Genomic DNA, 144,179 nt, shown 5'->3' with positions numbered 1-144,179 from the left:
AGCAACTGCTGCTGACACATGAAAACTGGCTCCTACTCCACCGAGGCCAGGAACCTCTGTGCAGTGATGGCCAGTTCGCATTGTTCGCCCGTGAACATATGCGGGCTGCAATCTTTTTTCACAAGTCCGGCGAGGCACAGGTAAGCCCTTACCTGTGCGCGAGCCGGTCTGAAAACAAGTGCGGTCAGCGGGAGCAGGCAGTTCCGAAAACAGCCACCGGGGGCCGTCATCGGGCTGTTCTCGGAACTGCCTGCTTCCGGTGACCGCATTTGTTTTCAGACCGGCTCGCGACACAGGCACAGGTAAGGGCTTACCTGTGCCTTGTTGGACTTGTGAAAAAAGATGGCAGCTCGCGGGCGAACAATGCGAACTGGCCATCACTGCCTCTGTGACACATACCTTCCCTCAACGACTGTCACTTGCGCCTTCCTACAATGTATACAGTAGGAGGTGATCTTATATGTATGCAGGAGGAGGGGATATTATATGTATGCATGAGGAGGGGATATTATATGTATACAGAAGGATGATCTGATATGTATACAGAAAGAGGTGATCGTATACTGGAGGAGGTAATATTATATATATACAGGAGAGATCAGGGCCGTCTTTACCGCGGGGCAAAAGGGGCAGCTTCCCCGGGCCCAGTTGCTCCTGGGGGGCCCAAGCAGCACTCGGTGACCAACAAGACTTTTTAGCCTTAGCTGCCGAATATTGCGGCGGGGCATGGGAGCTGTGCGCTGCGCACAGGGCCGGCCTTTGGGGTGTTCGGGCTGTGCTTACTACTATATTTTGTTGCCACCTCCGCCCGCCGGCCATCTAACAGCACGGAGTCACGGTCCGGAGTCCGGACTATAGAAAGAGACTGGGTGAGGAAGGGGCGGGGCCCGCGGCCGCTCTGCGCTCCGCTCTGCTGCCTGGCCTGCCTGTCTCTTTAACAGAGCAGACCAGTGGCTGCTGGAGCGTGACGCAGCTGCCGCACAGGCAGAGAGAAGAAGGAGGCGGAGCGAGCCCGAGCGCCAGCCAGCAGCCACAACAGACACAGCCTGAGCCAGCCAAGCAACTAAGCAAGTTCCAGTTCCACCATAACAAGTTAGAACAGAACTTACAGGTATTTGGTAGTATAAAGTACAATTTTGTACAAAGATAACAACTGGATGGATCCCATCTGCCACTGGCCCATAATGGAGTGGGAGAAATGTGCCATGGGGGGGGGTCATAGAGGACAGGGGAACAGTGTGTGCATTCCTGCTACTACATCAACTCCCCCCAGGGATTTTGGGGGCCATTAAGGGTTGGACTTTAACTCCTTGCTGCTGATGTTGAGTGTGCCAGTGCCACCAATCATATTCCCCTCCCCCCAGCACATCAGTTACCTTTAGGAGGGGGGGGGGGATATGATTGGTGGCTATGTGACATCACCACTCTCCACATATAAGTAATATATTACATCAGTGACATCACCACTCTCCACATATAAGTAATATATTACATCAGTGACATCACCGCTGTCCACACATACCGGTAAGTAATATATTACATCAGTGACATCACCGCTCTCCACATATATGTAGAGAGCGGTGATGTCACTGATGTAATATATCACTTATATGTGGACAGCGGTGATGTTACTGATGTAATATATCACTTATATGTGGAGAGCGGTGATGTCACTGATGTAATATATCATTTTATGTGGAGAGTGTTCATGTCACTGATGCAATACAGCGCTCCAGATGGCGACCAAAATGGTCTCCAATGCGCCTTAAAATTTGCAGATGGCGACAAGACTTGTCATAGGCTACAGGCCTGAGGTCTATTTGGTAGTGAAATCCCAGCGCAGGCAGGCATGATGATGTCATCACGCCCGCCTGTGCCAGGACACGGTGAGGTGTGCGCGTCTGCGTTGCACCATCCCTCGCCGTACCAGCAGCTAGTGAAAGGACACAGGTGAGTATAAGATTTTTTTAGGACTTTTTTTTAGGGTGTGGGAAGGCGGGATAAAGGAGGTATGTATAAAGGAGGTATTGATCTTGTATGTATAGAAGAGGAGGTGATCTTATATGTATACAGGAGGAGGGTAATCTTATATGTATACAGGAGGAGGTGATCTTATATGTATACAGGAGGAGGGTAATTTTATATGTATACAGGAAGAGGTGATCTTATATGTATACAGCAGGAGATATTGTTATATGTATACAGGAGTGGCGTACATAGAGAAGTAAGGGCCCCATATCAAGGATCAAACCAGGCCCCCCCACACAAGACAGAAGGGTTTCTGCCTAAACCCCTTTCAATTTTTTCCACTGCCTCATTTGCTAAACGTTGTTCTTTTAGAGGGTAGAGTCCTGACCAAGTTTTCACTCTCAGTAGAAGAGGGGATGATCTCAACTGGGCCTCCTCTTGCCCTTGGCCCCATAGCAGCCACATGGTCTGCCGCTATGGTAGTTACGCCCGAAATATTCGCGACTGCTGTGGCATGTAGCTAGTGCAGATTCTGTCACACGCCATGGTGCGGCAGAATCTGTGACTTCGTCCCCACACACGCTAGGTCTAAAAAAGTGGGCGTAGCGTGGGCAGGGAAGGGCCGGCAGGCCCGTCTCATTAATGATTTTCTATGCCTGGTTTAGGCGTAAAAAATGGTCTAAATGTAAGACAGAAAGGAAACTGTCTTACATTTAGAATTGGCGGTGAATACGCCGAAGTTATGTAGAGGTCGGCGGCTCTACATAACTTAAGTAATCCACCGCCAGCTATAGGGCTTAAAACGCTGGTCTTAATAAATGTGTCCCACTATGCCTATCTGATGGCAGTAGGAGTAAGACATACTAATATGCATTTATGTTTCTGAGAAACACAGATCAGTATTGGCTGGAATACAATACTCCTTATGCATACTAGGTGGTCTCCCTAATGAGAAAAAGCACCCCAAGGTCCTTCATCTTATCTTGGCAATTTTCTCTTGAGGCACTCAGTACTCTTGTCCATTTGGAAGGAACACTGGCTTTAATGTTTCAATCAAAGAAGTATTATACATTTCTCTCATTCTCTATTATTTGCCTGAAATTAATATACCAAGAAATTCAAGACAAATTTGGAATATGTGGAATCAGTTTCCTCATCTCTACTCCCAACATTTTGAATGGGTATACAGGTAAAGGCCAGATTCACAAATTTGCTTATCCTTTATCTTAATTTCCTCTCTTGGATCTATTTTTGCTTTTTACAAAGGAAACTAGGTGATCATAAATGGTGTGAGTGCCACACCAGAAAAATCTTTGTGTGAAAAATTTGCTTTTTCAGGCATGTCCATGTTGTTCAGCTTTTCATACATCAGAGGACTATACAAATGTATTAGACCCATCATAGTACTGTTTCATTTACTCTACTAAACTTCTTAGGTGGGGAAAAAAGCCCTGCAAACCTGTTTAGACTCTAGGGACCAGATTTGATATTCTCTCATTATATGCCCCTAATTGACTGGTAGGTACACTGTATATACAGAACAATCTAAATCATCTATAATAATATGGGGCAAGTTCTCTAGAACTAGAGGAGTAGTCAGAGTGTGTGATTTAACATGGTATTAGTACAAGGAGGTTGAAATTACCTATTAGTTTATAGGAGACAATACATGATGTAAGGAGTGTAGCCTGGTAAATGCAGGTGATCTAATGTAACTGGTATATTTCTAATAGTTATACTGTGTATACATGGCAGAAAGGGTACAGGAAAGTAGGTGGTATACAAAGCATGCAGGGTAACAGAGATCTTGGCAAATTTTAGCCCAAGATACATGGCCTGATATGATTTATGTAAACTATTTTCATGAGCCCACATAATACATGTTAAATATTGTAATTTTATAACTTTTAATGGCTAATTAAAAGGTGCGAAATTACAATATTTTATATTGTTTCTCTATTTAAGAGCATCAAGAATTCTTACTACTGGCTAACAAGGTACCAAACCTTTTTCTTTTTACATAATGCATGCAACAGAGAGGAACTTATAAATCTGTGCAGGAGAAAGGTGATCTTATATGATGTGTACAGGAGGAGGGGATCTTATATGATGTATAAAGAAGGAGGGTGATCTTATATGATGTGTACAGGAGGAGGGGAATCTTATATAATGTATATAGGAGGAGGGTGATCTTATATGATGTATAAAGAAGGAGGGTGATCTTATATGATGTGTACAGGAGGAGGGGGATCTTATAAAATGTGTACATGAGGGTGATCTTATATGATGTGTACAGGAAGATCTTATGTGATCTGTACAGGAGGAGTTTTTTATATGATGTGTACAGGAGGAGGGTGATCTTATATGATGTGTACAGGAGGAGGGTGATCTTATATGATGTATATAGGAGGAGGGTGATCTTATATAATGTGTACAGGAGGAGGGTGATCTTATATGATGTGTACAGGAGGAGGGTGATCTTATATGATGTATATAGGAGGAGGGTGATCTTATGTATATAGGAGGAGGGTGATCTTATATCATGTGTACAGGAGAAGGGGGATCTTATATAATGCGTGCATGAGGGGGATCTTATATGATGTGTACAGGAGGAGGGTGATCTTATATGATGTATATAGGAGGAGGGTGATCTTATATAATGTGTACAGGAGGAGGGTGATCTTATATGATGTGTACAGGAGGAGGGTGATCTTATATGATGTATATAGGAGGAGGGTGATCTTATGTATATAGGAGGAGGGTGATCTTATATGATGTGTACAGGAGGAGGGGGATCTTATAAAATGTGTACATGAGGGTGATCTTATATGATGTGTACAGGAAGATCTTATGTGATCTGTACAGGAGGAGTTTTTTATATGATGTGTACAGGAGGAGGGTGATCTTATATGATGTGTACAGGAGGAGGGTGATCTTATATGATGTATATAGGAGGAGGGTGATCTTATATAATGTGTACAGGAGGAGGGTGATCTTATATGATGTGTACAGGAGGAGGGTGATCTTATATGATGTATATAGGAGGAGGGTGATCTTATATAATGTGTACAGGAGGAGGGTGATCTTATATGATGTGTACAGGAGGAGGGTGATCTTATATGATGTATATAGGAGGAGGGTGATCTTATGTATATAGGAGGAGGGTGATCTTATATGATGTGTACAGGAGGAGGGTGATCTTATATGATGTATATAGGAGGAGGGTGATCTTATGTATATAGGAGGAGGGTGATCTTATATCATGTGTACAGGAGAAGGGGGATCTTATATAATGTATATAGGAGGAGGGTGATCTTATATGATGTGTACAGGAGGAGGGGGATCTTATATGATGTGTACAGGAGGAGGGGGATCTTACATGATGTATACAGGAGGAGGGTGATCTTATATGATGTGTACAGGAGGAGAGTGATCCTTTATGATGTGTACAGGAGAAGGGTGATCTTATATGATGTGTACAGGAGGAGGGGGATCCTATATGATGTGTACAGGAGGAGGGGGATCTTATATGATGTATACAGGAGGAGAGTGATCTTATATGATGTGTACAGGAGGAGGGGATCTTATATGATGTGTACAGGAGAAGGGTGATCTTATATGATGTGTACAGGAGGAGAGTGATCTTATATGATGTGTACAGGAGGAGGGGATCTTATATTATGTGTACAGGAGGAGGGTGATCTTATATGATGTGTACAGGAGGAGAGTGATCCTTTATGATGTGTACAGGAGAAGGGTGATCTTATATTATGTGTACAGGAGGAGAGTGATCTTATATGATGCGTGCATGAGGGGGATCTTATATGATGTGTACAGGAGGAGAGTGATCTTATATGATGTGTACAGGAGGAGGGGTTTTTATATGATGTGTACAGGAGGAGGGTGATCCTATATGATGTGTACATGAGGGTGATCTTATATGATGTGTACAGGAGAAGGGTGATCTTATATGATGTGTACAGGAGAAGGGGATCTTATATGATGTGTACAGGAGAAGGGGATCTTATATTATGTGTACAGGAGGAGGGTGATCTTATATGATGTGTACAGGAGGAGGGTGATCTTATATGATGTGTACAGGAGGAGGGTGATCTTATATGATGTATATAGGAGGAGGGGATCTTATATTATGTGTACAGGAGGAGGGTGATCTTATATGATGTGTACAGGAGGAGGGGGATCTTATATAATGTGTACATGAGGGTGATCTTATATGATGTGTACAGGAAGATCTTATGTGATCTGTACAGGAGGAGGATGAACTGAGGGTCTATTAACACTGCAGTGTATATTAGAGGTATACATCAGGAGGACTGTACAGGCGTTTACCTTCTACGTATGCCTGTGGCGTCTATCACTGTATGCCCATAGGCTCCCATACAAATAAAAGCATAGTGCACTGTATATTGTTTGTGGAATGCCTCTGAATGGAACAGGACAACAGACTACACCATGCCATACACATGAAAGAAAGGAATACTGACATACAAAAGCTTTACGGAGGCCAACTTAGAATCAAATGGCACCTTTTGGAAAGATTTGACATGTGTCGGTAGCTTCCTCGCGGCACATGGACACTGGAAGGGCAATGTGAACACTCCCCTATACAAGACCTGCACTGCTCCGTATACTTTATCTGCACATGATGTATGCTGCATGAAATGAGTTAGTGTGCTGATAGGACTGGCAGAAATATGGCGATCTTATCTTTCCTATGTGAAAACTGAATACCAACAGAGACAAGCCCTGAGCATGAGACGGCTTCATTTGTATGAGACACTCAGACAGGTTGCGAGATGGCCCTTGCATTGGAGACAATCCATGTGTAAGAGACAATCCTGTGTACGCAAGCCCTGTATATTTTGGGATAATCAAAGTGTATGAGACGCTCGCTGTGTATGAGACGGTAACTGTGTACAAGACGGTCACTGTGTACGAGACAGTCACTGTATATGAGACAGTCCCTTTGTGTGATCTTAAATCTACCCAGAGACATGAGAAAACCGTTCACCGTTTTCCTTGATTGTCCTTTATTAATCGGAAACCACATCTGAATCTGTAGATTTTCGTATAATTGGCCGAGATAAGCGGCAGATCAGACATTTATAGGGAGCCTTTTGTCCCCCCTACTGCGGTGTGTGACCGAGCGTGACTGTAAATGTTTGTAATGCTATCTGCCCCTCTGTACATGAGACATTCCCTGTGTATGAGACTGTCTCTGTATATCTGACAGCGCCTCTGAGCATGAGACGCTCCCTTTATGAGACAGCCTTTGTGTCTGAGATTTTCCCTGTACACGAAACTCTCCCTGTCAGCCCTCCCTGTACATGAGACATTCCCTGTGTATGAGACTGTCTCTGTGTATCTGACAGCGCCTCTGAGCATGAGACGCTACCTTTATGAGACAGCCTTTGTGTCTGAGATTTTCCCTGTACACGAGACTCTCCCTGTCAGCCCTCCCTGTACATGAGACACTCCCTGTGTAGGAAACAACCTCACTTTCCCTGCTTACGAGACACTCCCTGTATATCCGACAGCCCCTCCGTACACGACCTAACCTGTGTAAGAGACAGCCCTTGTGCCTATGAGACATTTCTCATGCATGAGAGACGCTCCCTGTATTATATCGCTCGCTTTTTATGTATATCAGACAGCCTCTCTGTATATGAGACATCCTTTATGCATCAGACAGTTCCAGTGTGCCATTCCCGTATGTCAGACAGCACCTGTGTGTACAGTACATGAGACACTCCTTATATATGAGAGTCACTTCCGGTGTGGCAGACAGCCCCTGTATGTAAGACTTATGGGGTCATTGATCAAACTGGTGTAAAGTAGTTAGTTGCCCATAGCAACCAATCAGATGCCATCATTCATTCTCCAAAGGAGCTGTGAAAAATGAAAGGAGGAATCTGATTGGTTGCTATGGGCAACTAAGCCAGTTCTACTTTACACCAGTTTGATAAATGACCCCCCATTAACCTCTAAGACAGTTTCTGTGAGACATTCCGTGTGTATCAGAGACTTTGTGTGTATGAGACAACCCTTGTAAAGGTGGTCATACACATTAGACAGACAGTCGAACAGAATAAATCATCACGTGGATGGACTTTAGACCACATGGGTCGTCACAATAGTTCAGACCGTCCGGACGTGTTCGCTGACGCCGGGCGACGGGTGGATGGTCGGAAAGATCTTTCAGATGAAAAATCCTTTTTTTTGTAAATGTCCACCATAAGGCCTCATGCACACAACCGTTTTTTTTGCGGTCCGCAAAAACGGGTTCCGCAGTTCCGTGATCCGTGTCCGTTTTTTCTTCCGTGGGTCTTCCTTGATTTTTGGAGGATCCACGGACATGAAAAGTGAAAAAAAAAACGAAGTCAAGTTTGCATTGAAAATGATAGGAAAAACGGCCACGGATCACGGACACGGATCACGGACGCGGATGACTATCTTGTGTGCATCCGTGATTTTTCACGGACCCATTGACTTGAATGGGTCCGTGAACCGTTGTCCGTGAAAAAAATAGGACAGGTCATATTTTTTTCACGGACTGGAAAAACGGATCACGGACGCGGAAGCCAAACGGTGCATCATCCGATTTTTCCACAGACCCATTGAAAGTCAATGGGTCCGCGAAAAAAACCGGAAAACGGAACAACGGCCGCGGATGCACACAACGGTCGTGTGCATGAGGCCTCAGTCAGAGAGACCGTTAGACAGAGACTGTGTGAGGGAGCTTGTTTAAGATTTCTATGTATGAGACAGCTCTTACGGGCATGAGACTGCCCTAAGTATAAGAAGCTAAATATATGTAAGACATTCTCTGTGCCCCTGTGAGACATGCCCTGTGTGGGAGATATTTTCTTATATGAGACATCCCTTGAACATGAGACAGACATGCCCTGTGTATGAGACTTCCCTTGTATGTGGCCCATTCCCTGTATATGAGACCTCCCCTGAATGTGAAACATGTCTTGTGTATGAGGCATCTCCTGTATGGGAGACATGCCCTGTACAATATTTAAGACATCACCTGTGTGTGAGAGAGAGAGAGACATCCCCTGTGTGTGTGAGAGAGAGAGACATCCCCATGTGAATCAATCCCTGTATATGAGACATGCCTTGTGTTTGAGGCATACCCTGTATGTGAGATGCTTTGTGAGACATACCCTGTATATGAGACAACCACTGCATGTGAGACATCCCCTGTGTGCGAGACATCACCTAAATTTGTGTTAGACATCCCATGTATGAAACATGCCCTGTATATGAGACATCCCCTCTTTGAGACTTGTCCTGTATATGAGAGATCCCATCTGTGAGACATGCCCTGTGTGTGAGACATCCCTTAAATGTGAGACAGACATGCCCTGAAGGTTAGGTATCGCATAGGAGACATCCCTGTATGTCCGTCATTTGCTGTATGCGAGACATGCCTTTTGTGAGATATTCATCTGTGAGACATCCCCACATGTGTTAGACATGCCCTCTGAGTGAGGCATGCCCTGTATTGAAGACATTCCCATGTGTGAGACATCCACTGTATATGAGACATGCACTGTGTGTGACATTCCCTATATATGAGACATACCTTGTGTGTGAGACATCCCCTAAATGTGAGACAGATATGCCCTGCAGATTAGGCATCCCATATATGAGACATCCCTTGTATGTGAGATATTCTCCTGTATGTGAGACATCCCCACATGTGTTAGACATGCCCTTTATGGGAGACATCTGCCCTTTGTGTGAGACATGCCATGTGTGTGAGACATCCCCTAAATGTGAGACATGCCCTGTGTGTGAGACATCCCCTATATATGAGACATTCCTTGTGTGTGAGACATTCCCTGTGTGAGCCATCTTCTGTATAAGACATCCCTTGTATGTTAGACTGTGCGGGAGACATACTATGTATGTGAGATATGCCCCTGTGTTAGACATCCCCTGTATATATGCCATGCCCTGTGTGTGAGACACCCCCTCGATATGAGACATGCCCTGTGTGAGACATCTTCTGTATGTGACATCCCCTGTATATGTGACAAGCTCTGTATATGTGACAAGCTCTGTATATGTGACATGTTCTGTATATGAGACATCCCCTGTATATGTGACATGCTCTGTATATGTGACATGCTCTGTATATGTGACATGTTCTGTATATGTGCCATGCTCTGTGTGTGAGACATCCCCTCTATATGTGACATTCCCTGTGTGTGAGACACCCCCTCAATATGAGACATGCCCTGTGTGAGACATCTTCTGTATGTGACATGCTCTGTATATGTGACATGCTCTGTACATGTGACATGCTCTGTGTGTGAGACATCCCCTCTATATGTGACATACTCTGTGTGTGAGACATCCCCTGTATATGTGACATCCCCTGTATTTGTGACATCCCCTGTGTGTGAGAGACATCCCCTGTATATATGCCATGCCCTATGTTTGAGACTCCCCTCTATGTGAGACACCCCCTCTATGTGAGACATCCCCTGTATATATGCCATGCCCTATGTTTGAGACTCCCCTCTATGTGAGACATCCCCTCTATATGTGACATACTCTGTGTGTGAGACATCCCCTGTATATGTGACATCCCCTGTATTTGTGACATCCCCTGTGTGTGAGAGACATCCCCTGTATATATGCCATGCCCTATGTTTGAGACTCCCCTCTATGTGAGACACCCCCTCTATGTGAGACATCCCCTGTGTGTGAGACATCCCCTGTATATATGCCATGCCCTATGTTTGAGACTCCCCTCTATGTGAGACTGACCCCCTCTATGTGAGACATCCCCTGTGTGTGAGACATCCCCTGTATATATGCCATGCCCCCCCTCTATGTGAGCTCTTTGGGTCTGCTGGGTGCAGAGAGGAGCTGCCCCCTCCCCAGTGTCGGAGGCCTCTGCTCTTCCTGCAGCTGCCGCCTCCCCGGTTCTCATCAGTCGGGGAGGGGGCGCTCTATTGTGTGCTGTGATAAAGGCACCCTAATGGCGCAGAGACATAGAGGGAGCAGCAGCAGCCTAAATACTACAGATGTAGCAGAGCTGAATGCATCATTTAACTCTTTGCACAGTCATTACTCACTGTAGTCCTATGTAAAACCACAGAGAAGACATCAGACTATTGCTTCAGTGGAGCCAAATTGCAAACTTTTCCAGCTTCATCAGGACCTGTAAGGAGAAATCATTGCAATAAAGGAATTATTTCCCCCGTGGCGTAGTGTTTCATGACAAAAAGTGTTACATGACAAATTGCAAATGGGGTTAGGCTACTTTCACTTGCGTTGTTGTTTTCCGGTATTAAGATCCGGCAGAGGATCTCAATACCAGAAAAAAACGTTTCCGTTTAGGCCTCATGCATTCTGTACGGAAAGAGATCCGTTCAGGATGCATCAGGATGTCTTCCGTTATGGCAGCTGCAAGCTGCGGTTTTGTATCCGGTCATAAAAATGGAAAAAAACTGATCCGTCACTAAAAACGATGTAAGGCCTAGTTCACACGAACGTTTTTTTTTGCGGGTGTACGGGCCGTTTTTTTCAATGGTTTCAATGGTTACGCAAAAAAAAACGGAATGTGTTCCGTATGCATTCCGTTTCCGTATTTCCGTTTTTCCGTTCCGTTGAAAGATAGAACATGTCCTATATTTGGCCGCAAATCACGTGCCGTGGCTCCGTTAAAGTCAATGGGTCCGCCAAAAAAACGGAAGACATATGGAAATGCATCCGTATGTCTTCCGTATCTGTTCCGTTTTTGCTGAACCATCTATTGAAAAAGTTATGCCCAGCCCAATTTTTTCTATGTAATTACTGTATACTGTATATGTCATACGGAAAAACGGAACGGAAAAACGGAACAGAAACGGAAACACAACGGAACTCAAAAACGGAACAACGGATCCGTGAAAAACGGACCGCAAAAAACTATAAAAGCCATACGTTCGTGTGAACTAGGCCTAAGTCAATGGTGAGGGATCCGTTTTTTTTATGGAGCCTAAAAAACTGGATCTGTCACCCATTGACTTTCAATGTATTTAGTGACGGATCCGTTTTTTTTTCCCGTTTCGATTTCACACAACCGCATCCTAACGGAACGGATGCATCCTGATGTGCAAAATCAAAACTGATCTGTTGAATTCCGTTATTGAGATCCTCTGCTGGGTCTCAATTCCGGAATTAACAGCGCAAGTGTGAAAGTAGCCTTATGTGTCTGCAGAAAATGAGCGCAGTTAAGAATAGAAAAAAAGTTGTATTCCATATATAAAGGCAATGTAACCCCAACAATATTAATGCTTCTTTACTTAAAAAAATACAAATGTATCAATTGTTACATAGAAATGTGGTGAAAAATAACCATAAAAAGCAGGGCCGATCCTAGGGTCACAGGCGCCTGGGTGCAGAAATATTTCTGGCGCCCCCACATGGGCGTGGTTATCTTACTAACTCCTCCCCTTTACAATGTTTCTATGGCCCTGGACCTGGACCTTAACTCTTTGCTTGATGCTTGATGTTGATGCATCAGTGCAAAGGGAATCTTGACCACTGCTTAATGAAGACTGTGGCTGTAAGAAGCTTGTAATAGAAGAAGTAATTTTTTTCAAAGCTTCTTCCTTTCTTTTTCGGCGTTGCTTGTATTGACATCCTGATAACTTTGTTTTTTTGCTAGACATCTAAGGGGAAAAGCAAATGTATACTACACTGATCAGCCACAACATTAAAACCACTGACAGGTGAAGTGAATAGCATTGATTATATTATTACAATGACACATGTCAAGGGGTGGGATATATTAGGCAACTACAATGGGGTCTAATGGATCCAGGAGGGGGGGCTCTCTAACAGAGGCCCTCTTTGTGACCTGAATTTTGATGGGCACAGTGGCTGCGTTTGGATGGGCACAGTGGCTGCGTTTGGACGGGCACAGTGGCTGCGTTTGGATGGGCACAGTGGCTGCGTTTGGATGGGCACAGTGGCTGCGTTTGGATGGGCACAGTGGCTGCGTTTGACGGGCACAGTGGCTGCGTTTGACGGGCACAGTGGCTGCGTTTGGACGGGCACAGTGGCTGCGTTTGACAGGCACAGCACAGTGGCTGTGTTTTTATGGCCACAGTATGTGTTTTGATGGGCACAATAGCTGCATTTTGATGGGCACAGTAGCTGCATTTTGATGGGCACAGTGGCTGCATGTTGATGGGCACAGTGGCTGCAGTTTGATGGGCACAATGGTTGCATTTAATGGCACACAGTAACAGTATTACTTACACACAGGGTGCAGCCAGGGAAGCCAGCCAGGTCAGGTGCAGTCAGCACCCACTTCGCAAGGCACTGCAGCAGCCAGCAGGCAGATGATCAGATCGATGGCACGCCACTCAGTCTGTCTAGCCAGACCAGGCAGAAGGCATTCAAGGCACTGGGCAGGCTCAATCAGCTCAGCTGAATCAGGCAGCAGCAGCTTTAAAATGCTCCGCTGTCCGCTCGCTCCAGTCCCTCCTCTGCCTCCTAGCTACCACGCTGTCTGAAGATGGCAGAGGTGGGTGGAGCCGAGCGGAGCTATATGATCTCCAGCCGCAGAGGCGGTGCGCCGCGGGCTCTGACGTCACGTCGTCACTGACATCCCGCTCGGCTCGCAGATTCCTCGGCGAATCGGCGGCTCGGCTGCTCGGCTTAAAAAAAAAAAAAAAGTCAAAAAAAAAAAGTCCCGGCGGCTCGCTCGGCGCCTTTCGGGTGACAGCGCTGGGGTGCGGGGCACCCACTGCACCCCGTGTAGGATCGGCCCTGATAAAAAGGTTACACAAACCTCTGCCCCAGGTTTACTTGCTGTGTAGTGAATACATTCTAGAGGTCCCCCTTATTACACATGCTATTCAGGCCTCATGCACACGGCCGTTGCCCAATATGCGGGCACCCGCCCTGTGCTCCCCACATCACGGAGGCGGAGCATTCACTTGAATGGGTCCGCAATCCGGAGCTGTGTTGCGGAACGGAAGCACTGCAGAGTGTTTCCGTGGTATTTCTGTCCGTGCATCCGCACCGCAGAAAAATAGAACATGCTCAATTTTTTTCCGGTGCAGACGGATCGCGGACCCATTCAAGTTGCGGTCCCCAATGCACGGAACGTCCGCACATCGGCCGTGTGCATGAGGCCTCAGTCTGGACAGAGCCTGAAAATTTGAATCTTGAATGCGATCAGGAGCAGGGACTTCCAAAAATTCATTGAACATTGGTTAATGTCACCTCTCTCCAGTGCTGAGAACCCCCAGAAACATTCAAACATTGACAGCTACCTGCGGTGGAAGTAGACAGAGGTTTAGCTGATGGATCTTTGATTTCCCTGGAGATAAGCGACACCTGGATTATCTGGCAGCCATTTATCTACTGTCCTTGAAAATAAATAAATTGATCGGTAAATTAAAATAGTCTCTCGTCAATCTGTATAATATGCTGTCTGTGTCGTAAGGGATCAGGCTTCTTGAGAACTTTTATCATGGTCAATGAAAATGGTGTGAAGGTGAAGAGTCAGTTTCTTTCAATTTGACGAGGAGGGCTCCAAACATGAAGGGGATGGGAGATGAAGCAGAAACAATGTGGCAACAGTAGATGTTTTAGATGTAGTGATGGGATCAACAGTGGTGGTGGCACTGCATGTGGAGATGGAGCAGCAGCAGCAGTGGTGGTACTACATGTGGAGATGGAGCAGCAGCAGTGGTGGTACTACATGTGGAGATGGAGCAGCAGCAGTGGTGGTACTACATGTGGAGATGGAGCAGCAGCAGTGGTGGTACTACATGTGGAGATGGTAGCGGAACCAGTGGTCGTACTGCATGTGGAGGTGGTAGCAGAACCAGTGGTGGCAGCAGTGGTGGTGGTACTGCATGTGGAGATGGTAGCAGCAGCAGTAGTGATGGTACTACATGTGGAGGTGGTAGCGGAACCAGTGGTGGTACTGCATGTGGAGGTGGTAGCAATAATGTTGGTGGTACTGCATGTGGAAGTAGTAGAGGCAGTGGTGGTGATACTGCGTGTGCATATGGCAGCAGTAGTGGTGCTAATAACATATACAGTATGGTGGGGTAACAGATACCTTTATGGTAGCAGAAGCAGTGAAGATAATGTGATGTAGATGAAGATTGTATCAGCAGTCGTGCTAGTAATATATATGGTGGTTGGAATATGGTAGTAGTAGTTGTAGTGAAATAGTGATGAATTTGCAGTGAGAGTGGTGCTGGTGGTTTGAGAAGATGGCACCATGCCATATCTCTGAGATGAAGATGGGTGTCTGCAGGGAAATGAGGTGGTATGGAAAATATTACTTCTTGCTCTCTCACTGGCTCGGTGGTGGCCTGTGAAAGCCATGACTGCACAGTCACCCATTTGCTGTAACACATAAGACATCATATTTCCATCCTGCAGTAACATTGCAGCCCTGACCAAGAATGCTGTTGTTCTCCTAATCCTTCTCAGTCCACCACTGATCTCCACAAGGTCGATACATGGAAAATTAATTTTATGTTCTACTGATGTTGGCAGCACAAAGAATACTGGACTAATGGCTTCAGTGATCAAGATGTTTAGTGAGGGCAATGGTCTCCTCTGGTTCCTCCTCCAGTGTCATTGAAGACATTTTTCCTGTCTGTCAGTGTAATTGCTCCAGCCACCTCCTCAGCAGCAGCTGTATGTTTAGTATTGGACATACGTTACAGATCTGTCTTTACTTACTCTTTATCTTGGCTGGACATGCCCTGATATGTGAGTCACAAGATGACCTTCTCTTTATAAAAATCGCTATACAAGCCTTTGTGCAGCCACCTAGTGGTTGTGTTTTGAACTGCAGATTGTCAAGGGTTTTGTTATCAGGTCACCATATTGTATTGAATTGCTTTCATGACAAATTACTTGTAAGGTAAGGGCGGACACATCTGTATGCTGGCTGTCACAAAAACACAAAAAAAAACCTGTATGAATACTACAATTACCACCTTTACTATAGGCTCCATGACTCCTACCTCTATTAGTAGCCCTACTACCACTGATACCTCTACTAGTAGCCCTACTACCATTGCTACCTGTACTACCAGCCCTACTTTTTTGCTACCTCTACTACTAGCCCTACTACCATTGCTACCTTTACTACTAGCCCTACTACCACTACTACCTCTATTATTAGCCATACTACCACTACTACTATACCTCTACTAGAAGCTCTACTGCTACCTCTACTCTTAGCTGTACTACAGCTACTACCACTACTGTTATCCCTACTACCACTACTACCTACGATATTAGCCCTACTTCAAATGTGATCTCTAATAATGCCTCCACTGTTACACCTACTACCTCTACTACTAGCCTACTACCACTTCTACTATTGCTTATTAGCCCTACTACCTCTACTATTAGACTGAATACCACTACTATCTCTACTATTATCCCATCTACCACTGCTACCTATACTATTAGCCCATCAACCACTGCTACCTATACTATTAGTCCTACTACCACTGCTAACTCTAGTATTAACCCTACCACCACTACCTCTACTATAATCCCTGCTACCACTATTTCCTCTAGTATTAGTCCTACTACCACTACTGCCTCTACTACCTCTATTATTAGTTCTACTATTAGTACTACCTATACTATTAGCCCTATTACCACTATTATCTCCAGCCATAACACTGCTAACACTACTGTTAGACCTACTACCTCTACTACTTGCATACTACCACTGCTACTTTTACTATTAGCCCTATTATCAATGCTGCCTCTAGTATTAGCCCTACTAACTCTACTTTTAAACTGATTACCACTACTACGTCTACTATTAGCCCTTCTACTACTGCTACCTATACTAACACTGCTACCTCTACTGTTAACCTTACTACCACTACTACTTCCACTATGAGATCTACTACCACTACTTCATCTACTATTAGCCCTACTATCACTGCTACCTCTACTCTTAACTGTATTGCCACTACTGCCTCTACTACTAGCCTTATGACCACTACTAGCTCTTCTACTAGCTCTAATACCACTGTTACCTCTAGTATTAGCCCCATTACCACTACTACCTCTATTAATAGCCCAACTACCACTGCTACTTCTAGTATAAGCCATACTACAACTGCTAACTTTACAAATAGCCCTATTACCACTACTATGTCTACTATTAGTCCAACTAACACTACTACCTCTACTTTTAGCCATACTACCACCACTGCCTATACTACTTACCCTACTTCCACTGCTACCTCTATTATTATCCCTACTACCACTGCTACCTCTGATATTAGTTCTACTACCACTACTACCTCTATTTTTAGCCTTACTGCCTGTAAGGAATGTGGAATTAGGATTTAATGTCAGCCGTGATCCAAGCAGGCCACTTCACATACATTTCAGGAGGTGTGAAATGTACGCAAGTGGCCTGCTTGAAGCCAGGACCCCTGCAGAGTTCTCTGCTATCTGACAGAAGATGGCTGGAATTGGATCATAGCTGACATTAAATCCTAATTCCACATTCCTCACACCTCCCCCCTTTAGAGGGCGCTATAGGGCAGCACATTCCTGTGTTCCCCAGTGCGCCCATCCGCACCCTCTACTTGCCGAGATAACCTGTCGGCGTTCCCGTGGTCACGGCCCTTCCTGTGGTGAATGGTAAAGTGATACTGCTGGAGAGCGAGGCTCCAGCGTAGCAACCTCCCATTCGTCCCTGACATGGTGTTCAACCAGCTGGAGGGGTTGTGGTCCGTCTCCATGGTGAAGTGGCACTCTCATAAGTACGGCTGCAACCGTTGCAGTGCCCAGACAATTGCCAGGCACTCCTTCTCCATCGTGGAGTAGGCCACCTCCCTCAGCAGGAGCTTCCGACTCAAGTACAAAATGGGGTTTTCCTGGCCAGTCGTGTCGACCTGGCTGAGCATGGCACCGAGGCCGAAATCGCTGGTGTCAGACTGTACTATAAACGGCCGCATGAAGTCAGCTGCCTGTAGTACAGGGAAGCTATAGTACCCGGCGGTGCCCGGGAGGGACATCACCTGTTTCTTGGTCCTGGGGGTGGGCCATAATGCGATGGCATCCACTTTCCAGGGCTCTGGCTTCATGGCCCCCTCGCCTACCCGGTGCCCCAGGTAGTATACCTCACTCATGCCCAGCTGGCCCTTTTCTGGCTTTACGGTCAAGCCTGCCTGGTGGATCCGCCAGAGCACCTGAGTCAGGTGCTCTAGGTGATCATCCCATGTGGGACTGAAGATGGTAATGTCATCCAGGTACGCTGCCGCGTACCCTTCAAGTCCCTTAAGCAGTGTGTTGACCATTTGCTGAAAGGTGGCCGGGGCATCACAGTGGACTCCTACAATCCAAAGGGGGTAATAAAGGCAGAGTGTTCATGCGCCTCATGGGTTAGGGGAAACTGCCAATAAAACTGACTCAAATCCATGATGGTCACGTACTTGGCCCCGGCCAACTGATCAAGCAGGTCATCGATGTGTGGCATTGGGTACGCATCGGTGACTGTGACAGCTTTGAGTCCCCTGTAGTCCATGCAGAACCGGGTGGTCCGGTCCTTCTTTGGGACAAGGACCATAGGTGAGGCCCAAGCGCTTTTGGATGCCTGGATGACCCCCAGCTTCAGCATCTCTTCAATCTCCGGGCGCATGTGCTGTTGTATTTCCAAGTAAACGCAATATGCTGAACGCCAGATTGGGTGGTGATCCCCCGTGTCCACGTGATGGACGGCCAACTCTGTCCTTCCGGGCTGGTTTCTGAACAACTCCCCGGAGGGGTGAAGCGTGGCCCACAGCTGGGACCATTGACCCTTCAAGAGCTGTTGACCCACCTCCACATCCTTGATGGACCCACCTGCCTTAACCTGGGTGAGCATGTCCAGGAGGGTCTCCTCCTCCTCCTCTTCTGGAAGGTTGCATCATGTTCATGTTGAAGGCCTTCCGCTTTCCCCAGGCATGGTCCAGGGTGACCGGGTACATTACAGCGTTGAGGCGCCGGTGCACAAGTTACTGGCCTTCCCAGGCCACCTGAAGATTGTCCTGAGGTATGGGGACCAGTACCCATACCTTTTGACCCACCTGGTAGGTCCTCTCACAAGGGTTCTGGTCGTATGATCACTTCTGGTTGGCCTGGGCTCGCTCCATATTATCGTGCATCAGCTGCGATAAGGCTTGCATCTTGTCCCGGAAGTGCATGACATACTCGACGACCGAAACTCCAAGGGTGGCTACATCTCCCTCCCAGGCCTCTTTCACCAGACCCAGGGTCCCCTGCACAATTCGCCCTGACAGGAGCTCAAAGGGGGTGAACCTCGTAGAGGCCTGTGGCACCTCCTGGTAGGCGAACAACAGGTGTGGGAGGTACCGCTCCCAGTCACGCCTGTGGGAGTCAGCCAACATCTTAAGCATCTGCTTCAAGCTGCCATTAAACCTTTCACACAGGCTGTTGGTCTGTGGGTGGAACAGGCTGGTCACCAGATGTTGCACCTGCATCTGCCTAGAGTGGGACTCCATCAATTGTGACATGAACTGGGTCCCGCGGTCGGTGAGCATTTCCTGGGGAATGTCCACTTTGTAGAAAATCTCCAGCAACGCGGTGGTCACTTTGTTGGCCCGAATGGACGACAAGGCTACCGCTTCCAGGTATTGGGTGGCATAATCTACTACCGTCAATATGAATCGTTTCCCCGAGCTGCTGGGGATGGACAGCGGTTCAATCAGATCCACAGCCACCCTCCTGAAAGGCTCTTCAATTATGGGCAGCGCTACCAGTGGGGCTTTGGGGGCGCGGCCCCGGCTTTCCCACCCACTGGCAGGTGTCACATGAACGGCAAGTAGGCAACCACATCAGCCCCCACCTTTGGCCAGTAGAAATGCTGGGCTAATCTGGCCTTTGTCTTTGCAACCCCTAGTTGCCCAACCATCGGAATCTCATGCGCAACCCGCAACAACTCTGTCCTGAACATATAGGGTACCACTAACTGTCAATCCCTAGGCCACACCTCTGGTGAGCCCTGCTGGGCCATGACCCAGTACAGCCGTCCTATGTCCCAGACCACCCGCTCGAGGTTTGAGTCCGAGGGAGGCTGTGCTGCCTGCTCCTTCAGAGCGTACATGTTGGAGTCAGCCACTAACGCTGCCTGAAACCCCTGACCGGATGTGGCCAGAATCCCCGGGACCTGTCTCCTGACCTCTGTCTGACTCGGCAGCCACTTGGTAGGAAGGGGGAAAGCCATCAGACCCCTGAGGGGCCCCTAGGCCCCCAGCACTCCCACTGGGCGTGACAGAAGCTATGACCGCTGCCACCACTGGTAGTGCCTGCTTCCCCTTGGCTTCCGACCAAGTCGCCAGTCCAGACAGACTAACCTGGCCATCTGACATGGTTGTGGAGGAACCCTGCACTGAGGCTTTACTTGGGAGCCCTACTTCTCCTTGGGCAGCCCTTACCTCATCTGCCCAATGTGGAAAGTGAAGCAGGGGCCCATGCCCACTTGGGCCTAAGGGCAGGGGCAGCAGGTACCGCGTGCGTCTTACCCCCTCACCAGCCGACAGGTTTCCGGACCTCTGAAGTGCTGTTGTTGGTGTACTCATCAGTCAGGGCTGCTGTTGCAGAGGCCCCCTTTGGCTTCCGGTCACGGAGGTACTGCTGGAGGTCCTTCGGGAAATTCCACAAAAAATGTTGCATGGCGATGAGCTCCTTCAGCTGCTGGACGGTGGTGAGCTCCAATCCCATGGTCCATTGATCGACCGCTCGCAGCAAGGCCAGCATGTGAATGGCCCAGGTCTGGGTAGGACCCAGCTGCAAACTTTGGAGCTTCTTCCGGTATGTCTCAGGGTCAAATTGTCCTAATAGCATTCTTAATACAGAATGCAAAGTAAATTTGGGATGGAGGGGTAAAAAAATAAAATAAAATAATTAAACTCACCTTATCAAGTTGTTCGCGCAGCCCGGCTCGTCTTCTTTCTTCTTCTATGAGGACCTGGGAGAAAAAGGACTTTTGGTGATGTCACGGCGCTCATCACATGGTCCATCACATGGTCCATCACCATGGTGATGGACCATGTGATGAGCGCAGTGACGTCACCAAGGGTCCTTTTCCTCCCAGGTCCTCAAAGAAGAAGAAAGAAGACAAGCCGTGCTGCGCGAATAACTGGATGAGGTGAGTTTAATTATTTATTTATTTATTTTAACCCCTCCATCCCTAATTTACTTAGCATTCTGTATTAAGAATGCTATTATTTTCCCTTATAACCATGTTATAAGGGAAAATAATAAAGATCGGGTCCCCATCCAGATCGTAACCTAGCAACCATGTGTGAAAATCACACCTCATCCGCACTTGCTTGCGGATGCTTGCGGTTTTCACGCAGCCCCATTCACTTCTATGGGGCCTGTGTTGCGTGAAAAACGCACAATATAGAGCATGATGAAATTTTCACGCAACGCTCATGTGCACGGCCCCATTGGAGTGAATGGGTCCGGATTCAGTACGGTTGCAATAAGTTCACCTCACGCATTGCACCCGCAAGGAATTCTCGCCCGTGTGAAAGGGGCCTAATGCCGATCCGGGTCGTCTCTTCCTGGGAGCAGCCAAAGCCCAGGGTGGGTGGCTGTTCCCCATGTTCCAGGCTGGGTTTTGGTTTGGGATATAAAACCCAGCCAGCAGTCTCAGGTGGTGTGGATTATGCTCTATCTGACAGTGGAGCTTTGCCAGTCTCTGTGTTGGAGCCTGAGAGTTTGGGCCGGGATTAAGGCCTGCTATCTTGTTTGGATGAAAGCACGCAGATTTCTGTTTCACCCAAGGACTTATGTGTTGCTGCCTGGTGTGAGCAAACGCCAGACTCAAGGTGACAGTTTTTTCCTTGAAACTGACTTTTTGTTGTCACTTTACTTATGTGTGAATAAAACACTAAACTGTTTAAGTTAAAGATGTTGTCGTTGCCTCTATACTGCGTCCGCAAGCCTGTCTACCAGAGCAAATCCCCACACCCCATATAATCCCGTTAGCGGGCTGGGCTTCTATCAAATGAGGAACTGGTGGCAGTCTACCACGCTGAGATATCGCTGTTTCACTGGGGCAGTAAAAAGGCTCTCTCAGCTTGTCGGGGGTTGCGGGTGAGTGTGGAGTCAGGCTGAAGGCCGCGTGGACTACCGTCGCTCACCCCCCTGCCTCGCTGTGCCCGCGTGGACAGGAGGCGTCTGTGTAAACTGTACCAAGCGGACCTTACATTCTCCCAGGGAGGGCGTAACGTCATGTCTTGGTAACCAGTAACTATACCGTATCTCATGAGCTTGATGTAGTTGACGTCAGACGGGGCCGTGAGGTGCGGTATTCGTCACACTGCCACTCTTACTTCTACTATTAGTCCTACTACTACTACTACCTCTACTTTTAGCCCTGCTATAACCGCTACCTCTACTATTAGCCTTTCTACCACTTCTACCTAACTCTACTATTAATCCTACTACCACTACTACCTCTACCTTTAGCCCTACTACCACTGCTACCTCTACCTTTAGCCCTACTACCACTGCTACCTCTACTATTAACCCTACTATAACCGCTACCTATACTACTGTCTCTTCTACTACCACTGCTACCTATACTATTATTCCTGCTACCTCTACTATCTGTACTATTAGTCCTACTAACACTGCTAACTCTACTGTTATCCTTACTACCACTACTACTTCTACTATAAGCCCTACAACCACTATTTACTCTACTATTAGTTCTACTACCAGTGCTACCTCTAGTATTAGCCCTACTACCACTACTACCTCTACTATTACACCCGCTAAAACTAATACCTCTACTATAAGCCACATTACCACTACTGCTTCTACTATTAGCCCTAATACCACTACTAGATCTTCTTCTAGCCCTACTACCACTGCTACCTCTACTATTAGCCCTACTATTACTGTTGCATATACTACTTCCCCTGCTAGTACCACTGCTACCTATACTATTAGCCCTACTACCTCTACTTTCTGTAATACTCGACCTAATACCACTACTACCACTAGTAATTGCCCTACTATCACTACCGCCTCTACTATTACTACTACTACTGCAGTGTACTCAAGTTAGGGTTAATAGTGTTCCTGGGTGTTGTAGTGCAATCGTGACCACTAACCTGGGACAGCTGACTCTCTGCAAGGGCAGGTAGTGATAGGTAGTGTTCGTGACGCCAGTGCCAATTGAACGGTGGCACGCCGTTTGCTGATAGCAGGAATAACTGAGGAACCACGTGATGATAAAACAGAACTTGAACTTGACTTGATCTTTAGTAGTCATCATACATGGACATAGATGGAAGCGCAGTTCCTTTGAAGACAGTTGGTTTCGGTACATTTAATGCAGGCAATATGTAGCAAGGTGATCTCAGAGGGTTAAACACAGGACTTGCAGTACAGGCGGCTTGCACTCTATTCCTGACTGATCCTGGGACATGGAAACTATTCCCCAAGGCCCAATGCCCTAGCTCTGGCGTATATCCTTGGGTCTGTAATTATCAAGTACCTCCTCTGCTGTCTTTAGTACCTCTTGCTTTCCTAGACTTGCCTCTGCCTCTCTCAGTTTCCTCAGGCTGGTTAACCGTGGTGTTCCTGCTTCTGCAAATATGGACTCAGGAGGGGAACCTTCTACTTGGATCTGGAACCCGGTTACAGGGACTGCGATACCCTCTCCTAGTCTGCAGGCTCCAGGCCTGCTCTGCTTTCACAGGCTCATGGCCTGGACTTAACTCAGACACAGTCTAATCTCCTCCTTCCTTTCCCTGACTGGGCCTTATATAACCTAGGGCTCCCTAGCTCCCTCTATTGACTCAGAGCTGGAATGACACCCCTAGCAGGCCTGCACATGCACATTTCACAGTAACAGGGAAGGACATAGCATTACATTACATTATATTTTATGAAGATGACTTATACCAACCTCCCCATAAATAAGGGGAAACGACAGCACACAAGTGACCCTTCTGTAGTGACGGGCATTACAGCTCCCGTACACTACACTACTACCTCTGCTATTAGTCATACTAACACTACTAACTCTACTGTTAGCCCAACTACTTATTCTACCTCTGCTATAAGCCCTACTACCACTGCTACCTTTACTATTAGCCCTACTACCACTACTAATTATACTACTCGCTTTACTACACTGTCTATCTCTACTATTAGCACTACTACCACTGCTACTTCTACTATTCGCCTTATTAACACTATTACCTCTAGTGTTAGCCCTACTACATCTACTTTTAGCCCTACTACCACTACTACCTCTACTATTAGTTCTACCACTATTCTCTCTATTAGTTGTACTACCACTACTGCCTCTACTATTAACCCTACGACCACTACTAAGGCTGAGTTCACACGGGCGAGATTTCCGCGCGGGTGCAATGCGGGAGGTGAACGCATTGCACCCGCACTAAATCTGGACCCATTTATTTCTATGGGGCTGTGCACATGAGCTGTGATTTTCACGCATCACTTATGCGTTGCGTGAAAATCGCAGCATGCTCTATATTGTGCGTTTATCACGCAACGCAGGCCCCATAGAAGTGAATGGGGCTGAGTAAAAATCGCAAGCATCCGCAATCAAGTGCGGATGCGGTGCGATTTTCACGCATGGTTGCTAAGATGACTATTCACTGTATTATTTTCCCTGACGGCTAAAAGACCTGTGGTGACGTCATATCACATGGTCCAATCACATGATCCTTCACCGTGGTGATGGACCATGTGATTGGACCATGTGATATGACATCACCACAGGTCCTTTAGCCGGCAGCTCAAGATTAAAGAAGTAAGAAGAGACCGGCAGCTACGCGATCAAGAGGAGAAGGTGAGTTAATTATTATTTTTTTAACTTTCAATTGACCACCTACTAAGCATTCTGTATTAAAGAATGCTATTATTTTCCCTTATAACCATGTTATAAGGGAAAATAATAACATCTACACAACACCGAACCCAAACCTGAACGTCTGTGAAGAAGTTCGGATCTGGGTACCACAGTCAGTTTTTTATCACGCGCGTGCAAAACTCATTGCACCCGCGCAATAAAAACTGAACAACGGAACGCAATCGCGGTCAAAACTGACTGCAATTGGGTACCTACTCGCGCGGGTTTGCCGCAACGCATCCGGACCTTATCCGGACACGCTCGTGTGAACTCAGCCTAACTCTTCTACTAGACCTAGCACCACTTCTACCACTAGTAATTTCCCCACCATCACTACTGCATCTTCTATTAGGTCTACTACCTCTACTACCTCTGCTATTAGCCATATAAACACTACTACTTCTAGTATGAGCCCAACTTCTCCTGCTACCTTTACTATCAGCCCTACTACCACTGCTATCTCTACTATTAGCCCTACTACCACTACTATCTATACTAATTGCTTTACTACCTTGTTTACCTCTACTATTAGCCCTACTACCACGGCTACTTCTACTATTAGCCTTATTATTACTACTACTACCTCTAGTGTTAGCCCTACTACCACTACTACCCAGTGGCGGATCCAGAGCCTGGTCTCAGGAGGGGCACTTCCAGATTATTTTCTGTCCGCCGCACAGCCATCTGTATCGCTGTCCTGAGGACAGCGATGCAGATGACTAAGGAGATGAGCGCTTCCACAATGGAAGCGCTCATCTCCCTGTGCCCTGCCGCCGCCGCCCCCCACTTCTGAGCAGGGCCGCGCCGCCAGCTCGGGGACGGGGGCAATTGCCCCGTTGCTCCCCCCTGGATCCGCCAGTCCTACTACCTCTACTGTTAGCCCTACTATCGCTACTATTTGTCCTACTACCACTACTACTACCGCTACTACCTATGGTAAAAGCACAGCATGAGATAAAATCGTGGAAGCTGTCAAACAATATAACTGTTTAAAAGACATCTGTCAGCAGATTTGTACCCATGACACTGGCTGACCTGTTACATGTGCACTTGGCAACTTAAGGCATCTGTGTTGTCCCATCGTCATATGTGCCCGCATTGCTGAGAAAAATATATATGCAAATGAGCCTCTTGGTTCAATAGGAGCCTTGCCATTACAGAGAGAGCTGAGTCCATTGCTCCTAGAGACTCATTTGCATATACTAAAACCTAATTTTTCTGACACATATGAACATGGGACCAACACAGATGCCTTCAGCTGCCAAGTGCACATGTAACAGGTCAGCCGGTGTCATAGGCACAAATCTGCTGACAGATGTCCTTTAAGGGAAAATAAAAAAATTTACATTGGAGAAAAGTGGAGGCACTTGTTTCCTGAGTTCTAAACATTAAGGCCCCTTGCAGACGAGGGGCATGCTGCGATTTTCACGCAACGCACAAGTGATGCGTGAAAATCACCGCTCGTGTGCACAGCCCCATAGAAATGAATGGGTCAGGATTCAGTGCGGGTGCAATACGTTCACCTCACGCATTGCACCCGCGCGGAATACTCGCCCGTGTGAAAGGGGCCTAACCCTGTCTAGATATTCAGGGATGTATCTGCTATTCATGTATCACCACATACCTAAGAGGATGAAACATTCAGGAGTGTGGGATACAAAATTGCTGCAGGTTCTCCCACATGGGTCACCCGGATTTCCTTGATTCCTGAACAGTATATATGCTTAGCATTTCTGTTCCTGTATCACTATATTCTCAGGGAGATCAAGTATTTAGAATTTGGGAAAATTAGGAAATAAACTACTCTGGGAGTGGTCACAGCAGACATATTGGTCACCCAGCTTTCCTAGGTACATATCTAACTAGAATGGATAACATACTATTCAGGAATGTGGCAGATATTAGATTTGTACACATTGTGCAGAATATAAAATTCTGTTTCATTGAAGTGTGTGGATTTCTACATCGGCACAGCGCGCAGACAAAGTCTTTGGATCGGAGAACACAAGCGTGGATGAAATGCCCACACTGCCCTCTAAGCGTGGACGAGATTTTCAGCTGTAAAATAAAACTTTGAAGGATGGAGGAGCAATGAGAAGTAATCATAATGATAGATCCTGACCACACTCAAGCAAATGGATCAAGGAGATGCCGGTACAGAACAGGTATTCATACAGTCATGTGAAAAAATTAGGACACCCTTTGAAAGCATGTGGTTTTTTGTAACATTTTTAATAAATGGTTATTTCATCTCCGTTTCAACAATACAGAGAGATTAAAGTAATCCAACTAAACAAAGAAAACTGAAAAAAAGTCTTTTCAAGATCTTCTGTAAATGTCATTCTACAAAAATGCCTATTCTAACTGAGGAAAAAGATAGGACACCCTCACATGTATTCCCTCTTAAATTGGCTCAGATCTCACACAGGTATATCACACCAGGTGCACATAATTAGTAGATCGTTACTCTGCATGTTGAATGAGGCTTGCCCTATTTAAACCTCAGACATTTAGTTTGGTGTGCTCCTGACTGTTGAAGTGAGAGTGAGCACCATGGTGAGAGCAAAAGAGCTGTCAGAGGACTTCAGAAAAAAGATTGTAGCAGCCTATGAGTCTGGGAAGGGATTTAAAAAGATCTCAAAAGATTTTGAAATCAGCCATTCCACTGTCCGGAAGATAGTCTACAAGTGGAGGGCTTTCAAAACAACTGCCAACATGCCCAGGACTGGTCGCCCCAGCAAGTTCACCCCAAGAGCAGACCGCAAGATGCTAAAAGAGGTATCCAAAAACCCTAAAGTGTCATCTCGAGAACTACAGCAGGCTCTGGCTACTGTTGATGTAGAAGTACATGCCTCTACAATCAGAAAGAGACTGTACAAGTTTAACTTGCATGGGAGGTGTGCAAGGAGGAAACCTTTGCTTTCCAAGAGAAACATCGAGGCCAGACTGACATTTGCCAGCGATAAAGTTGACAAAGACCAGGACTTCTGGAATAATGTTCTTTGGACAGATGAGTCCAAAATTTAATTATTTGGACACAACAGCAGAGGACATGTTTGGCGTAAACCAAACACAGCATTCCAAGAAAAGAACCTCATACCAACTGTGAAGCATGGAGGTGGAAGTGTCATGGTTTGGGGCTGCTTTGCTGCAGCAGGACCTGGTCAGCTCACCATCATAGAATCCACGATGAATTCTACTGTGTATCAGAAGGTGCTTGAAGAACATGTGAGACCATCAGTTAGAAAATTAAAGCTGAAGCGGAACTGGACCATGCAACATGACAATGACCCAAAACATACTAGTAAATCAACCAAAGATTGGCTGAAAAAGAAGAAATGGAGAGTCCTGGAATGGCCAAGTCAAAGTCCAGATTTGAATCCCATTGAGATGCTGTGGGGTGACTTGAAAAGGGCTGTAGGTGCAAGAAACCCCTAAAACATCTCACAGCTGAAAAAGTTCTGCATTGAGGAGTGGGGTAAAATTTCCTCAGACCGATGTCGAAGACTGGTAGATGGCTACAAGAACCGTCTCACTGCAGTTATTTCAGCCAAAGGAGGTAACACTCGCTATTAGGGGCAAGGGTGTCCTATCTTTTTCCTCAGTTAGAATAGGCATTTTTGTAGAATGACATTTACAGAAGATCTTGAAAAGACTTTTCTTCAGTTTTCTTTGTTTAGTCGGATTACTTTAATCTCTCTGTATTGTTGAAACGGAGATGAAATAACCATTTATTAAAAATGTTACAAAAAACCACATGCTTTCAAAGGGTGTCCTAATTTTTTCACAAGACTGTATATACAGGTATCTGAGGTCACAGCCATATAAACCGTGTACAAAGGATTTCTTTAATTTGGCTTCCAATAATCCAGAAGTGTTATAATCCGGAACACAACTGTAATATCATGTGGTTATTTCCAAGACCAGAAGCAAAACACTGAACAGAGAGAATGAGTGTGAGCATCCCTCTGAGTAAGAAGAAAGGGGAAACATACCTAAGAAGAAGACCACATGGTCCTTGGAGAGAGGAGCTGATTTTTTACAAGACTATGCCACAAACCAGACCACAAAATATGGAATTTTGGGTGCTTTTTGGAGGTGCAAAATGTCTGCGCAATTTCATATTTAAATATTGGTAAGTATGTAATTCTCTCCCCTTTGTTACTGTGCATAATAGCATTGCTAGCAGTGAAGGGAGTGAGGAATGGGTCCTTAATACAATATAACATAGGATAATGCGATAAACCTTAAAGGGGTCTTCTGAGACAAGTACTGATGAACCATCCTCTGGATAGGTCATCAGTGTCTGATCAGTGGGGTCTGACACCCGAGATCCCCAACAATCAACAGTTTGAGAAGGCACCAGTGCTCACCTTCTCTTAGCTTCTCCTAGGCCATGTAATGTCACTTTCATCAGCCACATGGCCAAGCAGCAACTCAGCCCCAATAAAGTGAATATGGCTGAGCTACGATACAACGCACAGCCACTATACAATGTACAGCCCTGTGCTTGGTGTGCAGAGAGAAGGCCGTGGCATTCAAAGAAACGCCAGTGCCTTTTCAAACAGCTGATTTGCGGGGGTCCCAGGTGTCTGACCCCTATCGATCAGATACTGATGACCTATCCAGAGACAATTTAGTCTCAGAAAAACCTTTTAATATAACATTGTGTAATGTAATATAATAATAAAACTTACTATAGCAGAATATCACACTATAACTAAACATGGTATAATGCAATAAAACATACCGGTAATATACTATAACATAATGTAATATAACACTATAACAATGATATTACTAAACTAGCATAATGCAGTGCAATGTAAGGTACAAATATTAATATAACAATAATCAGTAATATAACACAGTATAATGTAAAATACCATGATATAGCAAAATAGCATAAAAGGCAACATACAGTAACATAGTATAGCATAACAACTAATGCAACATTTCCCAATTGGGTTTTTGCAGAACCTTGGTGCTCTATGAGATCCAAGAAGAGGTCTTGCACGCTGACTCTGACTGGTTTTGTGCTTACTGTATTTGCGCTATGCATGAGAGGCGGCAATTTTAGACACATGCAGCGCAAAAAAAAAAAAAAGTCTGGATCAATCTGTCCAGACTCACGTCCATCTTAGCTATGTATTTGTTGCTGTCCCCATCATCTTAGGAGTCCTATTACTGCAGCTCTTCCTCTGCTCTCAAACATTGCTCCAGGGCATTTAAATGACCAATGCTTTTCCAGACCAGGTCAGTGACGTTTAGCTCAGCAGTACAGCTACTGTGGGAGGGAGGAGGGGGAGTTGTCACACTGAGAAAAGACCCCAGAGAAAATTCAGACACCAGACTTCTATTCTCTTGGAAATTGCAGTTTTAATTCTTTTTTGGAGTATGGGGTCTGAATTAATTGTAGGACGTCTGTGAAGGTTCTCATTCATTTAGGTCATGGTATATGACAAGTAATAAGTCAGAGCAACTGGACTAGTCATCCGATTGCCTTTCTCAATTACAATGGTTTGTGCAAGAATTTTTCCACATTTAATACTGGTGACTCATGCTTCAGTCATGGAATAAGGTGTTGATTACATTTACATGACTGAAGCTACTAGTTGTGGTTAAACGGCCTCAGCAGAGGTGTTATAGCTGTAGTGTGAAAGAAGCTATTTATTTTAATTTGGAGTGACCAAGCTTGGATAGAGGTGGAAGAGTGCAACATCTTTTGCCTGCCAATTACAATGCAGCTTTAACGCCTCTCATGGGGCAGTTTAACCACACCTAATAGCTTCAGTCATGTAAATGCAATCCATACCTGACCTCTATGACTGAAGCATAAATCACCAGTATTTGATGTGGGAGTATTTTCATACAAGCCACTCTAAAATGTCTTCAAGTAAAAATACATAGAAACATAGAAACATAGAATGTGTCGGCAGATAAGAACCATTTGGCCCATCTAGTCTGCCCAATATACTGAATACTATGGATAGCCCCCGGCCCTATCTTATATGAAGGATGGCCTTATGCCTATCCCATGCATGCTTAAACCCCTTCACTGTATTTGCAGCTACCACTTCTGCAGGAAGGCTATTCCATGCATCTACTACTCTCTCAGTAAAGTAATACTTCCTTATATTACTTTTAAACCTTTGCCCCTCTAATTTAAAACTGTGTCCTCTTGTGGTAGTTTTTCTTCTTTTAAATATGCTCTCTTCCTTTACCGAGTTGATTCCCTTTATGTATTTAAAAGTTTCTATCATATCCCCTCTGTCTCTTCTTTCTTCCAAGCTATACATATTAAGGTCCTTTAACCTTTCCTGGTAAGTTTTATCCTGCAATCCATGTACTAGTTTAGTAGCTCTTCTCTGAACTCTCTCTAGAGTATCTATATCCTTCTGGAGATATGGCCTCCAGTACTGCGCACAATACTCCAAGTGAGGTCTCACCAGTGTTCTGTACAACGGCATAAGCACTTCACTCTTTCTACTGCTTATACCTCTCCCTATACATCCAAGCATTCTGCTGGCATTTCGTGCTGCTCTATTACATTGTCTTCCCACCTTTAAGTCTTCTGAAATAATTACTCCTAAATCCCTTTCCTCAGATACTGAGGTCAGGACTGTGTCAAATATTCTATATTCTGCCCTTGGGTTTTTACGCCCCAGGTGCATTATCTTGCACTTATCCACATTAAATTTCAGTTTCCAGAGTTCTGACCATTCTTCTAGTTTTCCTAAATCCTTTTCCATTTGGCGTTTCCCTCCAGGAACATCAACCCTGTTACATATCTTTGTGTCATCAGCAAAAAGACAAACCTTACCAGCGAGGCCTTTTGCAATATCACTTATGAAGATATTAAACAAAATCGGTCCCAGTACAGATCCCTGTGGAACCCCACTGGTAACATTACCTTGTTTTGAATGTTCTCCATTGACTACAACCCTCTGTTGTCTGTCACTCAGCCACTGCCTAATCCACTCAACAATATGGGAGTCCATGCTCAATGACTGCAGTTTATTGATAAGTCTTCTATGTGGGACAGTGTCAAAAGCCTTACTAAAATCTAGATATGCGATGTCTACTGCACCTCCACCGTCTATTATTTTATTCACCCAGTCAAAAAAATCTATAAGATTTGTTTGACATGATCTCCCTGAAGTAAACCCATGTTGTTTTTCATCTTGCAATCCATGGGATTTTAGATGTTCCACAATCCTATCCTTTAATAGGGTTTCCATTAATTTGCCTACTATTGATGTCAGACTCACTGGTCTATAGTTGCTCGATTCCTCCCTACTACCTTTCTTGTGAATGGGCACGACATTTGCCAATTTCCAATCTTCCGGGACGACTCCTGTTACTAATGATTGGTTAAATAAATCTGTTAACGGTTTTGCCAGCTCACCACTAAGCTCTTTTAATAATTTTGGGTGTATCTCATCAGGCCCCTGTGACTTATCTGTCTTCACCTTAGACAGCAAACTTAGAACATCTTCCTCTGTAAAGATACATGCATCAAACAATTTAATAGTCATTCTTTCTAGTGGAGGTCCTTCTCCTTTTTCTTTTGTAAAAACTGAACAGAAGTATTCATTAAGGCAGTCGGCTAGCCCTTTATTCTCTTCTACATACCTTCCGTCCTTTGTTTTTAATTTAGTTATTCCTTGTTTTAATTTCCTTTTTTCATTTATATATCTGAAGAATGTCTTATCCCCTTTTTTCATAGACTGAGCTAGTTTTTCTTCTGCCTGCGCTTTAGAAGTTCTTATAACTTGCTTGGCCTCTCTCTGCCTAATCTTGTAGATTTCCTTATCTTCATTGCTCTGGGTTTTTTTATAATTACAAAATGCTAGCTTTTTATTTTTATTGATTTGGGCCACTTCTGCTGAGTACCACATTGGTCTCCTCCTTTTTTTGCTTTTACTGACAAGTCTAATGCAATTTTCTGTTGCCTTCAATAATGCACCTTTTAAGTAGTCCCATTTCTCCTGGACTCCATGTAATCCGTTCCAGTCTGATAAGGACTCATTTATGACTAATTTCATTTTTGAAAAGTCTGTTTTTCTAAAATCTAAAACTTTTGTTTTTGTGTGGTGGGACTCTTTCACAGTTCTTATATTACAAGTCCAGTTGTGTCACCGCCAGTTCTGTGAGAAGGTCTGGCAGATGTCCTTCTCTACCTCTTGCATCTCCTTTCCTTCTCCCAGGTGTCACCTATTTAGACTAATTGTCTCTCTTTTATTATGTAGTATGAGACTGGCACTCCCTCGCATGGAAATAGAGCAATAGTAATAGTGTTGTTACACAATATTTAATTTGCAAAATGTATCTCCGGATATTAGTAGACGAACTTCCAGTGGGGGTCACTTGTTGGGGATGTCTTTGAAAAGCACCAAACGCGTTTCGGGGATCTCCTTTCCCCTTCCCCACGCGTTTGGTGCTTTTCAAAGACATCCCCAACAAGTGACCCCCACTGGAAGTTCGTCTACTAATATCCGGAGATACACAAAGAAATTGAAGCGCTCCAAAGATAAAGACCCTGAATTTCAGCCATTTAAACAGGTCAGTACAAGTATAAGTTCACCTCTCGCGATATTACACCCTGATCGTATAACCGAGTAAAAACTTGGTGTCCGATTGGATACTTTATCGAATATTTATATCGGACAATTCCGAATATTTGAAAAGGTGCCTTGCATGGATTTTGCATGTTATATTGCATATAAGAAAGGAATGCCAATTCTATTATAAGGATTAGACTGACACTTTTGGCTTGCAATATTTTTGCACATTCAGGACTTTTCTTGAGTTTTTATTGAAGTTTTAGATTTTAGGTATTTTTAGGGACTGATATTGTCTCCACTGCAGCGATTGTTATTTTAATATTGTATTGTGATGTTGTATTTTAATATATTTAGCAAATTAAATATTGTGTAACAACACTATTACTATTGCTCTATTTCCATGCGAGGGAGTGCCAGTCTCATACTACATAATATATACTTTTTATTACGCCTTTGTTGATTTGAGTGAATCAATTTGAGACTAGAGCACCCAATCCAGAATTGTAAGGGGAGTGAGCGGTTTGTCTATACTACTTTGTCTCCCTTTTATATTCCTTCCCATACTGCCTCACTTTGCGGTTTATACTACTTCCTGGATGAAGTGTTCACTGCTGGAGGCTGCTGCAGCTGCTGTTGCTGTTTACTCAGATAAGTGTTTTCATGTATTGTGTTTCCTTGCTGGCTTGATTCTAGGTGACCCTGACTCCTTCCGTATTAAGTGCAGGGAGCCGGTGGTCGTGTCCCCTCACTATTTTAGGGTTTTCAGGTGTCACACAGTCTAGGTATGTGGGCATGCAATCGTCTACCACTGAGACCCTTGCATGGGCATAGCAGTCAGGGAGAGCTCTTAGGGTTTTATAGGGCTCACCTATATGCTCCTTAGTTTGGGATCAAGCCAGTCGGACGTTTATTCATTAGTTCCAGCTATCTGCAACATCATCCATGACAAGTTGTTCTGACTTTTTCCTACTGCTAACTATAGGATCAGATAAGGAAATCGGCACTTCACTAAACAAAATGTTTCATCTCACAGGCAGCAAAGTTTTAATTGGAAAGTTTATTAAGTATAAAAGATTTACAATATTAGTGAAAGAGATTAAGAGTGGAAAAAAGAAATAAAAGACGTGCACAGAGAGACTGCCCAGATAGAACAAGGTCAACAGAACCTGGAGCTTTGCCAAGTCCAAGGGCATTAAAACCGTTTTACATCTTACATCTTGCATATTCCATACACTTTAAACAGGAACGTCAGGAGTTAAAATGAATAGATACAATAATTTTTTGCTTAAAACACTGCCTCTGTCTTTGATCAAAGTATTCTCTAAGGTCAGTGGGAACAGAGCCATACCTACAGATTCCATATTAGCACATCTTGTTACAAGCAGCTAAAGTTCAATCACACATGCATAAAGTCTATAAAATATTAGCTACTGATTATTTTGATTTGAATATTTATGATTATATTTTTCATCCAATCTGATATCAATTATTTTTGTTGGTATGGGGTCTGACTTGATGTTGCGGTATGGGGTTTGATAACATTTGGGGGGTCTAACAATCATCTATAGTCTGAAACAATTCTGGAATCTAGCATAATTGGTAAGGAGTAGTGATGAGCGGCAGGGGTCATATTCAAATTCTTTATATTTTGCAAATATTTTGTAGAATTTTTGCGAATTAGAATATTTATTATATTGTACATTCTTTTTTTTTTACATTAGTTTTTAGAATATTCGTCATTTTTTCCATCTGAACACATGATTCCTCCCTGCTTCTTGCTTGTGGGCCAATGAGTCATTGGCACACAAGCAATTTAAGCAGGGAGGAATCATGACTTCAGATGGAAAAAAATGACGAATATTCTAAAATACGAATATATAGCACTATATTCAATATAGTGCTATATATTCATTTTTTAGAATATTCATCCTTTTTTCCCATCTGAAATTATGACTCCTCCCTGCTTGTGTGCCAATGACGAATATATAGCACTATATTCAAAATATTAGCAAATTCTGGAAGTGGCGATATTCGAGATAAAAATTCGCTTTTCGAATATTCATGCTCAACACTAGTAAAGAGTTCCTAAAGATAAGATATTTTTTCCAGGGGTTTTTGCTAAAAGCCTTGCAAAACCCTGACTTTAAGGGGTTTTCCGGGTTCAGAGCTGAACCCAGGCATAACCCCTTCTTCTCTCATTCATGAATCGCTGAATCGTGCAGAGCAAGGGCTTTTTCTTTAGATCCGTTAATGTACAGGGTCTCGCTATGGGTATGCTAGGCGGGACAGGCTAGGACAGCACTATAGACCACCCATTAGTGCTGGTGACGTCACTGGGATCACTGCTGGGTGAGAGCCTCAGCCTAGCAATGAGAATGTAAACAAAGCAGCCCTTGCTCTTCGCATTTCACACTGGGCAAGGAGGAGCATCAGAGTATGAAATGCTCCGATACTCTACTCATTCATGCTGAATGAGGGAAGAAGGGCTGAACCCGGACAACTCCTTTAATATATGTCGCATAGTACAATATACCATAAAATAATATAGAGTAGTATAATAAAACTTCTAAATCATAATATAACAATATGTAGCAATATAATAATACTGCATATCACATCAGTAAAAGTTGCATAGTATAATTTGCTGCAGTGAAATTCACAGCGCAGTTCTTTCGCTGCCCTCATGTGGATAGAATGGCGTGAATATGTTGTTTCCCTGGAAACCAAGCATCACCTGTGACTACCTAACGTTCTCGGATATCATCTCTGCTGATAGCCAATGATTTGCTTAAAGTTGCAGGATATTTCAGTTTTTTGTCAAACTCTTGCTACTGTTACACGCAGTAAGTGGAGTATAGAGAAGTCGATGAAAGGAAACACAGACACAAAGATGTGGACTGAACATAGTGGCACTGGACCAAAGGGCTGAGGTCCAAAACCACACAGATGCAAGAACTACACTGCAAATGTCTAAGTACAGGAGCCCCTATCACTGATGGTCAGGACCCAGACATCTGTCCATGTAGACATATGTGGACGCAAGCATGTAAATACATATATGTACTGCGTATGCATACACGCAAAGACACAGTGGCCTACCTTCAATGGAGGCAGACCACGCAACTGCTATGGGGCTCTGGCGGCACTAAACTCCTTTCTCTTCCCAACATGAAAAACGTGAATTTTCATGTAGCCACCACTAGTGGGGGCAGTGCAAAACGATTGCTACAGCTTCTAATTCAGTCAATTGCAATTGCATATATTCCTATGGACCAGGGGCGTAGCTATAGGGGAAACAGGGGAAGCGGCTTGTTTGAGGCCTGAACTCAGAAGGGCCCTGTCCAGAAGGAGGACTAAAAGATTTTGCTATCGTCTGAGAGAGCGATCTTGACTAGACACAGGAGTGGGAGTTGCACAGGATGAAGGGGTTGCAAAGAATTTGTTGAGGTTGAGGGGCCCCTTCAAAAATTTGCTGTGGGGCTCAGTCATTTCTAGTCATGCCACTACTATGCACTGATCTCCCCCTAGGGGTGCAGACCGACAGCTTTGTAAAAGAAGCAAGAGATTTTTCAGTGTTTTTTTTTTCAGTTGTCTGGTGTGAGCACATTGAGAAATATGGAGATCAGAATGAGCCCATATTTATGATGCACTTGTTCTGACATAAAAGTTGGATAAAGTGGATGGGGCCAGGTGTGACATATTATTTTATTTTAAAAAAATTCACTGAACATTAAAAAAAATCTGGGGTGTTGTGCTTTGCATTCTGCATTGCCTGGGAGTGATTGCAGGAAATTGGTCGGAAAGGGCAACCAAACTGAGTTTTGGTACGGGGTCCTATGAGATTTGTGTATGTCCCTAAACACACTTAGGGTACCTTCACACTTGTGGTAGAGGATTCCGGCATCCGTCAATCTGGATGCAAACTGATGGCATTTGTCTGACTGATCCGAATGTGGCTCCATCTGACAAATGCATTGCAATACTGGATCCGTCTCCCCGGTGTCATCTGGAAAAACTGATCCGGTATTTTTATTTTTTTGCATTTTTAAAGGTCTGCGCATGCGCAGACCGAAATGCCGGGTCCGTTTTGCCGGAACACTTAATGCCGGATCCGGCAATAATACACTTTAATGTAAATTAATGCCGGATCCGGCATTCCAGCAAGTGTTCAGTATTTTTGGCCGGAGATAAAACTGGAGCATGCTGCTGTATTTTCTCCATCCAAAAAACGTAAACGGGACTGAACGGAATGCTCTCCATTCAGAATGCATTAGGATAAAAATGATCAGTTTTTTTTCCGGTATTGAGCTCCTGTGATGGAACTCAATACAGAAAGACGAAAACTCTAGTGTGAAAGTACCATTATTCACAACAGATATGCACAGACTCAAATATAACTACAGATGTAAACACATACACAAGCATAGGAAAATACACATATGTAAACATGGACACTATAGAAACAGAAATATAAAAATACAAACAAAGCCTATGTAAACACTATACACAAATACATAACACACAAACACACACATATGTACAGATAAAGACAGATAATTAATGGGGAAACAAAAACGCTTACACACATAGTATTTACTATTTCTCATCTCTCATATCTTCCCTGGCTCACAGCCCTAAACAACTTTTTAACACTTTAAACTCCCTTCTCCGTTCCCCAGCGCCCCCACCCTCTCCTCTCATCTTAGATGAGGACTTTGCCAAATACTTCAAACAAAAGATAGTCAACATCAGAGAAAGCTTCAGTACACAGTCCCCACAGACCCTGTACACAACTGCTCGGTCTTCTTCTCCCAAAACACTCTTCTCCACCATTACAGAAGAAAAACTCTCCACTCTACTCTCCAGATCTCATCTGACCACCTGTGCACTTGACCCAATCCCAACCCACCTCATCCCTAACCTCACCACAGTGTTTATCCCAGCCCTAACTCATCTCTTTAGCCTATCACTAACCTCTGGTGTCTTTCCCTCTGCTTGTAAACATGCTACCATTACACCCATCCTCAAAAAGCCTTCACTTGACCCATCTTCTTTGTCCAGTTATCGCCCCATATCACTTCTTCCGTATGCCTTTAAAGCTACTTGAACAACATGTCTATTCTGAACTGTCCTCTCCTCCTGCTCCCTCTTTGACCGCCTACAATCTGGCTTCCACCACTCGACTGAGACTGCCCTTACCAAAGTCACCAATGACCTACTAACAGCCAAAACCAAGAAACAATACTCTGTCCTCCTTCTCCTTGACCTGTCTTCTGCCTTCGACACTGTTGACCACTCCTTTCTGTTGCAAACTCTCTCATCTTTTGGCATCACTGACCTGGATCACATCATACCTCACAGACCGGACGTTTAGCATCTCCCACTCCCGCACCACCTCATCGCCTCATTCCCTCTCTGTTGGTATCCCGCAAGGTTCTCTTCTAGGACCCCTGCTCTTCTCTATCTACACTTTTGGCCTGCCACAGCTCATAGAGTCCCATGGCTTTCAGTATCACTCTTATGCTGACGACACACAAATCTACCACTCTGGTCCAGACATCACCACCTTACTATCAAGAATCCCACAATGTCTATCTGCTATATCCTCCTTATTCGCCTTTCGCTTTCTAAAACTTAACATGGATAAAACAGAACTCATCACCTTTCCCCCATCTTGCTCAACCCCCCCAACAGACCTATCTATCACGATCAATGGCTGCACACTATTCCCGGTCAACCAAGTCCGCTGCCTTGGAGTGACCTTTGATTCTGCCCTTTCCTTCCGACAGCACATCCAAGCCCTTTCCACCACCTGCCGCCTCCAACTTAAATACATCTCCCGCATCCGCTCTTTCCTCAACTTTGAATCTGCCAAAATTCTTGTACATGCCCTCCTCATCTCCCTCCTAGACTACTGCAACATTCTCCTCTGTGGCCTCCCATCTAGCACTCTCGCACCCCTCCAATATATCCTCAACTCTGCTGCCCGACTAATCCACCTCTAACCCTATTACTCCTCTGCCTCTCCCCTCTGCCAATCCCTTCACTGGCACCCCGTTGCCCAGAGAATTCACTTCAAAGTACTAACAAATACATACAAGGCCGTCCATAACCTGTCCCCTCCCTACATGTCTGAGCTACTTTCCCGATACATCCCCACACGCACTCTCCGATCCTCACAAGACCTCCTTCTCTCTTCTCCTCTTATCACCTCTTCCCACAATCGCCTTCAGGATTTCTCCCGTGCATCCCCCATACTCTGGAACTCGCTACCCCAACATATCAGACTCTCACCAACAGTGGAATCCTTCAAAAGAAACCTGAAAACCCACCTCTTCAGACAAGCCTACAACCCGTGACCCTGCTGCCTCTATACCGCCATGACCAACTTCACCCTCACCTACTGTGTCCTTCTCCCATACCATGTAGATTGTAAGCCCTCATGGGCAGGGCCCTCTCTCCTTCTGTCCCAGTTTGTAACTTGTCTTGTTTATGATTAGCGCAATTGTATGTATTATGCATATATACCCCTTTTCATATGTACAGCGCTATGGAATGAATGGCGCTTTAATAATAATAAATAATAATAATTTACTATTAGGAAGAAATCTGCCAGGTTTGAGATTGTATTTTTAGCAAATACAAGAGAAATATAAGTGAATTGATCTGCCCATTGAGTGCTGCATGATGTGATCTAGGTGGAGGCATTAAAAAAATGATTTTTTTTTCTCTTTTCACTGAATTTCTATTATTTATAAAGTGCCTGCAGGCAGTAATTACAAGTGTCTTCTGTAATCATTTATATTATGTAATATATATCTTCTCATCTTCATTATGCAACAAGCCTTCTGGCACAAAAAGGTTTGATAATTGGAAGAACATCATCACTGACACTGAAGAGACAGTGCAGGGGATGCATGGGTCATAAAACATAATCATGACTATTGGGAGACAGTAATTTAAAACATTTTCTACTGGACATTCAATGCCGTACTGAAATGAGGGGCTTATATGGGTCCAATAGCTTATGGGAGACCAAAATGTACTTCTGCCAATATGAGCAGAACTGTACTGCCGTGAAATTTGAAAAATATACAGATTTTGCAATGGACCCAAAAGACTTAAGTTACATCATTGTTGGAAATTACAAAGTTTGCAATGGTTTGCATATTCACTTTCTACACAAAGTTATGAAGAAGTAAGAATAAAAAGTCAGAGCACAGTTGTAAACAATAATGTACAACAAAGTCATAATGTATGTGAACTTAATTTGGAAAATGGTACAATGTTCAAGACGATTAACTAATATAACACTGCCCCCATGTACAATAATATAACTACTATAATGCTGCCTCCTATGTACAAGAATATAACTACTATAATGCTGCCTCCTATGTACAAGAATATAACTACTATAATACTGCTCCTATGTACAAGAATATAACTACTATAATGCTGCCTCCTATGTACAAGAATATAACTACTATAATGCTGCCTCCTATGTACAAGAATATAACTACTATAATACTGCCTTCTATGTAAAAGACTATAACTATTATAATATTGCCCCTATATAAAAGACTATAACTATTATAAATCTGCCTCCCTTTGTACAAGACTATAACTACTATAATACTGCCTCCTATGTATAATAATATGACTAATATAATAATGCCTCCTATGTAGATGAATATAACTAATACTACCTACAATGTAGAAGAATATAACTACAATAATACTGCCTCCTATGTTCAGAAATATAACTGCTATAATACTGCTCATATGTAAAAGAATATAACTACTATAATACTGCTCCTATGTAGGGATGAGCGGACCTGTGGATGTTCGGGTTCACTGGGTTCGGACGAACTTCTGGTCAAAGTTCGGGTTCGGGAGTCGGGACCCGAACTTGACCCGAACTCGAACCTGAACCCCATTAAAGTCAAGGGGGACCCGAACTTTGGTGCACAAAAATGGCTGTAAAATAGTCATAGTAAGGGCTAGAGGGCTGCAAAAGGAAGCAAAATTGGGGTAAGAACAGGACAGTTGCCCTGCAAACAAATGTGGATAGGGAAATGACTTAAAATAACATAGAATATAAAAATATAAAAAATAATCATCTTGATCTAGGAGGCGGAGGTCAAAGTGGTTAAGGAGGCGGTGGACGTGGCGGTGTAGGTGGAAGCAGCGGTGAAGGTTGTTGTTTTTTCCTTTTTTTTCCTTTTATTTATTTTATTTTTTTTATATATTTTTTTAAATTGGGAAGACCCTAAAACATTCGGAAATATAAAAGAGAATGCAAAGAGAAAGTGCACTGGAATATAAAAATGGCTGGGTGCGGCCAATATACTTGTCTACTCAGCACAAGGTACTGTGGGATCCATGCCTGGTTCATTTTAATGAAATTGAGCATGTCCACGTTGGCTGTGGACAGGCGGCTGCGCTTGTCTGTGATTACCCCCGCTGCCGTGCTAAACACACATTTAGACAATACACTTGCCGCAGGGCTGGCCAGCACCTCCAAGGCGTAATGGGCAAGCTCAAGCCACGTGCCCAATTTGGAGACCCAGAAGTTGAATGGGGCAGACCCGTCATTCAGTACGTGTAGGCATGTGCACACATACTGTTCCACCATATTGCTGAAATGCTGCCTCCTGCTAAGTATCAGCTGGTGGTGCTGGTTGTTGTGGCGTGCTGACAAAGCTTTTCCACATTTCGGCCATGCTAATCCTGCCTTCTGAAGAGCTGACGGTGCCCCAGCTGTATTGGCGACTTCTTTCTCCTCCCCTGCCTTTGCCTTGTGCTTCCAATGAGCCCCCTCTGTCAGGTGTGAATGCTATCAACAGCGCCTCTACCAGCATGTGCTTGTACTTGCGCATCTTCCGATCATGCTCCAGTGAAGGAATTAAGGACGGTACGTTGTCCTTGTAGCGGGGATCCAGCAGGGTGGCCACCCAGTAATCAGCACAAGTTAGAATGTTGTCAACTCTGTGGTCATTGCGCAGGCACTACAGCATGTAGTTGCTCATGTGTGCCAGGCTGCCCACAGGCAGCGACAAGCTGTCCTCTGTGGGAGGTGTATCATCTGTGTCCTCTGTATCCCCCCAGCCACGCTCCATCTATGCCCATAAGCTGCTTTGGGTGCCACCCTGCTGTGAACACGGTTCCTCCTCATCATCATCCTCCTCCTCATCCTGAAGAATTGTGCCCTGGCTGGACAGTTGTGTACTTGGCCTCTTTTGGTGCAGGAACCCACCCTCCGAGCCACTTGTGAATGACTGGCCTGATAACTGTGGAAATGATCCCTCTTCCTCCTGTGCCACATCCTCTTCCATCATCGTCCAAAGTGTTTTTTCAAGGAGACATAGAAGTGGGATAGTAACGCTAAGAACTGTGTCATCGGCACTGGCCATGTTGGTGGAGTACTTGAAACAGCACAACACAGCACACATGTCCCGCATGGAGACCCACTCATTGGTGGTGAAGTGGTGCTGTTCTGCAGAGTGACTCACCCGTGCGTGCTGCAGCTGAAACTCCACTATCGCCTGCTGCTGCTCGCACAGTCTGGCCAGCATGTGCAAGATGGAGTTCCACCTTGTGGGTACGTCGCATATGAGGCGGTGAGTGGGAAGGCTGAAGTTATGCTGCAGCGCAGACTGGCAGGCAGCAGCAGGGTGAGAACGCCGAAAGCATGCACAGATGGCCCGCACTTTCTTCAGCAGCTCTGACATGTCGGGGTAATTTTTCAGGAACCTTTGCACCACCAAATTTAGTACATGCACCAGGCAAGGGATGTGCGTCAACCCGGCTAGCCCCAGAGCTGCCACGAGATTTCGCCCGCTATCGCACACCACCAGGCCAGGCTTGAGGCTCAGCGGTACCAACCACTCATCGGTCTGTTGTTCCATGCCTGTCCACAGCTCATGTGTGGTGTGGGTTTTTTCCGCCAAACAGATTTGTTTCAAAACAGCCTGCTGTCGTTTCCCCCTGACTGTGCTGAAGTTTGTGGTGAAGGTGCTACACTGACCGGATGAGGACGTGGTAGAGGAGCAAGCGAAGAAGAAGGAGGGAGAAACAGGAGGCAACGAGTAATGTCCTGCAATCCTCGGTGGCGGTAGGACATGCGCCTAACTGCTATCTGCCTCAGGCCCAGCCACCACTGCATTTAGCCAGTGTGCAGTTAGGGAGATATAACGTCCCTGCCCGTGCTTACTGGTCCACGTATCGGTAGTTATGTGGACCTTGCCACAGATGGCATTGCGCAGTGCACATCTGATTTTGTCCGCCACTTTGTTGTGCAGGGCAGGGATGGCTCGTCTGGAAAAGTAGTGGTGGCTGGGAACCACGTAATGTGTGACAGCCACCGCCATAAGGTTTTTTAAAAGTCTCTGTCTCCATCAGATGGAATTACAGTTCATGAAGGGGCTTGGCTGTGCAGGACTAGTGAGGAAAGGGTCAATAGTGAGTGGGGGCGGGAGCGGAGGGAAGCGCGAGTTGCTAGGGCGGTGGGGGGCGTGGCCAGAGGTGAGAAGGAGGAAGAAGGCGGAAGTAAGAGCAGTGTTGGCCAGGAGACTGAATCGGACGGACTGCAGCATGTCGGCGCCTGTGATGACGGTGGAGGAGATGTTAGAGAGGCTGAGGAGAGAAGCGGAGGTGCGGGGGCCTGGCTGGCTGCAGGAGCAGGTTGGTGCATGCATAGTTTCACCTGCTCCTGTGGCTACCCCTAATGTTCGGGCTGCCCGGCCGCGGCGGAGTATTCCACCGGCGCGCCTAAGCCCTGAAGTCACCCCCCGGGCCCGGCGCCGAGTAGGGAGCCCCCCTGTGGACCCTCGGCGGCGGAGAGCGGCCGCTCAGCCTTCTGCGAGCCGCTCTCGCCGTGGGAGGAATCCCGTTACGCGGCGGGGCCCTGTGAGGAGTGGGACGCCCCTTCCCCCGCTCCCTGCGGCTGTGCAGCTGGATTCGGGACCAGGAACGGTGGACCGGCCCAGTCCCTCCTTCAGTGGGCGGTCCACTCGGCGGTCTGATGATGTCCGGGTTCCTCGGACTGCGCTGGTGGAGGACGAATACCAGCGCAGGTCCAGAGAAGATTTGAGCAGCGTGGAAGAAGGTCCCCTTGCAGTGGTGGAGGCCGCGGTCTCGTCCCGGTGTCCGGCCAGTGTGGTGCAGAGGGTCGTGCAAGTGGTCCAGGAGGAGCAGCCGTCGACGTCCAGGAGCTATGATGGTGCAGTGTCCGTGCGGCAGGAGTCAGGATCTGCGGCAGCGGGAGTCACAGCGCCCGTGGTGCCTGGTGAGATTGCTTGGGGCTCCATGTTAGCGCAGGGTCTCCCGGTTGGTGGGGGGGGGACCATGGGGCATTTTAGTAAGGGTTTGGGGCAGTTTTTGGGGGGATTGGCGGGATGGTTGTCAGGTATGGGAGCTGGCGGCGGGTCTCCGTTGCCTGGTTGGGGAGTGGTGCCGGGGTCAGGGGTTGGTGTGCAAGGGGCTGCGGCGGGGTTGGGGTCGGTGTCAGTGGAGACGCAGGCTGGTGGAGAAGGGGAGGGGCAGAGGTTAGATGATAGGGCTCGTGGTGAGGTGTATGTGTGCTTTGAGGGGCCGCTGGGGGCTCATTTGAAGCAAGAGGTGAGGGAAAAGATCTGGAAAGGTGAGTACGTGGAGATATTCTCGCTTCTCCCGTTCGAAAGGTTTAATCGGGATAGGGGTAAGAAGGACGAGGGAAAAAAGGAGGAGGAGGAGAAGCGGCGGCATCGTTTGATCCCACGTACCTTTGCTAATTGGCTTCAGGCGTTTGCCATATTAGCAAGTGTCATTGGTGAAAGGTCTCCTGAATGTTGTTCGGCACTTTTTTGCTACCAGGACGCTATTGGGGAGGCTTATAGGGTTTATGGTGGGGTGGGTTGGCTCAGGTACGATGAGCAGTTTCGGCAGCGTAAGGCGGTGAGGCCTGATATCCGGTGGGATCATAAGGATATTGGGTTGTGGTTGAGGGTGACGGCGCCTCCTAGAGCTGGGCAGTCCTTTCTGGGGGAGTCCGGGGGATCATCCCCGGGGGCGTTGGCAGCGGCATCAGCAAAAGGGTTGTGCTTCCTTTTCAACAAAGGAAATTGCAGATTTGGGGCCAAGTGCAAATTTAAGCACGAGTGCACGGGGTGTGGGGGAGCTCATGGAGCTAACCGTTGTTTCAAAGGGGGAAGGAATAGGGGGGGGGGATGGTTCTGGAAAAGGGACGGACGCCGGTGCGGGTGGAAGAGATGCAGGTGTTCCTAGATAGATACCCGGATCGGGTTGCGGCTGGTTTGTTGGGGGATGGTTTTAGGTTTGGTTTTCGGATTCCATCGGTGGTTACGGCGGGGCCTATGGTTCCTAAGAATCTTAGGTCTGCGCTTGTTCACGCGGAAGTAGTAACGGAATCCGAAGGAAGGAAGTGGAGTTGGGGCGGATGGCGGGTCCATTCAAGGAGCCGCCGATTGGGGGGTTGAGGGTGTCTCCGCTGGGGGTGGTGCCGAAGAAAGAGCCGAACAAGTTTCGGCTCATTCATCACTTGTCTTATCCGAAAGGTGCGTCGGTCAATGATGGGATAGATCCTGAACTTTGTTCGGTGGTCTACACTTCATTTGATGCGGCTGTAAAATGGGTGAGGCGGTTGGGGCAGGGGGCGTTGATGGCTAAGGTTGATGTGGAGGCGGCGTTTCGCTTGCTTCCGGTGCATGTAGAGAGCATGGGATTATTGGGTTGTTTTTGGGATGGGGAATATTTTGTGGATAGGTGCTTGCCGATGGGCTGCTCTCTTTCGTGTGCTTATTTTGAGACTTTTAGCTCATTTCTGGAATGGGTAGTGGTGGAAGTTTCAGGTTGTTCATCCGTTATCCATTATTTAGACGATTTTTTATGTTTAGGGCCGGCGAAATCACGGGTTTGTTCTTTGTTGCTGCATACAGTGCAGTCGGTTTTTGCGCGCTTTGGGGTACCGTTGGCGCAGGAGAAGACGTTGGGTCCGGTGACGGAATTGTGTTTTTTGGGGATTGTTATAGATACGGAACGGATGGAGTGTAGTCTTCCCCAGGATAAGTTGGTGGATCTACGTCAGGAGATTGATAGGGCCATGGGGAGGGAGAAGATTAGGTTGCGGGAGTTGCAGTCATTGTTAGGTAAATTGAATTTTGCGTGTCAAATTATGCCTATGGGTAGAATTTTTTGTAGAAGATTGGCCGCGGCTACGGCAGGGGTATCGGCGCCGTATCATTTTATCAGGTTACGTAAAGAGTTAAAAGGGGATTTGAGGGCGTGGGCAGAGTTTTTGGGTCAGTACAATGGTAGGTCTTTGGTGATGGCGGAGTTGTGTGATAGCGTGGATTTTGAGTTATATACAGACGCGTCAGGGGGGGTGGGTTTTGGGGCCTATTGCCAGGGACAATGGTGTGCAGGCGTGTGGCCAGAGTCGTGGGTAAGTCGTGGGTGGGTAAAAAACATGGCCTTGTTAGAACTATTTCCCATTGTAATGGCGGTGGTGTTGTGGGGCGAGAAATTGGGAAACAGGAAGGTGCGCTTTCATTGTGACAATTTGGGGGTGGTTCAGGCTATCAACAGTTTGTCCGCATCTTCCCCGCCGGTGGTTAGGCTGTTACAGTTTTTGGTATTGCGTTGTTTGTCGATTAACGTGTGGTTGGTGGCGGAACATGTGGCTGGAGTGGCTAATTCAGTGGCGGATTCTCTTTCTCGTTTACAGTGGGAGCGGTTCCGGCTTCTTGCGCCGGGAGCGGTTCCGGCTTCTTGCGCCAGAAGCGGAGGTGGAGGGTCTGGAGTGTCCGTCGTGGCTGTGGGCAATCCTGGAGGAGAAGTGATGGGGTTGTTGAGGGATTCGTTGAGTCCGGGTACTTGGAGGGAGTATGGTAAGGCGTGGACGACCTGGGAGGCGTGGAATGGGACTTGGGGTGCCGGTGGAGTGGATGGCGATGTGCGGTTGTTGATGTTGTTGGGGCAGTTGAAGAGCGAGGGGTGGTCGGTGTCAAAGGTGAATCATCTTATTTCAGGTATAGCATTTGGGTTTAAGTGGCGGGGGTTACCTGATTTGACTAAGAGTTTTCTAGTAAGGCAGGTTTTGAAGGGTTGGCGTAGGGGTGCAGGCAGGGTGCCGGACTGTCGGAGGCCAGTGTCTTTTGAGTTGTTGGTGCAAATGGGTGATAAGTTGGGTGGTGTTTGCAGTTCGGGGTGGGAGCTGGGACTGTTTAAGGCTGCGTTTGCTTTGGCGTTTTTTGGGGCTTTTCGCTTGGGTGAGTTAATGTGTGATGGTGTTAGGAGAGTGGGGGGGGCTTAGGAGTGATGATATTGAGTTGGTGGGGGATAGGTTGCATGTCCGGATTCGCAGGTCAAAGACGGATCAGGAGGGTAGGGGGCAGCGTTTTATGTTGTTTTCAGTGCCGGGGTGTAGTATGTGCCCGGTGAAGTGTGCGGGATCGTATAGTGCAGGTTTGCAGAGTAACGAGGTCCCGTTTTTGAGGCATGAGGACGGTTCCTTTTTGTCTAGGTTTCAGTTTCTGGCGGTCTTTAAAAAATGTTTAAAGGTTTTGGGGGTGCCGGTTAAGGATTATTCTGGGCATTCATTCAGAATTGGTGCGGCAACTGAGGCAGCCAGGTTGGGCGCCGGTGAGGAGGTGATTAGGAGGATTGGGCATTGGGAGTCGGTTCGTTTTAAATCGTATGTGTGGCCTGCATTGTTGTAGAGTAAGGATGTAGGTAGGTGATGTTGATTTTGTTCTTTTGTGTTCACAGGTCGAATGATGGCGGCGTTGGTGTGGATTTTGGGGCACTCCTATGTGTTCTGGGGTGCAATCAGAGCGGATGTGAGGCCGAGTGGTCGGCAGTTGGGTGTGAGTCCGGAGTTGGCTACGGTCAGGTGGTTAGGAGTCAGAGGTATGTTGTGGGGCGGAGTGTTGCGGGAGGTGCATCATTTCGTTCGTTTGGATCGTCCTCCTGATGTGTTGGTGTTGCATGTGGGGGGGAATGATTTAGGAAAGCGTCCGTTTAGGGAATTGGTTCGGGATGTCAAGTTTGACTTACTCAGGATTTGGGCGTTGTTTCCGGGGGTGGTCATTGTCTGGTCTGACATTGTGCCGCGGAAGGCGTGGAGAGGTGCGAGGTCAGTGGAGAGCCTTAATAAGGCTAGGATAAAGGTAAACAGAGCGGTGGGCCGTTTTATGGCGAGGAATGGTGGTGTGGTGGTGCGGCATGAGGTATTGGAGAAGGGTGAGGGTGCGTTTTGGAGAGCAGATGGAGTGCACTTGAATGCGGTAGGTACGGATTTGTGGGCTCTGGGGCTCCAGAGTGGAGTGGAGATAGCTTTGCGTATGTGGAGGGATGCGCAGGGTTGAGGTAGTCAAGCTGCGCGTTCTTGGAGGCGGGGGAGGTCCTTGAAGTGGTGGAATATGGTGGTACCTGAGGATGGGAGGGCTCAGCGGGAGGGGCTGGACTCTCATTGAGGAGCTGGTAGGAACTAATTACGCGTCCATCAGTTGCTGCCTCCGAGCTGGGTTCAACGGCTGGGGGCAAGATGGAGACGCAGGTGTTCCAGTGTTTATAAAGTTATTGGGGCTTCTAGGTCCTCCCTCGTCATGGGTTTAACTCATGTTATATTTATGTTGTATTTATTTAATAAACGGCTGCTGTGGCCGATTAAATCCAAGCAGTGGTGTGGTGTGTTTATTTATATGGGTGAGGGTGAGGGGTGGAGGTTATGGGTTGGGTAGGCTTATAGGACTGAACGAATAGCCAATGCCTTCTTCATGAACATGCTAGGTTATGGTGGTGGAGGTGGTGGTGTTGCTGCCACATTCTCTGTCTGGGGTGACAGAAACATAGAAACATAGGGCCAGATTTATCATTAGCTCAGGTCAGAATAATGGAGTGAAAAAGTCCCAAAAAAGTCCCAAACGCTAAAACTGCGCACAAATTTGCGACTTTTTTCTGCTCTGCACTATGCTCGCCAGTTTTCTGAAAGTGGGCGTGTCTTCTTATGTAAATGAATCTCTAGACAGATTTACTATTGGGACTATTTAAAAAAGTCGCAAAAAAGTCCCAATTTCACTCCAGTGAGGACCATGCTTATCTTATGAGACTTTTTAATAGAACATGCGACTTTTTCAGAAAAACGTGCGAATTTTTCGTAAAGATGTGCAACTTTTGTAAAGCTGCTTACTGACGGATAAACTGCTACCGTCAAACCACATTTATTACAGTCTTAAAGGGCCGATCATAAATCTGACTTGGCTAAAACTGACTTTAGCCATATGTGAAAGTGGAGTGAGCTGTCAGAGGAATGATAAATCTGGCCCATAGAATGTATCAGCAGATAAGAACCATTTGGCCCATCTAGTCTGCCCAATATACTGAACACTATGGGCCAGATTTATCATTACTCTGACAGCTCACTCCACTTTCACATATGGCTAAAGTCAGTTTTAGCCAAGTCAGATTTATGATCGGCCCTTTAAGACTGTAATAAATGTGGTTTGACGGTAGCAGTTTATCCGTCAGTAAGCAGCTTTACAAAAGTCGCACATCTTTACGAAAAAGTCGCATGTTCTATTAAAAAGTCTCATAAGATAAGCATGGTCCTCACTGGAGTGAAATTGGGACTTTTTTGCGACTTTTTTAAATAGTCCCAATAGTAAATCTGTCTAGAGATTAATTTACATAAGAAAACACGCCCACATTCAGAAAACTGGCGAGCATAGTGCAGAGCAGAAAAAAGTCGCAAATTTGTGCGCAGTTTTAGCGTTTGGGACTTTTTTGGGACTTTTTCACTCCATTATTCTGACCTGAGCTAATGATAAATCTGGCCCTATGAATAGCCCCTGGCCCAATCTTATATGAAGGATGGCCTTATGCCACTGTCACAACAGAGGGCCACTGTCACAACAGAGGGGGAGGAAGAGGCCGAGACCTCAGCAGAAGAGGGAGCAAGAGGAGCCTGAGATATTTTGTGGTTTTTCAGGTGCGTACTCCACTGCGGCTCGTGCTTTGCATTTAGATACCTGGTAATGCAGGTGGTGCTCAGGTTTAGAACATGTTTGCCTAGCGTGCAAACCACTTGGTTTTATCGTCAGCACATTGTCTAAAGAACTGGCACGGAAAGAAACTCCTTGGAGCTGGCTTTGGTGTGCTCAGTCCCGGGGTGCGGTGGGCAGTAGCAGGCATACTGGCTAGGGGACGGCCACCCTGCTTTTGCACCCTGCACCCTCTTTTGCTGTGCGGCTGGCGCTGTGTGACCACCACCTCGTCCTCTGAACTGCACACGTCACTCGCATGATATTGATTCCATGTGGGGTCTAGGACCTCATCATCCTCCACATCATCTTCCACCCACTCTTCACCTCTGACCTCCTTGCCGGTCTGCACACATCAGAAAGCCGCAGAAGTTCGCACCTGTATTTCGTTATCATCATCAGAGACATGCTCCGGTGATCCTCCCATGTCCATGTCCTGAAACATAATTGGTTGGGCATCAGTGCACTCAATCTCTTCCACTTCTGGGGCAGGGCTAGGTGGATGGCCCACGGATACACCGCCAGCAGAGTCATCAAAAAGCATAAGAGGCTGCTTCATGACTTATTGGCTGATTTGCAAGGGGGTGAGGTAAAAGACAGATGCCTATGGGCTGCAGGTGCCAACTCTGCGGTTTCAGCAGAGGATTGGGTGAGAGACATGGTAAAGGAACGGGAAGCACTGTCAGCCACCCAATCTACTACCGCCTCTACTTGTTCTGGCCTCACCATTCATACACCTACGTGCACCTGAGGAAGGTGTTTCATTTGGGCGTGTAGCTTGCACAGATCGACCACATCCTCTCCCTGCAACAGGAGCTCCACCAGCAGCACCAGCAGCACCATGGCCACTTCCCTTATTCGATGCTCTCCTTATTCTTTGAGGTCACCCACTGAACTAACAGACAGATTAACTATATTAATTTCCCTGTCACGTATGCAGTGCAGGTATCACCAAAAATGGGTATATGTCACCTGCTGAACTAACAGTCAGATTAACTATATTAATTTCACGTGTATCTCGCACCTAAAATGGGTATATTGTCACCTACCGAATTAACAGACGGGCTAACTATTATATTTTTTTCTCAGGGGTACAAAAATGGTGCATTGCACCCACAAAAAATCACTATAGGTCACCCACAAAATTAACAGCCAGATTAATTATTATATTTCTGTGTCAGGGGTACAAAGATGATGCATTGCACCCACAAAAAATCGGTATAGGTCACATGCAAAACAAATAGCCAAATTCTTAACACTCTCCCTCACTTCAGCTGCCTGCTTCCTGTCCCTGTACTACTCAGAGCTGATGGTCGGTGCTACACGTGATCCAGCTTGTATAGAGGCGGAGTCACATGATGCATGGCTTCTAAGTGTCCACAGCTTAAAAGCTTATTGATTGGCTGCCCTTCAGCCTTTCAAAAGCTTTATTAAAGGCCCTTACATCGAACCTGAACTTTTCCGGCAAAGTTCACGTTCGGGTCCGGGTACCAGAACTCGAAAAGTTTGGTACGGACCCAAACTTTACAGTTCGGGTTCGCTCAACACTACTCCTATGTACTAGAATATAACTACTCTGATATTGCCCACTATCTAAAAGAATATAACTACTATAACACTGCTCCTATGTACAAGAATATAACTACTATAATACTGCTCCTATGTACAAAATATAACTACTGTAATACTGCCTAACATGTACAAGAATACAACTATTTTAATACTGTCTTCTATATGCAAGAATATAATTACTATAATGCCGTCTTCTATGCATAAGAATATAACTACTATAATACTGCTCCTATGTACAAAAATATAACTACTATAATACTGCTCCTATGTACAAGAATATAACTACTATAATACTGCTCCTATGTACAAGAATATAACTACTATAATACTGCCTCCTATGTGCAAGAATATAACTACTATAATACTGCTTCTATGTACAAGAATATATCTACTATAATACTGCCTCATATGTACAAGAATATAACTACTATAATACTGCCTTCTATGTACAAGAATATAACTGCTATAATACTGCTCCTATGTACAAGAATATAACTACTATAATACTGCCTCCTATGTACAAGAATATAACTACTATAATACTGCCTCCTATGTACAAGAATATAACTACTATAATACTGCTCCTATGTACAAAAATATAACTACTATAATACTGCTCCTATGTACAAGAAAATAACTACTATAATACTGCACCCTACATATTTGTGTATCACAGCAGGTCTATATAGTAGTGGCAATGAAAAATGTACAATGGAGATGTTTTTCCGTTCAGGCCATTTTTTTTTATTTAAACATAAAAAATCAGACAGTGCAGCATGCTTTCAAACAGACTGTTTGTTACCACCTTCTTGCATCCATTTACTCATAGCCATGGTGTATGTCCCTTTGTACATACTGCCCATATGTACAAGAATAAAACTACTATAATACTGCACCTATGTACACGAATAGTACAGCTATAGTAATGCGACTATGGACAAAAATATATCTACTGCAATACTGCTCCTATATACAAGTTTATTACTACTATAATACTGCCCCCTATGTACAAGAATATAACTACTATAATACTGCCTCCTATGTAAAAGAATAGTACAGCTATAATACTATGACTATGGACAAGAATATACTTATGATAATCCATTCCCCTAAGGAGAATAATACAGTTGTAAACAGTATAATCAAATAGCAAAACCTGGCATATGATTGTTCATGTTCTCTTAGCATTTTATTAGCTAAAGAAGCAGTTTGTACTCCAAAGCTTGTTTTCCCTCAGGTTTGTTGTGTAGGACACATCAAAGGATAATCAAATGGATTCTAAAGAAAAATACAAAAGAATCAGAAGATTTTTAAGCTTCGGACAGTTTACATAAAATAGTGTGCAGCCACCCCCATTTTACTGTCCATGGAGGAAGGCAAAATCGCGAAGGAGGAAGAAGAACGATGTTCACATGACACTGGGAGGAAGTGGAGGGGAGGGTTTGTCCAAATTGTCTGAGAGCCTGACAGGGGCGTAGCTAGAAATGCATGGGCCCCATAGCAAAAAAAATTTATAGGCCCCCCCGCAGCCCCCACATATCTATCGGACCTCCCACCACCCCTTCCAGAGCTCCCACCCAAACACCCATTATAGATCTCCCACCGCCATGAGCAGTTTCACACTTGCGGCAGGACGGATCCGACAGGCTGTTCAGCCTGTTGGATCTGTCCTGCCGCTATTTCGCTGGACCGCTGCTCCGTCCCCATTGACTATAATGGGAACGGGGACAGAGCTCCAGTGCAGCGCGGCAGTGTGCGGTGAAAGGCTGGCGGCCGAAAAGTACTGCAAGTCCGACTTTTTCGTCCGGTGACCTCTCACCGCACAGTGCCGAGCTGCGCCGGAGCTCCGCCCCATCCCCATTATAGTCAATGGGGACGGAGCAGCGGTCCAGCGAAATACCAGCAGGACGGATCCGACAGGGTGAACAGCATGCCGGATCCGTCCTGCCACAAGTGTAAAAGTACCTTTATGTCTGTCATATAAGAGTGTGCCCCCCAAAAGAAGGAAGGGGCGCCCTCCTTATCACTGCTGGCATCTCTTTTTAACATCAGATCATCAGACTCTCACTAATTACTAATTACAGCACACACCCCTGTAGTGTCCACCATCAGACAGGGGAGGGAAGAAAATAAACCCCAGAACTAGAGTGTCAGTGTGCCCCCTGATGTGTTGGGGGCCACACTCTAGTTCTGGGGTTTCTTCCCTCCCCTGTCTGATGGTGGACACTACAGGCCAGGGCGCAGGGTGTGTGCTGTAATTAGTAATTAGTGAGAGTCTGATGATCTGAATTCTGAAGTTAAAAAGAGCTGCCTGCATACCTGCAATGATAAGGAGGGCGCCCCTTGCTTCTCTTGGACCCCACTCTGAGTCTGCAGGCAGCTCTTTTTAACTTAAGAATTTAGATTATGTCAGATATCATAAATTCTCAATAATCTCACTTCCTTAAATTCAAGTGAATCACATCACTTACTTTTACAGTCACTGTCACTGTAGTCACACAGACAGCAGGCACAGACTGGAGAGGCACTGGACTGGACTGGACGGAGACTGGAGTCTGGACTCTGGAGACCACTGACTGAGGACTGGTCTGGACTGGAGTGAGTAGGACTAGTGACTGTGTCTGTGAGGTAAGGTTCCTCTCTCTCACTCTGAGTCTGAGCTGCGCCTGCTCTGCTCAGCCTCAGACTGGTTTCGGTAAGTCAGACTCAGATAGCGATAGCGCGAATCTGGCGCTAGTGCGGCCGCACTCCCTCTCCCTCCCTAGTCCCTCCACAACAGGTAACCCCCCCTCCATGGCCCGGCTCCGCCCCCACCACGGCCCGGTCCTGCCCTCCTCCTCCCAATCTAGTTACTAGGAGGAAATCTTTCCTGCGCTGCGGCTCTGGTGCCTGGCTCTTCCTCTGTCCCTCAGGTACACCCCCGTTCCGGCCCCCTCCACCGCCTACCTCTTCTTCTGCTCGTGCGGCAGTGCGCCCCGGGCCCACCTGCTTCAGCCTCCAGTCCTGACCACTCCTCCTTGCCTTCCCCCCAGCCAGGCCCGAGCCGCGGACCGCCCGCGTCCCGCCCACTACACTGGGCGGGCGGGCGGGCGGGCCTGGCTGCCTGTGTGCTTTTACTGTGTGTTAATAAAAAAATTAATTAAAAATGAATACGGTCCGGACTGGCCCCTAGTGGCGTAGGGCCCCATAGCCACTGCTATGGTTGCTATGGCAATCCCTACGCCACTGGAGCCTGACATACAGCATAGATCAGCCAAAGGGATGCAGCAGTCAGGGAGGTGCCTGTGCTGAACAAGCAGAACATCATTCTGCTTTGTATTTGTGACCTTGCACGAAGCTGTGCTGTGGCTGAGCTAAGCACAGTATAGGAAGATTATAGGGAGACTATAGGAGCTATATTTGGGTGTTTGGGATATATTAAGGGGTGTAATCAGGGAAAGGGAATGAGATCTGGTCACTAACAGTTGTATTTGCTGGTAGACTATTGTCAGCGCATCTTTTAGCAATTAGTTCATGCTAAAACAGGGGGGGAAAAATTTGGGTGGAAAAAAGTTTCATTACTTTCTTGTAAGCACCAAGGAGTTGCATCAAGGAGTGCCCCTTTTTTGTTCTCAAAACCAGTTTCTATGTACCGTTTGTTAATGAACACTTACATTGCTTCAGATAAGGGGTGGATAGTAGTGATGAGCTCGAATATTTAAATAGCGAATATTAATTGCGAATATCGTAACTTCGTAAATTCGCGAATATTACGAATATAGTGATATATATTTGTTATATCGAATATTCGTCATTTTTTAGCATCTGAAAACATGATTCCTCCCTGCTTCTTTCTTGTGGGTCAATAAGCCATTGGCCCACAAGCAACTTAAGCAGGAAGGAATCATGTTTTCATATGGAAAATAAAATGACCAATATTTTAAAAAATGAATACATAGCAATATAGTGAATATATTCGTTATTTAGAATTTTGGCATTATTTTTTTCCTATCTGTACAGTTGTTCGCATACTCCTCCCCGACAAGCGTCCCCGTAACCATGGGAACGCCTGTGGGTTAGAAAATACCATCGGATCTGAGTTTTCCCTGAGATCGTGAAAACTCAGATCCGATGGTATATTCTAACCCACAGACGTTCCCATGGTTACGGGGACACTTGTCGGGGAGCAGTATGCCAAAGTGGAATAACAGTACACATTGGGGAAAAAAAAGACGAATATTCTAAATAACGAATTTATTCGCTCTATTGCTAAATTCATAATATTCTAAAAAACGAAGTTATAGCAATATATAGCGAATATTCGTAAAATACACATATAGACTGCCATTTAGCTAATATAGTGCTATAGTAATTTTTTTAATAGTGTACATATTTTCCAAAACTGAAGTTCAGAAAAGGCAAAAAATTTTTTACAAAAAAAAAAGATTATAGCACTATATTAGCTAAATTGCAGTCTACAGGGAGTGCAGAATTATTAGGCAAGTTGTATTTTTGAGGATTAATTTTATTATTGAACAACAACCATGTTCTCAATGAACCCAAAAAACTCATTAATATCAAAGCTGAATATTTTTGGAAGTAGTTTTTAGTTTGTTTTTAGTTTTAGCTATTTTAGGGGGATATCTGTGTGTGCAGGTGACTATTACTGTGCATAATTATTAGGCAACTTAACAAAAAACAAATATATACCCATTTCAATTATTTATTTTTACCAGTGAAACCAATATAACATCTCAACATTCACAAATATACATTTCTGACATTCAAAAACAAAACAAAAACAAATCAGTGACCAATATAGCCACCTTTCTTTGCAAGGACACTCAAAAGCCTGCCATCCATGGATTCTGTCAGTGTTTTGATCTGTTCACCATCAACATTGCGTGCAGCAGCAACCACAGCCTCCCAGACACTGTTCAGAGAGGTGTACTGTTTTCCCTCCTTGTAAATCTCACATTTGATGATGGACCACAGGTTCTCAATGGGGTTCAGATCAGGTGAACAAGGAGGCCATGTCATTAGATTTTCTTCTTTTATACCCTTTCTTGCCAGCCACGCTGTTGAGTACTTGGACGCGTGTGATGGAGCATTGTCCTGCATGAAAATCATGTTTTTCTTGAAGGATGCAGACTTCTTCCTGTACCACTGCTTGAAGAAGGTGTCTTCCAGAAACTGGCAGTAGGACTGGGAGTTGAGCTTGACTCCATCCTCAACCCGAAAAGGCCCCACAAGCTCATCTTTGATGATACCAGCCCAAACCAGTACTCCACCTCCACCTTGCTGGCGTCTGAGTCGGACTGGAGCTCTCTACCCTTTACCAATCCAGCCACGGGCCCATCCATCTGGCCCATCAAGACTCACTCTCATTTCATCAGTCCATAAAACCTTAGAAAAATCAGTCTTGAGATATTTCTTGGCCCAGTCTTGACGTTTCAGCTTGTGTGTCTTGTTCAGTGGTGGTCGTCTTTCAGCCTTTCTTACCTTGGCCATGTCTCTGAGTATTGCACACCTTGTGCTTTTGGGCACTCCAGTGATGTTGCAGCTCTGAAATATGGCCAAACTGGTTGCAAGTGGCATCTTGGCAGCTGCACGCTTGACTTTTCTCAGTTCATGGGCAGTTATTTTGCGCCGTGGTTTTTCCACACGCTTCTTGCGACCCTGTTGACTATTTTGAATGAAACGCTTGATTGTTCGATGATCACGCTTCAGAAGCTTTGCAATTTCTAGAGTGCTGCATCCCTCTGCAAGATATCTCACTATTTTTGACTTTTCTGAGCCTGTCAAGTCCTTCTTTTGACCCATTTTGCCAAAGGAAAGGAAGTTGCCTAATAATTATGCACACCTAATATAGGGTGTTGATATCATTAGAACACACCCCTTTCTCATTACAGAGATGCACATCACCTAATATGCTTAATTGGTAGTAGGCTTTCGAGCCTATACAGCTTGGAGTAAGACAACATGCATAAAGAGGATGATGTGGTCAAAATACTCATTTGCCTAATAATTCTGCACGCAGTGTAGCAATATATTTGAAATATTCGCGAATTAGCGAAGTGCCGATATTTGCAAAAAAAATTAGATATTTGAATATTCACGCTCAACACTATTAGAGAAGGATTGTGGTGGCAGCAATAAATAGCAGAGACAGTGTATGGCCAGAACCTCCCAAACAACTGCCAGGGTCAGATATGCTTCCGGAACTGGCAATGCTGCTGATACTATAGGCGCAGGCCCAAAATGTGCCAGACATCAGCCAAGTTTTTTTCTTCTGGAAGAAAAAAGCATTGACATGTGCAAGATCTGCAAGATTAAAATAGGCTGTAGGCATTCAAACACAAACATAGGCACCATGGCTGTATTGCAGCACATATGTCAGCATCACCCAATGGGTGGGAAAATGGAAGTGGCCACTAGCTAGCACAACAAGAGCATCCTCCTTCTCGCAATCTTCTTTGTGGCAGCCAGACCAAATCTACATACAGTACATCACAGTGTCCTTGGCATCATCATAATCAGTTGCTGCTTCTCCCTCTCAGAATAGTTCTGACATCCCATTGGGTGTCTCCCTGCTGACTCCAACCTAGCAAGGTGGTCAGTGACAATTGACGTAACATGGTGGTCGATTTAGGGGAATTCAAAAATGCTGTCTACATGGCACACATGATAAACCTAGTAGTGCAAAGCTTTTAAAAACAGTAAATTGAGTTGCGGAAGGTGCTGGCAATGTCCAGGAGACTGTATGTGGCAAAGAACGCTCTCATGCACTTGCAGTGACCTGCATATTACCCAATGTTCCAACTCGCTGGAATTCCACTTTGCACATGTTAGACCATCTGTATGAGCAATGTAAAGCTGTGAATGATTTTGTCATGCACCAGATCACCTCAGCAGGGAGCATGTGTTGTTATAAGGTCAGGCAGTGGCAGTTTATCAGAGACACTGTTGTGCACTGAAGCCATTCGAAGAGGCCAAACAATTTGTCATTAGGGACAACTATGGTATAAACAATGTTATCCTTCTCATATTTATCTTAGAACATACACTCACGGTCATGCAACAGGGGATGTTAGTGGAAGAACAGGTTAGGCTACTTTCACACTAGCGTTTTTGGCTTTCCATTTGTGAGATCCGTTCAGGGCTCTCACAAGCGGTCCAAAATAGATCAGTTTTGCCGTAATGCATTCTGAATGGAAAATGATCTGCTCAGAATGCATCAGTTTGACTCAGTTTGCCTCTGTTATGTCTCCATTTCGCTTTGGAGGCGGACACCAAAACGCTGCTTGCAGCGTTTTGGTGTCCATCTGACGAAACTGAGTCAAACGGATCCATTCTGACACACAATGCAAGTAAACAGGGACTCATTCGTTTTCTTTGATACAATCTGGCACAATAGAAAACGGAACAGTCCTCCATTGACTTTCAATGGTGTTCAAGACGGATCTGTCATGGCTATGTTAAAGATAATACATACTGATCCGTTCTGAATGGATGCAGATGTTTGCATTATCTGAACGGATCCATCTGTGCAGATCCATGACGGATGCGCACCTAACGCGAGTGTGAAAGTAGCCTTACTCATCTTGCAGACTGGCCTATGTTTGTTGGGGACCCACGAAGAGAAAGTCCCATGGAGGAGTAAGATAAGAATGAGGAGCTACCACAGGTGGAAAAAAAGTGGTTGGTGGTAGAGATGGCCTTGCAGTTCGCCCGGCGGTCGTTTGCAGTTCGCCCTTGCGAACATATCACAATGTTCGCATGCGCCATATTATTTTGCATTGTGCCGAACTTTGACCCATGACACATCCATCAGGTGTGACAGGACAGCCAATTGAGATGTTTCAGCACATGGACACACCCCCACTCTATAAAATGGCAGCCATTTTACATTCTGTGTTTTGCCATTGTAGGGAGATGTTGCTTTGTGGAGCAGGGACAGACTGTTAGGGAAACGAAACGCTAGCTAATAGGGCCACAAAAGTCATTTTTAAGACTGGTATAGGTGTGAAATACTGAAAATACTGAGGGGTGTGACATTCTTATAATATACTTTCTAACATAGAAAATATATTAGAGTACATTTTTTTGTGTGCAGCAGTTGTGTGTGATACGGCAGCTATATAAAGGGTATATAACGGGTGTGATATACCTGTTGACCCCTCAGAAAACTGATTGAGGGGTATGATATACCTTCTTCTACAAAATACTGATTAAGGGGTTTGATATACCTGCTTCCACAAAATACTGATTAAGGGGTGCAATATACCTGCTTCCAAAAAATTCAGATTGAGGGGTGCGATATTCCTGCTTCCACCAAATATTGATTTAGGGGTTCTATATACCTGTTTCTACAAAATGCTGATTGAGGGGTCCGATATACCTGCTTCCACCAAATATTGATTTAGAGGTTCTATATACCTGTCTCCACAAAATACAGATTGAAAGGTGCGATATACCTGCTTCTACAAAATACTGTTTAAGGGGTTCTATATACCTGCCTCCACTTAATTCTGATTGAGGGGTGCGATATACCTGCTTCTACCAAATTTTGACTCAGGTGTTCTATATACCTGTTTCCACAAATACTGACTGAGTGGTGCGATATGCCTGCTTCCACAACATTTTGATTGACGGGTTTGATTTACCTGCTTCCACAAAATACTGATTAAAGGGTGCGATATACCGGCTTACACCAAATACTGATTGAGTCCTGTGATACACCGGCTTCCACAAAATACTAAATAAGAGATTCGATATACCTGCTTCCACTAAATATTGATTTAGGGATTCTATATACCTGTCTCCACAAAATAAAGATTGAAAGATGCGATATACCTGCTTCCACAAAATACTGATTGAGGCGTGCAATATACCTGCTTCCACAAAAAACTGATAAAGAGGTTTGATATGCCTGTCACCACAAAATACAGATTGATGGGTACAATATACCTGCTTCCCCCAAATATTGATTCAGGTTTTCTATATACCTGTTTCCTCAAAATACTGATTGAGGGGTGCGATTTACCTGATTCAACAAAATATTAATTGAGGGGTGCGATATACCTGTTTCCACAAAATATTGATTTAGAGGTTCTTAATACCTGTCTCCACAATATACTGATTGAGGGGTGCGATATACCTGCGTCTACAAAATACTATTTAAGAAGTTCTATGTTCCTGCTTCCACAAAATTCTGATTGAGGGGTTTGATATACCTGCTTCCACAAAATACTGATTGAGGGGTGCGATATACCTGCTTCCACAATATACAGATTAAGACGTTTAATATTCCTGCTTCTACAAAATATTGATTGAGGGGTTCTATATACCTGCTTTAAAAAAATACTGATTAAGGGGTGCAATATACCTGCTTCCACAAAATACTGATTAAGGCGTTTAATATACCTGTTTCCACAAAATATTGATTGAGGGGTTCTATATACCTGCTTTAAAAAAATACTGATTAAGGGGTGCGATATACCTGCTTCCACAAAATACAGATTAAGGCGTTTAACCTGTTACGGACACAGGGCGTACAGGTATGCCCTGATGTCCTGGTAATTAAGGACACACCTGTATGCCCTGTGTATTTCCGATCACCGCTGCGCGGATCTCACAGGCCGGAAGCTGTATGAGTAATACACACAATATTACTCATACAGCCAATGCATTCCTATACAGAAGTATTGGAATGCATTGTAAAAGGGATCAGAACCCCAAAAGTTGAAGTCCCAAAGTGGGACAAAAAATTAAGTAAAAAAAAAGTTGAAAAATAAAGTTTTCCCCTCCAAAAATTAAAAGTTTCAAGTAAAAAAAAAACAAAAACGTAATTTTCCCCAAATAAAGTTAACAAAAAGTGGTAAAAAATAGGGTGGAAAAAAAAGTAGACATATTAGGTATTGCCGCATCCGTATAGACCGGCTCTATAAACATATCACACGACCTAACCCCTCAGATGAACACCGTAAAAAAAAAAAAAAAAAAAAAAAATGTGCAAAATAAAAAAATATTTTGTCACCTTACATCACAAAAAATACAACAGTAAGCGATCAAAAAGGCGTATGCCCACCAAAATAGTACCAATAGTACCAATCTAACCGTCACCTCATCCCGCAATAAATGAGCCCCTATATAAGACAATCGCCCAAAAAATAAAAAAAAATAAGCTGTTAAATTAAAGTATACATATTAGGTATCGCCACATCCGTATTGACCGGCTCTATAAAAATATCACATGACCTAACCTCTCAGGTGAACACCGTAAAAAATTAAAATAAAAACGGTGTAAAAAAAGCAATTTTTTGTTACCTTACATCATAAAAAGTGTAATAGCAAGCGATCAAAAAGTCATATGCACCCCAAAATAGTGCCATTCAAACCGTCATCTCATCCTGCAAAAAATGAGACCCTACCTAAGATAATCGCCCAAAAACTGAAAAAACTATGGCTCTCAGACTATGGAGACACTAAAACATGATTTTTTTTTGTTTCAAAAATGAAATCATTGTGTAAAACTTACATAAATAAAAAAAAGTATACATATTAGGTATCGCCACGTCCGTATCGACCGGATCTATATAAAAATCACATGACTTAACCCCTCAGGTGAACAACGTAAAAAAATATAATTAAAATCTGTGTAAAAAAAGCCATTTTTTGTCACCTTACATCACAAAAAGTGTAATAGCAAGTGATCAAAAAGTCATATGCACCCCAAAATAGTGCCAATCAAACTTTCATCTCATCCTGCAAAAAATTAGACCCTACCTAAGATAATCGCCCAAAAACTGAAAAAACTATGGCTCTCAGACTATGGAGACACTAAAACATGATTTTTTTTTGTATTAAAAATGAAATCATTGTGTAAAACTTACATAAATAAAAAAAAGTATACATATTAGGTATCTCCACGTCCGTATCGACCGGATCTATATAAAAATCACATGACTTAACCCCTCAGGTGAACAACGTAAAAAAATAAAAATAAAATCTGTGTAAAAAAAGCCATTTTTTTGTCACCTTACATCACAAAAAGTGTAATAACAAGCGATCAAAAAGTCATATGCACCCCAAAATAGTGCCAATCAAACTTTCATCTCATCCTGCAAAAAATTTGACCCTACCTAAGATAATCGCCCAAAAACTGACTCAGACTATGGAGACACTAAAACATGATTTTTTTTGTTTCAAAAATGAAATCATTGTGTAAAACTGACATAAATAAAAAAAATTGTATACATATTAGATATCGCCACATCTGTCACAACCTGCTCTATAAAAATACCGCATGATCTAACCTGTCAGATGAAAAAAAGAACGGTGCCAAAACAGCTATTTCTTGTTACCTTGCCTCACAAAAAGTGTAATATAGAGAAACCAAAAATCATATGTACCCTAAACTAGTACCAACAAAACTTCCACCCTATCCCCTAGTTTCTAAAATGGGGTCACTTTTTTGGAGTTTCTACTCTAGGGGTGCATCAAGGGGGCTTCAAATGGGACATGGTGTCAAAAAACAGTCCAGCAAAATCTGCCTTCCAAAAACCGTATGGCATTCCTTTCCTTCTGTGCCCTGCCGTGTGCCCGTACAGCAGTTTACAACCACATATGGGGGGTTTCTGTAAACTACAGAATCAGGGCCATAAATATTGAGTTTTGTTTGGCTGTTAACCCTTGGTTTGTAACTGAAAAAAATGGATTAAAATTGAAAATTTGCAAAAAAAATAAAAATTCTGAAATGTCATCTCCATTTGCCAATAACTCTTGTGGAACACCTAAAGGGTTAACGACGTTTGTAAAATCACTTTTGAATACCTTGAGGGGTGAAGTTTCTTAGATGGGGTTACTGTTATGGATTTTCTACTCTAGGGGTGCATCAGGGGGCCTTCAAATGGGACATGGTGTAAAAAAAAACAGTCCAGCAAAATCTGCTCCCAAAAACCGTATGGCCTTCCTTTCCTTCTGCGCCCTGCCGGGTGCCCGTACAGCAGTTTATGACCACATATGGGGTGTTTGTGTAAACTAAAGAATCAGGGCCATAAATATTGAGTTTTGTTTGGCTGTTAACCCTTGCTTTGTAACTGGAAAAAATGGATTAAAATGGAAAATCTCCCAAGAAATAGAAATGTAAAAATACTGAAATTTCATCTCCATTTGCCAATAACTCTTGTGGAACACCTAAAGGGTTAATGACGTTTGCAAAATTAGTTTTGAATACCTTGAGGGGTGTAGTTTCTTAGATGGAGTCACTTTTATGGAGTTTCTACTCTAGGGGTGCATCAGGGGGGATTCAAATGGGACAAGGTGTAAAAAAAAACAGTCCAGCAAAATCTGCCTTCCAAAAACCGTATGGCATTCCTTTCCTTCTGCGCCCTGCCGTGTTCCCGTACAGCTGTTTACGACCACATATGGGGTGTTTCTGTAAACTACAGAATCAGGGCCATAAATATTGAGTTTTGTTTGGCTGTTAACCCTTGCTTTGTAACTGGAAATAATATATACAAATGGAAAATCTGCCAAAAAAGTGAAATTTTGAAATTGTATCTCTATTTTCCATAAATTCTTGTGGAACACCTAAAGGGTTAACGATGTTTGTAAAATCAGTTTATAATACCTTAAGGGGTGTAGTTTCTAGAATGGGGTCATTTTTGGGTGGTTTCTATTATGTAAGCCTCACAAAGTGACTTCAGATCTGAACTGGTCCTTAAAAAGTGGTTTTTTTAAATTTCAGAGAGATTTCAAGATTTACTTCTAAACTTCTAAGCCTTGTAACGTCCCCCAAAAATAAAATGTCGTTCCCAAAATAATCCTAACATGAAGTAGACATATTGGAAATGTAAAGTAATAACTATTTTTGTAGGTATTAATATGTACAGTCGTGGCCAAAAGTTTTGAGAATGACAAAAATATTAGTTTTCACAAAGTTTGCTGCTAAACTGCTTTTAGATCTTTGTTTCAGTTGTTTCTGTGATGTAGTGAAATATAATTACACGCATTTCATACGTTTCAAAGGCTTTTATCGACAATTACATTACATTTATGCAAAGAGTCTGTATTTGCAGTGTTGGCCCTTCTTTTTCAGGACCTCTGCAATTCGATTGTGCATGCTCTCAATCAACTTCTGGGCCAATTCCTGACTGATAGCAACCCATTCTTTCATAATCACTTCTTGGAGTTTGTCAGAATTAGTGGGTTTTTGTTTGTCCACCCGCCTCTTGAGGATTGACCACAAGTTCTCAATGGGATTAAGATCTGGGGATTTTCCAGGCCATGGACCCAAAATGTCAACGTTTTGGTCCCCGAGCCACTTAGTTATCACTTTTGCCTTATGGCACGGTGCTCCATCGTGCTGGAAAATGCAATGTTCTTCACCAAACTGTTGTTGGATTGTTGGAAGAAGTTGCTGTTGGAGGGTGTTTTGGTACCATTCTTTATTCATGGCTGTGTTTTTGGGCAAAATTGTAAGTGAGCCCACTCCCTTGGATGAGAAGCAACCCCACACATGAATGGTCTCAGGATGCTTTACTGTTGGCATGACACAGGACTGATGGTAGCGCTCACCTTTTCTTCTCCGGACAAGCTTTTTTCCAGATGCCCCAAACAATCGGAAAGAGACTTCATCGGAGAATATGACTTTGCCCCAGTCCTCAACAGTCTATTCACCATACTTTCTGCAGAAGATCATTCTGTCCCTGATGTTTTTTTTTGGAGAGAAGTGGCTTCTTTGCTTCCCTTCTTGACACCAGGCCATCTTCCAAAAGTCTTCGCCTCACTGTGCGTGCAGATGCGCTCACACCTGCCTGCTGCCATTCCTGAGCAAGCTCTGCACTGGTGGCACTCCGATCCCGCAGCTGAATCCTCTTTAGGAGACGATCCTGGCGCTTGCTGGACTTTCTTGGACGCCCTGAAGCCTTCTTAACAAGAATTGAACCTCTTTCCGTGAAGTTCTTGATGATCCTATAAATTGTTGATTGAGGTGCAATCTTAGTAGCCACAATATCCTTGCCTATGAAGCCATTTTTATGCAATGCAATGATGGCTGCACGCGTTTCTTTGCAGGTCACCATGGTTAACAATGGAAGAACAATGATTTCAAGCATCACCCTCCTTTTAACATGTCAAGTCTGCCATTTTAACCCAATCAGCCTGACATAATGATCTCCAGCCTTGTGCTCGTCAACATTCTCACCTGAGTTAACAAGACGATTACTGAAATTATCTCAGCAGGTCCTTTAATGACAGCAATGAAATGCAGTGGAAAGTTTTTTTTTGGATTAAGTTAATTTTCATGGCAAAGAAGGACTATGCAATTCATCTGATCACTTTTCATAACATTCTGGAGTATATGCAAATTGCTATTATAAAAACGTAAGCAGCAACTTTTCCAATTTCCAATATTTATGTAATTCTCAAAATTTTTGGCCACGACTGTATTATAGAAGTAGAGAAATTGAAACTTGGTATTTTTTTATAAATAAAAATGAATTTTTTTGACTCCATTTTACATAAGTACAATATGTGACGAAAACACAATCTCAGAATGGCCTGGATAAGTCAAAGCGTTTTAAAGTTATCACTACTTAAAGTGACAATGGTCAGATTTGCAAAAAATGGCCTGGTCCTTAAGGTGAAATAAGGCTGTGTCCTTAAGGAGTTAATATACCTGCTTCTACAAAATATTGATTGAGGGGTTCTATATACCAGCTTTTAAAAAATACTGATTAAAGGGGTGCGATATACCTGCTTCCACAAAATACAGATTAAGGCGTTTAATATACCTGTTTCCACAAAAAACTGATTGAGGGGTGCGATATACCTGCTTCCAAAAAATACTGATTAAGGGGTGCGATATACCTGCTTCCACCAAATATTGATTGAGGCCTACGATACACAGGTTTCCACAAAATACTGATTGAGGGGTGCGATATTCCTCCTTCCACCAAATATTGATTCAGGGGTTCTATATACCTGTTTCCACAAAATGCTGATTGAGGGGTCCGATAAACCTGCTTCTATAAAATAATGATTAACCTCTTAAGGACATAGGGCGTACAGGTACGCCCTTGTGCCCTGGTACTTAAGGACACAGGGCGTACATGTACGCCCTGTGTATTTTCGATCACTGCCGTGCGGCTGGCAGTGATCGGAACCCGGTGCCTGCTCAAATCATTGAGCAGGCACCTAGGCTAAATGCGCGGGGGGGTCCCGTGACCCCCCCATGTCGGCGATCGCGGCAAACCGCAGGTCAATTCAGACCTGCGGTTTGCTGCGATTTCTGAAGTTTCTGGTCCCCGCAGTCCCTGACCGCGGGGATCAGAAACTTTATATGCCTAAAAAAAAAGTTTTATTCACCCCCCCCTGCACCCCCGAATGATTTTTATGGTGGCGGGAGGTGCAGGGGGAGGGTTGCGGGCGGTGTGGGCGGTGCGGGAGGCGGGCGGTGCGGCAGGCGGGATCGCGATCCCCCGCCCGCCTCCCCTTGTATAATCGTTGGTGTCTAGTGGGGATACCAGGGTGCCAGCACATTGCTGGCACCCTGGTATAAACGGCTGACATCTGCGATGCGATGTCAGCCGTTTAACCCTTTCCATACAGCGGTCCGTACGGACCGCTGTATGGAAAAGGTTAACAGCGCAGGGAGCTCCCTCCCTCTCCCATCGGGGGGCTGCTGGGCCTTTGCAGCCCCCCGATGGGGAGGGAGAGAGCCCCCAGAGAGCCCCCGAGAGATCCCCTCCTTACCCTTCCCCGTCTGCGAAGTTCTGAGCAGACGGGGAAGGTTCCCATGGCAACAGGACGCCTCTCAGGCGTCCTGCTGTCCATGGTGCTGAACAGATCTGTGCTGAAAGGCATAGATCTGTTCAGTGTAAGTAAAATACAGTACAGAACAATATATATTGTACTGTACTGTATTATTCAGACATCAGACCCACTGGATCTTCAAGAACCAAGTGGGTCTGGGTCAAAAAAAAGTGAATAAAAGTGAAAAAAAAGTAAAAATCAAAAAACACATTTATCACTGATAAAAAATGAAAAAAATAAAATTCCCTACACATGTTTGGTATCGCCGCGTCCGTAACGACCTGATCTATAAAACGGTCATGTTACTTTACCCGAACGGTGAACACCATAAAAATAAAAAATAAAAAACTATGATGAAATTGAAATTTTGCCCACCTTACTTCCCAAAAAAGGTAATAAAAGTGATCAAAAAAGTCGCATGTACGCCAAAATTGTAACAATCAAACCGTCATCTCATCCCGCAAAAATCATACCCTACCCAAGATAATCGCCCAAAAACTGAAAAAACTATGGCTCTTAGACTATGGAAACACTAAAACATGATTTTTTTTGTTTCAAAAATGAAATCATTGTGTAAAACTTACATAAATAAAAAAAAAGTATACATATTAGGTATCGCCGCGTCCGTATCGCCCGGCTCTATAAAAATATCACATGATCTAACCCCTCAGATGACCACCGTAAAAAAATTAAAATAAAAACGGTGTAAAAAAAGCCATTTTTTGTCATCTTACGTCACAAAAAGTGTAATAGCAAGCAATCAAAAAGTCATATGCACCCCAAAATAGATGCCAATCAAACCGTCATCTCATCCCGCAAAAAATGAGACCCTACTTAAGATAATCGCCCAAAAACTGAAAAAACTATGGCTCTTAGACTATGGAGACACTAAAACATTTTTTTGGTTTTAAAAATGAAATCATTGTGTAAAACTTACATAAATAAAAATAATTGTATACATATTAGGTATCTCCGCGTCCGTGACAACCTGCTCTATAAAATTACCACATGATCTAACCTGTCAGATGAATGTTGTAAATAACAAAAAAAAAAACTGTGCCAAAAAAGCTATTTCTTGTTACCTTGCCGCACAAAAAGTGTAATATAGAGCAACCAAAAATCATATGTACCCTAAACTAGTACCAACAAAACTGCCACCCTATCCCGTAGTTTCTAAAATGGGGTCACTTTTTTGGAGTTTCTACTCTAGGGGTGCATCAGGGGGGCTTCAAATGGGACATGGTGTCAAAAAAACCAGTCCAGCAAAATATGCCTTCCAAAAACCATATGGTGTTCCTTTCCTTCTGCGCCCTGCCGTGTGCCCGTACAGCTGTTTATGACCACATATGGGGTGTTTCTGTAAACTACAGAATTAGGGCCATAAATAATGAGTTTTGTTTGGCTGTTAACCCTTGCTTTGTAACTGGAAAAAAAATATTAAAATGGAAAATCTGCCAAAAAAGTGAAATTTTGAAATTGTATCTCTATTTTCCATTAAATCTTGTGCAACACCTAAAGGGTTAACAAAGTTTGTAAAATCAGTTTTGAATACCTTGAGGGGTGTAGTTTCTTAGATGGGGTCACTTTTATGGAGTTTATAATCTAGGGGTGCATCAGGGGGGCTTCAAATGGGACATGGTGCCAAAAAAACAGTCCAGCAAAATCAGCCCTCCAAAAACCAAACGGCGCACCTTTCACTCTACGCCCCGCTGTGTGCCCGTACAGTAGTTTACGGCCACATATGGGGTGTTTCTGTAAACAGCAGAGTCAGGGCAATAAAGATACAGTCTTGTTTGGCTGTTAACCCTTGCTTTGTTAGTGGAAAAAATGGGTTAAAATGGAAAATTAGGCAAAAAAATGAAATTCTCAAATTTCATCGCCATTTGCCAATAACTCTTGTGCAACACCTAAAGGGTTAACGACGTATGTAAAATCAGTTTTGAATACCTTGAGGGGTGTAGTTTCTTAGATGGGGTCACTTTTAGGGAGTTTCTCCTCTAGGGGTGCATCAGGGGGCTTCAAATGGGACATGGTGTAAATAAACCAGTCCATAAAAATCTGCCTTCCAAAAACCAAACGGCGCACCTTTCACTCTACGCCCCGCTGTGTGGCCGTACAGTAGTTTACGGCCACATATTGGGTGTTTCTGTAAATGGCAGAGTCAGGGCAATAAAGATACAGTCTTGTTTGGCTGTTAACCCTTGGTTTGTTAGTGGAAAAAATGGGTTAAAATGAAAAATTAGACAAAAAAATGAAATTCTCAAATTTCCTCCCTATTTGCCAATAACTCTTGTGCAACACCTAAAGGGTTAACAACGTATGCAAAATCAGTTTTGAATACCTTGAGGGGTGTAGTTTCTTAGATGGGGTCATTTTTGGGTGGTTTCTATAATGTAAGCCTCGCAAAGTGACTTGAGACCTGAACTGGTCCCTAGAAATTGAGTTTTTGTAAATTTCGGAAAAATTTCAAGATTTGCTTCTAAACTTCTAAGCCTTATAACATCCCCAAAAAATAAAATATCATTCCCAAAACAATTCAAACATGAAGTAGACATATGGGGAATGTAAAGTCATCACAATTTTTGGGGGTATTACTATGTATTACAGAAGTAGAGAAACTGAAACTTTGAAATTTGCAAATTTTTTTCAAATTTTTGTTAAATTAGGTACTTTTTGGTGCAAAAAAAATTTTTTTTTTGACTCCATTTTACCAGTGTCATGAAGTACAATATGTGACGAAAAAACAATCTCAGAACGGCCTGGATAAGTCAAACCGTTTTAAAGTTATCAGCACTTAAAGGGACTCTGGTCAGATTTTCAAAAAATGGCCTGGTCCTAAGGTGTAAAAAGGCTGTGTCCTTAAGGGGTTAAGGGGTTCTATATACCTAATTCCAGAAAATACTGATTGAGGGGTGCAATATACCTGCTTCCACCAAATATTGATTTAGGGGTTCTATATACCTGTCTCCACAAAATACATATTGAAAGGTGCGATATACCTGCTTCTACAAAATACTGTTTAAGGGGTTCTATATAACTGCTTCCACTTAATACTGATTGAGGAGTGTGATATGCCTGCTTCCACAACATTTTGATTGAGGGGTTTGATTTCCCTGCTCCCACAATATACTGATTAAGGGGTGCGATATACCTGCTTCCACCAAATACTGATTGAGTCCTGCGATACACCGGCTGCCACAAAATACTAATTAAGGGATTCGATATACCTGCTTCCACCAAATATTGATTTAGGGGCTCTATATACCTGTCTTCACAAAAATAAGATTGAAAGATGCGATATACATGCTTCCACAAAATTCTGATTGAGGCGTGCGATATACCTGCTTCCACAAAATACTGATTAAGTGGTTTGATATGCCTGTCTCAACAAAATACAGATTGAGGGGTGCGATATACCTGCTTCCACCAAATATTGATTCAGGTTTTCTATATACCTGTTTCCTCAAAATACTGATTGAGGGGTGCAATATATTTGCTTTAACAAAATATTGATTGAGGGATGCGATATACCTGCTTCCACCAAATATTGATTGAGGCATGCGATACACCAATTTCCACAAAATACTGATTGAGGGGTGCGATACACCAGCTTCCACCGAATATTGATTGAGGCCTCTGATACACCAACTTTCACAAAATACTGATTGAGGGGTGCGATATACTTGCTTCCACCAAATATTGATTAAGGGGTTCTATATACCTGCTTCCACAAATTTCTGATTGAGGGGTTCTATATACCTGCTTCCACAAAATACTGATTGAGGGGTGAGATATACCTGCTTCCAGCAAATATTGATTCAGGTGTTCTATATACCTGTTTTCACAAAATACTGATTGAGGGTTGCGATATACCTGCTTCAAAAAAATACTGATTGAGGGGTGCGACATACCTGCTTCCGCCGAATATTGATTAAGGCCTGCGATACACCGATTTCCACAAAATATTGATTGAGAAGTGCGATATACCTGCTTCCACCAAATATTGATTCAGGTGTTCTATATACCTGTTTCCACAAAATACTCATTGAGGGGTGCGATATACCTGCTTCAAAAAAATACTGATTGTAGGGTGCGATATACCTGCTTCCACCGAATATTGATTGAGGCCTGCGATACATCGGTTTCCACAAAATACTGATTATGGGGTGCGATATATTTGCTTCTACTAAATTCTGATTTAGGGGTTATATATACCAGCTTCCACAAAATACTGATTGAGGGGTGCGATATACCTGCTTCCATCAAATATTGATTCAGGGGTTCTATGTACCTGTCTGCAAAAAAAACTGATTGATGTGTGCGATATACCTGCTTCCACAAAATACTGATTGAGGAGTTAGATATACCTGCTTCTACAACATACAGATTGAGGGGTGGGATATACCTGCTTCCACCAAATATTGATTGAGGCCTGCCATATACCGGCTTCCACAAAATACTGATTAATGGGCGCAATATAACTGCTTTTTTCACCAAATATTGATTGAGACCTGCGATACACTAGCTTCCAAAAAATATTGATTGAGGGGTGCGATGTACCTGCTTCCACCAAATATTGATTCAGGGGTACTATATACCTGTTTCCACAAAATACTGATTGAGGGGTGCGATATAACTGCTTCTACAAAATAATGATTAAGGTGTTCTATATACCTAATTCTAGAAAATACTGATTGAGGGGTGCAATATACCTGCTTCCACCAAATATTGACTTAGGGGTTCTATATACCCGTCTCCACAAAATACATATTAAAAGGTGCGATATACCTGCTTCTATAAAATACTGTTTAAGGGGTTCTATATACCTGCTTCTACAAAATACTGATTAAGGGGTTCAATATACCTGTTTCCAAAAAATATTAATTAAGGGGTACTATATACCTGCTTCCACAAAATACAGATTAAGGCGTTTATTATACCTGCTCACACAAAATAGAGTTTGAGAGGTGCGATATGCCTGCTTCCACCAAATTGTGGTACAGGTGTTCTATATACCTGCTTTCGAAAAATACTGATTAAGGGGTGCGATATACCTGTTTCCACAAAATACTGATTAAGGGGTGCGATATACCTGATTCCAAAAAATACTGATTGAGGGGTGCGATATACCTGCTTCCACCTAATATTGATTGAGGCCTACGATACAACGGCTTCTACAAATTAATGATTGAGGGGTGCGATATACCTAAATCCAAAAAATACTGATTGAGTCATGCGATACACCGGTTTCCACAAAATACTGATTGAGAGCTGCGATATACCTAATTCCAGAAAATACAGATTAAAAGGTACGATATACCTGCTTCTACAAAATACTGTTTAAGTGGTTCTATATACTAGTTTCCACAAAATATTGATTAAGGGGTGCGATATACCTGCTTCAAAAAAATACTGATTGAGGGGTGAGATATACCTGCTTCCACCAAATATTGATTGAGGCCTGCAATACACCGGCTTCGACGAAATAGTGATTGAGGGGTGCGATATACTTGCTTCCACCAAATATTGATTAAGGGGTTCTATATACCTAATTCCAGAAAATACAGATTGAAAGGTGTGATATACCTGCTTCTACAAAAAAAACTGTTTAAGGGGTTCTATATATACCAGTTTCCACAAAATATTGATTAAGGGGTGCGATATACCTGCTTCAAAAAAATACTGATTGAGGGGTGCGATATACCTGCTTCCACCAAATATTGATTGAGGCCTGCAATACACTGGCTTCCACAAAATACTGATTGAGGGGTGCGATATACCTGCTTCCTCTGAATATTAATTCGGGGGTTCTATATACCTGTTTCCACCAAATACTGATTGAGGGGTGCGATATACCTGGTTCTACAAAATATTGATTAAGGGGTTCTATTTACCTTCTTCCCCAAAATATTGATAGAGGAGTGCAATATACCTGCTTCCACAAAATATTTATTCAGGGGTTCTATATACCTTTCTCCACAAAATACTGTTTGAGTGGTTCTATATACCTGCTACCACAAAACACTGATTGAGGGGTGCGATATACCTGCCTCCACAAAATACAGATTGAGGGGTGCGATATACCTACTTCCACCAAATATTGATTCAGGTGTTCTATATACCTGTTTTCACAAAATACTGATTGAGGGGTGCGATATACCTGCTTCTACAAAATGCTGATTGAGCGGTGTGATATACCTGCTTTAAAAAAATACTGATTGAGTGGTGCGATATAACGGCTTCCACCATAGAAACATAGAAACATAGAATGTGTCGGCAGAAAAGAACCATTTGGCCCATCTAGTCTGCCCAATATACTGAATACTTATGCCTATCCCATGTATGCTTAAACTCCTTCACTGTATTTGCAGCTACCACTTCTGCAGGAAGGCTATTCCATGCATCCACTACTCTCTCAGTAAAGTAATACTTCCTGATATTACTGTTATACCTTTGCCCCTCTAATTTAAAACTATGTCCTCTTGTAGCAGTTTTTCTTCTTTTAAATATTTTCTCCTCTTTTACCTTGTTGATTCCCTTTATGTATTTAAAAGTTTCTATCATATCCCCTCTGTCTCTTCTTTCTTCCAAGCTATACATGTTAAGGTCCTTTAATCTTTCCTGGTAAGTTTTATCCTGCAATCCATGTACTATCTATAACAATGTAACACTGCGCGTCAAACTCTAGTGGTAAATATTTAACACAGCTTATCTCCACCCTCCTATCTATCACGCTGATGTGAAAAAACAGCATAGACGCCTATATATGTCTCAGTGCCTACCTTGACATAGGTGTCCCAGCTGCTGTTACGTATCTCGTGCTGGTCTCTGCTTGGTAATTGCTGAATGAAGCAAATAGGGAGAGCGGGTCCCAGGGAAGGTGGCTGTAGCATGAACTATTAAACAATATTAAAGTTTTGGGAGTACGCCCCGGCCGGTGGCGTTATACTCCCGTTACCTTTCACTTGAGCTCACGTATGAGCTGGTGACGTCACCGTTAGTGAGCTACGGATGGCAGTGCGGATCTAACTCCCAACGCGTTTCGAGTACAAGCGGTACTCTTCGTCAGGGAACGTTACATTCACTGTGCATATGCTCACTATTTATAGACCATGCCACATGTCCATCTTCCCTAAGTGCGTTTCTTAATCAAAGCCGAACACCTCTATTTCAGAGTTCAGACCTTTTGGTAGCAGTGTATCTAGATTAAATATCCACTCAGACTCCCTTTTAGATTGTTTTTTTATATAGTCCCCACCACGGGCATCTGTTTCCACTTTCTCCACACCCATAAATGACATACCCTCTAAATGTCCTCCGTGTACCTCCATAAAGTGTCTAGATAAGGGGTGTCCTAATGATTTTTTCTTTATATTGTATATATGTTCACTTATACGTTTTTTTAGTGTTCTTTTTGTACGTCCGATATATAACTTGTTACAGGGGCATTTGATAGCATAGATTACGCCTTCTGTATTACACAAAATGTGTCCCCTTATTTTTTGTTCAAAGTTACCTTCATGGTTTTTTATACTTAATACTTTCACTGTATTCTTTATTGTATTTTTACATGGTGCGCATCTTTTGCACGGGAAAACACCTTGTGGTAGGTTTGTTATAATATTATTATTCTTTTTCAGTATTAGTCCCGCCCCCTTACTGGTGGAAGCGATTTTGTTACCTATATTGGCTGCCTTTTTATATATAAAAACAGGTGCTGATGGTATCAGGTTACCTACAATCCTGTCTTCCCTCAAAATGTCCCAGTATTTCCTTACAATTTTTCTCAGGATATATGTTTGTGTATTGTACGGGACTATAATGGGCGGTATTTTGTCTTTTATTTCTGATGCCTTTTGTTTCTTTTTCTTTTTATTTTCATTCTCTTTCTTCTGTATTATTAGTTTTTCTCTCTCTATCATTTTGACTTCTTTTTTCTGAGTTTCTATTTTATCCCCATTGTATCCCTTTGCTTCAAATTTATTTCCTAATATTTCTGCTTCCTTCTCATATTCTTTTACTTCAGTGCAATTTCTTCTTAAACGCAAAAACTGACTCCTAGGTATATTATCTAACCATCTTGGTAGATGGCAGCTCTCTCTGTTGATATAGCTATTTGAGTCAGTAGGTTTAGAGTAGGTTTTAGTATTTAAATGGTCTTCTGTGGCAAAAATAGTAAGATCAAAAAAATTAATTTCATGTTTGCTATATGTTAGAGTAAAATCCAAGTAAAAATCATTTTTATTAATATCCTCTAAAAATGCATGCAATGCATGTTCCCCTTTATCCCAAATAAAAATGACGTCGTCTATGAAGCGCCGCCAGAGGACGAGGCCCGCCCGGAGCTCGCCATTGGGGTGTATGCAGTCCGCCTCCCAATGTCCAACATATAGGTTAGCGAACCCCGGTGCGAACCTCGTACCCATCGCGGCCCCCCACGTCTGTAAATAAAAATCATCCTTATATCTAAAATAATTCTTTTCTAATATAAATAAAATGCATTCTCCTATGTATTCTATTTGTGAGCCTTTTTAGTTCCCCTTTTTGATATAAAAAATGTTTTGCTGCAGCACATCCTTTGTTATTTTCAATTATAGAGTATAACGATTTAACGTCTAAAGTCCCTATTATATAGCCATCTTTCCAATTTATATCCTTTAAAATCTGTAATATGTGGTTCGTGTCTTTTAAAAATGATGGCAGAGACTGGGCACACGGCTGTAGGAACTGATCAATGTATTTTGATAGTGTACTGGTTAAGCTCTCAATACCAGACACTATTGGCCTTCCTGGCGGTTTTTGAACATCTTTGTGGATCTTCGGGTTTTGATAAAAAATCGCTACTTTTGGATTTTTGTTATCTATATATATACTTTCATTTTTATTTAAAATACCCTCCGTTTTACCTTTTTGTATCAGTTGTTTTAAGTCCTTTTTATACATGTCTGTGGGATCCTTTTTAAGGCGTTTATACGTTTTATCATCCCCTAAAATATTCATAATTTCTTCATCATAATCCTCTTTATTAAGAATCACAATACCTCCACCCTTATCCGCTGGACGAATAATGATCTTATTGTTTTCTTGCATTTTTTGTATTGCTTCTCTTTCTGCCTTTGTAATATTACCTGTATAGTTCTTCCTATATTTATTGACTTCTCTAGTTTTCCTTATGTCTCTGGTTACTAGATTCGAAAAGGTATTAATTGGTATGGAGTATTCATTAAGAGGATCAAATCTAGATTTTATTTTTAAATCTGTATGTATATATGGATTTTCGTTATCATTCCTATATTCCTTATTTTCTATATTATTTTTCTCTTTTTTCTTATAGTATCTCTTCAAAAGGATCCCACAGACATGTATAAAAAAGACTTAAAACAACTGATACAAAAAGGTAAAACGGAGGGTATTTTAAATAAAAATGAAAGTATATATATAGATAACAAAAATCCAAAAGTAGCGATTTTTTATCAAAACCCGAAGATCCACAAAGATGTTCAAAAACCGCCAGGAAGGCCAATAGTGTCTGGTATTGAGAGCTTAACCAGTACACTATCAAAATACATTGATCAGTTCCTACAGCCGTGTGCCCAGTATCTGCCATCATTTTTAAAAGACACGAACCACATATTACAGATTTTAAAGGATATAAATTGGAAAGATGGCTATATAATAGGGACTTTAGACGTTAAATCGTTATACTCTATAATTGAAAATAACAAAGGATGTGCTGCAGCAAAACATTTTTTATATCAAAAAGGGGAACTAAATAGCTCACAAATAGAATACATAGGAGAATGCATTTTATTTATATTAGAAAATAATTATTTTAGATATAAGGTTGATTTTTATTTACAGACGTGGGGGGCCGCGATGGGGACGAGGTTCGCACCGGGGTTCGCTAACCTATATGTTGGACATTGGGAGGCGGACTGCATACACCCCAATGGCGAGCTCCGGGCGGGCCTCGTCCTCTGGCGGCGCTTCATGCCCCTGTAACAAGTTATATATCGGACGTACAAAAAGAACACTAAAAAAACGTATAAGTGAACATATATACAATATAAAGAAAAAATCATTAGGACACCCCTTATCTAGACACTTTATGGAGGTACACGGAGGACATTTAGAGGGTATGTCATTTATGGGTGTGGAGAAAGTGGAAACAGATGCCCGTGGTGGGGACTATATAAAAAAACAATCTAAAAGGGAGTCTGAGTGGATATTTAATCTAGATACACTGCTACCAAAAGGTCTGAACTCTGAAATAGAGGTGTTCGGCTTTGATTAAGAAACGCACTTAGGGAAGATGGACATGTGGCATGGTCTATAAATAGTGAGCATATGCACAGTGAATGTAACGTTCCCTGACGAAGAGTACCGCTTGTACTCGAAACGCGTTGGGAGTTAGATCCGCACTGCCATCCGTAGCTCACTAACGGTGACGTCACCCGCTCATACGTGAGCTCAAGTGAAAGGTAACGGGAGTATAACGCCACCGGCCGGGGCGTGCTCCCAAAACTTTAATATTGTTTAATAGTTCATGCTACAGCCACCTTCCCTGGGACCCGCTCTCCTTATTTGCTTCATTCAGCAATTACCAAGCAGAGACCAGCACGAGATACGTAACAGCAGCTGGGACACCTATGTCAAGGTAGGCACTGAGACATATATAGGCGTCTATGCTGTTTTTTCACATCGGCGTGATAGATAGGAGGGTGGAGATAAGCTGTTTTAAATATTTACCGCTAGAGTTTGACGCGCAGTGTTACATTGTTATAGATATATTTGTGTCTTGTATGGCCGGTCCGTACTAAGTCTTGTATAGCAGGTACGGGACTGCTATTACACTGCAGCATCATCACGTGTGTTTAAGCGCCAGTTGATAAGATTATATAGACTGATCAGTAACAATCCATGTACTAGTTTAGTAGCTCTACTCTGAACTCTCTTCAAAGTATCAATATCTTTCTGGAGATATGGTCTCCAGTACTGCGCACAGTACTCCAAATGAGGTCTCACTAGTGCTCTGTAGAGCGGCATGAGCACCTCCCTCTTTCTACTGGTAATGCCTCTCCCTATACACCCAAGCATGCTGCTAGCATTTCCTGCTGCTCTATGACTGCCTACCTTTAAGTCTTCTTAAATAATGACCCCTTAATCCCTTTCCTCAGATACTGAGTTTAGGACTGTATCACTGATTTTATATTCTGCTCTTGGGTTTTTACGCCCCAGGTGCATTATCTTGCACTTATCAACATTAAATTTTAGTTGCCAGATTTTTGACCATTCCTCTAGTTTTCCTAAATCCTTTCCCATTTGGTGTATCCCTCCAGGAACATCAACCCTGTTACAAATCTTTGTGTCATCAGCAAAAAGACACACCTTACCATAGAGGCCTTCTGCAATTTCTCTGATAAAAATATTAAACAATATGGGTCCCAGAACAGATTCCTGAGGTACCCCACTGGTAACAAGACCATGGTCTGAATATACTCCATTGACTACAACTCTCTGTTGTCTGTCCCTCAGCCACTGCCTAATTCAACAATATGGGAGTCCACGCACAAAGACTACAATTTATTGATAAGCCTTCTATGTGGGACAGTATCAAAAGCCTTACTAAAGTCCAGTTAAGCGATGTCTACTGCACCTCCACCATCTATTATTTTAGTCACCCAATCAAAAAAATCAATAAGATTAGTTTGACATGATCTCCCTGAAATAAACCCATGCTGTTTTTCATCTTTCAATCCATGGGATTTTAGATGTTCCACAATCCTCTCCTTGAGTATGGTTTCCAATAATTTCCCCACTATTGATGTCACGCTTACTGGTCTATAGTTGCCCGATTCCTCCCTACTACCTTTCTTGTGAATGGGCACAACATTTGCCAATTTCCAATCTTCTGGGATGACTCCTGTTGCCAGTGATTGGTTAATTAAATCTGTTAATGGTTTTGCTAGTTCGCCGCTGAGCTCTTTTAATAGCTTTGGGTGTATCCCATCAGGCCCCTGTGACTTATTTGTATTAATTTTAGACAGCTGACTTAGAACCTCTTCCTCTGTAAAGACACATGCATCAAAAGATTCATTAGTCTTCTTTCCTAACTGAGGTTCTTTTCCTTCATTTTCCTTTGTAAAAACTGAACAGAAGTATTCATTGAGGCAGTCAGCTAGTTCTTTATCTTATTCTATATAGCTTCCTTCTTTTGTTTTTAATTTGGTAATTCCTTGTTTTAGTTTCCTTTTTTCATTTATGTATCTGAAGAATGTCTTATCGCCTTTTTTCACTGACTGGGCTAATTTCTCTTCTGCATGTGTTTTAGAAGCTCTTATAACTTGTTTGGCCTCTCTCTGCCTAATCTTATAAATTTGCCTGTCATCCTCGTTTTTTTAATTTTTTTATAATTACTAAATGCTATCTTTTTGTTTTTAACCCCTTAGGGACGCATGACGTACCGATACGACATGTTTCCCGAGTCCTTAAGGACCCATGACGTACCGGTATGTCATGTGTTGTTCCGATCACCGCCGCCCAGCGGGCCGTGATCGGAACATGGTGCCTGCTCAAATCATTGAGCAGGCACCGCGGCTAAATGCGCGGGGGGGTCCCGTGACCCCCCCGTGTCGGAGTTCGCCGCAAACCGCAGGTCAATTCAGACCTGCGGTTTGCGGCTTTTTATTTTGCGGGCGGCGGTAGTTGGTGGTGCCATCGGGTCCCCATGGGGCTGTGGGGGGGACCCGATGGCATGGAAGGCAGCGCAATGCCTAAGGAAGGCATCGCGCTGCCTTCCGGTGAAGAGCCTTGTAAAGGAGAGCATTGTAAAGGATTAGACCCCCAAAAGTTCAAGTCCAAAAGTGGGACAAAAAATAAAGTGAAAAAAAAGTTGAAAAAATAAAGTTTTCCCCCCCAAAAATTAAGTTTCAAGAAAAAATAAACAAAAACGTCATTTTCCCCAAATAAAGTTAAAAAAAATTGGTAAAAAATAGGGGGGGAAAAAAAGTATACATATTAGGTATCGCCACATCTGTATCGACCGTATCTATAAACACATCACATGACCTAACCCCTCAGATGAACACCGTAAAAAAAAAAAAAAAAAAAACTGTGCTAAATAAACCATTTTTTTGTCACCTTACATCACAACAGCAAGAGATCAAAAAGGCGTTTGCCCACCAAAATAGTACCAATCTAACCGTCACCTCATCCCGCAAAAAATGGGCCCCTAAGACAATCGCCCAAAAAATAAAAAAACAATGGCTCAGAATATGGAGACACTAAAACATCATTTTTTTTTTTTAAAAAGCTGTTATTGTGTAAAACTTACATAAATAATAAAAAAGTATACATATTTGGTATCGCCGTGTTCGTATCGACCGGCTCCATAAAAATATCACATGACCTAACCATTTAGATGAACACCGTAAAATATAAAAAATAAAATCTGTGCTAATTAAACCATTTTTGTCACCTTACATCACAATAAGTGTAATAGCAAGAGATCAAAAAGTCACAGGCACCCCAAAATAGTGCCAATAAAACCGTCATCTCATCCCACAAAAATAATACTCTACCCAAGGTAATCGCCCAAAAACTGAAAAAAATATGGCTCTCAGACTATGGAAGCACTAAAACATGATTTTTTTTGCTTCAAAAAAGAAATCATTGTGTAAAACTTACATAAATAAAAAAAAGTATACATATTAGGTATCGCCGCATCCGTGACAACCTGGTCTATAAAAATATGATCTAACCTGTTAGATGAATGTTGTAAATAACAAAAAATAAAAACTATGCCAAAACAGCTATTTCTTGTTATCTTGCCTCACAAAAAGTGTAATATAGAGCAACCAAAAATCATATGTACCCTAAACTAGTACCAACAATACTGCCACCCTATCCTGTAGTTTCTAAAATAGGCCAATTTTTTTGGAGTTTGTACTCTAAGGGTGCATCAGGGGGGCTTCAAATGGGACATGGTGTCAAAAAAACCAGTCCAGCAAAATCTGCCTTCCAAAAACCGTATGGCATTCCTTTCCTTCTGTGCCCTGCCGGGTGCCCGTACAGCTGTTTACGACCACATATGGGGTGTTTCTGTAAATTACAGAATCAGGGCCATAAATATTGAGTTTTGTTTGGCTCTTAACCTTGCTTTGTTACTGGGAAAAAAGGATTAAAATGGAAAATTTGCCAATAAATTGAAATTCTGAAATTTCATCTCCATTTGCCAATAACTCTTGTGGAACACCTAAAAGGTTAACGACATTTGTAAAATCAGTTTTGAATACCTTGAGGGGTGTAGTTTCTTAGTTGGGGTTACTTTTATGGATTTTCTACTCTAGGGTTGCATCAGGGGGGCTTCAAATGGGACAAGGTGTAAAAAAAAGCAGTCCAGCAAAATCTGCCTTCCAAAAACCGTATGGCATTCCTTTCCTTCTGCGCCCTGCCGTGTGCCCGTACAGTAGTTTATGACCACATATAGGGTGTTTCTGTAAACTACAGAATCAGGGCCATAAATATTGAGTTTGCTTTGGCTGTTAACCCTTGCTTTGTAACTGGAAAAAAATTATTAAAATGGAAAATCTGCCAAAAAAGTGAAATTTTGAAATTGTATCTCTAAATTCCATTAATTCTTGTGGAACACCTAAAGGGTTAACAAAGTTTGTAAAATCAGTTTTGAATACCTTGAGGGGTGTAGTTTATAGAATGGGGTCATTTTTGGGTGGTTTCTATTATGTAAGCCTCGCAAAATGACTTCAGACCTGAACTGGTCCCTAAAAAATGGGTTTTTGAACATTTCAGAAAGATTTCAAGATTTGCTTCTAAACTTCTAAGCCTTGTAACATACCCAAAAAATAAAATATCAATCCCAAAATGATCGAAACATGAAGTAGACATATGGGGAATGTAAAGTAATAACTATTTTTGGAGGTATTACTATGTATTATAGAAGTAGAGAAATTGAAACTTGGAAATTTGCTAATTTTCACCAATTTTTGGTAAATTTGGTATTTTTTTATGCAAAAAAAAATTAACTTTTTTGGCCCAATTTTAGCAGTGTCATGAAGTACAATATGTGACAAAAAAACAATCTCAGAACGGCCTGGGTAAGTAAAAGCGTTTTAAAGTTATCAGCACTTAAAGTTACACTGGTCAGATTTGCAAGTCCTTAAGGTGAAATAAGGCTGAGTCCTTAAGGGGTTAATGATTTTGGCCACTTCTGCTGAGTGCCACAGTGGTCTCTTCCTTTTTCTGCTTTTACTGACAAGCCTAATGCAATTTTCTGTTGCCTTCAATAGTGCCACTTTTAAGTAGTCCCATTTCTCCTGGACTCCATTGAAACTGTTCCAATCTGATAGGGACTCGTATACCACTAATTTTAGAAAAGTCCGTTTTTCTAAAATCTAAAACTTTTGTTTTTGTGTGGTGTCACTCAGTCACTGTACTTTTAGTAAACCACACTGACTGGTGATCACTAGATCCCTAGCTTTCCCCTACAGTAATATCAGATACCAAATTCCCATTTGCGAATACTAAATCTAAAATGGCCTCCTTCCGGGTTGGCTCCTCAACTACTTGCTGTAGACAAAATCCCAGTAGGGAATTTAGAATATCTGTACTCCTGGCAGAACTAGCTATTTTGTTTTTCCAGTTTACATCAGGAAGATTAAAGTCTCCCATAATGATAACTTCCCCCTTCAATGTCACTTTAGCTATTTCCTCAACTAGTAGATCATCTAATTCTTTGACTTGGCTAAGTGGTCTATATATCACACCTACACAAGTTACCTTATGATTATCAAGCTGCAAGGAAACCCAAACTGACTCTAAATTGGTCTCGCTAACTTGTATCAAATTAGATTTCATGCTATCTTTCACATACAGGGCCACCCCTCCCCCTTCTTGCCTTCTCTGTCTTTCCTATATAGGGAGAACCCTGGTATTGTTATATCCGAGTCATTACTCCCATTGAACCACGTTTCAGTAACAGCCACTAAATCTATATTCTCAGATATCATTATAGCCTCAAGTTCATCGATCTTATTCCCTAAACTGCGAGCATTTGTAGACAAGAATCTGAGCTTGTCATTTCTTAACCTTTGTGTTACTGGCATCTTCTGGCATTGTTCCGGGGGGCAGTCGGACTGCTGGATTATCACTCTTTTGCCCCCCTTTCCTAGTTTAAATGCTCCTTAGCAAATACTTGGAACTGTTCACTGAGGACATTCGTTCCCTTGAGAGAAAGATGAAAACCATCTTTCTTGTACAGTTCTTTTCCATTCCAACGAGAGCTAACATGAGACACAAAGCCAAACCCTTGGTTCAGACACCATTCACCAAGCCATACATTGAATTCCTTAATGCGCATCTTCCTGTCATGCTGAAGGTTATGCACAGGCAAAACTGCAGAGAATGAAACAGTTGATGCAACCTCCCGTATATCATTTCCAAGTGTGTGAAAAGCACCTTTGAAACCTCATTGCAAGCCAGATCATTTGTCCCAAGATGGAAAATAACATCCATTTCCCTTTCCTGCTTTGCTTGCCTAACAATATTAAGGATCCGTAGTCTATCCCTGCTAGCGGTAGCACCAAGGAGACATCTCACAACACCTTTTTCGTCAAACTTCACACCTCTTATGATGGAATCGCCCACCAACAGCTGCTTACTATCAGTCCTCACCTTCTCCTTTTTGTCTTTGGCTGCAGTCTTGCATACTTTAGGCATGGGAGATGATTGTTTCTCACCCACTGTGCTTTAGCCATCCTCTATGTTGCTCTTGCACTCTGAAAGTGCTGCAAATGAATTATGGAGAGCCACAGACTGTGGGACATGTCTTCTATCAACAACTCTCAGTCTACCAGAACCTGCAGTAACCCATCTTTAATTTCTAGGGGGCCTCTGTGGCAGTGGCATTGCAACGTTCTCAGCCTGAGATTGTTTAACGGTTAATTTACAAATCTCAGATTTCAAAAATGCAATTTCCTGCTGCATTATGGAGAGATGTCTACAGATCAGACAGCATCCAAACCTCCGAAGAGTGGAACCTGAAATATAAGCAAATAAAAGCAAATACTGATTGAGGCCTGCGATATACCTGCTTCCACAAAATACTGATTGAGGGGTGCGATATACCAGCTTTCACCAAATACTGTTTGAGGCCTGCGATATACATGCTTCCACAAAATACTGATTGAGGGGTGTGATATACCTGCTTCTACAAAATTCTTATTAAGGGGTTCTATATGCCTGCTTCCACAAAATACAGATTGAGGGATGCGATATACCTGCTTTATCAAACTACTGATTAAGGGGTTTGATATACCTGCTTCCACAAAATAGAGATTGAGGGGTGTGATATACCTGCTTCCACCATATATTGATTCAGGTGTTCTATATACCTGTTTTTCACAAAATACTGATTGAGGGGTGCGATATACCTGCTTCCACAAAATACTGATTAAGGGATTTGATATACCTGCTTTCACAACATTGTGATTGAGGGGTGCGATATACCTGCTTCCACCAAATATTGATTCAGGTGTTCTATATACCTGCTTTCACAACATTGTGATTGAGGGGTGCGATATACCTGCTTCCACCAAATATTGATTCAGGTGTTCTATATACCTGTTTCCACAAAATACTGATTGAGGGTGCGATATACTGGCTTCCACCAAATACTGATTGAGGCCAGCGATATACCTGCTTCCACAAATACTGCTCTTCTCTAGGGACTTTGGCACAGGGTCATTTTAAAAATGGCAGGCAGAGGAAGAGGCAGGCCATTCTGCAAATATGGTAGGGGTCGGGCAGGTGCATCAAGCTGGAGCCTAATAGGGAAGTTGGAGAAGGTGCATGCGATTACGTCAAAGGACGCACCAGAGTTGGTTTAGTGGCTTACTCAGCCTTCTGCTTCTGCACCCTCCTCATCCACTGTATCTGCACCCTCCTCACTCTCTGCTGTGTGCAGCCCCAAATACATCACTATCACCATAGCCCCTCCACTCGAGTCAGAGGAATTATTTTCCCATCCATTCCAAGATCTTACCGATGCGCAGACATTCTTTGCATCGGATGAGGAAGAGGAGGTAGCAACGGCCGCCACCCAGCAGTCTGATGACAGTACCCAGATCAGCCCAAGGAGGGTGGTCCCCGCTGTTGGTGGCTACTCCGAGATCTCTAACGTCAGTGGTGGTGAAGATGACGATGATGACGTGTCGATGGACGTCACGTGGGTGACCATAATAGAGGAAGAGGAGGGGAGTTCAGAGGGAGAGACGGAGCAGCAGATAGGGAGGTGAAGCAGGCAGAACTAGCAGTGCACAGGAGGCAAAAAGCAGACTGCAATTGTATCTGGAGCGAGCCATCCACCATGCAGGTCACATCTTGCGCTCACAGGACGCAGTGTGTGCTTTTTTTTAAATTGTTAACTGCTGACAATAGTGTTTCCATCTGCAGCCTGTGCTGTCAACACATAAGTCGCTGTAAGCCCAGCACTCACCTAGTGACGACCACCTTAAGAAGGCACCTAGCGTCCCATTACGGTGCCCAGTGGGAGCAACGCCGTCAGAACCCATTATGCCACACTCCCGGTGATTCATGTCCTGCCTCTTCTCCATCTTCTCTCTCCTCCCATTTGTCCTCCACTCCACCTTCCACCGTGCCATTGTCGCATTCATCTGGCACAAGGCAGGCTTCTGTGGCCCAAATGTTCGAGCATAAAAAGTTGATGACGCCGGATAACGCTCTTGTCCAATGGCTGACCGCTGGCTTGTCGGAACTGCTAGCCCACCAACTACTGCCATACAAACTGATGCACTCGGAGGCCTTTAGAAAATTTGGGGCCATTGGCACACCGCAATGGAAGGTCCCCCGGGAGGAAATATTTCTCCCAGAAGGGCATCCCTGAACTATTTAGCCACATTCAGCAGCAAGTTAATATATCTCTGGCACATAGTGTCTGTGCCAAGATACATCTTACCACAGACACGTGCTCTAGCAAACACGGGCGGGGAAGGTACATAACTTTTACTGCCCACTGGGTGAACTTTCTGACGGCCATCAAGCATGTAACCCGTGGCACCCATGTGGATTTGTTGTTACAGCCACGAATTACATGCAGGCCTTCCTTTTCTTCTGCTACTCCTCCTACTCCATCCTCCGTCTCCTCCTTGGCTGAATCCTCCTTTTCCACTGCTACCGCCTCTTCCGCTGCACCCCCCAAGCTCCCCAGAACCTATTTGACGTGCCAGGTGAGACGTTGCCAGGCTGTGCTGTAACTGTTGTGCCTGGAAGCCAAGATCCACACTGGTCCTGCACTGCTTTCAGCACTGCGGTCACAGGCCGATCAGTGGCTAACCCCGCTCAATTTGACAGTTGGTAAAGTGGTGTGTGACAACGGTGCCAATCTGCAGAGTGCGGTGCCGTGCATGGCACACGTCATGAACTTAATCGTGCAGCGATTCGTTGCAAAATACCCCGTGGTCCAGAAAGTCTTGCAGCTGGCCAGGAAAATCTCTGGCCATTTTAGAAGATCTTACACGGCCATGGCTCTCCTTGCTGACGTTGAGCGTCAACACCACCTGCCCGTCAGACGTTTTGATTTGTGACAGCCTGACGCGCTGGAACTCCACCTTGTATATGCTTGATAGGCTGGTCCAGCAGCAATGTGGCAATAATGACTACCTGTAGGAACTCTGCAGCAGGACAGGGTCTAAAGAGCTTGATTTATTTTCACTGTGCCAGTGGCTGCTCATGCGCGACTCATGCAGACTTCTGTGGCCATTTGATAAGATCACCAAAATAGTCAGTCACAGCCAGGGCACCATCAGTGACATCGTACCTTACGCCTTGTTTCTGGAGCGTGCATTGCGTCGTGTCATTGATCAAGCAGTCGAGGAGCAGGAGCTGGAAGATGAGGAAGTCGCAATGCTGAATGAATTCCCAGGGGGGCTACTCCATCTGAGACAAGTCAGCAGGAGTCTGAAGAGGAGTCAGAGGAGGATGGTGGCTGGGGGGAGGAGGAGGAGCAAGTAGAGGAGGCTTTGAGGGGGACTTTACTGTGATCCCTGGTGTTGTCTGTGGCTGGGGGGAGGAGACCGAGGATGACATTCTCTTGGGCGATGAGCAGGAGCCAGGCCGCTGCACCGCTTCCAATTTAGTGCAAATGGGGGCCTTCATGCTCCAGTGTTTGAAGAGGGACCCCCGTATAAAAAGCATAAAGGTCAAGGACCTGTACTGGGTGGCAACGTACTTAGACCCCCGGTACAAACACAAAATGGCAGACATGTTACCAGCATCACAGAGGGCTGTCAGAATGCAGCATTTGCAGGTCTTGCTGCAAGAGATGCTGCATTCTGCTGTAGCGGGCGCTGGCAGAGGTATTTCCACCCACAGCGAAAAAGGTGCGGGTACCAATCCTACCGCGCCTGCAAGAAGAGTGCAGTTTGAAGATGTGTTGGTCACTTCGGATATGAGATCATTCTTGCAGCCAACCCATCGACAGCCGCCCTCTGGATCCAGTCTCACAGAATGCCTAGACCGACAAGTGTCGGACAAGGAACCCCTTGACTACTGGGTGTGCAGGCTTGACCTGTGGCCAGAGCTGGCACAATTTACCATGGAACTCTTGGCTTGCCCCTCGTCTAGTGTCCTTTCTGAAAGGACGTTCAGCAGAGCAGGGGGGATCGTGACCAATAAGCGCACTTGCCTAGCTCATGACAGTGTGGACTACCTCACATTTCTAAAAATGAATGAGGCATGGATCTCGGAGAAATTCAACACCTGTGATGACCACATGTAATTGAATTTTCCTATGCCAGCCCACACATATCAGCCACCAACCAGAACAAAAAGTGGTCCTTGTCTTATGTATATACAGCGGCATAAAAGGTTAATGTCAGGTGAATGCCTAATTTTTTAGGCCTGTACTCCACTGGCCTGCAGTAAAATTGTTATCCACTGACTGCCTAATATACGTAGCTCCAGCCACATAATCACTTGTTCCTTTCTGTCCTGTGAATGCCTAATGTTTGGGGCCTGTACTCCACTGGCCTGCAGTAAAATTGTTATCCACTGACCGTCTAATATACCTCCAGCCACATAATCACTTGTTCTTTTCTGTCCAGTGAATGCATAATTTTTGGGGCCTGTACCCCACTGGCCTACAGTAAAATTGTTATCCACTGACCGTTTAATATACCTCCAGCCACATAATCAATTGTTCTTTTCTGTCAGGTAAATGCATAATTTTTGGGGCCTGTACCCCACTGGCCTACAGTAAATTTGTTATCCACTGACCGTTTAACCACCTCAGCCCCCAGTGCTTAAACACCCTGAAAGACCAGGCCACTTTTTACACTTCTGACCTACACTACTTTCACCATTTATTGCTCGGTCATGCAACTTACCACCCAAATGAATTTTACCTCCTTTTCTTCTCACTAATAGAGCTTTCATTTGGTGGTATTTCATTGCTGCTGACATTTTTACTTTTTTTGTTATTAATCGAAATTTAACGATTTTTTTGCAAAAAAATGACATTTTTCACTTTCAGTTGTAAAATTTTGCAAAAAAAACGACATCCATATAGAAATTTTGCTCTAAATTTATAGTTCTACATGTCTTTGATAAAAAAAAAATGTTTGGGTAAAAAAAAAATGGTTTGGGTAAAAGTTATAGCGTTTACAAACTATGGTACAAAAATGTGAATTTCCGCTTTTTGAAGCAGCTCTGACTTTCTGAGCACCTGTCATGTTTCCTGAGGTTCTATAATGCCCAGACAGTACAAACACCCCACAAATGACCCCATTTCTGAAAGTACACACACTAAGGTATTCACTGATGGGCATAGTGAGTTCATAGAACTTTTTATTTTTTGTCACAAGTTAGCGGAAAATTATGATTTTTTTTTTTTTTTTTTTTTTTCTTACAAAGTCTCATATTCCACTAACTTGTGACAAAAAATAAAAAGTTCTATGAACTCACTATGCCCATCAGCGAATACCTTGGGGTCTCTTCTTTCCAAAATGGGGTCACTTGTGGGGAAGTTATACTGCCCTGGCATTCTAGGGGCCCAAATGTGTGGTAAGGAGTTTGAAATCAAATTCTGTAAAAAATGACCAGTGAAATCCGAAAGGTGCTCTTTGGAATATGGGCCCCTTTGCCCACCTAGGCTGCAAAAAAGTGTCACACATCTGGTATCTCCGTACTCAGGAGAAGGTGGGGAATGTGTTTTGGGGTGTCATTTTATATATACCCATGCTGGGTGAGAGAAATATCTTGGCAAAAGACAACTTTTCCCATTTTTTTATACAAAGTTGTCATTTGACCAAGATATTTATCTCACCCAGCATGGGTATATGTAAAAAGACACCCCAAAACACATTCCTCAACTTCTCCTGAGTACGGGGATACCAGATGTGTGACACTTTTTTGCAGCCTAGGTGGGCAAAGGGGCCCATATTCCAAAGAGCACCTTTCGGATTTCACTCCTCATTTTTTCCTGAATTTGATTTCAAACTCCTTACCACACATTTGGGCCCCTAGAATACCAGGGCAGTATAACTACCCCACAAGTGACCCCATTTTGGAAAGAAGACACCCCAAGGTATTCCGTGAGGGGCATGGCGAGTTCCTAGAATTTTTTATTTTTTGTCACAAGTTAGTGGAAAATGATGATTTTTTTTTTTATTTTTTTTTTTCATACAAAGTCTCATATTCCACAAACTTGTGACAAAAAATAAAAACTTCCATGAACTCACTATGCCCATCAGCGAATACCTTGGGGTCTCTTCTTTCCAAAATGGGGTCACTTGTGGGGTAGTTATACTGCCCTGGCATTCTAGGGGCCCAAATGTGTGGTAAGTAGGTAAATGACCTGTGAAATCCGAAAGGTGCTCTTTGGAATGTGGGCCCCTTTGCCCACCTAGGCTGCAAAAAAGTGTCACACATCTGGTATCTCTGTATTCAGGAGAAGTTGAGGAATGTGTTTTGGGGTGTCTTTTTACATATACCCATGCTGGGTGAGATAAATATCTTGGTCAAATGCCAACTTTGTATAAAAAAATGGGAAAAGTTGTCTTTTGCCAAGATATTTCTCTCACCCAGCATGGGTATATGTAAAATGACACCCCAAAACACATTCCCCAACTTCTCCCGATTACGGAGATACCAGATGTGTGACACTTTTTTGCAGCCTAGGTGGGCAAAGGGGCCCATATTCAAAAGAGCACCTTTCGGATTTCACAGGTCATTTTTTACAGAATTTGATTTCAAACTCCTTACCACACATTTGGGCCCCTAGAATGCCAGGGCAGTATAACTACCCCACAAGTGACCCCATTTTGGAAAGAAGAGACCCCAAGGTATTCGCTGATGGGCATAGTGAGTTCATGGAACTTTTTATTTTTTGTCACAAGTTAGTGGAATATGAGACTTTGTATGAAAAAAAAAAAAAAAAAAATCATCATTTTCCACTAACTTGTGACAAAAAATAAAAAATTCTAGGAACTCGCCATGCCCCTCACGGAATACCTTGGGGTGTCTTCTTTCCAAAATGGGGTCACTTGTGGGGTAGTTATACTGCCCTGGCATTTTCCAGGGGCCCTAATGTGTGGTAAGTAGGTAAATGACCTGTGAAATCCTAAAGGTGCTCTTTGGAATATGGGCCCCTTTGCCCACCTAGGCTGCAAAAAAGTGTCACACATGTGGTATCGCCGTATTCAGGAGAAGTTGGGGAATGTGTTTTGGGGTGTCATTTTACATATACCCATGCTGGGTGAGAGAAATATCTTGGCAAAAGACAACTTTTCCCATTTTTTTATACAAAGTTGGCATTTGACCAAGATATTTCTCTCACCCAGCATGGGTATATGTAAAATGACACCCCAAAACACATTCCCCAACTTCTCCTGAGTACGGCGATACCAGATGTGTGACACTTTTTTGCAGCCTAGATGCGCAAAGGTGCCCAAATTCCTTTTAGGAGGGCATTTTTAGACATTTGGATACCAGACTTCTTCTCACGCTTTGGGGCCCCTAGAATGCCAGAGCAGTATAAATACCCCACATGTGACCCCATTTTGGAAAGAAGACACCCCAAGGTATTCAATGAGGGGCATGGCGAGTTCATAGAAATTTTTTTTTTTTGGCACAAGTTAGCGGAAATTGATATTTTTAATTTTTTTCTCACAAAGTCTCCCGTTCCGCTAACTTGGGACAAAAATTTCAATCTTTCATGGACTCAATATGCCCCTCACGGAATACCTGGGGGTGTCTTCTTTCCGAAATGGGGTCACATGTGGGGTATTTATACTGCCCTGGCATTCTAGGGGCCCTAAAGCGTGAGAAGAAGTCTGGAATATAAATGTCTAAAAAATTTTACGCATTTGGATTCCGTGAGGGGTATGGTGAGTTCATGTGAGATTTTATTTTTTGACACAAGTTAGTGGAATATGAGACTTTGTAAGAAAAAAAAAATAAATTCTGCTAACTTGGGCCAAAAAAATATCTGAATGGAGCCTTACAGAGGGGTGATCAATGACAGGGGGGTGATCAATGACAGGGGGGTGATCAATGACAGGGGGGGTGATCAATGACAGGGGGGTTGATCAATGACAGGGGGGTGATCAGGGAGTCTATATGGGGTGATCACCACAGTCATTGATCACGCCCCTGTAAGGCTTCATTCAGACGTCCGGATGCGTTTTGCGGATCCGATCCATCTATCAGTGCATCCGTAAAAATCATGCGGACATCTGAATGGAGCTTTACAGGGGGGTAATCAATGACAGGGGGGTGATCAGGGAGTCTATATGGGGTGATCACCACAGTCATTGATCACTCCCCTGTAAGGCTTCATTCAGACGTCCGGATGCGTTTTGCGGATCGGATCCATCTATCAGTGCATCCGTAAAAATCATGCGGACATCTGAATGGAGCTTTACAGGGGGGTGATCAGGGAGTCTATATGGGGTGATCACCACAGTCATTGATCACGCCCCTGTAAGGCTTCATTCAGACGTCCGGATGCGTTTTGCGGATCGGATCCATCTATCAGTGCATCCGTAAAAATCATGCGGACATCTGAATGGAGCTTTACAGGGGGTTGATCAATGACAGGGGTGTAATCAATGACAGGGGGGGTGATCAGGGAGTCTATATGGGGTGATAACCACAGTCATTGATCACGCCCCTGTAAGGCTTCATTCAGACGTCCGGATGCGTTTTGCGGATCCGATCCATCTATCAGTGGATCCGTAAAAATCATGCGGACATCTGAATGGAGCTTTACAGGGGGGTAATCAATGACAGGGGGGTGATCAATGACAGGGGGGTGATCAGGGAGTCTATATGGGGTGATCAGGGGTGATCAGGGGCTAATAAGGGGTTAATAAGTGACGGGGGGGGGGTGTAGTGTAGTGTAGTGGTGCTTGGTGGGACTTTACTGAGCTACCTGTGTCCTCTGGTGGTCGATCCAAACAAAGGGGACCACCAGAGGACCAGGTAGCAGGTATATTAGACGCTGTTATCAAAACAGCGTCTAATATACCTGTTAGGGGTTAAAAAAAACACATCTCCAGCCTGCCAGCGAACGATCGCCGCTGGCAGGCTGGAGATCAACTCTCTTACCTTCCGTTCCTGTGAGCGCGCGCGCCTGTGTGCGCGCGTTCACAGGAAATCTCGCCCATCGCGAGATGACGCATATATGCGTGACTCTGCGCAGGGCTGCCACCTCCGGAACGCGATCCTGCGTTAGGCGGTCCGGAGGTGGTTAATATACCTCCAGCCACATAATCACTTGTTTTTTTCTGTCCAGTGAATGCATAATTTTTGGGGCCTGTACTCCACTGGCCTACAGTAAAATTGTTATCTACTGACCACCTAATACACCTCCAGCCACATAATCACTTGTTCTTTTATGTCCGGTGAATGCCTAATTTTTGGGGCCTGTACTGGCCTACAGTAAAATTGTAATCCACTGACCGTCTAATATAACTCCAGCCACATAATCACTTGTTCTATTCTGTCAGGTAAATACCTAATTTTTGGGGCCCGTACTGCCATGGCTTAAAATATAATTTTTCTAGGCTCCAACAGGGCACATTTTTGAGAGTTCCCTTTAAGATGCATAAAAATGGCCCCTGATTAAAATACATATTTTTTGTTGGAATTTTTGCCATTGATCCCCCTCTGATATGTCACTGCCCATGTTGTGGGACTATTTGTGCACTTCTAGTAAGTATTTGGTGGCTGCAAATATGTCCTGAAGGTTTTTCAGGTTCTCCTGCCATTAAAGTGAATAGGGCCCGCCGCGAATGCGCGATTCGCGAACATTTGATCGCAAACGTTTGTTCGTGAAACGTCCCAGCCGATGTTTGTCTATCACTATTGTGCAGAATGAGCAACTCTTTCTTCTGACATTAACATGTGTGTGTATGAACAGGATCAGGGATCTGCCCCCGCTGAGGCCTAATTTTTGGACCATTGGTTCCAACAAGGCACTGTTTTTTCCCTTAACACCATGTGTGTATACAACATCTGCCACTCAATGGCCAGGCATTCTGACCCCTTCAAGGCATAATTTTTGGACAATTAGTGGCCCAATAATCCACAGGTTTTTTGGTTTTGTTTTTTCAATCCCGTAACACCATATGTGTTTAAACAGCATCTATCCCAAATAAGGAAAAATTAACAAAAAGAGATAATATCTTTTTCTAAAAAAACATCTGCTTGTAGGCTAGAGGGTGTTATTCACCATTTGTCAGTAATTCAAGCAACTTTGATTGCTTAAGAATCAATTCAGACGCAAATTACATTTTTACAAAAATTCACTCATCCTTACTTCAAACCAATACCTGTAAATACGGTACAAGCAGAAGAAATGTTTTCCTCAGCCCTGGAGTTACCATAATGTTTTTTATGCGAGTTTACAAGTGATGTACGACAGGGCAGTGTCCTTTTATTTCCTTGAAAACTACTTAATGTTTAGAATCACATGTGCTTAACCCCTTTGCCCTGAAGAGACATTTTACTTGAAGAATATAAAGATGATAGATGACTAAGGAGCAGCACTGACACAAGGTTTAGAAATGTCACATGAGTCCAACATGACAATAGAATTAAAACAATCCATATGGGGAGTGTGCCCTGCCGCAAGGGACAGATGTAATGTGGGTCTCTGTACGCTGCCTGGATGCCAGTCTAAAATGGAAGATCCATTTTTTTTTGTTTTTACTAATGCAGTATGCAATAGGTATTGCATTTGTCATGTTTTCTTGGGGTAGGGCATATTATAAAAGTTTAGTGGGCTCAGTGCAAAGATTTCATGAGTGACCCCCTAGACTAGAGATGAGCGAAGTTGACTGACCCCCTTTTTCTTTGCAGCTTGTGCTGGAGGTGTGGCTGCCTCCTTAGTCGTGCACTCCTGACCAGCTCGTCTGCCCCATTGGCTGATTTTAATTAGTGTTAGTATATAGCTTGGCCTGCTCCCCCTCACTCACTGAAGCCATCTGGCACCAGGAGAGAGATAGTGTGTGGACTCTCATTGCAGTCCTTGGTGACCTTTTGGCGCCAGGGGTGGTGTGGAGTGGGCTCGGCATGCATGCTGGTAACTGCTTTCCGTGGATATAATGGAGGCCATTTTGGCACCAAAAATGACAGAAATTCAGGCGGATCCAGCATGCATGTGGAACCTGCACTTTCTGAATTATATGATAGCTGTCATGGCACATAACAGGTAAAATTTAGTGTTAGGAACCCGTCTAACTAGAGATCGCCTTGATGTGCGGCAGACGGGCTCAAATAATTTTGTACAAAACGATTTGCCAAGCATCTCTAACTTATTAGTATAGCATTTGCAATTATGATGCAATTTTGTACTTTATTTGGTTTGCAGTGAGCTGTTGCATTGCATGTTTTGTTTAACAGTCTTGTTCTCAGCCATAGCAACGTGCCCCTGCGCTTTGGGATGTGCTGACTGACCCCCTTTTTCTTTGCAAGGAACTCTGGGATGACGGGATCACCCATAATGCCATGCATGCAGCCAATCATCAGCCAGCCAGCCCTGTGATGTCACAACTCTATAAATAGCCTCAGCCATCTTGGATTCAGCCATTTTCCAGTGGACTTAAAGCAGGGAGAGACGTCAGCAGGCGCTAGGGACAGTGGTAGAGAAGACTTTAAAACTTTTATTTTGCTGTTTAGAAGTTTAGGGAAAAGATAGGGAGGAATCATTCCACAGTATTGAAGTAGAACAGGGTTCAGTAGGGGAGTTTACAGCCTGGGTAATAGAAACAAATTGCCATTATACAGCTCTGTAATTCCAGCAAACCGTTCTTGTTATTGGGGTGCAAGTGCAGTTTGATACAGCCATTAACAGGGTTTATTACAAGGAAATAGTTCCACGTCTTATTTGCCCTTATGCGGTGCAGTTATATGTTCTAAAGCATTTGTTGGCGTGTATTAGTGGAAAAAAGGGATTATTAGCCGTTGTGTGGTGAAGTGAGAAATATACAGGCCGTTTTGGCGTGTATTAGTGGCCCAAAAATATATATCGTTTGCCGTTCAGTGGTGCAGTTATATGTTCTAAAACCCTTTTTGGTGTGTATTAGTGGCAAAAAAATATATATTATTTGCCTTCAGCAGTGCAGTTATATGTTTTAAAGCCTTTTGTGGCATGTATATGTGGAAAAAAGTAAGGGCCTATTTGCCATTCAGCGGTGCAGTTATATGTTCTAAAGCCTTCTTTGGCGTGTATTAGTGGGGAAAAAAGGGCTTAAGTGAGATAATTACAGATTTTTTTGGGGTGTTTCAATTTCATTTTTATTTATTTATTTGATCTAACAGTATGGCAGACAGAGAAGTGCCAGGCCCTGCACAGGGGAGTGGCAGAGGACTAAATGTTTCTGGTGCAGGCACAGGTCGCAGAAGAGTTAGGGGGCGTGGCAGCAGGAGTCACAGCGAGAGGCCTGAGCTCCCGGTGAAATCTCGTGTCTTGACCAGCAACCCATAGGTTCTTGAACTCGGTCACCCACTTCTTCTCAAGTGACATCAGACACCCCCAGCCAAGAGTCGGTGGGTTTGTCAGACACAACCCTTAGGTGGCATGGCCCTGTGCCCTCACTTGTCCTCAACCAGTCTCTGTCCTTTTCTGTTCCCTTAGACAGGCAAGTACTATATGCTGTGGGCTCAGCTCCACTATAAAGTGGAGACAAGCTACTAGAGGACAGTCAGCAGCTACTGGCCAGCCAAGATGTGAAGGAGACATCAGCTGCTTCCTCCGGTAGGCGGGCAGGTAGTGATGAGGATAATGGCATGGGAGCTGGTGTTGCGAGAGGTCAGGCTCCTGACCCAGAGTCCATTAATGAGGACATCAGAGACGTGCAGACAGTACTCGATGATGATGATATAGCTGATCACACTTGGGAGCCGGGTGAATTAAGGGCTTCAACATCATGGGGAGAAGAGGGTGGAAGCTTGCCCGTGAGGCAGCAGCAGAGCCAGAAATTCGCTAGTGTGGCCAGGAGTCAGCAGGGTGGCAGCAGTTGGAGGTCGGGAGCCAAACGTGCCCGTGGTAGACCACTTGCTTTGCAGGAGTCTACCAGCCCGGAAAGTAGTGATGCAGGGGTTCACTGAAGCAGCAGTGGTAGCAGTTAGTCAGTGCAGAGTATTGGGGGTAAAATTACCTACTCGGCGGTGTGGCAGTTTTTTTGGTAAGCCGCCGGAGGAGGTGAACATGGCCATTTGTAGAACCTGTGAGCAGAAGGTGAAGCATGGCCAGAGTGCCAATGTTGGCACCATGGCCCTGCATCAACATATGCACCATCACCATAAAGTGGCCTGGGAGAACCGTGGCTAACATGTGGTGGTCCAGCCTGCCGCAACAACCGTTGCATCACCCAGTGTCATGGTCCAAGTGGACAGGCGTACTCCCCTGTGCAACTTCGATGTCAGCCAGTGGCAGCTCATGCGTGACACCTGCCATTTGCTCAGGCCCTTTGAGGCGGCCACATTATTTGTCAGTCACCAGGACAATGGGATAAGCAACATCATTTCACTGCTTCATGTTCTGGAACAGATGCTGGTAAATCTGGCTGGTCAGGAGACTGGAGACGTGGCGCCTAGATCTCACGGCCACATGAGTCATGTGGGGGCTGAACTGGAGGAGGAGGACATTGGAGCACAAGCAATGTTTAGCAAAATAGGTGGTTTTTCTACACAGGTGAACGAAGAGGGGGAGCAAGAGCAGCCAGAGGAGCTGCAGGGCGATGAGGAAGACTAGGCAGAGGACCCAGACACACTGTGGCAGTATGCAGTGGAGATGGAGGCAGGTAGTCCCTCCGAGTCACTTGCACATATGGCCCGATGCATGCTCACTTGCTTGCATAGTGATAGCCGAATTGTCACCATTCGGCAGAGGGATTACTTCTGGCTGTCCACCTTGTTGGACCCTTGATACCGGTCCAAAATGGGGGCCTTTTTTACACCCGCTGAGAGGGAGGACAAACTGAACTACTATAGAGACATCCTATGTAGTCAGTTGGCCACTCCCTATCTATGCCATCGTCCATCCTCTCGCAGGTCTGACTGGGGGGGGGGACCCTCCGCGCTCACATTCCTCTGCCATGGCTGCTGTGGCAGGGTGGGGGGTAGGAGCAGTTCCAGCTCTATCAGCAGCAACTTGAGTCTAGAGTCGCTGATGAGCAGCTTTTTTCACCTGCCTAGTGAAGAAACTACTCACCACCAGCAGCAGCAGCAGGTAGACCTGGAGCAGGACCTGAACCAGCAGGTGGTGGCATACTTGGACAGCACCCTGCCACCCCACATTGAAGATCCGCTTGACTACTGGGCAGCCAAACTAGATTTGTGCCCGCAACTAGCAGAGTTTGCCCTGGAAAAGTTGTCCTGCCGGCCAGTAGTGTGGCATCAGAGCAGGTGTTTAGTGCAGCGCGGGCCATAGTTACCCCCAAGAAGAACTCACCTGTCCACCCAAAATGTGAGACTGACCTTTGTCAAGATGGATCAGCCAGGATTTTCACCCACCAATGCCTGATTTATCAGATTAGATAATCCATGCTGCCTCAACCAAACCTTGACAAAAGAGACTGGTTTCTTCTGGCTACCTGCCTCAGCTACTATTCTGATGCTGCCACCCACCTGATGTCACACATCTGATGCCAAGTGCTCCTTCTTTCACCCTCCATCTTCAGCTGGTATCGCCACCCACCTACCCACTCTGTCACCAGGTCACTCTGTGGTCTCCTGATGCTGCTGCCACCACACTGTCACCTTGCCACTCTGGTCTCCTGATGCTGCTGCCTCCTCCACACTGTCACCTTGCCAGTCTGTGGCCTCCTGATGCTGCTGCCACCTTCACACTGTCATTGTGCCACTCTGATCTCCTCATGCTGCTTCCACCTCACCTCTGTCATAGGGCCACTTTGTGAACTTCTCATGCTGTTCCCACCCTCCCCACTTCTGACTGGGCCCCTATTTTGACTTTCGTCCTGGCTGACATCATTTATTTGACCCTTCTTTTGATCTGTCAGAAGGAAGGAAAAATTGAGACGCACAACGGATCCTGTCTATGTAACAGCTGTAAGGCCTGCATGACATGGTCCATATTTTGTATCAGAATTGGCTTATAATTTGGAAGCCAAAAGCAGGAGTGAGTACAAAACACAGAAGACATGCAAATATTCCATTCATCTCTGTTTTGGATCCACTCCTGTTTTTTTTTGGCTTTAGCAATACTGATGGATTACTGACCGAGTGAAAGTGGATGCTTCACAGACAAGATCCGTTATTTGGGGGTTATTATTCTGATGGATCAGAGGAAGGGCAAAATAATCAATGACATCAACACAAACTTACTGCTGACTCTGCTCTATTGGGAGGGCTCTACTTGTATAAGCGTTTAATAGAACAGGTTCTGTAGAAATCTTTGTAAAATCAGTGAATTGGTGTAAAAGGAGTGGACTCTTTTATGCTATAGTAGGATCTTGGGCCTCTGCACGGTTCTTTATACCTGGTGCTAACATTGACCTGTAAGGCTGAGTTCACACTTGAGTTATTTGGTCAGTTTTGGCCCCATGACTGCCCAAATAAGTGATGTGTGCAGTGATTCTAAGAGCGATGCCTCTCATCTACATGTCATACTGACTCACAGTATTCTTTCACTACCACAGAAAACTCCCTATGCGTGTTACTGCAAGGCACAGTGTTCTACACCACTATAAATGCTCTCTGCAGCCAGGAAATAGCAGTTTTTTAACGCAATTCACCACAAATAAATTCGCATCGAACCAATTTTTTGGGGGAATATTCGGTGAACCGGCCGAGTTTTGGGAAATTTGATCATCTTTACCCTAGAACTTTTATACTTTCCAACATTTGCATATGAGAAAAAGGAACTGTCAGAATTTTCTATGGTCACCATCTGGAACAATAGCCAGAAAACTCAGAGACTGGTACCAGTCTTCCTTAAATATTCTGGTAGGTAGGAAGTTAAGGCTACCCCAGGCTATTCAGTGCTTTTTGCAAGGCTAGTGTAATGGTGCAGAACCCCAAACAACCAGACAGAGCTTAAACAATGGTGGATTTATTAAATGACTGCAGTACAGTCCAGACCAGAAATCATATGCAGGTAATCTATCCAAATAATAACTTGTGCAGGAAAAGTCACAAGGAACAGACAGACCAGCCCAAAGTTCATATGCACAGAAATAGTCCGTGTAACATAGTACCTAGGGACGAGACATTTCCAGGGTCCGATCCGAGGTCCAACACGAGACAAACTGTTCTGCTTAGAAGTTTCCCACAGGCAGTCTCTAGAGATGGATTGAGGAAGTCAGAGGTCATGCCCAGGTAGTCTGGAAGAATGTGAACAGCAACATACACCCGGGTTGACAAAACAACAGTGGGCACTGACCAGCCAGGGAGATCACCTCTTAAACACCTGCTAGCCAATCACAGAGTGCCAAGTGTCTATTCCTTATAGGCCATATGATTATCCTAATTCCTGACACTTGTGCGGCCTTGGCTGGTCATTGATCACATAACCCATGCCTGCCCTCTAATCTACTTGAGTTTATGTACAGGTATATTCGCCGTCAGCGGCCGGCATAGCGAATAATATGGGCGTACATTCGGCCGCGTAACCCTTTGCGAACCTCCTCTCAAGCGTGCACATGGACGCTCAAATGGCCCAGCATGGATAAGCGATCGTGTCTGCACGGATGCCGGAACCGCGTCCGCCCGCAAAGGAGTCAAAACCGAAGATTCCGCAGGCACATGTGTAACCTGTCCCACTACTCCAATGGGGTCACTACTGGTGCAGTGCCCTGGATGACTGTGCTAGTTCGTTTATTAGAAATGAGCTGCAGAACTTAAGTTATTGAGAAATAGGCAAAAAAGCAAAGGCTACTTTTGGAAAGGTGGTTTAAGGCTTGCATAATGAATGGTCACCCCAAATTCTGGCCTCATAGAAGTGATGGGTCTAGAGAAAATACATATGTGTCCTTCCTTACATTTGCTCCTGGCTCACTATATCTCAAGTGTGGTGTGAGCTCACCAGCATTTATCAAAAAACTAAAGATAAAAAACATGATTTTGTGATACTCTTTCAAGAGATGTTTATCCTATATATATCTGTTGATGTCCACCCTGTGGTTGCGATGTGATTTTTGCCTGTATTATTAGAATCTAACAATGATGTATTGAAATTGTTTCATGATCAGTTGGAGTCCTGGAGTCATGAAAGGTAAGGGTGGACACACGTGTATGGTCCTGTAATGAAATGGCATCTGCTGTCATTTGTAGTGTTCTAGTCATGTTACATTGCAATACAGTCACATGTGAGGATTGCATTACTCCCCCTCTGATACCTAAACTGACCTCTTATAATGCAGGAAGAAAGTTTTTCTACATTCTATGGCAGTTCAGTACCTGGTAAAAAATGACACCTCTCATTTTGCAAATGCTGTGTGCTGAAACTGAACACGCAGGGAATTATGCAAACTTTAAACTCTGAACCAGCAAAATTGTGAGGTGTGGACTGGAGCACATGAAATATATGGGGCCCATTTATTAAGACTGGCAATTTAGACGCCGGTCTTAATTGTGCCTACGCTGCTGGAGGAAGCCCCAAAGTTGTGTGAAGGTGCAGGCCGCTACATAACCTTGTTGCTTCCTCCAGCAGGACGTTCAACTATGTAAGGTCTAAAGTGTGAAAGAAGGGGGCACACCAATAAATGCAAATAATCCAAGGAGTGCAGGAGGGTGGTTTTAAAATAATACAAAACAAGATAGACCCAGAGAAGAGTCAAAAGAACCACCCTATGAATGCACATCCAACAATGTCCATGGGTAAAAGTTTATATAAAGTTTATTAGACAACTACAACAGACAGACACATTAAAAATTTTTATACAATATGAACAACGTGTCGGTAACAGGATAAAACCGACACATACAGAATCCACAGATGAAGACATACAATATATACCTGCTATACACAATATCAACCTATAAACTGCATATGGACAATGTTGAATGAGATATGGCCACTAATAAATAAAAGCAGACCACAATGAGGTCAAATAGTAAGAGCCAAAACCTGTATGAGCAGCTGGTGCAGTGGATCTGAAAAAATTAGAGATGCCCAACGCATATCGCCGGCGCAGTCCGGCTTCCTCAAGGGTAATGGGCTCATTACCCTTGAGGAAGCCGGACTGCGCCAGCGATACGCGTTGGGCATCTCTCATTTTCCATCATGAACACCATTGAAAGTCAATGGGGAACGGATCCGTTTTCTATTGTGTCAGAGAAAGAAAGCTGCGGTTTTCTTTCCGTCATGGGACGCGGAGCAGAACAGATCCGGCTCATTACCCTTGAGGAAGCCGGACTGCGCCAGCGATACGCGTTGGGCATCTCTCATTTTCCATCATGAACACCATTGAAAGTCAATGGGGAACGGATCCGTTTTCTATTGTGTCAGAGAAAGAAAGCTGCGGTTTTCTTTCCGTCATGGGACGCGGAGCAGAACAGATCCGGCATGACCCACAATGCAAGTCAATGGGGACGGATCCGTTTTGCTCCGCATCCCATGACGGAAAGAAAACCACAGCTTGTTGTGGTTTGATCTCCGCTATGGGGACGCAATCAAATGGAACGGAATGCATTCTGGAGAATTCCGTTCTGTTCAGTTAAGTTTTGCCCCTATTGACAATGAATGGGGAATAAACTGAAGCGTTTTTCTCCGGTATTGAAATCCTCCACCCGATCTCAATACCGGAAAATATAAACGCTAGTGTGAAAGTAGCCTAAGCCTATCATAAACTAATGCATGACACTGTCTGCATTGTTGGAATACCTAAGTCTATGATTTGTTCGACAACCATACTGGACTAAATTCCCCATCATGTTATGTGAGCAAGTATAAATAAACTGAATGGGTGAGTCTTATATGATGAGGATAATTTTAGGCTTCAGGAGGACAATGATATTTGAAGCTAATCTCCCTTTCACGTTTTTACAGCTGCGTAAAAAAAGAGATTTATTTACCAAAAAAAAGCTGCATTTTGCTTTTAATAAATTTCTGACAAAGCCGACTGTAAGTTTTCGGTACAGTTTACATATTTAATTATACAGTCACATCTGCATCAGGGAAGGTGCTACAATAAATATTGACATTGATTATATTTGTGAATATTTTAAAAAAAAAATGACTCAGTAATTACAACCTGTCAACAAGAAAATGAAAACACCATTAAAAAATGCAAAGACAAACAACAAGAATTGGTGGCATCGCACAGAAGTGTATTCAGTTCAAATATGCATTTTATGAATATTAATATATGTATATATATATATATATATATATATACACTGCCTGTCCAAAAAAAAAGTCGCCACCTGGATTTAACGAAGCAAATAGTTATGAGCCCCCTATTGGATAATTACTGCATGGGCGATTATCTTTCAGCTGGCAACAAATTGTTTAACCCCAACTGGTGCAATGAGTTGCTTCTCATTTCTTAAACAACCATGTCGAAAGACACATCTCGTGGTCGTGGAAAAGATGTTAGTCTGTTTGAGAAGGGTCAATTCATTGGCATGCATCAAGCAGAGAAAACATCTAAGGAGATTGCAGAAACTACTAAAATTGGGTTAAGAACTGTCCAACACATTATTAAAAACTGGAATGATAGTGGGGACCCATCGGCGATCACTTAAACGTTTGGTGAAATCAAATCGAAGAAAAACAGCAGTAGAACTCAGGGCTATGTTTAATAGTGAAAGTAAGAGCATTCCCACAAGCAAAATGCGAAGGGAACACAAGGGTTTGGGACTGAACAGCTGTGTAGCCGTAAGAAAACCACTAATCAGTGAGGCAAACCAGAAAAAAAGGCTTCAATTTGCTAGGGAGCATAAAGATTGGACTCTGGAACAATGGAAGAAGGTCATGTGGTCTGATGAGTCCAGATTTACCCTGTTCCAGAGTGATGGGCGCATCAAGGTAAGAAGAGAGGCAGATGACGTGATGCACCCATCATGCCCAGTGCCTACTGTACAAGCCTGTGGGGGCAGTGCTATGATCTGGGGTTGCTGCAGTTGGTCAGGTCTAGGTTCAGCAACAGTATGTGCTCCAAGAATGAGGTCAGCTGACTACCTGAACATACTGAATGACCAGGTTATTCCATCAATGGATTTTTTCTTCCCTGATGGCACGGGCATATTCCAAGATGGCAATGCCAGGATTCATCATGCTCAAATTGTGAAAGAGTGGTTCAGGGAGCATGAGACATCATTTTCACACATGGATTGGCCACCACAGAGTCCAAACCTTAACCCCATTGAGAATCTTTGGGATGTGCTGGAGAAGGCTTTACGCAGCGGTCAGACTCTACTATCATCAATACAAGATCTTGGTGAAAAATTTATGCAACACTGGATGGAAATAAATCTTGTGACATTGCAGAAGCTTATCGAAACAATGCCACAGAGAATGCGTGCCGTAATCAAAGTTAAAGGCGGTCCAACTGAATATTAAAGTGTGTGACTTTTTTTTTTTGGGTGGCGACTTTTTTTGGGGACAAGCAGTGTATATATATATATATATATATATATATATATATAAATCCACGGCACACCTTCTGTAAACGGTGAAATGTTTCTTTATTCACACATGTCACAGCAGCGACTTTTTGGTCCCCTCACGGAACCTTTCTCAAGCCAAGTCATTCTCCTGGAGACACTGGTATGAAGGAGCAGGTTGCTCCGAAACGCATATGGTACTACTGTGATCCAAACAAGACCCCCGACACAACTGCTATGGGACACTGGCAACTAAAAGCATAATTTGCGAATGCTATCTAAGACCTAAAGCGGACAAGGTAAAGTGCGCAATATCAGTGATTCAACAAGCCCCCGAACCACGTGAGACGCAACGTGGGAAGCCGAACAAGCTATCCGAACTGGTCTCAGCACGGAGAGTCAGGATGCAGTCAGAGCGTAACATTGCTTCAACAAAGACTTACTCCGGAGTAATAAGGCGGTAACGTTTTATTTCATGATAAAGAACAATATATGAAACTACTAACTATATTACCATCTATAAGGAATGTGAAAGACGATACTTATATAATATAAATCATGAACATTAACCAGCTATATTTCCTATCATGCACATGTGATTATGAATGGAATGGGACAATATTCAATTTACATCTGCAATTATGGTATTGATTTCTTATTCTAACCATGTGTATTGATTTAACAATCAAGTTGAAGTAGCTGCTATATAAGATTCTGTAAATAAGGCTCTAAAGAGATTGAAGTCCACACCAAAGTTTTCACATAATCATGGTCTTATGAAATATGAACAAAAGCTATTTGATGTTTATGGTCAAAGAGAACGAAATACTGGCTGAGGAAGGCAATATGTGCCGAAACGCGTCCGTTTGAGGACCTTTTGTTGTTTGACAAATAAAGATACAACATTGAAACAAGTAAGGCAGCTGGGAATTTATTATATTGGATATTTTTTTGCATAGCGCCGAACTTTGACCCATGACACATCCATCAGGTGGGACAGTACAGCCAATTGAGACATTTTAGCACATGGACACACCCCCAACTCTATAACAGAACCCGATATGGCAGACAATTTACATTATATGTTTTGCCAGTGTAGGGAGAGGTTGCATTTTGGAGCAGGGACAGTTAAGGACACCAAATGCTAACTAATAGGGCCACAAAAGTCCTTTTAAGGACTTGTCTAGGTGTGCTATCGATAGGTGTGATATAGAGGGGTGTGATATACGTATATTATACTTTCTAACATAGAAATTATATTATAGTGTATTTGTATTGTGCAGTAGTTGTGTGTGGTTCTGCTGCGATACCACAGCTATATAGAGGGACAAACGCTATTGGAGTAACTAATTGCAACGGGTGTGATATGCCTGTTGCCCCCAAAAAAACTACTTGAGGGCTGCGATATACAGTACAGACCAAAAGTTTGGACACACCTTCTCATTCAAAGATTTTTCTTTATTTTCATGACTATGAAGGCATCAAAACTATGAATTAACACATGTGGAATTATAAACATAACAAACAAGTGTGAAACAACTGAAAATATGTCATATTCTAGGTTCTTCAAAGTAGCCACCTTTTGCTTTGATTACTGCTTTGCACACTCTTGGCATTCTCTTGATGAGCTTCAAGAGGTAGTCACCTGAAATGGTCTTCCAACAGTCTTGAAGGAGTTCCCAGAGATGCTTAGCACTTGTTGGCCCTTTTGCCTTCACTCTGCGGTCCAGCTCACCCCAAACCATCTCGATTGGGTTCAGGTCCGGTGACTGTGGAGGCCAGGTCATCTGGCGCAGCACCCTATCACTCTCCCATCACTGAGAATGCCAAGAGTGTGCAAAGCAGTAATCAAAGCAAAAGGTGGCTACTTTGAAGAACCTAGAATATGACTTATTTTCAGTTGTTTCACACTTGTTTGTTATGTATATAATTCCACATGTGTTAATTCATAGTTTTGATGCCTTCATAGTCATGAAAATAAAGAAAAATCTTTGAATGAGAAGGTGTGTCCAAACTTTTGGTCTGTACTGTATACCCGGGGAGCAGATCCTGCATTTGTTGCCCATTGCTACTGGCGATCCCCAGCAAAAATGCATACAGTGGAGGATGCCCGCAGTGGACCACAAGTACCACAAAAAGACATCCCACACAAGATAGAGAAATGTGTGGATGTAAATAGCTATATGAAATAAACGTTAATAAGGAAGGTACACTACTGTGGATGCAAACAAACAAGTCTGACTAAACCCTCAAACTGAAGGACATATCTGAGCCTGAGCACCGCGCCAAGGTATCTCAAGTAGCTCGGGACCTAACGCTAACCTACCTGTGCCGTATGGGCAATACCAGGAGCCAGTGGGCGAATTACAGGAGCATATGGTCCGATTCACAGCAAACTCACAGTTACCTGCAGCATGAAGCCATGCTTACAATGGGAGGAGGGAGGAGGCTATGAGTCCGACCCAAGACTGACTGATAAGTCCCAGGCCTCTCAGGTGCACCTAAATGTTGCCTGTGGATGAAAATCAGGCACATTTAAATATGGAGTTTATATACCTCCAAACATATCTATATACAAACTACAAAAAATGGCGTGGTGTCAAAAGGCAGGAAGTGCTCAACCCCATATGCAGTTGTGCATCTATACCCAGGGGAGCAGATCCTGTACTTGTGGCCCATTGCTAATGGCGATCCCCAGCAAAAATGCATACGGTGGAGGATGCCAGCAGTGGACCACAAGTACCACAAAAAGACATCCTACACAAGATAGAGAAATGTGTGGATGTAAATAGCTATATGAAATAAACATTAATAAGGAAGGTGCACTACTGTGGATGCAAACAAACAAGTCTGACTAAACCCTCAAACTGGTGTTAAAATTGAGAATTTGTTTGCATCCACAGTAGTGCACCTTCCATATTAATGTTTATTTCATATAGCTATTTACATCCGCACATTTCTCTATCTTGTGTAGGATGTCTAGCAAACACGGGCAGGGAAGGTACATAACTTTTACTGCCCACTGGGTTAACCTTCTGACGGCCGTCAAGCATGTAACCAGTGGCACCCGTGTGGATTGGTGTTACGACCACGGATTGCATGCAGGCCTGCTTCTTCTTCTCCTCCTCCTACTCCATCCTCCGTCTCCTCCTCGGCTGACTCCTCCTTTTCCACTGCTACCGCCTCTTTCGCTGCACCCCCCAAGCTCCCCAGAACCTATTTGACGTGCCAGGTGAGACGTTGCCATGCTGTGCTGCGGCTGTTGTGCCTGGAAGCCAAGAGCCCCACCGGTCCTGCACTGCTTTCAGCTCTGTGGTCAGAGGCCAATCAGTGGCTAACCCCACTCAATTTGACAGTTGGTAAAGTGGTGTGCGACAACGGTGCCAATCTGCTGAGTGCGCTGAAACAGGGCAAAATGACACATGTGCCGTTCATGGCACATGTCGTGAACTTAGTCGTGCAGCGATTCATTGGCAAATACCCCGGGGTCCAGGACAACTTGCTGCAGGCTAGGAAAATCTCTGGCCATTTTAGAAGATCTTACACGGCCATGGCTCGCCTTGCTGATGTTCAGCGACGACACCACTTGCCAGTCAGACGTCTGATTTGTGACAGCCCGACGCGCTGGAACTCCACCTTGTATATGCTTGATAGGCTAATCCAGCAGAAACATACCGTTAACGACTACCTGTACGAACTCTGCAACAGGACAGGTTCTGGGGAGCTTGGTGTCTTTTCACCACGCCATTGGCTGCAGACTTCTGTGGCCATTTGATGAGATCACCAAACTGGTCAGTCGCAGCCAGGGCACCATCAGTGACATCGTACCTTAAGTCTTCTTTCTGGAGTGTGCATTGCGTTGTGTCATTGATCAAGCTGTCGAAGAGCAGGAGCTGGAAGATGAGGAAGTCGCAATGCTGAATGAATTCCCAGGGGGGCTACTCCATCTGAGACAAGTCAGCAGGAGTCTGAAGAGGAGTCAGAGGAGGATGGTGGTTGGGGGGAGGAGGAGGAGGAGGAGCAAGAAGAGCAGGCTTTAAACTTTTTTGGGATCCCAGATGTTGTCCGTGGTTGGGGGGAGGAGACAGAGGAAGACATTCTCCTGGGCGATGAGCAGTTGCCAGGGCGCTCCACCGCTTCCAATTTAGTGCAAATGGGGGCCTTTATGCTCCAGTGTTTGAAGAGGGACCCCCGTATAAAAAGCATAAAGGTCAAGGACCTGTTCTGGGTGGCAATGTACTTAGACCCCCGGTACAAACACAAAATGGCATCACAGAGGGCTGGCAGAATGCAGCATTTCAAAGCCTTGCTGCTAGAGATGCTGCATTCTGTTGTTGCGGGCACTGGCAGAGGAATTTCCACCCACAGCGAAACAGGTGCGGGTACCAATCCTACCACGCCTGCAAGTAGAGCGCAGTTTGAAGATGTGTTGGTCACTTCAGATATGAGTTCATTCTTGCAGCCAACCCATCGACAGCCGCCCTCCGGATCCAGCCTCAGAGAACGCCTAGACCGACAGATGTCCGACTACATTGGGTTAACGGCTGATGTGGACGCTTTGAGAAGCGAGGAACCCCTTGACTACTGGGTGTGCAGGCTTTACATGTGGCCAGAGCTGGCACAATTTGCCATGGAACTCTTGGCTTGCCCCTCGTGGAGTGTCCTGTCCGAAAGGATGTTCAGCGCAGCAGGGGGATCGTGACTGATAAGCGCACTCGCCTAGCTCACAACATTTCTAAAAATGAATGAGGTTTGGATCTTGAATGAATTCAACACCTGTGATGACCATGTGTTATTGAATTTCCTCATGCCAGCCCACATATATCCGCCACCACACAAAACAAATAATGGTCCTTGCCTTATGTATATACAGCGGCATAAAATGCCTTTAATGTCAGGTGAATGCCTAATTTTTGGGGCCTGTACTGGCCGACAGTTCCATATTTATCCTGTGACCGCCTAATGTACCTCCAGTCACATAAACCAAAGTTATTTGCTGTCAGGTGAATGCTTATTGCCTAATTTTTGGGGCCTGTACTGACCGACAGTTACATATTTATCCTGTGACTGCCTAATGTACCTATAGCTACAGAATCCAAAGTTCTGTGTCAGGTGAATGCCTATTGCCTAATTTTTGGGGCCTGTACTGGCCGACAGTTACATATTTATCCTGTGACTGCCTATTGTACCTCCAGCCACATAATCCAAAGTTCTTTGCTGTCAGGTGAATGGCTATTGCTTAATTTTTGGGGCCTGTACTGGCCGACACTTAAATTTTTTATCTCTAGCCACATAATCATACCCTTGTCTCACTCCTCTGCCTCTCATTATGGTGGTGTATGAACTGCATTCACAATAAGGACCTTCTAATGTTACAGGATCATGTGACTGTGCCACTCACCCCATACTGTACCTTCTCATACCCTGCATTGTGCCCTCTTACCACACCCTGTGCAGTGCCCCCTAGTCATTCCCTGTACTGTGCCCTCTTATACCCTTTTATCCCGTCACGGTATGGCGGTGTTATCCGGTCACTGTACAAAGGTGTTATCCGGTCAATGTATGGTGGTGGTATCCAATAACTGGATGGCCATAACTGTATCCCTTTCCCTGCCCACACCATCCTTTTTTAGACCTGGCATGAGCGGGAAAAATATGCAGATTGCGGTGCTAAGGTCCTTTGCGTCACAATCTGTGTCAGAAATACAACTAACACAGACTTATTTCTATATAATAAATGACCACCTAATTGTAGTATTTTTCAGGGGTAGGGCTAATATCTTTATATTTATTAGATTCTAGTGTATTATACTGGGCCCTGTATTTCCCAGTAGAAAATGATCCTTGGGAGACAGTCCTCATCCCTGACCACCAGGACCAGGTAGCGCTCTGTCAGTACATGGCGGCCTCCCCTCTCCGCCACGCTGCTCCGCTGTGTATTTGTGCTTATTCTGACACTAGGGCTGGGTTCACATCCTATTTTTGCCATCCATTTAATGCATACCAAAAATGTATGCGGTAACAGATGCCTCAGACTGATGCCGAACAGTGGCGTCCGTTCACCATACAGTTCCATGATAGAAAAAAAAATACGTTAACGTATGCATTTTTTTTATGGTCTCTGCAGGATACAAAAAGGTGGAGTGCTGCACATTTGTATACATCATCAGGAAATAACATTTTTCTAGGCTCCAGCAGGGCACATTTTTGCGAGTTTTCCTTTAAGACGCATAAAAATGGCCCTTGATTAAAATACATATTTTTTGTGGGAATTTTTGCCAATGATCCCCCTCTGGTATATCACTGTCCATGTTGTGGGAGTATTTGTGCACTCATAATTTGTATTTGGTGGCTGCAAATTTGACCTGAAGGTTTTTCACGTTCTCGATGCAAACGCGCGGTTCGTGAACATTTGATCGCGAACGCGTGTTCGTGTTCGTGAATAGTCCCGTCCAATGTTTGTCCATCGCTACTGGTCAATATTGGTGGGGTGCAATCACAACCAGTCTCTGATAAGTAATCAGAGGCCAATGCAGCATAAAAGGACATCAGTATTAAAAATGGCAAACAGTATGTGTTGGGTACAAAACTGTTGGGTATTATAATTGTTGTTATGATTTTTCTCTGGGGTACAGGATCATGTATGGTACACATAGTAAAATTATGTCTCATGCAACCTGCAAGCTTTTGTGCTTTCCTTACTTCTGCTTCCTGGTGGCTCAGTGGTTGGCACTGCAATGCTGGGGTTCTTGGGTTTGAATCTGACCAATATATTTCTCTCTAAATGTGCATTTCCTTCTGTAACTGATATGTCTGGGCAGACACCAGTGCCATGAGTGGTGTCCTGTAAAACTCTGAGACCGTCTCCCTCATATCATGCAACTTCAGACACCAGCCTGCAACCCCTCCTTTGCGTCTTGTATATGTCTTGTAGATTTTAACTTCAACAATAAGACATGAAGCGGCACTCACAATCCTCCGCTGGATCCCGGTGTATAGGAATCGACCACAGCTCAGTCTCCTTGTTTCAAAACACTATCGGTGGTGCTCAGCCCTAATAGAGTTAGATAATATAAATACAACCATGTAGAGAAGTGAAGAAGGGCGGCACTCACCAGTGCAACTTACTGAATAAAGCAACTATCAAAGTCCGTACACTGGTGAGTGCCGCCCTTCTTCACTTCTCTACATGGTTGTATCTTGTAGATTTTAAGCCTGGACTGGTGGAGGGTCCACATTCCTGTAACAGCAGAGGGTAGATTTAATCTTCCTCTGTTAACTCCATAACCCTTTCTTGACCACCCACCGTAAATTTACGTCGGAAGTCGAGTATTTAAATATGGTATCCGCTCATGAGTGCCTTAGCCGCCAGGTGCTTGGGGCTAATGTCTGAAATCAGCGATAAAGACAATTTCGGACATTTATCCCTTCAGATGCTGTGGTTAAATGTGGGCATGGCATCTTGGAGCTGCAGTGCTTCCAGGGATCGAATGTCTCCCCCTAGTGGCGATCGGGAGAGCCGTTCATTCCCTTTGGTGTCGGTCGATTTTTTTCACTTAGGAAATGGGAAACTGCAGGATGCTGAAAAGTGATAAAAGAAAGAAAGAAAGTTTGTGGATAAGATTCTGACACATATCCTGTTTTGTAGAGAATCAGTGGGTGATATTTGGCAAAAATAGATTTAATTAGAATATTAATTAGATGTTATTTATACTGTGCAAATAAATTAAAGGATTTACTGTAAACGAAATCTGATAATTGTAGAAATCTCAGATGAATCACGAGTCTTTAAGGATTTCTGTGCTCTCTTGATGGTCATAAATAGAAACTCAGTTCACACTTCTTAACAGCAAAATGTATAGATTCAGCTAAACCAAAAGGAACTGTGATGAGACACGTTACTGGGTTATCTTTTAGCAAAAGCCACAGAAATCCATTGAAAAAGTAAATTAATATTTTTTTGCCATTGTTTACTTTACATTCCCTTTAGCTTGTTTAAATCTATAATTAAAGTAGTTCTCTGGCCAAAAAAAATAAATATATAAACTCTGAAAATCCTAGCACAAGGTCTGGGGGTGATTCTGACACAAAGGTTCAAATAACATGAAGGTACGAATTCCTGGACCTTATGCTGCTCCTAGGCCCTGCACTAGGCACTATGTAGTGTTGGAGTGTTCCTTTATCATGTTCTCTGGTAGTTGAGGCACCCTGATGTACTTTTATGTCAAGGTGATTGCACACCTACCGCCATTGTGCCAGCCTGATCATTAGCGGGTGAAAGGTTGCAATATACAGCCATTCTCCCACCTTAACTGCTGGGATCATAGAAAAGGCTAGTTTTGGCAGTTAACCTATTCATTGCTGCATTAGGCCAGGCACAGCCCCCTAAAGCTGGCATTTAACTCTTTGTTACCTGTGAAACAGTGGATGGATCATGATCTGCTCCGCTGTCTGTCTCTATTCCTTTAAGTCCTGTGTCCGATTGCAGGACAGTGAGTGATGATCTCAGTGTGTCCTATGACATGTGCCCTCTACAGTATATTAACAGTGGTTGTCTCATAACGATCACCTCTATCATCCGCATGAATTCCATGTACACTACACTTCCCCTGAAGACAATCACCCTCCAACCACATTATGTATTTATGCAATAACCTCAGTTCAGTTACTGTATCTACTGTATGTAGTAAGTTTGGTTCTGCTACTGTATCTATGTATTAATCTTAAAGACAAAAACACAATGCAACAGCACTCTACAAACACAAATAAAGTACAGTAATGCCATAATTATAGAAAATATTCTGGTGCTAATTCTACGCTCATTTTATAAATTTGATATTCTTGGCAAATAGATTTTGTACAAAATGATTTGTTACTGTCCGCCAACGGCAAGGTGATCTCTATACGACAGGAACCTAACAGTAAATACTATCTGTTATGTGCCATACTCACCACCATGAAATGCAGGTTCCACTGCCTTTTACCACTTTTGGTGCCATAATGGCCTCCATTAAATGCAGGTAATGCAAGTCCAACATGCATGCTGAGCTCACTCTATACCTCTCCTGGTTGACAGAAGGCTTCAAATAAATACAGGGAGAGCAGGCTACAGCTTTATACTTGCACAAATTAAAATCATTGGTCAGATAGGCTGGTTAGGGGTGCAAGACCAACAGGAGTCAGCCATACCTCTAGCTCAGTACAACTGCAAGACAAAGGGGGTCAGTCAGCTCATCCCAATGTGTAGGTGCACGCTGCCATGGCTGAAAGAACAAAGACAAAAAAACAATGCAACAGCACTCTGCAAACACAAATAAAGTACAATAATGCCGGCTCTCAGGGGGTGCCAGAGCCTAGAAGCAATGAGCGCTTCCATCAATATAGATGGAAGATATTCATTGCTGGAGCACAGGGAGCTGTGGTTCTGCGCTCTGACTTCTCCACGCTCCACCATTCAGCCTGCAGGCACAGATGGTGCTGCAGGCCTGTGCGGGCGAAGCCTGTAGCCTGGAAATTTGCATAAGCTCCACCCACACAGTGTTGCAGAGCGATCTGTGTCTGTAGGGGAGAGAGGACTGTGAGCTTCAGGAATGGGACAAGGTGAGTAGGTACCGTGTTGTTTTATTTATTTAACAGAATGCATTTCTACCATGGTGGGTGCACAGAGGGTATTTCTACCATGGAGAGGGCACAGAGGGCAAAATTACTACAAAGGGGGCGCAGAGGGCATTACTACTACAAAGGGGGCACAGAGGGAATTCATACTACTGCAAAGGGGGCACAGAGGGCATTATTATTATAAAGGGGGCACAGAGGGCATTACTCCTACAAAGGGGGCACAGAGGGCAATACTACTACAAAGGGGGCACAGAGGGCAATACTACTACAAAGGGCATTACTAGTATATTAGGGGGGCACAATGGGCATTACTACTATGGAGGTGGCACAATGGGCATTACTACTATAAATGGGATACAATGGGCATTATAACTATGAAGTGGGCACAATGGGCATTATAACTATGAAGTGGGCACAATGGGCATTACTACTGTGAAGGAGGAACAGTGAGCAATATTACGATGAGACCTTTTTTATTGTGAGATGAGTTGCAGAATTTGTTGGTGTCATTTTATTTTGTAGTAACATGCTGTTATTGTCTTTGATGTTTTTAAAACTTTATTTAAAAATTATTTCATTTGTCCCATTAGGAACCTTGAATTCATATATTTAGTTTTACTTGTAATATCATATTGCTGTCTCTATATAAGATGAACAGACTGCCTGGTAGAACATAACTAGGCATACTCAGGCTTTAACACTGGAAAGATGTCTTGTAGATTTTAGTTAAAGGGGTTGTGTCACAAAACATATTCTATATTTTTTAAACCAGCACCTGGATCTGAATACTTCTGTAATTGCATGTAATGAAAATTTTGTATAGCCAGTGAGCTATTCAGTAAAATGTATCTGTATAGCGCCACCTGCTGTTTGTTCTTTTCCTTATTTTTTGTCAGTCTCACTGAGCTGGTCTGACGATCAGTTTAAAACTTGAACTGTCACCTGCCATATGTTCTGTTAGAAGCTATGGCAGTTATAGGGAGAGAACTGCAGCAGAAAGGACACGTCCCCTGAGCTGCAAGGCTGAAGATAATCTAGCAGAGCAATTGGAGAAAAGAATGTGAAGATCTCTGGATCCATGTGAGGTACAGGGCTGGTTCTAGCTTTGTTAGAAATGTATTGTAATATACTATATGATGTTTGATTTTCTTTTTTATATTAATCATGGTCTGCCAGTTTACGATGACCAGCGCTGTGGAATATGTTGGCACTATATAAATAAAAATTATTATTATTATTATATGAAATGCTGGGGCAGCAAATTTTGTGCAAAGCATGTCCCTTCCTTGACACACTACCACAATTGATCTCAATTCAGGGGTCAAAGGAGGTTAAACAACCAGGATGGGAGCAATCTCCAATCCCAGCCATTGCAGCAGCAGAGTTGCTGTTAATAACAGCCATTTTCCTGAGCCTGGGCTCTTGGGTACAATACCACTATAAGGTACATGGAGTATAGTCATACCACATTCCTCACTATACATGTGTGTGATATTGTGGGAAGGGGTCAAGGGCAATATCTGTATCTGAAATGGCAATAGAAACCCATCCCTTGATGTTGAGCTATGGTAACTAGGGGTGCCCTGAAACAATGTAAGGGTGCCATGTGAAGTAAAATGAAGTTCTGAGTCCTGGGCTCGAAGCTGCAGTCTCCAGCCCTCTCTATATTTAGTAATACATTGTGAATTGTAATTATCGGATAATTAAGCCTCTTCTTTCTGTAGAAACTGTCTTTGGGGACCTCTAATAATGTCAAGGCTTAGTCTTACATTTACATGTAAATTAAACAAAGGCTGAAAGGAAAATTCATCTGATACATAAAGTCATTTATGCTTAAAAACAACAAATTAGATGATTATGGAGGAAGGATTCAGTAACTTGTCTACACTCAAAAACCGTACTGTAGGCTATGTGTATTTTTATCTTCTTTAAATCTTTTTCAAATAGGACAGTAGGCAATGATTCACAGGTTGTGAAGGACGTTAGACATAGGTGTGTGAGGGCAATTAATGCTGACCCAGCCCTTATCTTCTACCATCCCCAAATTTGGCTGTGCTCAGTCACTAGTGAGTATTAGTGTCGAGCGAACAGAAGTAATCAAAGTGGACTTTGATCCAAATTTCAGGAAAAATTTGATTCGCCACGAAACTGAATTTCCTCGGGCTTCCTGGTAACGAATACATTTTTCCTAAAACAGTGTTTTAAAATAATAAAAATATACAACCTCATCTACTTGATCGTGGAGAGGCTGTCCGCTCCAGTCTTGATGGAAGAAAAACCACCAAAGGCCCTGCGTTGACTGTGAAGACGTCACCACCATGTGGTCATGCCGGCAGCGTCCGGTGACGTCATCAGTGACAAATCAAATTTTCCTAAAATGGTGTTTGAAAATAATTAAATTATACAGCCTTATCAACTTGATCGCAGAGAGGCAGTCCGTTCCAGTCTTGATTGAGGAAAATCCACCAAATGTCCTGCGGTGAGCATGAAGACGCCACCACATGGTCATGATGGTTGCAAGTGGTGACGTCATCAGTGATGATGTCACCTCACTCAGCCAGCGTGATCACGTGGTGATGTCATCACACTCGCTGCAGGTCCCTTGGTGGGTTTTCCTCAATCAAGATGAGAGTGGATGGCCTCTCCGTGATCAAATAGAGGAGGTGAGTATAGTTTTTTTTAAATACTGAATAAACCCCTGAGGAGATAAATGTGAGTCTCAGATGTTGCAATCAGTATTGAAAGCGGCATCTGAGGAGCTAAATGCTGTTTCCCGTCATTGCATCCGCTCCATCAATGAAAAGCAATTCGTAATTTGCAACAAATCGAATTTGTAGACGAAGTTCGGCAAAGCTGCTAAATCAAATTTTTCAAAACCTCACTCACGTCTAGTGAGTATCATGGGCCTTGAAATTCCTGATGGTCAGCTGAGAGGATCAAAGAGATTTCCTCCAGATGGAAGAAGTAGGCTTTCCTCATCAGGAACACAGTTGGCAGTATAAGAGCCAAATATAATGCCAGCTTGCTGTGTTGTATTGGGTTACCTATCTCTGTTGAACTGTTGTACATCTACTGGAAAAATTGCAAATATACAGTATTTTTCGCCCTATAAGACGCACCGGCCCATAAGACGTACCTAGGTTTTTGAGGAGGAAAATAAGAAAAAATATATTTTGAACCAATAGGTGTGCTTTTGGTGGGTTTTGAACTAATTGTGGTCTGTGGATGACGCACTTTTATGGGGGATCTGTGGATGGCGAACTGTTATGGGGATCTGTAGGTGACGCACTGTTATGCGGGATCTGTGGGTGCCGCACTGTTATGGGGGATCTGTAGGTAACACTTATGGGGGATCTGTGGGTGACACTTATGGGGGATCTGTGGGTGACACTTATGGGGGATCTGTGGGTGACACTTATGGGGGATCTGTGGGTGGCTCTTATTGGGGTCTCTGGATGGCACTGTTATGGGGATCTGTGTATGACAGTTATGGGGGGGGATCTGTGGATGACACATATATAGCATCTTATGCTATGTGTCATCCACAGATCCCCTTCATAACAGTGTCCCTGTAGTGAATGACCCTCAATACAGGGGGTGGGGGTCGCATCTGCTTTTATAATGACAGCGGGGCCCGTGCAGTGACTGTATTCTACTACACGGGCCCCGCTCACTGTATAATCTGTAATAGTTAATTATGTATATAATCGCATAATCAGCGCCTGTATTACTTACAACTACAAGCGCTCGGTAGGTAGCAGAGAGGAGGGAGGAGGCAGGCCGAGAGGATGGGCGCTGGCAGCGTGAGTCACTACATCATACGCCCACGCCACCTGCTTCATTCATAAAGTGGGCGGCGCAGGCACGTGACGTAGTGACTCACGCTGCCAGTGCCCATCCTCCCGGCCTGCCTCCTCCCTCCTCTCTGCTACATACCGAGCACTTGTAGTTGTAAGTAATAAGGGCGCTGATTATGCGATTATATACATAATTAACTATTACAGATACGATTATACAGTGAGCGGGGTCCGTGTAGTAGAATACAGTCACTGCACGGGCCCCGCTGTCATTATAAAAGCAGATGCCGGCCCCCAGCCCCTCCTCCCTCACAGCTGATACACCCGCTGCGCGGCATCGCGGCGGGTGTATCATTGAAAATTCGGCAAAATCAGCAGCATTCGCCCCATAAGACGCACTGCTATTTTCCCCCCACTTTTGGGAGAAAAAAAGTGTGTCTTATAGGGCGAAAAATACGGTAATTCTTTTGCCATCAAACCCTCCAGTTCCAGTGGATATTAAAAAACAGACCAGAAAGTAGACAGCAACTAAGATCTGGGTACTCGGCAGTGCCAGGGAGTTGGTGAGGTGAGTAATGCTTATTATTTGTAGCTTATCCTGACCCTTATTTCTCTAGGACAACCTTATTACTAGTGTTGGGTGCGAATATTCGCAAATTTTAATCGCAAATATCTAGTGTTGATCGAGCACCAAAGTGCTCGGGGGCTCGGGCCAAAAACATTGATAAATAGAAGTAAAATAGAAGTCAATGGGAGAACCCGAACATTAAACCAGGCACCCCCTGCTCTGAAGAGGGGAGGGTGTCTGGTTCATAGTAAAAGGTCAGAAATTGATGGAAACACCACTGAAATGGTTCAGGAACAGCAAGGGGAGGATGTCTGGATGCATCTTGGACTCCCAGGTCGCTGCTGGGAACGATGTTGTCTGAGTAGTACGCCACTTTTACAGACTGACAATAATACGCACAAAACCAAAGCTAAAATCGATTTTATAGGAAAAATCATTAGGAAACATTCTTTCCTGTATATTTACTTGTATATAAAGTGTAAGTGCTGCTCAAAATTTTGTTGTTTTGGAGAACTGGGGCCATGATTAAGAGGGACAGCTGGGGGCATCCGTATTGCGCCACTAGAGGCAAAATTCTTGGACCAGTGCAAGACGAATCACAGCGAAAGCATTTGCCAAGAATGTTTTCATTAATCAAGAACGAAAGTTGGAGGTTCGAAGACGATCAGATACCGTCGTAGTTCCGACCATAAACGATGCCGACCAGCGATCCAGCGACGTTATTCTTATGACCCACTGAGCAGCTTCTGGGTTCCGGGGGGAGTATGGTTGCAAAGCTAAAACTTAAAGGAATTGACGGAAGGGCACCACCAGGAGTGGAGCCTGCGGCTGAATTTGACTAAACATGGTAAAACTCACCCGGCCCAGATACGGAAAGGATTGACAGATTGATAGCTCTTTCTCGATTCTATGGCCGTTCTTAGTTGGTGGAGCGATTTGTCTGGTTAATTCCAATAACGAACAAGTCTCCTCCGTGCTAACTAGTTATGTGACCCCCGGCGGTGAGGATTGTGTTGACCAGGCTCTTGGATAGTGAGACTGGACTTGTAGGTGAGGGCCTGCTGGTGAGCTGACCCTGTAAACGATTGTAGGTCAGGGCCTGATAGTGAGCTGACCCCTAAAATAATTATATGCGAGGGCCTGCAGGTGAGCTGACCCTGTAAAACATTATATGCGTGGGCCTGCAGGTGAGCTGACCCTGTAAAATATTGTAGGTGAGGGCCTGCTGGTGAGCTGACCCTCTAAAACATTATACATGAGGGCCTGCAGGTGACCTAACCACATAAAAGATTGTAGGTGAGGGCCTGCAGGTGAGCTGACCCCTAAAAGAATTATATGCGAGGGCCTGCAGGTGAGCTGACCCCTAAAAACATTATGGGCGAGGGCCTGCTGCCGCTTTGTTGACTCTCGATAACTTCTGGCTGATCCACGTCCCCGTGACGTTCGACTATCCATTTGGATGTCTGCCCTATCAACTTTTGATGGCACTTTCTGCGCCTACTATGGTGACCACGGGTAACGGGAAATCAGTATTTGATTCCGGAGAGGAAGCCTGAGAAACGATTACCACATCCAAGGAAGACAGCCGGTGCGCCAATTACCCACTTCCGACTCGGGGAGGTAGTGACGATAAATAACAATACAGGAATCTTAAGAGGCCCTGTTATTGGAATGAGTACCCTATTAAATAACCCTTTAGCTGCGTTGGTCAGGGCACGTGTGATGTTATGGGACAGATGTTGGTGTAAGGCGGGCACACGTTACACTGGAGATGTGGCACTGGTAATGTCACGGTCAGAAGCGGACACCGTCTATTGAAAGAGTACACTGTATGTCACAGATACATTTTTTTCTAAACGCACACGTTACACTTTAGATGTGGCCCTGGTAATGACACTGTCAGAAGCGGACACCGTCTATTCAAAAATTACACTGTATGTCACAGATAAATGTTTTCAGTGTACACGTTACACTGGAGATGTGGCACTGGTAATGTCACGGTCAGAAGTGGACACCGTCTATTGAAAAAGTACACTGTATGTCACTGATAAATGTTTTCAGTGTACACGTTACACTGGAGATGTGGCACTGGTAATGTCACGGTCAGAAGTGGACACCGTCTATTGAAAAAGTACACTGTATGTCACTGATACATTTTTTCACTGTCTACAGAAAAAGTGTTCTGGATGTCACTGATATTTTAGGGATGCGCACACTTTAAACAGGAGATGTGGCACGAATAATTTAACTCTTCGCAGCGGACACCGTCTACGGAAAAAGTGCACTGAATGTCACTGATATTTTAGGGATGCGCACAATTTAAACAGGAGATGTGGCCCGAATAATTTAACTGTCCGCTGCGGCCTATTACACGGTATTTAGCGCAGAATGCGCTAAAAATATATATTGCTGCTGTTACACACAATAGTCCTTAAAAGGACTTTTGGGTCTCTGAAAAGTTTTTTGTATAAAAATCTTCCTATTACACTCCCTACACTGTCTGTCCTTTCCTATGCACAGCTCTCCCTAACACTGAGCAATTTAGCGCAGTTTGTGCTACAAACATATATTGCTGCTGTCACACACAATAGTCCTTACAAGGACTTTTGGGTCTCTGAAACGTTTTTGTCCCAAAAAAATATTCAATTACACTCCCTACACTCTCTGTCCCTTCCTATGCTCAGCTCTCCCTGACTACGAATAAGCCGAACATGCGTCATCGGGTGCTATTTAGCACACAATGACGCTTTCCGGCCAGCCAATCACTGTAATACCATCAGCCAACAGGGCTACGGCATTACATTACAGACAAGAAACATGCGTGGAGGAGACTCGATGCTTGGCACATACCGCCATGTGACAAGCATCAAGATGCTTGAGCCGGATAGGTGTTCAGCCGAGCATGCTCGATCATCACTACGAATATCGCCACTTCGAAAAGTCACGAAGATTTAGAATATAGTGCTATATATTCGTATTTGTGAATATTCTAGTTTATTTTTTCATCAGTAGTCTCCCTTCTTGCTTGTGGGCCAATGAGAAGGCTGCAATGTCTTTGTCAGAGCTTAGCAACATCCCTAGCAACCAATCGGAAAGTTGCCTACCCCTTACTATATAAGAACCTCCCCAGCAGCCATTTTCACAGCAGTGTTATTGCTGTGCTCTGTGCTTTGCTGTGTCATTACATTAGATAGTTAGTTAGTTAGTTAGCTTATATATATAATACAGATAGTTAGTGGGAGAGTCAGTGTAGGTTAGATAGTGATATAGTGTAGCTGATGCAGGGTGCAGGGTGTTAGGTAGTGTGATAGGAATTACTGTTTTTCTGCTGTCCATACATACATGCTGCAGACATAGTGCTGTGATGTCACAACAATACATAGCGCACCAATCAGTAACATCTACTCAGACCTGCTAAAATGTGAAGTTGCACGTATTGCGCAAAAATATGCGCATCATTAATTCCCGATTTGCTCAATCGCGACTATATTGGAGCACTCTATCTGCATATAAAGCTATTGTAATGTTCTGCCGTGTCAACTATTTTCTCCAGTCTCAGGAAACTTCTAGCAGCTTGAAAAATGTAGCAACAGTGACCCGCGCCTGTATTGCACGCGCAATACGCGCATATTACATTGCCGATTTTCGCAATCAAGAAAATAGCAAATTCTCGAATTTGTGAATATATGACGAATGTTTGCCCAAATATTAGCGAAATATCGCAAATTCGAAAATTGCCCCTGCTACTCATCACTACTTATTACCATTTCCCCGCTTTGGATCACTTTTATTGCACTGCCTGAGACAAAATAAGCAGCGGTCACAAAAGCGGAAACTGGAAAGCGAAATCTCCTGCCTTGTTCACCACTCCTGTGATATAATAAGGGACATTTAAGAGGGACATTTATTGTGGCATTAAAAAAGTTGCAAATTATGGCATACAGCATATGTGCACTGCAATTTCTGACTTTTTAAGCTTCTTGACACTTTTCTAAAGTGGCGAGAAAATGGGTGGGGCTGCAAGGAAAGGGTGTGTGGCTTAACACAGTGTATCGGATTTATTATAACTGGCATAGGTTATAGCTCAAGTCTGCACACAAGTGAGCAGATATATACGTAGAAATTCTACTACATTTTTAACATAATCAATGGAGACACAAAAGTAAAGAAAGATGATAATAGAAGTTAATAGATAATTTTAAAAGACTACGTTAGTGCCCATAAAGAGTGATAACGCAAATTAATCTGAATTAAAGGGGTTATCCCATGATTGATGTAAAAAAATTAAAGTCAGACATCATATAGTACATGACAATCTCTTGCTAACAAAGCTAGAACTAGCCCTGTACCTCACCTGGGTCCAGAAATCTCCCTATTCATTGCTCCAAGTGTTCTGCTAGAGTATCTTCAGCCTGGCAGCTCAGGGAACGTGTCCTTTCTGCTGCAGTTCTCTCCCTGTAACTGCCACAGCTTCTAACAGAACATATGGCTGGTGGCAGTTGAAGATTTAGACTGAGTACGTTCAACCAGCTTAGCGAGAAGGACAAAAAAATAAGTAAAAGAACAAACAGCAGGTGGCGCTATACAGATACAGTTTACCTAATTTTTATTACATGCAATTACAAAAGTTTTCAGATCCAGGAGCTGGTTTAAAAAATGTAGAATATGTTTCATGATACAACCTCTTTAAGTAGATAGATAGATAGATAGATAGATAGATAGATAGATAGATAATAGATAGATAGATAGATAGATAGATATGAGATAGACAATAGATAGATAAAATATCAGTTTGATACTTGTTATCACAGGCTTTTTAGAAAGTTATTGTTTAAGCTCCAGAAATAGGACTGTGGGGTCATCCACATATCGCATTATTAAAACGTATGTCCTAGATTTCCCACCTTCACTGATCACTTTGCCCTTAAATCCTGGCAAAGCTAAGTTTTGTCAATTCTGGCTAATGTGCCTTATTTGAGACAAATCAAGTGTCTGCAGTGAGAGCGCTGTCGTGCTGAGCACCAGCTGTCGGCCGCCTCTGATCCTTTAATTAAGCTTAGTACTCCCTTAGGTAGACCATTTGTTATTGGGGAGGGATTATTAACATTATCCCTTATTATCAAACACGCTTCCTTACCTGCAGAAACCTAAAACTCTGGTTTTAAGAGCAGCCAAAGTCAATTAAAAGCAAAGCCTGGTGAACAGTGAACTCTGACTCGTCTTACAGACGGAGCTAATGCCCGGCTTACTGGGTGACTCTGGTTAGGCTGAATGAAAGAAGGAGATTAATGCAATGTACAGAGCGATGGGCCGAAGAAAACTTACATCATTCTGCTCACAGAGAAAAGTCTGGTGTTTATCCTGTAATTATACTTAGTTTAAGGGCATTTGTCAAGGAGACGAGCATCTGGAAAATGTGTTAGGGTGGGTTCACACTAGCGTTAGGGATTCCGTTATGGCTTTCCGTTATAACATTGTTATAACGGAATCCATAATACGGAAGGACGGATCCGTTCTTCTGCCCATAGATTTGTATTATGACGGAATGAAAAACGGAAGCCTTTAAAAAGGCATTCCGTTTGCTTTCCGTCCTAATAAAATCTATGGGAATCAAAACGGATCCGTCTGGGTCCCGTTATGCAAGACGGAAAACAAAGGCCTGTTGACAGGACTTTGTTTTTAGTCTTGCATAACGGGACCCAGACGGAACGGTTATGCTTTCCCAAAGACTTCTATTAGTACGGAAAGCCTTTTAAAGGCTTCCGTTTTGCATTCTGTCTGGGCATTCCATTATTTTCCGTTATAAACATGTTATAACGGAAAGCTATAACGGAATCCCTAACACTAGTGTGAACCCACCCTTAGGCTACTTTCACACCAGCGTTTTTGCTGGATCCGTCATGGATCAGCAAAAATGCTTCCATTACTGATAATACTACCATCTGCATGAACGGATCTGGTTGTATTACGGATCATCATGAACTCCATTGAAAGTCAATGGGGTACGGATCCATTTTCTATTGTGTCCGAGAAAACTGATCCGTCCCCATTGACTTACATTGTGAGTCATGACAGATCCGTCTTGCTCCACATCACATCGTGGACAGAAAAGCGCTGCTTACAGTGTAAGGGTGCAAGCATGATTTACCAATGTAATTGAATGCAGAGTGTAAATTGCCTGCTATAATTCCTTTGGTCAGTAGATGGCAGCAAAGGACTAATCTACATTGAAGTTTACTATAGAGAAGATTCTTATATTCAGTTACCCTGTCAAAATACCGATAATTTAGGGGCAGGCTAGGACTCTCAGAAGGGTTATGGCGAACTGTAAATGCAGGTTTGAGGCTGCACTTTAAAAGTGCATCCCCTGTGAAGGGGAGGGGTTTCCTGGCAGACGGAGGCTGCCTGGTGAATGCTGTGGAGGTCAGGAGAGAACCCCTGTGGAGCCAGAAAGAGATTTGCGGCTCACAGGGAAGACGGACACCAGCCCCAAGGAAGACACTTGTAGCATCGGCCCCATGAAACACGTGGCTGACGGTCCGGTTCGTGCTGGAGTGAACCAGAGGATCAAGGAAAGTACCAAGAGACTGCCAAGAACTGCGGCTCTGCTGTGTCACATCTCTTTGTACTGTACCATACCAGTGACACTTTGGGGACACATAAGAAAGTGGCAAGATACAGACTTCACCTTGTTGGATTACAAATAGTATTGCGCAATACTTAAGGGTGCACCCCAAAGACAAAGCTCACTCAGGAACATTCAGGCGTAGCCAGGCAATAGCTAGTTTAGCGTTAGGCAGTATTACTGTTACGGTTTAATTTATGCTCTGTTGTTATCCTGTTTATATATGCTTAGTCACTTATCCATTACTACTGTTTAGTAAACTTTACTGCTGGGTAAGAACCATTGTATGTGTCTGTGTGGCATCATGTACCGTCTGTACCTGTGGACCCAGCTCTAGGCCCTCTTTCAACAGCATTATTCTGTCCACGATGGGGATGCACTTGGGTTGAGCGAACCCGAACTGTAAAGTTCAATTTCGTACCGAACTTTAGGATTTTTGGACCCCGGACCCGAACCTGAACATTTCAGTAAAAGTTTGGGCGATTTATTGGCGCTTTTTGAAAGGCTGCAGAGCAGCCAATCAACAAGTGTTTAACTCTGTGCCCTTAGAAGCCATGCAATAGGAGAAGAGAAAAAAGAGGTTGAGTAATTCCACCAGGGTTATAGGCCCTGGGGAAAAGGCGCCAGAGGGATGGAGAAGATGCTAGTGTAGATAAAGGAAAATAAAATAGCACCACCGTCTACAAGTGTTGTAGGGAAGTGAAAAAATATTTTTCAATCCCAATAGACAAATACCAGTAAGGGATGAAACTAGTCTGGTGGTTCCAAACCAACTGAATGGATCCAACCGGACGTGATTAAAAAAAAGAGAACACTATAGTAGGCGCCACTCCCAAGAGTATGGAGGAGATAGGTGTGGTAAGTAATACCCCCTTATACCAGATGATGGTGATAATACAGGATAATCTCCTAAGAGGAGGTTGGTTAAAGTACTCACTTCACAGGGGGGGTAGTCACAGGATAAAGCTCAAGACACCCGTGACTAACTGCCCCCCTAGCCCCCCTAGCCAGGATCGCATATCAGATGGTATCAATTGATGGCAGCCAACGACAAGGCTTCTGATCAAATGCAGTTTATTGCAGTAGAAAATATAAATAACCCAACGTGTTTCGGAGGTCTCACAACCCTCCTTCTTCAGGGGTATTAAGAAAAAAATAAGACATACAGAATAACTGAATACACAAAAAAAAATATGTATAAATAAGCACATATTCTAATTCATAAAAAATTAATATACAGAAAAGACCAGGTGTAAGAACAACTACAATATGGATGGATATCTAATGCAGTGTGGTTCAATTAAAAGTCAGACTGTTAGGCATTAAACTTGTAGACAGTACCATATACTATTTACTACATAAGTGAATATTTCTCTCTTCACTATCAGATTTTGATTTTAACCGGATCATCACTCCAAGTAAGATTAATTTGCATTATTAACAATATATTGAGATATCCTAAATTTACCTTCAGGGGTCTTTTGACAGAGGTCTCCAGTGCTTCAGGAGGAGATATTCCTTCTGTGTGTACTTCCCCTTTAATGAATGCTTAAATAGGATTACAAAAAAGCACATGGGGGTGGCGTCCCAGGGGAGGAGGGCCCGAAACCGGAAGTCAATGTTTCTCCAATATTAGATGGACAAATAGTCATAATAGACAAAAAGACCACCTCCCTCATGTACAATAATAAATTGTCTAGGCCGGATGCGCTTTTTTTGCCATGTATTGTGGCATAAAACCATGATTAGAGGCCCGAGACCGGCCGGATCGCCATACGTTCCAGTGTGGAACGCACGGCCACTTCCGGTAGACGGCCTGCAATATAACTTCCTATGCGTTCCACAGTGGAACGCACAGCGCCTTCCGGCGGGGATCTCGGCACCATCCTGCGCTCTACTATGGAACGGACTGTCGGCCCCGCCCAGGATAGCATCGCTGGTGCTCAGGATGTCCACCCCAGGGGTCAATCACAGGAATACAAGGACCAATTTCTATATATATATAAATATACACATATATGTAACTTAACCATATACTCCTCTAGAAGGAAAAGGAATGAAACAAGCCGAATATTAAATAATAAATGAAATAAGCCGAATATTAGATAATAAATGGTATATGGAATAAAGATAAAAATAGAAAAAATATGGAGCTAGATGAACTAGTAGTGGATCATATATTCAGTAAAAAAATATATGTAGTAAACAAATTTTTAATAAAAAGTATATAATATATGATATATAGTATATATATTTATTAAAAAAAATTATAGAATAGAATAAAAAATATATAAAAATATATTTAAAAAATGGGACTAAATGAACTAATAAAATGTTCATGGGATATATTCAAAAAATATTTTCCATATGTATAGAAGTACAGAGAAAAAACCTATGACCCAAAGGATCAATCCCGGGACAGGGTTGGATTCTAACATCAAATATCTATATGGATGAAGAACCTGTCCATATACTACTCTAGAGAGAAAAATACGTATAAATATGATATATAATATATGAAGTAGATAATAAAAAATAGATAAATAAATAAAATTACAGCAAATGGGACTCAATAAACTAGTAGGATATTAATGGGATGTGAAAATAACCAAAAATAACCTAGAATAGTCCCCCATCCTCCAGTTAAAAGACCCCACAATCAATTTTGGATCGAGAATATAATTGTGGAGAATAAGAAACCATTAACTTATGCGGAGTCAATCATCACAGGAAGAACCATCTATAATAGTAATAAACATGGGCTTGACCACTGGAAAACTAGATCATGAATATTGCAACACAGGATTCCAATTGCAGGAGACCTGTACCCCTAATGTCCAAACCCATCCCTAAGCCATCTAGTATGACACTCTTATCCCTTTCGGCCTCTTATCACCCACCCTCGTTGGCGGCCAAAGAGTCATGTTCCTTACAGAAACGGACACTTGGGCATAGGAAGCCAACCCAATTAAATACTCCCGAATCAACATCGGTGTCGCCAACAACGATGAAAAAGGTACCAAACCCCGAATTAGTATTACATCCCAATCTCTGCAATATCTCCATATATCACACACCTATAGGGAGCCATCCTACTGACTTGGAAGGACCCTATACCGAAACGAATACGGGCCAATTGGGGGTATCATCTGATCCTTCATCCTTCAAACCGGTTGTGTCAATCCTAGATATCTCAACACATTCAGTGTCCACCAGCAGTCCAGAACCGGGAATATCTACCATAGATATTTCTACTCATTCAGTGTCTACTAGCAGTCCAGACCATTTTTTAAAACTACCATCAACAATAGTAGACAATAGTTTTTTAGAACGAATATCGCCAACAGCCAAACCAGCGAAGAACTCGTCACCCCCAATGCGAAAAAACTGGACCACCACTCTGTCTGTAAGTCCGTATTTGACACCAATGAGTCAACCTCTAAACCCAGGTCCATCTTACCAAAATTACCCAATTTTTACCCCCATTGAACCAATCCCGCAAAAGACAAATTTCCGGCCTAGAGGGAGAAGAGGTGGAAAACGTAGACAGTCCCGCAAAGAAAAAATCAAAACCAAAGAAAAACCTGATATGATAGCAGCTACCACAGTAGAAAGATCCAAATGGATATTCAATCTCTCGAAATACAATTTACATCCCAGTGAGATATTGCTTTTGAGTAAGGGTCTCTCGTTTTGCCCCACTGACCAATCTGATCTCTTTGAGGTGTTTGTTGACCTGAATCAATTTATCAGGAAATTGACACTCCAGAGACACTTTGCTGGGAAATCTTTAGAACCCAAAAGTATGTCTAACCCGGTCCCCACGTTGACCGACATATCTATTCAGACACCTATTCCCTATGATCTTAAAGGGAAATCCACTTTTTACCCACTGGATAGCAGAGGTCCCTTTATTGAATATTTTTATGACGTGACAATTCGGGACCTCAAAACTGCTCTAATTAAGCCACAAAGAGAGAACGCCGATAAGGGACTAGGCTGCAAGATCAAGGATAACCTGAGGCACAAAGAAAAACTTGCCATTAAAACCCTTATGAGAAACAGGGATATTGTGATAAAAAGTGCTGATAAGGGAGGGGGGATTATCATTTTGGATACAGAATATTATATTGCGGAATCTATGAGGATCCTTTCAGATTAAATTTTTTATAGACCTCTCCTAGAGGACCCCACTCGGGAATTTAAGAAATTACTCTATGACCTTGTCCTATCAGGGTATAAAGGGGGTATCATAGATAAAAAATTAAAAACCTTTCTTCAAACTGCACATCCATCTACTCCACGTTTTTACTTCTTGCCGAAGATACATAAGTGTTTAACGAATCCCCCAGGTAGGCTGATCATATCAGGGGTTGGGGGCCTAACGGCAAATTTATCAGCCTATGTGGATAATTATCTACAAAAATATGTTACAAAGCTCCCTTCCTATATTAGGGACACGACCCACCTTATAACCTCACTAGAAAGCTTTTGTTGGGAAGATGATTTTATTTGGGTAACATTAGATGTTGTATCGTAGGTTTATAGACGATATTATTTTTATTTGGAAGGGGGATAGCATGAAACGATGTAATTTTATCGAGAAACTGAATTCAAATGATTGGAATTTATCCTTTACTTTGGAATACAGTACCACATCGGTCATTTTCTTAGATCTTAAGCTTACTATAGAAAGCAATAAAATTGTTACGCAAACTCACTTTAAGACGGTTGATGCAAACAGTTATTTAGAGTATACGAGTTGTCATCACTCCAAGTGGATTAGAAACATCCCCTTTAGTCAACTAAAAAAGATTAGGAGGTACTGTTCTGACGACCATACTGTGAAGACTCGAATAGGGTTCCTTAAGAAGAGATTCAGGGACAAAGGGTACCCAAAAAAACTACTAGAAGACTCCATCAAAAGAATCTCGAAAAACATCCCAACAGGATAGTCTACAACCGAAGGTTGTGAATTCAGCATCTGGAACAAAAGACCCTGGTTCAATGTGCCGTCTAAGTCTGGTTACTAGATATAGTTCTCAACACAACCTTATTCGAGAAATCCTAAGCAAAAACTGGTCCATACTACTAAAGGATCCCCTTTTGAATAAAGGCATCTCTCCTACACCAATTCTTACGTTCCGCAGAGCAAAAACGTTGAAAAATCTAGTGGCCCCCTCCTGTCCAAAATTGGATCACTCTTCAAACGTAGAGAAAATAATAAAGGGTACTCCGGGTATATTTAAGTGTAAAGGCAGTAAGTGTAAGTGTTGCCTTATGATTACATATGGCATTAGTAGCATCAAAAATCCCTAGAATGGAAAAACATATACGTTTAAACAACATATGGATTGTAGCACGATGAACGTGATCTATCTCCTCCAATGTTCTTGTTCACTCTTTTACGTGGGCCGTACCACACAATCCCTGCGTGAAAGAATGAACGAGCACCGCTCAAACATTACGAGGAAAGTGCTCACGCACAGTGTCTCTAGACATTATGCTAAAGTACATGATGGCGACCCTGCACGCTTGCGTGTGACACCAATTGAACAGGTCACACACTGTTTCCAGGTATTGTGTAAGAAAGAAATGTACTGGATATTTCACCTGAACACCCTAACACCCTTTGGTCTTAATGAGTCCCTGGAATATGTTAATTTTTTTATTATATATATTTTTTATATGGATTTTGTTGATTTGTTTAGGAATTTTTAGATATATGTTTTATATCTTCCATGAGAGTTTTTATATATGTAGAAGCTTTTTGGTTATTTTCACATCCCATTAATATCCTACTAGTTTATTGAGTCCCATTTGCTGTAATTTTATTTATTTATCTATCTATTTTTTATTATCTACTTCATATATTATATATCATATTTATACGTATTTTTCTCTCTAGAGTAGTATATGGACAGGTTCTTCATCCATATAGATATTTGATGTTAGAATCCAACCCTGTCCCGGGATTGATCCTTTGGGTCATAGGTTTTTTCTCTGTACTTCTATACGTATGGAAAATATTTTTGAATATATCCCATGAACATTTTATTAGTTCATTTAGTCCCATTTTTTATATATATTTTTTATTCTATTTTATAATTTTTTTAATTTTTATATATACTATATATCATATATTATATACTTTTTATTAAAAATTTGTTTACTACATATATTTTTTTACTGAATATATGATCCACTACTAGTTCATCTAGCTCCATATTTTTTCTATTTTTATCTTTATTCCATATACCATTTATTATCTAATATTCGGCTTATTTCATTTATTATTTAATATTCGGCTTGTTTCATTCCTTTTCCTTCTAGAGGAGTATATGGTTAAGTTACATATATGTATATATATAGAAATTGGTCCTTGTATTCCTGTGATTGACCCCTGGGGTGGACATCCTGGACACAAGCGATGCTATCCTGGGCGGGGCCGACAGTCAGTTCCATAGTGGAGCGCAGGATGGCGCCGAGATCCCCGCCGGAAGGCGCTGTGCGTTCCACTGTGGAACGCACAGGAAGTTATATTGCAGGCCGCCTACCGGAAGTGGCCGTGCGTTCTGGAACGCATGGCGATCCGGACGGTCTCGGGCCTCTAATCATGGTTTTAAGCCAGAATACACGGCAAAGAAAGCGCATCCGGCCTAGACAATTTATTATTGTACATGAGGGAGGTGGTCTTTTTGTCTATTATGACTATTTGTCCATCTAATATTGGAGAAACATTAACTTCCGGTTTCGGGCCCTCCTCCCCTGGGACGCCACCCGGTGTGCTTTTTGTAATCCTATTTAAGCATTCATTAAAGGGGAAGTACACACAGAAGGAATATCTCCTCCTGAAGCACTGGAGACCTCTGTCAAAAGACCCCTGAAGGTAAATTTAGGATATCTCAATATATTGTTAATAATGCAAATTAATCTTACTTGGAGTGATGATCCGGTTAAAATCAAAATCTGATAGTGAAGAGAGAAATATTCACTTATGTAGTAAATAGTATATGGTACTGTCTACAAGTTTAATGCCTAACAGTCTGACTTTTAATTGAACCACACTGCATTAGATATCCATCCATATTGTAGTTGTTCTTACACCTGGTCTTTTCTGTATATTAATTTTATATGTATTAGAATATGTGCTTATTTATACATATGTTTTTTTTGTGTATTCAGTTATTCTGTATGTCTTATTTTTTTCTTAATACCCCTGAAGAAGGAGGGTTGTGAGACCTCCGAAACGCGTTGGATTATTTATATTTTTTGCAATAAACTGCATTTGATCAGAAGCCATGTTGTTGGCTGCCATCAATTGATACCATCTGATATGCGATCCTGGCTAGTGGGCAGTTAGTCACGGGTGTCTTGAGCTTTAACCTGTGACTACCCCCCCCTGTGAAGTGAGTACTTTAACTTTCAGAATTACCAACCTCCTCTTAGGAGATTATTCTGTATTATCACCATCATCTGGTATAAGGGGGTATTACTTACCACACCTATCTCCTCCATACTCTTGGGAGTGGCGCCTACTATAGTGTTCTCTTTTTTTGAATCACGTCCGGTTGGATCCATTCAGTTGGTTTGGAACCACCAGACTATTTTCATCCATTACTGGTATTTCCCTTAGAAGCCATCACAGCCATGCCTACTAATGGCATGGCTGTGATTGGCTAGTGCAGCATGTGACCCAGCCTCTATATAAACTGGAGTCACGTAGCGCTGCACGTCACTCTGCTGTGCTTAGTGTAGGGAGAGGATGCTGCTGCTGTGAGGGAGAGAATAGGACAGAATCTTTAATCAGAACTTCAATTGAACTCAGCGATCTACATAGATTTTGTTGTGTGGGTTCAGTGCACAATCTTTTTACCCTGCCCTGAGCCCAGTGACAGAGAAAAATAACTTTTATCCGTCTGTTAGTTAGGTGGGTAGCGGTGGCCATTTTATGCAAGTTCAGTGCACCAGCACAGCATATGTGCTTTTGTGACATTCAAATACTGCAATAATAATCTGGTTTAAAAAAAAAACACCCTTTTTTTTTTAGCAATATCCAACATCTGGTGGCTTTGCAGCATTTGTCAGTGTGCAATTTAAGCTAGAAATACAGCAATAATTTTCTGGGTTTTTAAAAAACACTCTTTTTGGGCAAAATACTAAATTTTACAGCCCTTGCTGCATCTGTCAGTGTGAAATTCAAGCGTTATATACTGATGTCATATTCTGTTAGTAAAAAAAAACACCCATTTTGGGCAAAGTATTTAATATTGCAGCATTTACTGCATCTGTGATTGTTAAAAAACAAGCTTGAAATACTTCAATAATTTTCTGGGTTTTAAAAAACACCCATTTTTGGCAATACCCTCCATCTGGGGCCTCTGCCGCATTAGTCAGTGTGCAATTTAAGCTAGAAATACAGCAATCATTTTCTGGGTTTTAACCCCTTCAACCCCGGGCCTGTTTTCACCTTCCTGCCAGGCAATTTTTTGCAAATCTGACATGTGTCACTTTATGTGGCGATAACTTTAAAAGTCTTTTACTTATACAGGCCATTCTGAGATTATTTTCTCGTCACATATTGTACTTCTTGACAGTGGTAACAATAAGTAAAAAAAATCATTTTTATTCATATAAAAATACCAAATTTACCCCAAATTTTAAAAAATTTCCAAATTTCTATTTCCTACTTTTATAATAGATAGTAATACCTTAAAAAATAGTAATTACTTTACATTCCCCAAAGTCTACTTCATGTTTGGATCATTTTCAAAATTACATTTTATTTTTTGGGGACGTTAGAAGGCTTAGAAGTATGGAACACACGTTTTAAGGACCAGTTCAGGTCTAAAGTCCCTTTGTGAGGCTTATATAATAGAAACCACTAAAAAATGACCCCATTTTAGAAACTACACCCCTCAAGGTATACAAAACTGATTTTACAAACTTTCTACACCCTTTAGGTGTTCCACAAGAATTGATGGAAAATGGAGATGACATTTCTGAATTTTACTTTTTTGGCAGATTTTACATTTTAATCCTTTTTTTCCAGTAGCAAAGCAAGGGTTAACAGCCAAATAAAACTCAATATTTATTACCCTGATTCTGCGGTTTACAGAAACACCCCACATGTGATCGTAAACTGCTGTACGGCCACACTGCAGGGCGCAGAAGGAAAGGAACGCCATATGGTTTTTGGAAGGCAAATTTAGCTGAACTGGTTTTTAGTTGCCATGTCCCATTTGAAGCCCCCCTGATGCACCCCTACAGTAGAAACTCAAAAAAGTGACCACATTTTGGAAACTACGGGATAAAGTGCCAGTTTTATTGGTACTATTTTGAGGAACATATGATTTTTTATTGCTCTATATTACGTTTTTTGTGAGGCAAGGTAACAAAAAAATTGATGTTTTGGCACCGTTTTTTATTTTTTATTTTTACAGCGTTTAACCGAGGGATTAGGTCATGTGACTTTTTTATAGAGCAGATCGTTACGCACGTGGCAATACCTAATATGTATACTTTTTTATATTTTTCTTCAGTTTTGAAGAAAAAAATAATCATATTTTAGTGTCTCATAGTCTGAGAGCCATAGGTTTTTTTTTTTTTGACCGATTCTCTCAGGTAGGGACTCATTTTTTGCGGGATGAGGTGACGGTCTGATTGGTACTATTTTGGGGGGCATATGTCTTTTTGATCACTTGCTGTTGCAATTTTTGTGATGTAATGTGACAAAAATGGTTTTTTTTTTACACAGTTTTATTTTTATTTTTTTACGTTGTTCACCTGAGTCATGTGGTTAGGTCATGTGATATTTTTATAGAGCTTTTTGTTACGAACGTGGTGATACCTAATATGTATACTTTTTTAAATTTTTTTTCACTTTAGCACAATAATAGCAGTTTTGACAAAAAAATATGTTTTAGTGTCTCCATGTTCTGAGAGCTATAGTTTTTTTATTTTTTGGGAAATTGTCTTAAAGAGGGGCTCATTTTTTGCGGGATGAGGTGATGGTTTTATTGTCACTATTTTGGGGGGCATATGCCTTTTTGATCGCTTGGTGTTTATCGGACAGGGTTGATCATGTGATATATTTATAGAGCCGGTCATTACGGACACAGCAATACCTAATATGTGTGGGTTTTGTTTGTTTTTTCAGTTTTTTTATTATAAAATAAGTGGAAAGGGGAGTTTTTTTTTATTTTTTACTTTATACATTTTATTACTTTATTAATTTTATTTAAAACACTTTTTTTTAAACTTTTTTTACTTTACTTTATTTATGACATTCACTTTTGGGGGTCTGATCACCTCTGCAATGCATTACAATACATCTGTATTGTAATGCATTGCCTGTTAGCGTATGACACTGAGTCATACACTAACAGGTTGCCTAGGAGACCCAGCCTGAGGTTGGATCTCCTCGGCTCCCGTAGAAGGCAGTTCCCGATGCCGTGCAAGGCATTGGGCAGCCTCTGTACGGCATCGGGCTGCCTTGTGTCGCATCGAGTCCCCGCCACAGCAGCGCGGGGACTCGATGCTCTCCCTCACCCGACACAAACCTCTTCTATGTCGCGGTCAGCGAGGACTGCGGCATAGAAGGGGTTAATCCGCCGGCATCGACTTTTACAGCAATGCTGGCGGATACAGCAGGGGCCCGGCTACCACAGACTGCCGGGCCCCTGCAGTGATCGCGCGCGTGCACTGCTCCGGTGCCCGCGCGATCACTATGACGTACTATCACGTCAAATTTCGGGAACTCAGTGGTTCCCATGACGTAACAGTACGTCAAAGGTTGGGAAGGGGTTAAAAAACACCCTTTTTGGGCAAAATACTCAATTTTACAGCCCTTGCTGCATCTGTACGTGTGAAATTCAAGCGTTATATACTGCTGTCATATTCTGTTAGTAAAATAAACACCCATTTTGTGCAAAGTACTTAATATTGCAGCCTTTGCTGCATCTATTATTGTTAAAAACAAGCTTAAAATACTTCTATAATTTTCTGGGTTTTAAAAAACACAAATTTTTGGCAATACACTCCATCTGGGGCCTCTGCCGCATTAGTCAGTGTGCAATTTAAGCTAGAAATACAGCTATAATTTTCGGGGTTTTAAAAAACACCCATTTTGGGCAAAATACTTAATTTGCGGCCTTGTCTGCATCTCTGAGTGTGAAATTCAAGCGTTATATACTGCTGTCACGTTCGGTTATTAAAAAAACACCCATTTTGGGCAAAGTACTTAATATTGCAGCCTTTGCTGCATCTGTTATTGTTAAAAAAAGCTTGAAATACTTCAATAATTTTTTGCGTTTTAAAAAACACCCATTTTTTGCAATACTGTCCATCTGGGGCCTCTGCCGCATTAGTCAGTGTGCAATTTAAGCTATAAATACAGCTATAATCTTCTGGGTTTTAAAAAATACCCATTTTGGGCAAAATACTTAATTTGCAGGCTTGTCTGCATCTGTACGTGTGAAATTCAAGCGTTATATACTGCTGTCATATTTTGGTATTAAAAAAAACACCCTTTTTGGGCAAAATACTTAATTTGCAGCCTTGTCTGTATCTGTCAATATGAAATGCAAGCGTTTTATACTGCTGTCATATTCTGTTATTAAAAAACCACCCTTTTTGTGCAAAGTACTTAGTATTGCTGCCTTTGCTGCATCTGTTATTGTTAAAACAAGTTTGAAATACTTCAATAATTTTCTGGGTTTTAAAAAACACAAATTTTTTGCAATATGCTCCATCTGGGGCCTCTGCTGCATTAGTCAGTGTGCAATTTAAGATATAAATACAGCTATAATTTTCTGGGTTTTCAAAAACACCCATTTTTAGGCAAAATACTTAATTTGCAGCCTTGTCTGCATCTGTCAGTGTGAGATACATGCTTTAGATACTGCTGTGCTATTCTGGTATTAAAAAAACACCCATTTTGGGCAAAATACTTAATTTGCGGCCTTGTCTGCATCTGTACGTGTGAAATTCAAGCGTTATATACTGCTGCCATATTCTGTTATAAAAAAACACCCTTCTTGGGCAAAGTACTTAATATTGCAGCATCTGTTATTGTTAAAACAAGCTTGAAATACTTCAATAATTTTCTGGGTTTTAAAAAACACCTGTTTTGGGCAAAATACCTTGTCTGCATCTGTATGTGTGAGGAACATGCTTTAGATACTGCTGTGCTATTCTGCTATTAAAGAAAAAAACACCCATTTAGGGCAAAAATCTTAGTTTTGCAGCCTTTGCTGCATCTGTCATTGTGAGATACACCCTTTAGAAACTGCTGTGATATTCTGGTATTAAAAAAAACACCCATTTTGGGCAAAATACATAATTTGCGGCCTTGTCTACATCTGTCTTTCTATACGTGTGAGATACACCCTTTAGATACTGTTGTTCTATTCTGCTATTAAAAAAACACCTATTTAGGGCAAAAAACATAATTTTGCAGCCTTTGCTGCATCTGTCATTGTAAAATACACGCGTTAGATACTGTTGTTCTATTCTGTTATTAAAAAAACACCCATTTTGGGCAAGATCCTAAATTTGAGAAATATGAGGAGAATTCATCCACCTCTGGATGTTGGCTACCTCGTCCTCCTCCACCATTGCTTCCACCTACACCGCTATGTCCACCGCCTCCTCAAACTCCTACTCTATATGGACCTCCACCTCATAAATCAAATATTATTTTTTTAAATTTGTACGCATTTTATTTTATTTAATGTATTTTCACTAATTTGTCTGTTACATTTTCGGGTGAAGTTCAACAATTTTTGGGTGTGATATACCCCTGCTATACCTAGTAGACAGGTAAAAAAAATTCAATAATTTGTCTGTTACATATTTGGGTGAAATTAACCAATTTTTGGGTGTGATATACCCCTGCTCTACCTAGTAGACAGGTAACATTTTACTAATTTGTCTGCTACATATTCGGGTGAAATTCACCAATTTTTGGGTGTGATATACCACTGCTATACCTAGTAGACAGGTAACATTTTACTAATTTATCTGTTACATATTCGGGTAAAATTCACCAATTTTTGGGTGTGATATACCACTGCTATACCTAGTAGACAGGTAAAAAAAAAACATAAAATTGTCTGTTACATATTCATGTCAAATTCACCAATTTTTGGGTGTGATATACCACTGCTATACCTAGTAGACAGGTAACATTTCACTAATTTGTCTGTTACATATTCGGGTGAAATTCACCACTTTTTGGGTGTGATATACCCCGGCTGTACCTAGTAGACAGGTTAAAACATTTCACTAATTTGTCTGTTACATTTTCTGGTGAAATTCACCAATTTTTAGGTGTGATATACCCCTGCTTTACGTAGTAGACAGGTAACATTTCACTAATTTGTCTGTTACATATTCGGGTAAAATTCACCATTTTTTCGGTGTGATATACCCCGGCTGTACCTAGTAGACAGGTAAAAACATTTAAATAATTTGTCTGTTACATTTTCAGGTGAAATTCACCAATTTTTGGCTGTGATATACCACTGCTATACCTAGTAGACAGGTAACAAAATTTCATTAGTTTTTCTGTTACATTCTTGGGTGACATTTTACCATTTTTGCCGTGAATAAACCCCTGCTCTGTGTTTGTGACTGGAACCAAAAAAATTAAAAATCATCTGTTCCATTGGTGGGTGACATTAACCCATTTCTAGCAATGAAAACCCCTGCTCTGCATAGGTGACAGGGAATTAAATTTGTAAAATTTATCTTTAATTGGCCCTTTCATTCGATCCTTCTGCTTTAATAATTTGTCCCACATTTCAGCTCGATCACATTGCAGCCATTGACCTCCCTTGGATGTGGTCTCCCTTTCTCATGCTCCCTCTCCGGTGTGGAACCCTGATTCGCTGATAACCGTGATCAACATGGTAGGCTCAAAAAAGAACATCTAAAGTTGATATAGAAGATATCCAAATGGATCGTGGACGTCACGGGGACGTGCGACATGGTGGAGCAGTATGTGTGCACACGCCTACACGTACTGAATGATAGGTCTGCCCCCTTCAACTTCAGCGTCTCCAAATTGGGCACATGGCCTGAGCTTGCCCTTTACGCCTTGGAGGTGCTGGCCTGCCCTGCAGCCAGTGTATTGTCTGAACATGTGTTTAGCACGACTGGAGGGGGTTATCACAGGTTATATTTCCCAATGTTTTGGGGTGTACCCTAATTTAAAAAAAAATAATAATAATTTAAAACCAAAAAGCAGTGTAGGCTACCTCCTCCTCCTCCACCGCCGCTTCCACCTACACCGCCACATCCACCGCCTCCTCAACCTCCTACTCCATATGGACCTCATCCTCCTAGATAAAGATTATAATTTTTTTTTTAATGTATTTTATGTTATTTAAAGACATTTCCCTATCCACATTTGTTTGCAGAGAACTTGCATTCTCTTAACCACTGCCATTTGAAGCCCTCTAGCCCTTTCCATGACATTTTTACAGCCATTTTAGTGCTCAAAAGTTTGGGTCCCCATTGACTTCAATGGGGTTCGTGTTCAGGGTCAAGTTCGGGTCCCTAACTTGAACTTTTTTGTGAAGTTGAAACCGAACATCCAGGTGAGTGGTTTCCATTATGTAACCCCCTTAACCACCTCCGGACCGCTGTACGCACAGACGCGTCCTGGAGGTGGTTGATTCATTCCGAGTGGACGCGCCGGCGCGTCCTCTCGCGAGACGCGAGATTTCCTGTGAACGCGCGCACACAGGCGCGCGCGCTCACAGGCGCGCGCGCTCACAGGAACGGAAGGTAAGAGAGTTGATCTCCAGCCTGCCAGCGGCGATCGTTCGCTGGCAGGCTGGAGATGTGTTTTTTTTAACCCCTAACAGGTATATTAGACGCTGTTTTGATAACAGCGTCTAATATACCTGCTACCTGGTCCTCTGGTGGACCCCTTTGTTTGGATCGACCACCAGAGGACACAGGTAGCTCAGTAAAGTAGCACCAAGCACCACTACACTACACTACACCCCCCCCCGTCACTTATTAACCCCTTATTAGCCCCTGATCACCCCTGATCACCCCATATAGACTCCCTGATCACCCCCCTGTCATTTATTACCCCCGTGTCATTGATCAACCCCCTGTAAAGCTCCATTCAGACGTCCGCATGATTTTTACGGATCCACTGATAGATGGATCGGATCCGCAAAACGCATCCGGACGTCTGAATGAAGCCTTACAGGGGCGTGATCAATGACTGTGGTGATCACCCCATATAGACTCCCTGATCACCCCCCTGTCATTGATTACCCCCCTGTCATTGATTACCCCCCTGTAAAGCTCCATTCAGACGTCCGCATGATTTTTACGGATCCACTGATAGATGGATCGGATCCGCAAAACGCATCCGGACGTCTGAATGAAGCCTTACAGGGGCATGATCAATGACTGTGGTGATCACCCCATATAGACTCCCTGATCACCCCCCTGTCATTGATTACCCCCCTGTAAAGCTCCATTCAGATGTCCGCATGATTTTTACGGATGCACTGATAGATGGATCGGATCCGCAAAACGCATCCGGACGTCTGAATGAAGCCTTACAGGGGCGTGATCAATGACTGTGGTTATCACCCCATATAGACTCCCTGATCACCCCCCTGTCATTGATTACCCCCCTGTAAAGCTCCATTCAGATGTCCGCATGATTTTTACGGATGCACTGATAGATGGATCGGATCCGCAAAACGCATCCGGACGTCTGAATGAAGTCTTACAGGGGCATGATCAATGACTGTGGTTATCACCCCATATAGACTCCCTGATCACCCCCCTGTCATTGATTACCCCCCTGTAAAGCTCCATTCAGATGTCCGCATGATTTTTACAGATGCACTGATAGATGGATCGGATCCGCAAAACGCATACGGACGTCTGAATGAAGCCTTACACGGGCATGATAAATGACTGTGGTTATCACCCCATATAGACTCCCTGATCACCCCCCTGTCATAGATCACCCCCCTGTCATTGATCACCCCCCTGTCATTGATCACACCCCTGTCATTGATCACCCCCCTGTCATTGATCACCCCTCTGTAAGGCTCCATTCAGACATTTTTTTGGCCCAAGTTAGCGGAATTATTATTTTTTTTTCTTACAAAGTCTCATATTCCACTAACTTGTGTCAAAAAATAAAATCTCACATGAACTCACCATACCCCTCACGGAATCCAAATGCGTAAAATTTTTTAGACATTTATATTCCAGACTTCTTCTCACGCTTTAGGGCCCCTAGAATGCCAGGGCAGTATAAATACCCCACATGTGACCCCATTTCGGAAAGAAGACACCCCCAGGTATTCCGTGAGGGGCACATTGAGTCCATGAAAGATTGAAATTTTTGTCCCAAGTTAGCGGAACGGGAGACTTTGTGAGAAAAAAATTAAAAATATCAATTTCCGCTAACTTGTGCCAAAAAAAAAAAATTTCTATGAACTCGCCATGCCCCTCATTGAATACCTTGGGGTGTCTTTTTTCCAAAATGGGGTCACATGTGGGGTATTTATACTGCCCTGGCATTCTAGGGGCCCCAAAGCGTGAGAAGAAGTCTGGTATCCAAATGTCTAAAAATGCCCTCCTAAAAGGAATTTGGGCACCTTTGCGCATCTAGGCTGCAAAAAAGTGTCACACATCTGGTATCGCCGTACTCAGGAGAAGTTGGGGAATGTGTTTTGGGGAGTCATTTTACATATACCCATGCTGGGTGAGAGAAATATCTTGGTCAAATGCCAACTTTGTATAAAAAAATGGGAAAAGTTGTCTTTTGCCAAGATATTTCTCTCACCCAGCAAGGGTATATGTAAAATGACACCCCAAAACACATTCCCCACCTTCTCCTGAATACGGCGATACCACATGTGTGACACTTTTTTGCAGCCTAGGTGGGCAAAGGGGCCCATATTCCAAAGAGCACCTTTAGGATTTCACAGGTCATTTACCTACTTACCACACATTAGGGCCCCTGGAAAATGCCAGGGCAGTATAACTACCCCACAAGTGACCCCATTTTGGAAAGAAGACACCCCAAGGTATTCCGTGAGGGGCATGGGAGTTCCTAGAATTTTTTATTTTTTGTCACAAGTTAGTGGAAAATGCTGATTTTTTTTTAAATTTTTTTTTTCATACAAAGTCTCATATTCCACTAACTTGTGACAAAAAATAAAAACTTCCATGAACTCACTATGCCCATCAGCGAATACCTTGGGGTCTCTTCTTTCCAAAATGGGGTCACTTGTGGGGTAGTTATACTGCCCTGGCATTCTAGGGGCCCAAATGTGTGGTAAGGAGTTTGAAATCAAATTCTGTAAAAAATGACCTGTGAAATCCGAAAGGTGCTCTTTGGAATATGGGCCCCTTTGCCCACCTAGGCTGCAAAAAAGTGTCACACATCTGGTATCTCCGTACTTAAGAGAAGTTGGGGAATGTGTTTTGGGGTGTCATTTTACATATACCCATGCTGGGTGAGAGAAATATCTTGGCAAAAGACAACTTTTCCCATTTTTTTATACAAAGTTGGCATTTGACCAAGATATTTATCTCACCCAGCATGGGTATATGTAAAAAGACACCCCAAAACACATTCCTCAACTTCTCCTGAATACAGAGATACCAGATGTGTGACACTTTTTTGCAGCCTAGGTGGGCAAAGGGGCCCATATTCCAAAGAGCACCTTTCGGATTTCACTGGTCATTTTTTACAGAATTTGATTTCAAACTCCTTACCACACATTTGGGCCCCTAGAATGCCAGGGCAGTATAACTACCCCACAAGTGACCCCATTTTGGAAAGGAGAGACCCCAAGGTATTCGCTGATGGGCATAGTGAGTTCATGGAAGTTTTTATTTTTTGTCACAAGTTAGTGGAATATGAGACTTTGTATGAAAAAAAAAAAAAAAAAATCATCATTTTTCACTAACTTGTGACAAAAAATAAAAAATTCTAGGAACTTGCCATGCCCCTCACGGAATACCTTGGGGTGTCTTCTTTCCAAAATGGGGTCACTTGTGGGGTAGTTATACTGCCCTGGCATTCTAGGGGCCCAAATGTGTGGTAAGGAGTTTGAAATCAAATTCTGTAAAAAATGACCTGTGAAATCCGAAAGGTGCTCTTTGGAATATGGGCCCCTTTGCCCACCTAGGCTGCAAAAAAGTGTCACACATCTGGTATCTCCGTACTCAGGAGAAGTTGGGGAATGTGTTTTGGGGTGTCATTTTACATATACCCATGCTGGGTGAGAGAAATATCTTGGCAAAAGACAACTTTTCCCATTTTTTTATACAAAGTTGGCATTTGACCAAGATATTTATCTCACCCAGCATGGGTATATGTAAAAAGACACCCCAAAACACATTCCTCAACTTCTCCTGAATACAGAGATACCAGATGTGTGACACTTTTTTGCAGCCTAGGTGGGCAAAGGGGCCCATATTCCAAAGAGCACCTTTCGGATTTCACAGGTCATTTTTTACAGAATTTGATTTCAAACTCCTTACCACACATTTGGGCCCCTAGAATGCCA

The 144,179-nt window shown here is 43.3% G+C and overlaps 1 protein-coding gene across 1 annotated transcript; it reads left to right on the top strand.

Moving 5' to 3' along the window:
- The first annotated feature begins 44,079 nt into the window (after positions 1-44,079).
- LOC120990704 lies at positions 44,080-127,051 on the top strand. The gene is made up of 4 exons (XM_040419610.1): positions 44,080-44,773; positions 48,253-48,393; positions 77,230-77,292; positions 126,999-127,051. Exons 1-4 carry the CDS (start codon positions 44,080-44,082, stop codon positions 127,049-127,051), a joined length of 951 nt encoding a protein of 316 aa, XP_040275544.1.
- Positions 127,052-144,179: the final 17,128 nt, after the last annotated feature.

This window comes from Bufo bufo, chromosome 2 (assembly GCF_905171765.1).
Source record: "Bufo bufo chromosome 2, aBufBuf1.1, whole genome shotgun sequence".
Classification (NCBI taxonomy): domain Eukaryota; kingdom Metazoa; phylum Chordata; class Amphibia; order Anura; family Bufonidae; genus Bufo; species Bufo bufo.
Note: the sequence above shows the minus strand (reverse complement) of the source record. Positions and strands in the feature narration are given on the sequence as shown.

Coding starts and splice junctions, on each gene's coding strand:
- LOC120990704 (XM_040419610.1), top strand. CDS start 44,080: ATGTCGGCGCCTGTGATGACGGTGGAGGAGATGTTAGAGAGGCTGAGG. Junction 44,774..48,252: donor CACAGCGCCCGTGGTGCCTG/GTGAGATTGCTT, acceptor TTGTGTTCACAG/GTCGAATGATGGCGGCGTTG. Junction 48,394..77,229: donor CAGGTGGTTAGGAGTCAGAG/GTATGTTGTGGG, acceptor TTTTTCTTATAG/TATCTCTTCAAAAGGATCCC.